Source organism: Strigops habroptila, chromosome 1 (assembly GCF_004027225.2).
Source record: "Strigops habroptila isolate Jane chromosome 1, bStrHab1.2.pri, whole genome shotgun sequence".
NCBI classification, from domain to species: domain Eukaryota; kingdom Metazoa; phylum Chordata; class Aves; order Psittaciformes; family Psittacidae; genus Strigops; species Strigops habroptila.
The window spans coordinates 67,154,764-67,298,942 of record NC_044277.2 but is presented as its reverse complement, the minus strand read 5'-3'; the positions used below and the strand labels follow the sequence as shown (position 1 = coordinate 67,298,942).

Here is a 144,179-nt window from a genome sequence, read left to right as displayed (position 1 = left end):
CAGAGGCCTGGAAAATGTGGATGTAAAGCTTATATATGTTTGTGAATATTAAAATGTTTCACAACCCTAGAGAAACCAGTTAGACATTTTGATAGGTTTGCAGCAAAAAAAAGTGAGTTGTCCAAAGTTATACCACAAATCCATGCAAGGTCCCCAGGACATCCAGCCAGTGCTTTGTCTAGTGGTTCTCCTGATCTGCTTAAAAACAAAAGCCACTCCAAGACTGGGAACTCAATCTGACTAGTAGTGAGAGCTTGAAATCCCAGTCAAAGGATCAACAGAAAGAGCAGACTCTAAATTGGATGTGATTTAGGAGGAACCCCCTGAATAAAAAAAAAAAAAAAAAAAAAAAGATAACTCTAGGGGTTTTTCTCCCCCCATCACTTACAGGCCATGCTAAAAATTTATAACACTCCCTTTCAAGGTGCTATGCCACACACTGAAGTAGTTTTACTACACAATGAAGAGCACAGTTTTCCTCACAGGCACCTAGATCAATTTATAATTGCTACTTCAAAGAGCAGACAGCAAGACACCTCAACTACTACAGCCATATTCATGCAAGACAAAAAACATATTAAAAAGCTCAAGCAAATTACGCATAGTATTTTGAAACTGTCACAGTAATGGCAAATGCTCCCACTTACAAGAATCAGTGAGAACTGACTGTTTTTCATCAAAAGCTCCCCTCTCCTCCATCTTCTTTATCTGCTGGTTGTAATAAAAACTTTAAAAAAAACCCAAAAAAACAACCAACCAATAGATGATACTATCCAACAACTGAATACTTACTATGCATTTCTACAGTGATGCAAAAGCACTTTGTCCTAAGAGTGTTATGTCTAAAGACCTAACCATAGACATGTGAAAACAGAGCTTCATACTCCCAGATCTTCCTTTTACTTCCACTATGACAGTGGCCAGCAAACACTGCCTGTACCCAATACAGAACACCAGTATTATCCTTCCATAAACTCAAAAAAGCCCGAGCTTACAGACTGGGAGATGAAGTTCAATCTCCTACCATCACTTTATTAAATGGCTTCTGATCAGTGGGACAAGGCTAATAAAAATGGATTAACCAAACCACTCCTGAAAAAGCAGCTGGCGGAACTGGAGACAGTGCTCTCAGCACTTACAAATTTTTCTTTAACACAAGTACTGGTGTCAAATAAGGTTGTCAAGAGCACAGTCCTCCATGCTACTGCACGTATAAAGAAAGGATTTCCAGAAATTATGTGGGGTATGTCAGCATAAATGTCAGAGGGATCAAGTTTCTAGAAAAAGCCACTCAAAATATGGCTCCTTCTAAAACATCGCAAATATTTTGGCTTTTAAGTCAATCCATACTGAATGAAGCCACTTTAAATACCTTGACTTGGCTCTAAACAGTCAAACTGATCCAAGACCACAGCAGTCCCAGAAGCAGCAGCCCTGTTCTACCCTAGATCGATGCACAGCGCCACCCCACCATCAGCCAGCACCTCAGTCTTCAGGGTCGGTGGCCAGAAGCTGACTTAAAACTAACATTTCAGGTTTTATTTGTTTATTTTCAGTCAGGCTATTTTTTTTTAGCATTGTCACCTTGTACTTATGAGAGAAACAACTGTCTTTAGCAGGCACTCTTACTGCCGGCTAAATTTCACTGACTGCCAGACAGGAAACTCCACTGAGTTCCAGAGCAACCACATAAGAAGGATATTACCCATACCTGTTAAAACTTCATAACCGCTAGGAAGGAGGGTGGGAATAGGCACATACCTTTGACTGAGATGAATTTCACCCTGGAAATTGCCTTTTATTTCCATTTGCTCTCAAAAGAGGTGAGAGCGAGCAGCTCAAACATACATGTTTAACTTTGAAAACCCACTTTCCCTAGGTTGGCAAATGAATAGACAATGGGGTTCTTCTCTCACAGCGCTCTGCTTTGTTCTGCTTCCCAGTTACACTTCAAATACTTTTGGGTTGAATCTATCTGTCCCCATCTTTTTTAGGTGCCCACACTGAGCAAAAGTTAAAAATGTGACTGATTAAAAGCTAGATATGCAAGTTTAAGCTGTTCACCCTCACCTCCTTTTACAGCAAATAAAGTCTTCACAAAGAGGAAAAAAACAACTCAAAATGTATTCAAGCAATATGTTCCTTAAAACAAATGTTGTAACACAAAAATGCCCAAGAAACCAAGATCACAGTGCCAGATACTACTTTGTTCATCACATAAGAACTAAAAGTCCTATCTAGACAGGCTGGGAAGGAAAGTCTGTGGATGTAAATTGTGATGTAGGCATTTTGTTTTTCTGTGGGATGGATGCAAAAGGTAAAACGTTTACTAGATTGATGGACAAATTAACACTAAAATAACAACTATTTGCAAAAGAAGTACTCCCCCCATAGCTATGGAAAGTAAAATAAAAATGAATTTGGCTCAGTAGCCAACTTAGGACTGAGCGAGGTCAGATAAAAACAAACTGGATTGAACAGAGTGGTGGATTTACACAGCTCAAATACAGGTCAGGCAGATAGAACAACTGGAAATCATCAGTAAAATTTTCAAAAGCATTTTTGGAGCAGACACAGGTTCTTCAGTCATTTGCGTGCTCTCGTGGCCTGAATATAAAGCAGCAACTTCGGCTAGAGACAGAAGCAGCACAAGCCAAAGATTCTGGCACATCATGTATAATAAAGGCCATACATAAGCCAGTCTACTTTTTCTTTAGAGTAGGCAGATTTTTATGTGACATGCTGGAGGAATTGCTGTAGGACCTGAATTAACCGGGTACAACAGAGTTTTCAATAAATGTACTCTCTCCGAGCCTTCCAAAGCAAACTGCAGGGACTCTTTTTAATGCGTTCTTCAGATATGTTAAAGGAAAGAAAAACCCCAGAAGACTTAAACTGGGTAAATGTGAGCCCGCATGAACCAGCGAAATAAATCAGAGAACCTCTTCCTAAAACATGGAAAATCTCTACAAAACCAAATTTTCGATGACTAGAAATAAGACCAAGACAGCAATTGTGAGTCTGTAGAGTGTTGCATCGCTCAGCAAATACACAGAAACATTGTAAGACAGAGGGATTCCTGGGGGTGTGAAGAACACTGCAGCATTTACAGTGTTCAAGCAGCAAGGCTCATCTTTGGAAACTCAGAGGCACAGTAACATCTCTGAACAAATTTACCCTCAGCTGGCCATAAGTAGCTTCTCAGTCAGAGCTGGCTGAGGACAGAAAACATTGGCAAGGAGAAAAACATTTTGGAACTTAAGACAGAAAAGCTACACACATCAATATTTTGAGGGCTGGATCTGATAACAGGCTTGCATGGACTAGAGGCTGCAATCTCTAACTTCTAGCACCTGGCTCTAAACTAGGAATGAGAGCTGGATACAGCTTGACAATGCACTTAGAGCAGTCCAAGACCACAATGTTGCAAAATGGGCTGCCCCTCTACAACCCTTCCAGAGCTTGTCCTCTACACAGTCATGCATTCACTATTCCTACCCCATCTCATGACAAAATTAATAAACCTGTGACCACAATCACATAAAAATACATTCCCACCACCATCTCTCATTTGATTTCCAATAAAAACAGGGAGACAATGCTACTCCTCACACATTAATATCACTAACTACACTAATAGAAGGAAGTAAAAACCTACCTAAACAGAAGTATTGGGGAGCAGCAAAGGCTGACTGCTCTCCACAGCAAAGGTGACCCCAGTGCAGGCAGCATCCTCACCAACCAGGGTCACAGTCCCACAGCAACCGAACACAGTAGGCAGAGCAAGGTGCTGAACAAGTTCCCTTGACAGCCCCAGACACGCTGAGGGCGCAAACCAGGTGCAAGTCTGTCTAGGGGGTCCAAAAAAACCCAAAAGATGAGGCACAAACAGATCCACAGGCAGGTACACCTACAACGTAGCTTAAAACAAGAGTGAAAGCCCAGGCCTGAGCTTAAACGGAGGTTTTGGGTGGAGGTCCCAGGTGAGGCAGGTCAAGGTAATTAATGATTAGTGATGTCCTGAAGGCCCCGATAAGGACTTGTACAGGTGTCTGAACGCCTGTATTGTATGTAGGGTGGCAAGACTTTGCTAGAGGGAGGGCTGCAAAGGTGGCCTCTATGGAGAGACATCAGGGGCTGCCTTTGTGCTGAACAGAGCCAGCTCTGCCATGGCCTCACTGCTGGCCAAAGCTGAGCCCACTGGCTGCATGTGTGGTGCTAGGAAAAGTAGATATCACCAGGCAGGCACAGGACAGGATAAAAAATAAAAGTGAGCAACAGCAGGGGAACACCAGGGTCAGAAAAGGAGGGAGAATAGGTGCTCCATGGTGCTGGAGCAGGTACCACGGCATCTGTGGAGGAGATCCCACCAGCACAGGCATCCTCACTGTAGCCCACAGAGGACCCCACGTCAGAGTAGGGGGATACTTCCTGAAGGAAGTTATACCTGTAGACAGCCCATGCTGAAGCAGATTTTTCCTGAAGGACTGCAGCCCATTGAAAGACCGATGCTGGAGCAGGAGAACAGTGTGAGGAGGAGGGAATAGCAGAGACAAAGTGTTATGCACTGAGTGCAACTCCTTCCCACCCTGCACTGATCAGGGTGGAGGGGACAGGAGTCAGAAAGGAAAGATTGAAGTCGAGCCTGTGAAAAGGGTGGGGGGGAAGGTGTTGTTTTAATGTTTGTTTCTTGTTTTTTGCTACCCAAATCTGTTTTAATTTGAATGAATTAATGTTCCCCAAGTTGGGTCTGATTTGCCTGCAACTGTAACTGGTAGGTAATCTCCCTGTCTTTATCTCTACCCATTAGCTTCCTCATCTTATTTTCTCCTCCAACCTGCCGAGGAGGGGCAGTGAGTGAGCAGCTGGTGGACGTTTGGCTATGCCACCACAACACCAGAAATCAATTGCCTGCTCATCCCCAAATGCTTTCCAAACTTACCAGCCCTCTTTCCCAAATCCTACAGTTTGTGCAAAGAGCTAAAAAGAACTAGTTTACACATAATGCTGAGCAAAACAGTGACTCCCCTGGGAAATGGAAATAAAATGTAATTATTTGAAATAATTAATTAATATCATTTAATGTGTTAACGAGAATAAAATTAGGCAACAGGATTAAGAGCTCAGAGCAAGCATCTCCCTCCTCAATCTAGAGTCCCAAATCCTCTTCTGCAAATGAGATATAGCTGCAAGTTGAGAAAAAGAAAAAAGAACACTGAGCAAGGCTCGCGGGCTTCTTTGGAGAAACAAGAGAGAAAGGTGTCACAGTGGGCTTTAATGGCCTCCTTCTTAAAACAGTAAGCCAGCAAATAGGAGACCTGAGGTCAATGCTTCACTGAGCCCGATGAGATTCAAGTTTATATTTTCTGCCTCCTCAAGGCAAACCTTACCTACTTGCTGAGTATAGTTAAATGGGGGAAACTTTCCGGGCACTCTAGGCCACAGTGCAGAGGAGAACGCAATAAGCAGCCTCTTAAGTCCTGCTGGTGATCATGAGTTCTGCTTCTTCCTCCTCCTGGAAAGTCACTGAAGCAAACAGAAGCATAGTCCAAAGCACAGAGTTTAGGATTTTTCTCTCAGCTGTATGCCCCAGTCCCTACAGAAATGCTCCCCTTGTGTTCTCTCTCTTCTCATCTAAGACTTTTACATTCTCATTTATATACTAGCCTTGTTTATGAGAAGGCAGCCTGATTCAGGCTGGGAAAACAGCTTTGACTCAGCGCTTCCTCTACTCTGGTAGGAGAGTAACAAAAGTTAAAACTTCTCCAGACTGAGGAAGGAATTTATCCTGGACATACACTCTCTCAGTATGTGTTCTAGCCTGTTAGGCTGTAATAGAAAAGATGTGTAGCTGGACTGTCACAGCACTCTCACAGCTTTGGAAAGGATGTGTTCAAATCTGCTTCTTGTGAAAGATTCTCTGTAAGCAGGTACTAACTGAAATCTGTTTGACCTCATTAGGCTCCTGAAAGTTGGAAGAACAACTGCCCATTTTCTGAATCTTTGTTACACGTAAGGGACCTTGGTGCTAGCAGATCCAGGCTGTGGACAGCAAAGGTCAAAAGTAACTCTATGTCCCTGAAACTGGCACATCAATGGGGAGCTACCTGTAGGGAAAGATGCTTAAACTCCTAGCTCTGATGGGCTGTGCTTTTGAAAATGAACTGATCCTTATGATCCATGCTTCTCCAGCACTGAACTGGATGATTCTGTTCATTTTTCAAGCTGAAAAAACACAGCTTAACTTCTTTGACTGGTTTATTAACCAACGTGCTTGCAGCTTTATCCAAGTATAGTGACTGTGTATCAACTTTCTTGTCTGTCATGTATTAACCTTTCTGCCAGGCAGTTTGACTTTCAAAGTTCTTTAAAAAATGCATAGTCCTCGTTCAGAAATTAAATTACACCACGTGAGCACTCATGATAAGCAGTATGCCCACCTGCATGCAAAAAACATCCCAGGGTTACATAAACAGCTCTTTTATTCAAAGGAAAGAGAAACAATGGAAACTCGGAATGTCCAAATAATGAATCAGATACTTCAGCAGCAGACCTGACCCTAGCCTTTCCCTCAACGTCTCTAAAAGTTGCTGCTAGGTCAGAATTAGTAGTTCATTAAAAGTCTTCTCCTTATTATACCCCACTGACCAGGCTTGAAAGAGTCTAGTTGCAGGCAGTCCTGTCCCTTGATAGAGAGGAAGCCCACACTTTTTAAGTATTCTACTACTTATACCAGCAAAAGCAATCACAGCTCTGACATTGACTAAGAAGGCCCTTGTCTGCAGAAAGTTCTTAATGATGCCAGTATAGGCAGCAGGCTCAAGGTCTTCATGGTAATACCAGTCTCTTCATGCCATCCTCCACTTGAATCAAAGTCCTCTCACTTCAGTGTATGCCTGTGACTTTAAAATGATTGTCCCTGAACTGTGGGAGAGGTGCATTCCTTTGGTATTTCCAGAAGTTTTTACCTTCCACAGCTGCATTCTCTCTGCCCATATCCACATAGCACATCAGGATGAGACCAGGATGCACATCCTTTCCTCTAGTTCCCTCGTATCCCTTGAAGGAACTCGGGGGCATAAGCCAGGAAGGAGCCATGTGCACTCAAAGAACTCTCCCTTGATCCCCCATGGGGTGTTTAGGAATCTGTGTTCAACCATAATTGCACTGCAGAAGACAGTCCAGGACAGTACATCTAACATGCCTACTGGCTCTCAAAGCATCTTCATCCCACCATTTCAGCCTGTGGCACAAGGGAAGAGCTCTCCACTTGGGTATGTAAGGAAATCCCAGACTTGGACCAACCTTACCTTCTAAATCAAAGTTTTAACAAGACTGTCCCAACTATTTAAATCTACCAGAATCCTAAAGGGCATCTGATACACTCCCTCTGCTCCCCAAGCTGCTCCTTCATCTATGTTCATCTGAAAATGTCACTACTTCTTGTCCATACTCACCATCAAATCTCAACGCTGAATTCCCCATCTTTTTCCACCTATGTTTTAGAGGAACATCATAGCCAAGTCAAAGTTTGTTGAGGGTCTGTTGCCCATGTATTTGTCATGATTTTACTTGGAATGGCTGCTGTTCTCCATGTAAGAATTTAGCTTAAACTAGCCAGTAGGTTCACATGTGACCATAGTCTAACAAACCAAGGCCAAGGTGCTTGTGAACTAAACTGACAATTCATGATTAAAACTGGGAGGAATGATGATGTTTTCAGTTTTGCCTCACTTCAGGTTATCTTTTCATGCAATTGCAGTCTACTATGCATCAATTCAGGAAGTAGTATATGGCTAGCAAAGATAGCAGAAATGTCTGCGGAGCCTGGGTACTGGTGAAACACAGGAAAAACCGTGGTGCCAGTACGCAAAGCCAGCTTGGGTTCAGCACCGTTTGCCAGCCTGAGCTCTGCAATGACCCTCTCAGACCTGGACTATCTCTGCAAGCCACAGTGTTGCCTCGGTCCCAGACTACTGAACTTCTCCACTTTCTAGCAAGATCCATCAGCTTATGCATGGCACTGGATGAGGCCCTTTAGCTAACAGGCAAACCAGACAGTGCATGCAGAAAGAATGAAGAGCTCCCTTTTATGCTACTAGGCAAGCAATTATGGTAACTAAAGAGTTAACCTGGACAGTAACTCACTGAAATTTTAGGCTGCTCCCAGACAGCTAAAGAGGAATATGTTGGCTTTTTTCTTTTTTCCTGAGCTTCCTCTTTTCAATAAATAATTCACTGCTTGGACAGTGTTCAGCAGAAATTAGTCTTTAATTAGAATTTAACAAAATACATTCCTTATGCTGGCTGGCTGGCCTTCCCTAAGCAGTCTCATTATCCTTCCTTGATGGAGTAAACAGCACAGTACAATTTTCAGGAGCAATTTCATATTTTTGCTTTTACTACTAAAGGTGCCTTCATGTTCATTTCCTAGCTTGGAATCAATGCCTGTACAATGAAGACAATGCAACTTTCCTGTAATAAAGTTAGTTGTCCCTGTGATGAATTACTTTTGGCTCTTAATGATTCTCAGCATGGTGTTTCTTTTCCTCCTGCTTCGCTGCTTGGAACATTTGAATAGGGTTTTTTTCTCCCTTTCAACTGATGTCAAATATCACTGCTTTGGATCTTAATTAAAGCACTTAATTGTTGAGCTGATTTTATTCCTTGCTAAGGTGGGACAAGACAATGTTGGCCTGTTATTATTTCTGTCTTTTCCTTTTCTTTTTTTTTTTCCCTCTATGTTTTTAAGAAAGAACTTTCTTATTGCAGACATTTAACTGGTGTTTTTTCCTACTGGGGTGGTTTTTATCACATACTCTTTTCAATCATTCCCAATATATTGTCTCTAATCTACTATTTGGCATGTCTCAATCCTCTGTTTGAATCACTTCAAAAAGGATTCCAAGCAGAATATTCAATTAGAATGACATGACTGAAAAATAAAAATGAAAGTTTAATGATCTAGTTATAGCCTATGGCTAGCTCAGCGAGGTTATCTTCAGTTCTGCTTTTATGAGCCCAACTGTATTCAATCATTTGGGCCACAAACTGTTCTTGGTATCATCAGTTCATTAGTTTAAAAATAAAACAGTGAGAATAAAGAAAATAAGAAGCAAGATGTCTGATCATTGATCTAGAAGAAGCTGTCCTGTAGAAGCAGCACATCCAGTCATAAGAAATGACAGCAACCTGGGGAAGGGATTTTACATTGATCAGTGTTTATGAGACCATACTGGCTCTTTCAAATCAGCATAAATGAATTGCTCAATAGTCCCTGTCCTAGCACATGACACAAGTCACTGCATGGATTTTAGTTATGCTTAAGAATGCAGAGGACTCAAATGCTGCTCACCAAAATTAAATCAGATGGACTCTTCTCACAGATTATTTCCTTTCTGTAACTCACAGCCTCAGAAGATGTAGCACACAGACATCCTGACCTGCTTATCATACAGACAGTTGACTTTCATCTTGCAAGGTGGTTGTGATTATCTACCAGATTATACTCTGGCAAGAAACTAGGATTCCCCATCCCTTAAAATGTTAAAGGCCAGGTTGGATCAGGCTTTGAGAAACCAGATCTAGTGGAAGGTGTCCCTGCCTATGGAAGGGTAATTCAAACTAGATGATGTTTAAGGTCCCTTCCAACCCAAACCATTCTATGATTCTATGATAATGCAGAGCTGTTCACTTACAGGACTTCTGGCAACAGTTTGCAATGGGATCACCAGAGAGAATAGAAGCACACAGAAAAGGAAAAAGAGGACTTTCTCCCATGACTAACAACATATCTTACAACTATCCAGCCATCATCAGAAGCTGTAAACATGACTACTCAAAACAAGAGCAGAAAGGTTCAATGCAAACCAGAAAAAAAACCCAAAACATATCTGTTCAATGTGTTGGTAGTTACAGAACAGACCAAATCACCAAAATTAAATATTGGGTAAGGGAAAACTCATTAAGTGTCTGAGACAGGCGAATCATCAAGTCTGTGCTGTGCTTCTGAGGTTTCGTGAACAAGGTGGGAAAATCTCAGCTGAAGTAAAAGTACCACCAGGGCTTCCTGCCAAATATAACAAACAGTGAAGGCAACAGTGGGAAAATCACTCCTCAACAACAGGATACATGCAAAATGTCCAGGGCATGATACCAAAAAAGCTGTATGCAACCAGCAAAACCACAGGAAGTAAAACAATCTACCTTGCTAGAAGATGTTAAAATGTCAGCCTTGACAGAAACTGAAGGAGAACAATTATCATTAAGAACACAAGAAATTGCCTGACACCATCTTTCCCACAGTATAAAAAAATTACCTAGCCTAGCTTGTTTCTGCCTGTTACGCACACTGGTTATTCACGGAAAACTGGTTAAAATGTTAATTAGGGCATTGCATGGATAACAGTTCAAGTGATGGGACATGGGTATGTACGCCAAGTCCCAAAAAAAGTGATGGTGTTGCCATCAGAAGGGTTGTGGGACCACAGTGAGGAGCACTGAAGATATAGTAGGTAAGGAGAAAGTACAAGTAGGCATTACCAAGTAGGCATTACCAACTCTCACTACAACTCTGTTTGATGTAGGCTTACATGGGCTTCCAAAGAATTTACATCAAGGAGATGAAACTCAGCACTGAAGGAAGAATTGGACAATAAGGCTATGGTAAGCAAGAACTTCCTGGAAATCTTTCATTTTAGCACTGCGGTAGCAGAACATATCATACGTGCTATGGCAGAATCAGTTTATAAGCTTAGGAACTTAACTGGATGAAAAGAAGACGAATCTGCAACAAAATAAATCCCAAAACATTATTTTGCTGAGGTGGCAGTGGTGTGACAGACTTTTTTTTAGTTATTTAAATGCTGGGTGATTTTTTACAGATGTTTGTGTACATGAACATACGACAGCAACATCACTAACATGGGGGAGAGGAAATAAGAAGGAGTTTGAAGGCCCTGGCATTCAGTCATTTGGGATCAACTACATGTTTCTGCCAGAATATTATCGATGTTGCAGTCAATATAGAAATTTATACCATCTGATTCAACAGCCAGACACTGACTGAGGCAATTCACCAGCAGTTTCAGGCTGCACTATGCAACAGCATTTAGTATGCATTTGTCTTTTTTTGCTATGCAGATTTTGTCCATTTGGGTTTTTTAACCAAAAAAGTGCAATTTAGAAGAGGAGAGCAAAATAGTTTTAAAGAGCTCCTGCTGAATATGGGAACAGTTTTGGCAGGGAGAGGAGAAGTAGTACATTCTGAGCTCAGTTTCCGTAGCAACTTTGAGAAATCACAGCACAGACTTGTTCAGAATGGTTCTAGTTTTGCCTCCCAGCAAGGTTTTGTGCTTTCCGCTTTACTGACACTCTGAAATCAGTTGTGCCTTCAGAGATGAGCCTTTGTCATGTTAAGACCTAGGGTACTTCTATTTCTTCTAAAATACAGGATTTGAAATATACATTCGACTTCTCTGGCTGTAAGTTCTGTTCTTGGCATCTTCTTCCACATTGCTGCAGAGCATGGGAAGCTCTTGGCCTGAGTGGCAAAATATCTCTAATTTCTCTAATCCTTGCGTCCAGAGGGGAGAGGTCACACTGTAATGATAAGAACGCGCTGACATGTAGGAAGCCAGATATGCTAGAATTAAATTAGAATTCATGCTCACCCTCTCTGGAACGACCTGACGTCTTCTCTTCTCCTTCATTACCAGAAAGAGACTAAAAAAGGAATGTAAGTATGCAACAGTAGAATTTAAACAGCAAATTTGAAGAGGAAGGAAAGTGATAAACAAAAGTAACCATTATAAAAGGTGACCATACTGAAAATGCCAGCATACAGCCATTTCACACGACAGCGGAAGTATGCCGGCATTAGCTTTCAAATTTCACATTGTCTGCACCTAGGGGAAACCTGAAAAAATAATAGCAGACTTCTTCCTATCTAAATCACCTACTTAGAAACCAAGACATACAGCAAGGGATGTCTAGGGAACACAACCACACACAATATTTATACGTCATCTATTAATGAGAACTTATCCGCAAGGAAAAGGGCACATTTCTAGATTATATTTTATTGTGAACTTTAGGCATCTCTGATCCTTTTCAGTGTATGAGAGGTTGTTTGCTGGGAATACAGAAGATTGCCTTCAAATGGAGAAAAATGATTTTGCACATAGATCTGAACATAAAATGGTGAAGCCCAACATGGAACATACCCTGAAGAAATTCTTGGGAGTCTATTAAGGAGCCAACACACCCGGCCTCTTTAAAACCTTCTCCTTGATCTCTATAGGAAACTCAAATGTCTGAAGGCCATACTACCAAGTGCCACAGTTGGTAGCTGTGGGCTTCCTACAGGTTCATTAGAATTTGACCCCAAGCTTGCTAAATGATGCATAAAAGGCAATTATCAGCTGTCTGACCAGCACATGGGTCACAGAGCTTTTCATTTGGGAAACAAAAGAATAAAATTACATTTTAAAATGTGATCTGCCACAGGCTTTTGAGGAAGCAGCTTCTCTGGTGTGCAAATCAGAACTACAGGATAGCCCTCATATGTTCTTTTCCTGTTGTATTTTTTCAGTGAAAGGACAGATCTGTGTCTTGTGAGAGGAATAGGGGGAAATAAGTAAAGTATCAATGTATTCCCATCTGTCACTAGTTTTCAACACCAGTGGTCTAGGCTAACCAAAGGGAAGAACTACTTAATAAGGGACATTTACATATAGTTTTCAGGTATGAGTATGCATCATTTCCCACTGAAAGGATGGCTACTTCCTTCAGAAATGTCATGGATGCAGCAAATTGAAACCTCTTAAGTAAGAGTTCAATAGCCCTTTTGTGTGGTCTCTCTCTTCACACACACATACATATATATATATCATAGAACGGTTAGGGTTGGAAGGGACCTTAAAGATCATCTAGTTCCAACCTTCCTGCCATGGGCAGGGGCACCTTCCACTAGACCAGGTTGCTCCAAGCCCTGTCCAACCTGGCCTTGAACACTGCCAGGGATGGGGCAGCCACAGCTTCTCTGGGCAACCTGTTCCAGTGTCTCACCATCCTCACAGTAAAGAATTTCTTCCTAATATCTAATCTAAAACTACCCTCTGTCGATTTAAAGCCATTCCCCCTTGTCCTGTCACTACATGCTCTTGTAAAAAGTCCCCCTCCATCTTTCTTGTAGGCCCTCTTTAGGTATTGAAAGACTGTCTATGCACTGTATATATGCTATATATGTTTTTAAACCGTATATATACATATATATGTTGCTTTGTTGTTGAATAGCTACAGCTGATTTAGCTCCATAGTACTTCTTTGACAACAGACAGGATCATTATCTGTATTCCACAGGCAAGCTAAGCATCTGCCCAAGGTTATGCACAAAGTCAGGGCTAAGAACACAACCTGGGCATAAAAATACCCTTTGCCTGTTGAGGGAAAACCCAAAACATCCGTTTTCTAACTCTTAGTGAAGAACAGGTGTTTCACTGATGTAGATTTGATAGAGCAATCTGTGCCGGGAATTACAATAAGATTCAGATCCAGGCTAGGACAAATCATGTCCTGCTTACAGTTGTCAAGGTAACAGTAGCCTTAGGCATTCTAGCTACAGAGGAGCATTGGTAACTCCAAATTCTTCTCTTCAGGAAGCACTTCTTGGCTGGTTTACGGTCACTGTCCCAAGTGAGCGGCTGTGTGGTATTTAGTTGACAGCTGGGGTTAAACCACAACAGTCACACTGTGATATACTCACTGATCCTGCTCTGAAGACACTAAGTATGCTCAAAAGAAAAGCAGCCCTGTTGGAAAACAATTTGCAGAACCTATAGCATAGCTCAAATATCCTACATGCTGAAGCCAAGATTTACATGTATATTTGAGAAGCAGCCCGAGGGAGTGCATTTTTTTGGTAGAAAAGCCTCTAGTCCCTTTCCATGTACATAATGCCAAGGAAGGATAACGAAGCTGACAGAAAAGTTAGTGAAGTTACCCTGTAGTCAAGGGAGAAAGACAGCTCTCTTTAGAGCATCATTTGGAGGTGAAAGCAGACACTGATGAAATGGAGAAATGAAACAAAGGATAGGAGCATCAGGATAGCAAGATTAGCCACCCCTTGCAGTAACAATACAGACCTAGTACTGTTACCAAATCTCTCATCTCTTTTAAACAGGAAACTACAGCCGTCATGTCTTTCAAAGCTTTATTCACCTAAAAGACATGGGACAATTTACTGAGGGAAGGCCCTCAGGCAAGTGTGAGGTCTCAAGATGGTAGAACAACCACATTAGTAGGTGGCGACTAAGGCACATTCTGCAGCCTCGAATTATTTCCTTGAGCCTGGATCTTGAAGTGGAGAGACCTCTCCTAGTCCTAGTGCTGCCCTGTGGTCCATTCCTCATCCCATTGACGGAGACTTGGTAGAACACAGATCAAACAGCAGCTAGAACGGAGCTGGGCTACAGCACTGCTATTAACCTTGCAGGGCTGACTGTGGGATGACAATGCTCACACATAACATCTGGTTCATCCAAACCACATGGAGTATGGGAGAGATCTACATCACAGATAGGACAGTTCATAGGAAACAGGGTTTTATTCATAAGCTACCATATCCCACATTCCCTGACACCCACTGCAGTGATACTACTGCAGAATAGCAGTGGTGTTCTAGGCCTGTTACTCTCCAAGGGGCAGTTGTTGGGTTTTTGTTTTGTTTTGTTTTGTTTTTTAATTTTTTAAACTAACTGCATTCAGCACACACACAGAAAATTAATTTCACTTCTGTTTACACCTACTGTCAACATACGGTCAGCCCTTTGTGCTTTGGGATTTGGGTTTTCACACAGTCCAGGGCCTTGCCTGCAGGTTTTGTTTATTTTAAAATGAGAAGATTATTTTTCCCCCCATCAGGCTTAATATTTATTACAGCTTATTTATACAAGATGTTAACGATGGGTGAGATTTAAGCTGACAATGTCTCCTTAAGTTAAGGCTAGTTAATTCCACCATCTAATAAACTTCAGGATTCCTATAAATATATAAACTTCTCCTTCATGCCAAGACTAGCGTGACTTTGACAGTCTTTGAGAGAAGGCCATCAAGTCCCTTCACAAAGCTGATACAGGAATGGAGAGCCATACATAAGCTGGACCACACTTTGAAGGGGATCTCACTAATATAGAATCATAGAATAGTAAGGGTTGGAAAGGACCTTAAGATCATCTAGTTCCAACCCCCCTGCCATGGGCAGGGACACCTCGCACTAAACCATGTGGCCCAAGGCTCTGACCAACCTGGCCTTGAACACTGCCAAGGATGGAGCATCCACAACCTCCCTGGGCAACCCATTCCAGTGCTTCACCACCCTCACTGTAAAGAACTTCCTCCTTATATCTAATCTAAACTTCCCCTGTTTAAGTTTGAAGCCATTACCCCTTGTCCTACCACTACAGTCCCTAAGGAAGAGTCCCTCCCCAGCATCCTTATAGGACCCCTTCAGATACTGGGAGGCTGCTATGAGGTCTCCATGCAGCCTTCTCTTCCCCAGGCTGAACAGCCCCAACTCTCTCAGCCTGTCTTCATGTGGGAGGTGCTCCAGCCCTCTTATCATCCTCGTGGCCCTCCTCTGGACTTGCTCCAACAGTTCCATGTCCTTTTTATGTTGAGGACACCAGAACTGTACACAGTACTCCAAGTGAGGTCTCACAAGAGCAGAGTAGAGGGGCAGGATCACCTCCTTTGACCTGCTGGTCACGCTTCTTTTGATGCAGCCCAGGATACGGTTGGCTTTCTGGGCTGTGAGCACACACTGAAGCCGGCTCATGTTCAGTTTCTCATCAACCAACACCCCCAAGTCCTTCTCTGCAGGGCTGCTCTGAATCTCTTCTCCGCCCAACCTGTAGCAGTGCCTGGGACTGCCCCGACCCAGGTGTAGGACCTTATACTTGGCTTGGTTAAACTTCATAAGGTTGGCATCGGCCCACCTCACAAGCATGTCAAGGTCCCTCTGGATGGCATCCCTTCCCTCCAGCGTATCAACTGAACCACACAGCTTGGTGTCGTCGAAAAGGAGCTGCTTTCCAACTCGCATCAGTATGAATGTCTCCTCCTCTCTTGCCAATACAGTGGCAGTAATACTAGTAATATCATTCTTTAAATGGAGATAGTTCAGCATATCAACAGGGAAACAATGCTAAAACAAAACTGGAGTAAGAGCTAGCAAGATGATGACTGATCAGGCAGACAGTTACTAAGATAGAGCTGCTGTTTAAATATGCCTAAAGACAAACTTGCTGGGAAATACCTTTTTACTGCTTTCTGTTAATAGACTCTTAGTTTACTGCCATCATCACTAGCAATGGCATTATTGCATTCATCCTTCATCCATGGATCTTTGACAAAGGAAGAAACTGAGACAGATGGGTCATGCAAGGCCAGCATCAGCAATATAAGCAGCGTAAGCACCTTGCATCTTCACTCTGTTCTCCATCTGCCTGGTACACTCCATGCCTCAGGTAAGAGCAAATAGGAGCCTGAGTCAGGTGCAGGGCGCATCACCTTTCTTTGCATCCAGTCACAAAGAGCAGAAAAGCTACCATTGCCTGTTACTTCTTGCCAGGCAAATATTGAGATGCTGTCCTTGGTTATTTGGGCATAAACTGTTCAGGTGACAGTGCCCTTTGGCTGAGACCTAATGTTTTTGCATTCAAACCTGTCATTACGGTCTAAATCTTATGTGCAGCTGCCTACTTCAGAATGAATGGTGCATTTTAACTTTCCAAAAATAAGTATTCACATCCTTTAAAAACATCTAAGCTATTTGCCCTGCCAAGGACTTTCCCTGTCTCCTTGACATGTCTTCCTGCATTGGGATGTAGGATGAAACTCTCTGCTCCTTAGAAAGGACTGGAAAAAGCTAAAATGCAAGGAGAGGAAGAGGAGTTTCTTCTTGTTGTTTTAAAGGAGTGTCCCCCAAGTGTCTGTAATTTGTCCTCTGGTCTGTCCTTGCTCTTTGCTTCCAGTCCCCTCTGGCTTTAGTAGAGCTCTGCTGGAGAGCTTCCAATCATTTACAGGAATGAAAAGTTTAAAAATAAAATAGGAGCTTTGATCAAGAAAGAAGTTCAGCTAGGAAGGAAAAAGGAAAACATAAGCACTGACAGCTCGGGCAGAAAGCAAGGCAAAAGGAGGTTCATTATGAGCTAACAGACATTTCTATGCCTTCTTGCAAAGCCAAAACCTTCCCTGCTGCTCATTCTTCTTCAAAATGCTCTGCATTAACAGTGAAAAATACTTTTTGTTTCCACCTCTGGCTTTCTTCTACATGCCAGCATTCTTTGCTTTTTTCCTATTGCAAAATGTTATTTTGCAGGAGCTGTCAACTGTACTAAACTCTGTGTATGTGCGTGCACATGTATGTATACACACACCTGCACATACAAGCATCAGTTCTTCAATTTCTGTTTATTCATAGCCAATTCTCCCTCCCTCTCTCTATATATATATTCGCTATTTTAAAATTACTGCATGCATACACATGGATGAAGAGACCTCTTATGGGCACAGAGCTCTGTGTTTTAAAAGCAGAAATGGCCACTAGATCATTTACTTCTATCTGCTATACAATAAAAGCCCGTCAAGCCTGCTTCAATCCAACAACTTACATTTTGCTATGGTACATCTTGCAACAAGGCATCACATTCTTTCCTGAAAACTTCAAGAGCCGGTCAGTTTATCCTAGCAGTTAATCACTCCCCCTGTTAAAAACATGTGCATTGTTTCCCAAACTCAACCATTTCTCTCTCGAATGGAGTTTATTTGGCTTTAACTTCCAGCTTCTTGTTATGCTTCTCTCTACAAGATTAAAGGGCCTTTTAAGAAGCCAGCATTTTCTTCTCACAAAAGTACTTGTGAAATTCACTCATCTGGTCATTTCTCTGTGCAATAAAGCTAAATGAATGGAGTTCCGGAAGTCCTTCACCGGAAGATGTATCTTACAGTCTTCCAGTCATGCTTTCTCCACTTTCTTAATGTCATTCTTGAAGTGTACACAGAAGAACCAAGCATGCCATAACAATCATCTGAGTATTAAACCATTATAACCTTCCATATGTCAATACACTCCCACCTATTTCAAAACTAAAAAACAAAGGCACTGAACAGAATTGGCTCAACTCTTCAGAGAAAAAGTATTAGAATCAGGATACAAGTACAAGAATAATCTGCTCACAGACCTAATTTTCATGCTTTTTATATACCTAAAACTTATGTCTATTCTACAGCAGCTACCAGGTAATCTGGTACAGTAGTTCTTTCCAGCATTTGATGGGTCTGTATTATGGACAGTAGCAAAAAACTCACAGAACTAGTCAGTGAATGACTTTCCCTCCTCCTTACTAAGCTGCCCAACAGAAAAATGAGAGACCCCGTACATTGAGCTGGAGCTCAGGAGCAGTTAAAACAGGTGGTTAAAAACAGCATCTTATTCCATCCTCCAGCAGGTGCCAGTCTCCAGCCTTCCCCCTCTTGTGCACTGCTGAGGAGATCCTCAGCACCTCCACCTTCCTGCTCCCCCAAAGCAGGATGAGACACACCACTCTGTCACATTCATCTTCATGCCTAGACCCCATCAGATTCAGTCACCTACATCTAGAGACAACCTCAAAATACAATGAGAACAGGCCGCTTTCAAGGAGATTTATATGGCAGCCATTCAAATCTCACCCTTATCTAGATTTTTCACACAGTACGGAGGAAGTTTTCCTAATAAAAACACAACTAAATGACTTATAATTCAAATCTCAGAAAAATACCAACTAGGAGGGAGGAAATTGTGAATGGGAAAACTCCAGCCTAACTAAGTGTCCATTATAGATAAAAGTAAGGGAGTCACAAAACACATCACAGATTGTCATTAGACTCAACTCTATTGTGTCTAATTAAGATTAAGGTAACAAGGAAACTGCGTATGTGTAGAGAGTTGCAGGCAATCCTGCTTACTCTCTGTATGTGACCATCCAAGGCCTGGTTACATTCACACGCTGTTTCTGTTTGGATCTGGTGGTTTCCATAGGAGACTGGAGAGCTGCTAGAGGAAGCTCTCACAGCTGAAGGACACTACCCAGTTCCTGCACAGTGTTATGAAGTGTCACTAATGCAGCACGTCAGATTCCTAGGGCAATCACTCTTGATTTTTCACGTCTTTCCTTCTGCAGAAAATAATATTGCAAGGTAGCAGTGCCCTGGTGCAGGAATAGCCAGTACATCCGCTGCTCTCATTTTCCAACAGAGATGCTCACACTGAACAGAAATTGTCAACGAAGTATGTGCTTGCTAGTTATACTGTATTAATTCCTCAAGCTGAGCAGCCCTAATAGCTTGGGGGTTGTCTGGTGTTTGGGTTTAAAAACAAACAAACAAAAAAACCCAAAACACAAACCCAAACAAATAAAAAACCCCACATTTGGCCAAGTTTTCATTCCATAACCAATAACACAAGAATGTACATAATATTGTCACTACCTTTTTGCTACAGGCACTCACAGCCTGCATTGGTATTTGTGGCTGTAGTCCAGAAATTGCTCCCGCAGCCTAACCATCCAACTCCACAGAGAGCTGATATTCAATTTACTTTCAGCTCACCCTGTGGGATTCTTTACTTATAGCTATAGTAATTGCTGTGAAAAAGCTAGAATGGATCTTTGCTTCCCTAGATGTCTACTCCACCCTTCACCCCCCCCATCTCTCTGGCACATAGAGAACATGGTTGAATCCTGCAACTTAGAAGAGGTTATGACGTGGACTGCAGATTTGGGTGGTTTTTTTTTGTGGAAGCGCAGCTAAGTGGTGGAGATAAAGGCATTTAGAGAACCATTACCTTCCTCTTCCTCTTAGAAGTCACAGGGTCATAGGAAAGAGTCTTGGGAATTTACTACTTGCAACCCTGCGATGGGACAAGCATTCCAGCACAATGATACCTGCATTTGTAAGGCAGGACAAGCTGCAAAAATTCAACCTTCTGTCAAACGATGTGTGAGAAATATTTTCTTAGGGGGCTTCAGAGAAGAAAATAAAGCAGAAAGCAGAATGTGCCACTGCAACATGCTATTCGGCCTCTGAGAAGCAAAAGATGAGCCACTGAAAAGAATGTCATGACAATAATGATGTTTCAGCTGAAAGATCACCATATAAGACCTTTCCCTGGATGTTCTGGCCTCATTGGTTACTTGTTTACAGGGTTCAGTAGTCATAATGCTTGATGGAAGAAAACAACATTTTTCTGGTATGTTTGAAATTATCTCCCCATATAACTGCCTCTAGCCTAGGGAGCAAGCCATGTATTCTTACCCAGTGTACACTACAGACCTGTGTAAACGCTTCTGCACAGCTCACAGCACTTACACAAATAAAGGCTTATATCTATAGGCCAAGCCCACAGACCTGCATATGCTATAAGTCTGTGTCTGTGCACTGCTCCAGCCACCACACTACACCTTGCCAGAAAATGAAGCTACTGTTTATGTTACAGTGTTCAAAAATATGCTGGCTACCAGAATCCCTAAACTTAGAGCCAAAGTTTAGAGATACATCCTCCATGGGCGCCCCACACATGAGAGAGAAACCCTGATCTGCTACTATAGTTATGTTAGCTCGAGCTATAGCAGCCTAGGACAGCTATACTGTGGGAAAACATGGCATGTACTTCCAAAACTAAGGTTTGTGACTATGCAACTTGATCCATGTTTGAATAAAGATTACATAAGTAACCTTTCCTCTTGCATTCCCAATGTTCAACTATACAATTTCAATGTTCTTCGAAAAGTTACTGGTGGTGTCCCAAGGACACAGCTAATCACCTCAGAGCCAAGTGTCTGTGCTTCACCTGTTTGAATAAATTGTATTTCCATTTAGGCCAGGTAGTGACATGTGGATGCAATATATTTTCTCTGTCTCAAAACTAGCTCATCCTTGCACTTTGCAGTAATTAGCACACTCAGCAGAAGAGACCAGACCTACATGGACCATGAAGATTAAATTCATTAGCGCTCCTAAGAAAATTCTGTGATCTTTCCCTTCCCAAAAGGCATGCTTGCACATTTGTGTATGAGAGAAACTTTTCTAGTTAATCTTTTTCCACAGCACTATCAAGAGGACACCTCTTACCACCATTACATCCATACTGTTAAATAAAAATGGACAAATGGTGGTGTGTGCAAGAATTGTCATTAGTGCAAGAAGGGTATTATCTTCTAAGTTTTAAACCATATAACACACAGAGCTGCACAGTAGCTGGCAGCCAAATTACTCAAAGAGTATTATTCTGGGGCTTGCAGTTTAATAAAGAAGCTCCCAAGAGTTCTGAAGGTGCCCCAAAGCAGCTTCAGAGGAGTTCCGAAGAGATCTGATCAACCAGAACCAAAAAAGAGAGGCCATAAGAGGGTACAACTGTCACATAATACATTGACTAGTAGAGATATATGCTGATGTTGCAGGTTCACCTCATCTTTAAAATCACTCCAGAAAGCTTTTTAAAAAAGGAAGTTTTGCCCACAAAAACATCTGACCCATGTCAGACTTTGTTTCTTCCGTAACATCAACAAAAGACAAATATATTCAGCTTTCTTTTCAGAAAGTTAGATGTAATCAAAAAATCCAAACAAAATCCACTACTGTAGATGAACTGCCATGTTTCTATGGTCCCTAACTGTAAATTAGATTATCTTCCATCCCACCAGTGATCTTTTTCGGCCTGAAATACTCCAAAGCCTTCAGGAATATTTGGTGGTTGTTTTGTATTTAGTTTTAAATCTATTACTTAAGTTGCAAGGTGGCAGTGAAAACAGAGAAGTTACATTTCTACTTACAGGTACAAATTGCTTAATGATGTCGCAACACTTCCAGTACATTCATAACTGCTCTGAGGTAGATTTAGACATGAAGTTCATTATCTCACTTCCATTCTACTAAAAGTAAGTATGTGAGAAAAATCAGCGTACCTTGATGGATGATTGGAGAGTGGTTCACTAAGGGTTGTTGCAGTTAAATTGCAAAAACGCCAACTTAGATTTACACATGACAATTCAGAAAGTAAACAATATTGATTTTAGCTCAGTACCTTCTTTCCATCAAAGGACAGAAAGAAGTGAGACTTGAAAGATTCTGACCAAATCAATTCAATGCAATTAGCCTTGAAACATCTCACTGCCGTCATGATTGTATCATGATCGTAGGAAAATAAGACTGTAAACCAAAAGGATATTATAGGAAAAGGTGGTCATGCAATACAGATACTTCTATCACAAGTAGATACAGCAGTCATGTATGCACTTTTAAACAGCCACATAGTTATCTCATCTACCTGCCAGTCCTCTCCAGAATAGTGTCACAAATACCTTTGGAAACAGTACAAAAATATCTGCAGAGTGTTTGCAAAAATTGATGCCTCACCCATCAAATTTGCCAAGTGCTGGAAATAAATACTCCTGCACACCTCTTTAAAATGTATGATAATAATCTATGTCCCTCATTCTGACCTTGCCATAAGAATAATGCTCTAGACTGCAATAGAAAGAGAGGGGTGACAAAAAAAAAGATGTATTTTTATTTAGCTCTAATTTAAGTATCTTAAGACCAAACTAATACACAAGTCCAAATACACATGCATGATAAACTGAGAAGTCATTCATCTTCATGAGAAAAATCTTTCACTGATCACTTGTGTTCCCCTCCACTTGCTAATATCTCTCTCCTCACCACATGTTTCAATCATGCTTGTCAACCCAGTATCCAAGTGTAAATGCTGCATACAAAGAACCTAATCCTGATGGTCGATGTGGGAGAAGCTGGGCTGCTAAAGGAGGCAACTTGAGGCCAAGTCTGTCCATAATGATTCCTAACTTTTGCCACATATCTTCAGAGTAGCAGCAGGCTGGACCTTCAAACATGAAGGTCTGGGAGTGCTGAAGAACCTGGCACACAGCTCCTGCTGTTGGGCATGTTACTGTTTTGCAGAGCCACACTCTGACTCAGTGCCCTCACCACCCCCTCTCACAGAGGCAGAGCCCTTCTGAACAAACAGACATTACAGCCATGTGCTCATACAGAGCAAACATGCCCATTTCTCCCAGCTGAGCTTAGGAAGCTGAATTTGCAGTCGCACAGGGACAGCAGCAGACTTTTTCCTGTCAAGGGCAGGATCACCCTGATGACAGCAGTGCTTGCAGACTCCAGGGGAGGTACTCACTTAAAGACACAACTGATGACAGGGATTGCTGTTTGGTTAAATATTCTCTTTCTTCACGTTCACTGCAGTGCAAAATCACTTCCTCCTGCCTTAAGCTCTTTTATCAAGAGTTTCCCTGAGGAAATATTTCTAATTTCCCAAATCAATATCTACTGAAGTGGATTTGAGAATTTTAAAGGCCTTGATGTTTGCTATTAACATCAACTTGGATAGCTACTCTGTTAAACACATATGCTTTCAGCAGTCATGCATTTGCAAGAGTCTGTGTGGCCTGGCTAGCAAATTTATTTTCCATCAAAATATTCTGTACCAGCTTCTAGAAGGTGTCACTGGATTGTCACTGTTTGTGGCAGAGAATTGTTTTATTAGTAACGAAAGTGTTTGCCTGAAAGCATTAAGCTTCTTCCAGCTACCCTATACCATCACCCTGAGACTCCTATCTACTTTTGAGATGGAGCAACGAGCACATCATCCATACTGCCTACTGGATCATCATGAAGCACTGAGAATAGAGAAGAAAGTCACAAACACTTTATGTATGGTAAATATCACACTTTTCCACATTTCAAATGCAGAAATACCTCAGAGACTTATGAAAATGTACACTTATTTTCTTTGTAAGCTTCTGTTTACCTGACAAACAGGATTTGTGCCTATATTTTCTCAAAAACAAAACAAACATTTTGAAGAATGTACAGTGCCTCTGCACCCAAAACCAGTGTATCTATTAACTCTGCAAACTTATGTTATGAGTTTGCATAACATATTATGTTACGTTAATAACACACAACATGACTAAGACCTAGCTCTTAAATCATTTCCCATCATATGCATGCCGTGTTCACACATTCGTGCATCTTTCTTCATCAATGAAAAGACCTAGCCACAGACGGCTTGACCTAAAATCTGAACACTCCTGGCCACTACTGAACTCCCACAGTTGCAGGTGCTCAACATTTCACAGAACTGAGATCTACATCTGTATGAATAGTTTTAACAAAACAAAGGCATCGAGGACTAGCTATACACAGGCAAGCACACACTGAGGCCATTCTATAGCTAAGAAAACTGTATTAAACTATACACATGAATACATACTTACTACTAAAAGTACATATTAAGAGCTTTTCTATTTCTTGTGACTCTACTGCACCCTTTCTCCTATCATCAAAGGTAAAAAAGCAGGCTGGATGACAAGGCACCCTCTTGGTTACAAAAGGGCTACCATGCTCATTTACCTCTCCATCACATATCCCAGGCAAAGGTGTTTCTGCAGAAAGCAGCTCATGACTGAACCAAGGCATTTTTCCTTTTTTTACCAGTTCCATTGTATAATCTCTAGTGAAGGGATATTTATAACTTACACATAAAATATTCTCAAAGCTAAAATCTTTACATAGAAAATCTCAACACAAATGTCATTATCTAGATGGAACTTCAACAACTTTAAATTAGGAACAAAACATTCTTCTTCAAATGCATTGATCTGCTTCTTCACTTCAAAACCTATTCTAAATGAAGAGTCAGGCTATCCAGTAAATAGGTTAAGAGAAAATAACAAAGATCCTGACTTCAAAAACGCTATTTCTTATCTCAAAACTGAAGCTCCCAAGAGAAAGAAAAACCTGGAGTGATTGTGGGGTGATTCAAACATCACCCCCCGGAGAAGCAGACAAGACTGAAGTACCTTTTGGTTGGCATTTTGTCAGGTAGCATGTAACTTGGTTAGTTCCACAACCGCAAACTGCATTCTTATACTCTACAAACCTAAGCTCTTCAATATGCTGCTTCAGAGGGATGATTACAAATAAGCAGTTATAGGCACTAAGCTGCATTCACTGAAATGGAAAAATTTGGAGATGTTTGATAAACACACAGATGTAGTTACTACTTCAGATTTTTCAGCTAAAGCTGAAGAAATTCTTTACTCTGCAATGCAGGCACAAATGCACAATAGCTATGATATTGCTTGGACACTGTCCTCCGTTTGCTCATCTAATACAAAAAATTACTTTATTATTTTGGATAAACATACTTGATACTTAAAAAAAATGTTTTCTCATTTATTTCACTGAAAAAAATGTGAAAAAAATAATCTGATCCCTGTTGTTCTTAGATCTCTTGCAGTACCATAACAAGGCAAGAGGAAAACAAAACGAATTAACATATATTTCAATTGGCTTCCCCTTCTCTTGCACCTCAGAACACCCCTTTGCTGAAGTACAGGCTGAATTCTATCTTTTTTGAAAGCATTACTGAGACCTCAAGATTACCATACACAAAGGATATATGTTAGCAGCAAAAAGCCAACTCTCACATACAGACATAAACACACACATACAGCATACCACATAGTTCTTAAATAACAACATTAGGACTTCATGGGGAACGTTGCAAGCAGTATTTAGAAAAGTCAGAATTTTTAAACTTTCACACTTTTAAAATCTAACTATTACAAAGCAAATCCAGTGGTTTCTTAACTTTTCCTCTTTCTTCTTGTTAAAACAGAAATTATAATGCAAAGTTACAGCATAAGGCATTTGTATTTCTGTGCTTTGCTATCCCTGCAAAATATACCTTCCCTCTGTCTTTTGCAAAGGTAACACCCTAGGGCTCAGACATGCAACCAAATTTACCATGGATCCTATGAGTACTAAAAATAGCTGATGGGCATGCTCTAATACCAGGGAAAGTGCAAGGTAGAGCAACTCTGCTGAAACACCTTTTATTAAATCAACTTCTCTTGCATTTGCCCCGGGCTAAAAGCACACATGGAGACATACAGAACTGTCATAAATTGGTCCTAACCCTGAATGCTTGGTCTTGACAGCGCAACTATCAAACAGCTCTGTTAACTGGAGCCAGAGACTGGTGAAAAAGGCAAATATCTCTATCCCTGCCCTCCACCTAAAACCCCATCAGCAAACAGGCTGGGGTCTCTGCAGCCACAGCATTTCTCTACTGCTTAAATTAATTGTTGGAGACGAAAGCCAAAATCTGTAGCCTGTGTCTAAAGCAGAGAAGGACCACAGCACCTACCTGCACAAAAACTTCTCCCCTACTGTTAGGGTCAAGCAGAGAGTAGGACTCTGCTCAGGGTCAGGAAAAGCCATGGTTGAAGAGTACTCTTCCTTTTCTTGACTGGATCTTTCTTTAAGGATACATCTAAACACGCAGTCAATGTTGTCTTTAATATTTCCTTGTTACAAATCCAATTAAATCACATTTAGACATGTAAAACCTTGCTCTGACTTACTTTCCTCAGAAGGCCATCTATAGCCTCTGGATTCCTCACTTGTCTTCCTTGGGACACAGCTAAGCTCTCCAAAGGTAATCCCAGACAGACCACGACTCAAAACTAGATTTCCCTATACCATTTCACAACCACCTACCAAGCAGTTCATGTCTTCTCTCCTTTGCCTCTCTTCCTTTCTTTTGGCCAAAGACAAGACAGACACTGTAAAAAAGAGCAGTAAAAAGTTACAGCAACACCCAAAAATCCAATGAAAACTTTAACAGTTAAGCAACCTTTCTTTGACAGACTTAATGAAACTGGCAGCAGCGTCACATTTTCTATGAAAAATGTACAACTTGGGGCAGAAATGTTCAGCTGCCAAGGGAATATATGTGCCTATATGAAAAGCTGTATAAAAGTAGACTGGACAGCTGCCAGCTCCATTATGTACGTGGAAGCCATAGGTTAGATTTAAAAAATACTTTTATTAAGACAAGAAATAAAAAATCACTCAAATGCATGCCAGCATTATCTGTAAGTGCTAAAGCTTTCAAGTGACCTTTACTTTCAGATGTTAATTATGCATCAGAAAACACAGCCTCCCAAGTTCCTGCTAAGACAAAGCAAATCAATACAGATACTTTCTCCAAGAACAACAGCCTTACTTTACAACAGTGTTAAGTCTGCTGACAGCACTGCATACTAAATTCTGAAATAATCCACTGGAAGCAGCAGTTTCTCCAACACTGTTGGCTTAAGAGTTAGCCAGTAATTGCACCTGGTGAGTATAGGATACTCAGCTGTTCCCAGGAGGAAACTACTTGCTGACACTGAGGATCATGAGATTATTAGTAGTATTTATCAAGTGGCAGTAAGATAGAACTAATATATGCAAATACAACACATCTCTCCCAAGGTATTTACAGTACACATTAGAAAGATAATACCACAGCAAGTAATTAGATAAAATCACTTCAAATCAGGATCTTTTCCTTGGGAGTCACTGTTTATTCTAACAATGCAGACACCAATCTTGCAAACCACACATCTCCTGAACCAAAGGAGCTACCTTTATTTTCTAAGGTCACTGCTGAGTCCCTGTTTTACAAAAGCTTTTAGATTAAAGAAGTATACTAAATATATAGCAGACTTGGAAATTCCTAGCTTGGTAGACTACTACAAAAAAGAGTATATTCAAATCCTCTTTTTTTTCCAAATAATCTATTTGTAAGCTAAGAATAAGATCGATAGAAATACCTTTATGCAAAAATACCTCAGTTTAAAAAGCCTATTTGTTGCTTTGCTGATCCAGTATCTTTTCGCTTCCAAGATGATGTTGATTTCCCCTGCAGCACTGTTCTGTTAAGGAGAAAAATATACCACAACTGCAAACTGAGGTAGCTTTTGATTAACGTTATCAGAAAGTGACAATACTGACTGGCAGTAAGGACTGTGCGTGTGAAACACAAGCCTTAAGAGAATTCTTACAACATCACTTGTATATGGTTTTATTTACTGAAGTCTGTGCATATTTCTCAATACACATTTCTATAATCAATCACATTACACTATTTCATATTAAATATTCAGTTCTTAAAAGGGGCCTTCAGTTCTTAAAAGGAGGGCTATAAAAATGATGGGGAAAGTCTTTTTAGCAGGGCCTGTTGTAACAGGACAAGGGATGATGGTTTTAAACTAAAAGAGGGAGGATTCAGGCTGGACATGAGGAAAAGATCTTTTACAACGAGGGTGGTAAAATACTGGCACAGGTTGGCCAGAGAAGTGGTGGATGCACCATCCCTGGAGACATTCAAGGCCAGGCTGGATGTGGTTCCGGGCAACATGATCTAGTTGAAGAAGTCGAAGGAGGTGATCCTGCCCCTCTACTCTGCTCTCGTGAGACCTCACTTGGAGTACTGCGTACAGTTCTGGTGTCCTCAACATAAAAAGGACATGGAGCTGTTGGAACGAGTCCAGAGGAGGGCCACGAGGATGATAAGAGGGCTGGAGCACCTCCCACATGAAGACAGGCTGAGAGAGTTGGGGCTGTTCAGCCTGGGGAAGAGAAGGCTGCGTGGAGACCTCATAGCAGCATCCCAGTATCTGAAGGGGGTCTACAAGGATGCTGGGGAGGGACTCTTCCTTAGGGACTGTAGTGGTAGGACAAGGGGTAATGGGTTCAAACTTCAACAGGGGAAGTTTAGATTAGATATGAGGAAGAAGTTCTTTACAGTGAGGGTGGTGAAGCACTGGAATGGGTTGCCCAGGGAGGTTGTGGATGCTCCATCCCTGGCGGTGTTCAAGGCCAGGTTGGACAGAGCCTTGAGCCACGTGGTTTAGGGCAAGGTGTCCCTGCCCATGGCAGGGGGGTTGGAACTGGATGATCTTAGGGTCCTTTCCAACCCTTACGATTCTATGATTCTATGATTCTATGATTCTATGTCCCTGCTCATTGCAGGGGAGTTGGACCAGATGGTCTTCGAAGGCCCCTTTCCAACCCACTCTATTCTGTTCTATTCCATTCCATTCTATTCATTGCACTAGTCGTACGCTGTGCCTACAACCTTTACTTACAAGAAACTCCACATAACAAACATAACTATTCATATTTAATTTATAATTAATTTTTTTTAACAGTTCATCTGTTAAAAGATTTATTTTTTTTTAACAGTTCATCTAAATACCTCTTTTAGATACTGTTCCAGGATAGTCTGGAAAGAAATGTAGTCTTGAACGAATTTGTTGGTTCATAAGCATATTTTAACTCTTTCTTTACTTGACCACACAGTATTAGCCTAGGTCAAAATTATCAAGGTGGAATAAAGCAAGCATAGAGTCTTGAAATTTCCTTTTTTCTTCAGAGTCTGCTTTAGACTGACATTTAAGTATGAAGCTGTACGCAGAGCATCTCTCTCATGGTCAACAACCACTATAGCAATACACAGTACCTCTGCCTAGTGCTGGCATTGGTACTGTTCCTCTGGCTTAGAGGAATACTCCTCTAATGGAGTCATCATAAGGACACACAAAGTAGTCTGAAGATCAACAGACCCAGAATAATCCCTAGGATCTTCCTTACCACAAAGGACTTTTTAGAGAAGAGTCAATGAGAGGTTTGACTTTGCTTCACGAAACAAGAAGCATACTAAGAAACACTCTTCTACATCTTTTGTCTGTTGTTAAAGATAAGACATATGTTTTAATCTGGTGTGCCCCACAACATACCAGCAGTACATTTTTCTTTGCTGGACTTCTTTGGTTATTCTCCCATATCCTCTGAACTTGGGATAACCAAAAATTTTGCCTAGGTAATCGTTCTCTCAGGAGCTTCTTAACTGTTTGGGGTTTTTCCCCCCACTGGAACATGACAATTCTCAGCAAACATTTCAGATAACTGATGAGGAATATTCAAGTGATAATTATGTGTTAAACACAAATATTACTTCAATATTCAGCTTGAGGAAAAAAAAATAATTCTGAAAATCAATGACAGATGTAAGCAACTTTAAATTTAGTTTTCAGGAAAAACACGTTTTTATTTTGCCATTTCTGGTGGAAAATGTTTGCATTTTCACTTTATGCTCTTTTCTTATGGTTTCACATCCTGTTTTAATTAAAACTTCATTTTGAAACATCTAAATTCTTTGCAAAAGCATCATTTATTCTAAAGAACTGCAGTTCCTAGAAAGAACAGAGTCATCAGCACAGCTGCAAGCAGCACCATTAGAACCTGCTAAACATGAAGGTCTTGACAAGTTTTTGTTACAGAAGTTGCCAAGCAGATTTTCATTAGGAATTTAATTTTTAGCTGTGCAGCCTCACCCCTCTATAAGATGTTTTACTACTGCTGAAAACAGGATATGCTACACAGTCACAGCTATGATGCCATTGCTTTTTGGAGAAATGGCTATTATTCGAAGAGCAGCATCTGCTTTTCATGAAGTTTTATCCCATTCGGGAACCTACTAAGCAGATGTTCTGGAAACGGCAAGTTAAATGGACAACTCCTGCAGATTTCAGAATCATACCCTCACGGGTTTTTTCTTCCATTCTCCTCCAACACAGTCAGACATACTCTGAGCACTACCTACTGGACATTTATGGCAAAGATGTATTTTACATCTATTTTCACTGGTGCTTCAGCAACCTTGCTTGGCACCACTGGAACAACACTCTTCGGTTTAGGATTAAAAGCTTGGGAGCGTCTCCTAAAACCATGTTTCCGATGGAGACCAGCAGGAAATAACTCTTTTCCTATCAAGCAGTCAAAATGAAGAGGGTTGTATCCAGGTCCCTTTTACCCAACTGCCAAGGTTTTGAAGACCCGCCTGAGAGGGTTCAGTACTCTTTTCTGCCTAAGAGACTAAAATGCTACTCTTTCTTCCTCACTGCCTCCTCCATCTAGAACTGTGAAGGCTGAAGCTGTTCTGTTGCAAACTGAATATTTAAATAGCAATTAAATCAGAGCGAGCAGCAGCCTCTAACCTAGGTATAAAAATAAGTTCACTTACTTCATGTGAAGTTGCTACCAGAGCAGCAGCAAGCAATTAGGATCCTCTTCCACACAGATTGCTCTCAGGAAGAAGAGTAAGCTGAACTTGCATTCCCAATGAATATTTAAGCCACCGGGCTAATTTACAAGCAGAAAAAATCCTGTATCTAATGCTGGTATCGGCTGTGCTTTAAAACACAGTGGCAGTCATTTCTCTGTTGGACCAGGAGCCCAAATCCAGACATGTAGAGTAAGTCTACTGACAGTATGTGCACTTAACAGAAGCAGAGGAACAACACCTAGCTATAGGTTTGGGAGAACTCAGGTGCACCTCTGCTTCTGAGATGAGGGGTTTCTAGGCTTTCCCAAGAACACAGTAATAAAAACAGTAATCCTACAAACTTTAGCTACCTGGAGTATTAAAATGAACAGTTCAGCATCGCAATTGTGATATTTGGCATATAAATCCCAATTCCCTTTCCAGAGCTGACCTTTAGCCTCCTTTCTGTGTCTCTACACAAGTTGTGTCTACCAACACACAAATAACAGCTTCCAACACACAGATCACAGCTTCTCTTGCTAGTCAGTGTTTTATACTTGTTGGCACAAACATGAAGGGTTGCCTGGAAAGAGGAACGAAACTGAAAAGATAATTAACACCATCAGAGGTCAGATGAGTGCCCAAAACTTCCAGCAGCTGAAGAAACCCTGATGCAGCAACAAGACTGCCAGCACCATCAGCAGAGCCACCATTACATGTTAGCCTTTCAGTGAGAAAAAGGCAGCTGTAAATACAATCCGCAGCGGGCTGCAAAGGATATTCAGTAGTTTACAACCGACATGAACTTTTAACAAGCCCACAGAAGTTATGAGGCTGCCCATTGAGCCAAGAGATGAATCCAGACCAGACCCACAAGGGGGATATCTCCTTCCCACAGGCAGCTCCTGCTCCACAGAGCAGAACGCCGCAGGGAGACAGGCAGCCAGAGGACAGCAGGCAGCCTGGTGCCCTCCATCACCCACTGGGACCCCTCTGTCCTCAGCCACACACCCCACATAGTGATAACGCCTCAGGCCCCGGTGCCACCACCAAACCTGAAGAGGCTTTAGTCCAAATAATCCAACTGAGAGCTAATTAGAAAGTTAACTAGCCAAGCAGTTGAGGCAGTGCAAGCAGCCAGGAGGGCAGGGCAAGCCCTCAGGGCAGAGGGAGGGCATGGGAAACATCTCCAGCCACACACACCTCAGGGAGACAGCAAACATCACTCAGGGACATGGAGGTGGCTGGGCATGAGGCAGAGGCTTCATCCTGTTACAGCCGGTGGGCTCCTACACCCCCAGGAACTCCATCACTCAGCTTCACCTTCACGTAAAGCCATGTTACCTGCTGTTGGAGAGGTAATGTCCTAAAGGCTATTTCAGATAGAGCAGCTTTGGTGGTAGCAAGTACACATAGATGTTGCAGGCACATGATGTACCCTGTACACAGGTAGAGCGCATGGGGAAAGGGAATCCCTGATCCCTTCTACCAGCTTTCTCCATCTTCAATGCAAACCATGGAGGGTGAGGGTTTTCAAAATCACTTGGCACATTGGTTTGACTTGGCTGCCACCGAAGTACCCAATTAAACTCCCACTGTTTGTAGTGAAAGCACAGTTAGATCAGCACTGTTTATCCCACCCAGAATTTCCCACCACCTCATTTTATCTGTGAATAATATAAACAAGCAATTATCAACAGTCTCCCACTTCTCAGTAGGCTGAGATCTGCTGTTAACAAGTTACCCAAACAACCTCCTTTGGAAAGAAGTAAAAGAACTGTTTGGCAGTAGGAATAGCCATCATTTTCCATTAAGAACTCCATCTATCAGCAAAAATATTCCACTTTTTTTTTTTTTTTTTTTTAAATATAAACTACCTGGATTATGAAGGGGAAATGTTTTTAAAGATAAAAATTAGTCATGAGCAAACAGGACATGAAGAGTCAATCTCCTTACAAATATAGCACCAATGCCTCGGTATTTCTTAACTGTAGTAAAGAGGCTGCAGCCAGCAACAGTTTACCCAATTCCTCTTCTGAACTGGATTTCACAGAAAGAAAAACACCAAAGCCAACAAAAAAAAACGGTCAGTGCTAGTGGGACTTTCCTGTACTTTCATCAACTCAGCAGAGCTGCCAGGTCATTCTTGCACACCCTAGAGCATTATGGATTAGCTTGCTCCTTCACTAAAGAGCAATTAATAGTCAGAGGATGAGTGGACACTACATGCCATTCCAGAAAACGTACTGACTCTGGAAGAAAATGCAGAAGCACTAAGCAAGAAAACTTGACAGCATTTTCCAGCAACAAATGTTACTGTTAAGAGAGATCAAGGCGAGGCATCGTTTTGTTAAAAGCAAGGCAAAAAAAGCAGAATGTTTTTTTCACTCAACTTCACAGATACTTATTTGGAAAACGTCAGTCAACAAACTAACATTGAAGTAAAAGCACACAGAGCTGAAAAATTCATCTGGCTTCAGCGTGGCTCGTGAACCCATTTCCACTTCTCAATCCCCAGTAAAACGCCTTTTTGCAACCACCATTTTTGTGTTATAATAAGAAGATACATCAAAGGACAAAGATCGGTAGAATGCAAGGAACATGAAATTTCAGGTGCTGGTCTCACAGCTGCCAAGAGAGCAGGCTTTGCTTATCTTTGCAGACAACTACAGATGCTTTAACTACATGAAGGGGTTTAACAGCATGAAACATTCCCTATTGCAAGCATTCACAGAATTTTGTAACAAAGGGATTGTTCTAGCCTGTATTTTCCATCCTACACAAGAGAGGCCATCGTATTTTTTCATTCAGAAACTCAGTTGCCCTAGACAGTGCAATGAATTATTTTAAATCCTCGAGGATTATTAATATCTTCAACAGTGAGATTTTTTCATTGATTAATTCGTGTTAAAACATGTGCTTTAACTATAGAGCAAATTTGTTTAGAACCAACTTCCAGCCATCCGATTCTGACATTTTTTCCTACTTGAAAGGAGAACCCTTTGATTTTTAAATTTGCTTTCCTTAGTTTGATCAATCCACCGTCAATAACCCTCTTCTTGGCTAAACTCCAAAGATGGAGTTTCTTTAATCTCTCATTAGAAGGAAGATTCGTCAGGCCTGAATCACCCTCTTCTCTTGTTTTAGAACTTTTTCTACTATCCAAAATCCTTTTCCATGCCTGAGCCTCAAGACTAGCCTGATTATTTTCTCTGTTCTTGTATTAATGTCACAGACGTACACCTGGTGCTATCTTTTTACACATCCTGCGATCATATTCACTTTAACCTTCATCCAACACCAGGAATTTTCATCCTGTCACGTATCTAAGCTAAACCATAAATGCTTTAAGGAGCATTATAATCCTCATAGCAGATGTATAATTCTGAATGCATCACCTTGCATTTGGCTGTATTAACATATACATTGTTAAAATGAGACCAGTTTGACAAGTAACCAAGATTTCTGAGAAGGGATTTCTACTTGTCATTGCAAATGCTGAGACTTATTACATTTAACCTTCGAATAACTACAATTTTTCTTCCTATCTTGGTACACATCAGCGATATTGTGACAGACCAAGAACAGTTTTTCACAGGAACATACTGCAATGCTTTCTAGAACAAGTATTCTCATTTATACTTTCTGCAGTCACTTGACTCATTTATAATCCAAGTTTTCACATGTGTGTTACCAATTTTTCAATCTTGATGTTATTTTGACATGGTGTTTGTCAGCTCTCACAGGAGTCCACTAGATCAACAAAATTCTTCATGGTCCATATAAATGGAAGTATTTCCTCAGGCAAGACCTGCTATGTGCACAACTGCCCAGCACACAGGAATCCCCTTTATCAAAGGATTGTTTCTGTTTAGCCAAAGAAAGATTTTTCATATTTTATTTAATTCATAGGAACATTTGGAACAATTCTGATTTGAAGGATAGGAGGTAACTGTAGAAATAAGCTGCTGTATCTAGAAAGAAGTGAGTGTCTGCTCTGTGCCCATGGATACGAAGGATTTTTTCACATCTGGGAGAACTTAACCTCCAAATTATTTTCTTCAAGTATTTATTCCTGAGAGATAAAGAGAGTAGCATTTGAAAGTGCGCTGAGAAATCTCTGTTTAGCTACTTAATAACTACCAGTGCAGGATAGTTCACTCTGACCAGAAAATTAAATATATTGGAAGATTTTGTCACCACAGGACATTCATTTGCTCTCATAAGAGAGCAGAAGTGCTTTGAAGGCAAGCTTTCTAATGCTTGTAAAACTAATGCCTCTTGGTGATGGCAGGCAGAGAGTTCAGATTAATTGCCATCTCCATAGTTTTATTAGGAACCCATAATTTTGACACTTTCTCAGATAAATTTGCCTAGGAAAACATATAGGACTTCATCAATTTGCAATAATTGGCAATACTCCAAAGAGAAAAATCAAATCTATTATTTCATTCTTGAGACAAAAAAAAAAAATCTTTAGTTTAAATCTCCACAAAGAAATAGGCTTTACAGCATACAGGCAGCTTATAATTTGTCAGGATGTATCAAAAAATGGGAGTAGAATAACCACCACTAAAATGATTACAATAGTTTAGCAATGACAGTCTAGCTACAACTATCTGCTAACTGTATTTCATAAAGCAAAGAAATAACTTATAACACATCAGTTACAGACCACTGAGAGGCATACAAGAAAATACTTGACATTCCTAGTGTGTAAGCTTCTGAATTCCCTTGCCACTGTCCCAGGTCTTGAAAGGCTACAGCAAAAACAGCATCTGATGAAAGCCAGCAGCCTTGCTCTTCACTGAACAGAATTTCTTTGAAAAATTTTGTAGATTATTAAGTTGAAAGGAAAAAAATCTATCTAAAGAAAGTCTGACATTGCTGCCTCCTAAAGGGGATGTATACTGGTTATAGGCTTTTACTCAGACATCTGAGCAGGAAGCCGTGATTTTTACCTGGTTGAATTGAAATGAGTAGAACTGAATGTCTTGACCAAGAAAAAGTCCCAGAACACCTCAGGGAAAGACTATTTTTTTTAGAACCCTTTTTCGACAGGGATCTAAGCAACTATTTCCTTTGATAAAAATCAGATCTAGATTCCCTTTCTGAATTGTACAGGCTGGTTTTTGGAAATGCACCACATTTAAGCAAAATCTGATAACAGTAACACAGTTCTCTTGGAGCATCACATTATTCTCATTGCAAGACCAATATCCCTATTGTCACAAAGTACTGCAGCAAACTCCCACACAGCTAACATAAAATAAAGTTACCCTGTAATTATCAATCAGCATGACTTCTATCTTTTGTCCTATTTTTGGAAATCCACAGACTCATAATCTGTATGTGGACACTATGTGGGAAATGCTATGCCTTGACGCCCACTGGACATGTGTTACCTTGACATTTAGCCTATAAAGCCTTCCTGTCATTAGTCCTATACCAACATCCCTGGGATGATTCCGGCTGCCAGGGCTGCCATCTTCTGGCTTTGTCACCATTAGTTTGAGCTCTAAAGCTGCTAAGGGTAGGTCTGTTCTTGAAAATACTCCTAGTTTGATAAACCTACCTGGATAAAGTCTCCCTTAAATAGTAATTATACACATAAACATCATTACAACTTATTGACTGTGGTATCTTAGAAAAGATTAGTGATTTTAATTGTAACAGGTCAGTTACCTCTGTTGGTAAAACAGAGGCAGAAGAGAATTACATTTGCTACTTTGCTACGGTGCTTCTTGTTAATCAGGCAATCATTAAGCTGTTTGTGCCATTAAGAGCTCATTCATTTCTAAATCAAATTGAAGATTCAATTCTAAATCTTCATATCAAATGCTCTTAGCCTTTCAATCCGTAATCCCAGACTGGGGGCAGCAAGTTTAATTCACCAGCATAAGGGTGAATGCCCTAAGAAACTGCTAAAGTTCAAACAAGCCCAAATTACCCATGTATGTCTTTTCTAAACAAGCCAAATTACATTCACAGCCATTACAATGAATTTTTTTCTTCTGAAAACTAGAAACACAGACCAAGTTGCAAAATTTGCAACCAAACCTCTCCTCAGTTCTCAGAGCAATCACAGTGTGTGGTCAGCAACAGCAGTGCTTTAAACAGGATGCGCTCCATAAGGTCATGAAAAGATTTTACATTAAATTTTTTCTCCCATTAAAAAAAAAAGGCCTTAAGTTAGGCCAGCCAAGATTATGTGTGAGTTTCCCTAAAACCTGTCAGACGACTTCAGCTGAAAGATGCTCACCAACAGATTATGACAGCACCAAAGGTTCTTTAAGTTTTTATCACAATGGTCTTTTCTCTGTTGTTCATCTTCTGAAGCAAACAAAAGCAGGTGTTTGCTCAGGATAATTTAAGTCTTATTTTTAATCAATCAAAAAGATTAGAATCTGGTAATAAAGGCAAAATGAAAGCAAACAGCCTGTTTTAGTTACCTAACTCATAAGGATTTGATTACTTATGCAAGAATGCAAGTGTGTACACTATTCTAGGTCTACAAGAAAGAAAACCCACAAACCTCACCCCACACAGCTGTTGGTACATACTTGGACCCCATCTTCCACCTGCATGCACTGCAAGTACCTTCAGTGTTTAAAACCAAGTTGTACAGAAAGGAGGAGGAACTACCTGAGAGAACACATAGAGGATTTTTATAGCTATTACTAGAACACACAGGATGGTGTAGAAACCATGGAAAAGCGTAGTGTGCTTCATTATGGTTGTGCGTTGCACAGGGGACTGATGCAGTATTCCTGCCAGGGAGACCGTCAGCTCTATTGCACATTGTCAGGAACACCATTTTAGATGGGGTGACAGAGAAGGCAACGTCTCCATAAGCAGCTTTAATAATGGTTGCTGCTTCCAGGCATTTCCCAACATGGAGCCTGGTTTCAATGCTGCTCATGTGCATTCTCAGCTTCCCACTGAGCATTACAATGCTTTGCTGCTATCCTACCTACTACACACCTACCCAGGCCCAGGCTCATTCCAGTCTCAGCATTGGGGCACAGACTAAAAACATAAAATAAGGAGCCTAAGAGACCAGTAAGGACATTTGGTGAACGAATAAAAACTTTGTGTTATTCCTTTGCTTCACGGCTCCCATCCTGTCTTTTTCTCTGTTCCTCTCTGCTCCAAGGCAGCAGAAACCCATGCAACACACTGCAAGGCAGAGCTCTTTAAGACCTAGAGAACAAAAGACCTAGAACAGTTAGCGCTTTGCCTGCTTAAGGCAGTTGCCTGTTTAAGACAGACAGTTTCAGCCCTACATGAGATGGTGCAGTCCACTGCAGCCAGTAAATCAGTTGCTGGGTGTAACTTTCAGAAATACATGCCTCGAGTTGAGCAGAGCCATGAATTCACTGTTTCCTACCACTAGGCAACTGCTAAATGCATTTCTTGTGTCCTCCTTAAGCCATCTTGCACCCACCAACTTGACCAAAATGCTTCCAAGTGTGCATGCTCAGATCATCGGTAGAGTAGAACGAGTTCCTCAAAGAAGCTGTCAAGATCCATCACAGCACAAATAATGGCAGCATTAATACAGTAATTTCAAAGATTACCTCATAGAAAAAAAAAAAAAAGAAAAAAAGGAACTACAAGCTATGATTTGATACGAAGCCATATCAAAGGATTTAAATACCCTACAGTCAAAGGTAAGAATAAACTTGATGTTTCATCTGGAAACCCAATTCGTTTTATATTGGATATGTTAGGATTACATTATGTATTTCAGTTGCAGCATGAAATTCTATACAGCAGCATGAGATATCATCTCAGTGTTCTTCTGAACTGCTTTCATTCTTCATACTATTTTCTTTGATGTCATTCACTGTGTTCAGATTTCTGTCAACTAGATATACTTGAATGTCTAGGGTATTTTTTCCTCAAAAAGCCAATTGCTATTTTTGTGAGTGGTAAAGCCAAAAGACTGCAATTGCCTTGTGAACATGGGACTTTACTGTTCATGAGATTAAAAAAATAAAATAATCTTACCAAATATTACTTGTCAGTGCTGTTTAATAAAAAGCAAAACTTCAGTGTATCACTACAGTCTTCTGAAGCAGTAAGAATAAAAACAGTTGAAAGGAATCTTTGGGAAATGTACCAGTTTCAGTGAAAATTTCTGTTTTTTCCAGACAGAAGGCATTGGCTGTGTGTAGCCACTGTCTAGGAAGATACTCCAACCTTACAGAGCAGACATCTTCACAGCTAACTGTCCAGGCCTGAAGCTTCATAAAACTGTCTCTTACCATCATCAATCTACTCAAAATAAATGCACCTGAACTATATACTTTGGACTGTACATATACATAAACATTCACAGGCATACAAGAAAGTGCATTTGATATAGGCAGACATGGTGTTTACTACAGCAGTAGTTGGCTTTGGCCTCACTCAACAGGGAGAGGGAAGTTATGCGTTACTGCTCATCTGGAGAATTTTGAAAAGCAGATTAGAAACCAAACTAAGATAAAATGTTCCAGTTTATAGCACATACAGCAATAATTATTTCAGAATAGATGAAGAAATGTAATCTATGGTAAAAACTACTCTTCCAGTTTTAGTTCCCATCAGTTCCAAAAACCTGACAGATTTATCTTGCAAGCAGCAACCAGCTACTTGCCACAGATTTCTCTTCACATTTTAAATGCTAACAGCTGAAACCATCTAATGGAGGGGCTTTCACCACCCCTTCCCCACCAGGTTTTTTTCCATGCTAAACAAATCGCAACAAGCAGAACTGAGGTGGGAATGGAGGTGTAAGGCCTTCAGAGTCTTACACACATCCAGTGACAAAGTGACTCCTCAAAAGTGGCAAAGGAGTTTAACAAACACCACAGCCCCAAGCAGTCAAAGCTGACTCTGCTCTGAGGCTAAAAGACAGTTGTAAGGTTAATTTCTTTTTAAAAGAAGGCCATCAGGAAAAGGGAAAGAAATTAATCTCAAAAAAAAATCTACTACAGAATAAATTCCTGTACCAGAAAAATCTTTGCTTAGATTAACAAGTCAAATGAATTCCCCAAAGAATAAATTTGTAGTCTAGAAGTGATGATATCTTACAATGAAACAATTATCTTTTAAATTAGATCTCTGGTCAAGCTCAAAATACATCGGTAATATAATTCTTTCCATACATTTTTTGCCTATGTATCTGCCCAATAACTCTTTCACACTCTCTACCCTTCTATCTGCTAAATATTAATGATCTACATTGTACCTGCAGCTCCTGAACTGCTTTGAAGGAACAGTTGAGACTGAGCAAAGAGGCTGCTTCACTGGTGCTACATCCTTATAAAGCTTTATCTGCTGTGGGTGCTGAACAACTACTCCTTTTCTCCTAATAAAAACACTGTATCTGCACATTAAAACCACTAAACCACCTAAATGAGACCAAAGGAGTTCTCACGGAAGCACATGTGCTTTGGGCTGCCTCATTACAAATACATTTGCTTTGGTTCCAACTTCAGCCGAATTCTGAGCATCTTGGATGACCAAGATTGCCCCAATTTAAAAATAAAAATAATAAAAAAATCATTATTATGTTATTGGCATTAATTGTTAAACCTCCCTGAGCACACATGCACTAAACAAGGTTTGGTCCCTTTGGAGAATGAAAGAGATATTAGCTAAAATTGACTGTGCTGTATGAATCATTTCAAAGCAATGAGCCTGGTCACAGAACAGTGAGAGGGATGAAAAGTTGAACATCAGCTGTATCTCCCTCTAAAAGGTGTGAGCTCTCATGCAGGGAGGATTTGATCACTTTTGCTTTATAGTCAATAGAATGATTTAAAATTATGCTCACACATTAAACAACCATTTCCATTTCAGAGAGTAAGCCATAATGGAAGTAACTTGAATTACCTACAGCTGCCTCATGTAAGCTTTTGTAGGGTCTGGATGTGTGGCTGTGGTACCACAGGGAGTGTAGCAAGTAGCCAGATGTCAGCTGAACCATAGTTACTGTTGAGGCCCGTGCCCTTCCTTACCCAGTGGGAAATGGCTTGTCTCAGTGAAGTAAAGTTACACGTAGGGTCTGCAGATCCACTGCCATGTTTGTACTTTGTCTCCAGCAAACCTGTTCTTTCACCAGATTAACTGCAGCCTTTGTGGCTCATTCCAAAGATCCCATCATTCAAATTAAAGCCACTTTTCTTTACATTAACAGCATTTTATTTCAAAATATATTAACCATTCTGTGCTTACAAAGGACTGCTGTGTGAATACAATATTAAGTTAAAAGCTTTTTAAACCTGCTACAAAGAAAACGTTTTTATTAGGAAGAGGACTGGTGCATACAATCAAAATAGTTTAAATACCTCTGCAGTCCACACAAGTATTTCTCAATTTTAACTCACACGTTTTGTTCCGCCACAGAGGGACACAGGGGTTATATTTTCAATATTATACATGCAAAACCAGGTACCGTACCAAAACCAATTATGATAACACCAGTTTTGAACATCGTTCCACTCTGAAGATGTATCACATGTACAGTTAAAAATAAAATTTGTGTCAACAAACAGTAGAAGTTATTGCTCCAGATCCCCACAGGTGCTGGGTCGGAATGCACGCTTTAGAACCACCCGTGCTCCATAATGTGAAAGATATGCTGTTGGGTTTAAGTAGGGTCTAGCCAGTCTCAGGACATGGTGTCAAAGCTTTCTTTGGATTTGGTTTGGTGAGATTTACCAAAGGAAAAAAAAAACCTTCCCTAATCTTCCGAATAAAACATCAAACACTAGTTAACATACATATATATATATTATCTGTATAGGTAAACACCTATTGGTATAAAAAGTTGGTTTCCAACAATCATTGAAGCATAGAAAATTCATTTTAAAGGTAAGCAATCCAAACAAATTTTATGCTTGCAGAACATACAAGTGATGACAGATGACGGAAACTGAAAACATTGATCTACACAGGCAGGAAGATACAAACACCACAAAAATATTTCTTACTGATACTTCTTGAAAAAGCTTCAGTTTTGGGCTGAGACTGGCAGAAAGGGGCCCAAAATGCGGATTTTGATTCCCTCCCCTTATGGCCTGGATGCCAGTTTTTAAGCTCTGTGAACTTTTGTTCTGTGGCTACTATTTGGCTTTGTGATTCCTCTTGCATTTAATCTACACCAATACCATAAAAAGTTACTTTGACTTTAGGTGCTCATTGGATCATTGTATGTAACAGTCAAGTGACAAAAAGTGAGGCTAGGAAAAGAAATCAACATTTTTGCTACACACCATCACGACGAAAATTCTTCTTATATGTGGATGTTAGAGCACTCACTCTGTCTTTATAAGCTTACAAATGCATCCTGCTGCAAGCAGATATACCCTGCTTCTAACACAACTCTAGCTTTAGTATCACCATACAGTGCTATAATTCAAAGAATAATCTCTAATTCAACGCAACATGAATTATGTTTATCCAAGCCCATCCATATGCAGAGCACATCAAGGATGCATTTACTTGCCAATTAGCAATTCCTTCCTGAACTGGACGTACCATATCAGTGTGGACATTCAAAGCATGCTTTTCAGGTCCTGGAATCCATCCCAAAAGAAGATGAAGCAATACTCTCATGTACTTGTATTAAACCAGATTTGAAACAAAATACTAGATGAGGTGTGGAAGAGGTTAAAATAATAATGAAGACACTATTTCATGACCCATAAATTTTGGCAGGTCTTTAGCAGATGTGTGCAAATACTTCCAGGAACAGTAATCACTTAGCAATGTATTACTAGATGGAAGAATAGCTTTTCCCAACTTTATATTAATGACAACAAAACTGTTCTAGTCACCCTACCAGTATTTGCTTGGCTTTCCCCCAACCTTTATCAAGAAGACATTAATTTAAGAAAAATGTTGCTTGTTTTCACTATATATAGGCACTGTTTTGTTCTCAGATATCTTCAAAAAAAATAGGACAAAATTTCAGTTAAAGTCTGAATAGGACAGACACTGCTCATATTTATATAACGCTGTATATCAATATATCCATTTACAAACCCAATGTAGAATCCCTGAATATGCTTATCACTTCTGACTGTTTGTTAACACTTTTAGGCAATTCTAGTTTTGTAGAAATAGAAATGAGAATTGCTAAAGTACACTTTACCAAAAAGTGTAAGAAATAGTGGTAAGAGGAAACCGTTTGAAATACAAGCCAAGACAGTTTATAAAGATGATGCATCCATGGATTTAAGAGATGTCAGCTGTCACTCAATAAAGGTTATTCAGCTGGGAAATCAGTTTTCTCTTGTGAAATTGAAAACTTCAAGGCAAACAACTGCATCTTTAGAAGAATGCTACCTCCACTATTGGACATAATGAATACTAACTACAATCCCAACAGCTTTCAGCACCTTCTGAAGGAAGTTGTAGCTGTTTCCAGAGGTAGTGTCCATAAAGGTGGTGCTCTCTGCAGTGACAAACTCAAGCCACAATAACATGAACATAATGTGTGAATAAAGGCAGTTGTGGGAGCATCTTCTACCACTGATACAAAACTACAAAGTCAGTAGGACAATGGTATTTTCCCACCCTTAGTCTATCAGGTCCATAGGGAAGGCAGCACTCTCTGCAATATTCTGTCACCAGTACAGGGATTAGCGGCACGACAATCCTGCTGCTGCTTTCACTGGGGAACAATTTTACCCACTTTGTATTTTCAGGCTTTTTGAAAAACAACATTTAACATTTAATACCTATTTCGTAAGTTACACTGATACCCACCATGTATAATACTGGAGAGAGCATCCAATTTTCCCTACACAATGCTCTTTTATTATTTTAATTAAGTGGATTATGGATTTCCTAATCCAGTAATCACTGACAAAATACATATAGCTTCTTCCCCAAAGTCTTCAAGAGAAGCCACATAGTCCTTGAAATCAGCAAGCCTACATGTACCCTAGATGAGCTGCAAATACATACCATTGTGCATGAAAATATCTGACTGCTGTCTCTGTTATTAGATACGTGGGTATCAATTTATGAAATATGTGTACTGTATGTATGACTATAATGTTAAACTATTTTTTTTTTTTTTTAAGCAGTCTTTCAAAATAAGCCATTACTGCTCCCAACCGGTCATGGTGCACCTGTGTTAAAAGTTACCATACTGCAGTAAGGCTGGCAAAACGAATGTGTGCCAGATTCTCACCCATTACAGTTTGTTGCTTCATGTATTCAATTAAGCCAGTATTTACAGTGACCCAAAGTTAACATGCTGGGATGTAAACTGGCACACACGCACTTCTGTTAGCTATGCTACAGTGCAGGAACATTCAGCTAAGATACAGGAAGGGGAGTAAGGGTGAACTTCGACTCAGCACAAGCAGCAGTTATCACTAGCCCTTTGGCACTCCACTTACTTGCAAGAAGCCCGATTTGCTAAAAGAGAATGATAAAAACAGCACAGTTATATTTCACAATACCATGAGACCACACTGTCTTGGTTTACTACAAGCATTCCCTTCTGAATTCTAAATTGGTTTTGTTCAAATTAGTTTTGTTCAAATGGAATACTAAATGTACTAAACGTACGAGTAAATACCTGCGCCTGGAATGACTGTTTACAGTAAAGCTGAAGGCCATCAACTTCTCGCCTATAAGCATTATGAAAAGATGGTCTCTCCTAAGAAAACTGTACTTTACTGCCACTACAGAAAAGGGGATACAAGGAGTTTCCCACCCCCTCACCCCCCTTTTTTTTTAAACCCACAAGCCATCCGAGAGCTTATGCCAGGAGCTGCTGGTTGCTTTTACAGATGAGGCAACATAACCATGAACTGGTATGTTACAATGACGACAAGTCAAAATGACCAGTTTGATTATTTTCACATTAATCTGAGATTGACCTAAGATAAACTGTTCTTAAACAGGCTGAGTCTTTTCAGAAAAGAATACAGGTTGTTAAATATGCAAGGACAAGTTCTTCTATTTCTACTAGTAATTACACACTTAAACCCTTAAATAATCAAGGTATGCTTTTTTCATAACGTAGTGTTTTGTAGGGGTTTTTTGTTGTTGTTTTGGGGGTTTTTTTGAGCATGGCAAAATCCAATGAATATTTCATATTCTAAGAAGGTATTAATTCACGGTTTTATTTCTTCTTTCCAACAGTATACTGTTATGGTACCACCACTGAACCATACAATTGGTTCCTCCACCAGGCATGGCACATAGCATGAGCTCCTTAAGCTACATTTACTGAGAAAGACTGTACTATGGATGGCTCTTCATGGCAAGTCTTAGAAGAATTTGAAACAGGAAGCATCACTATGAAGCCCCATGGCAAAGGAGGGCAAACTAACTAGACTACATCAGATACAAATTCTCTATACAAAATGGTTTCTCTTCATGTTGGGAAAGAAACATTTCATAATAAGAACATATCTTCTCATCTGATTTTACTGATTTGCCATTACTGAAGCTAACTGTGTCTGAAATGTCATTTTAGTTTTCGCAGCAGAGACCCTTCTTTGATTTAAGGAGGTCAGGTGAAATGGGAGGGAGAAGAAGAAAACTTAGAAAAAAAAGAATGCTTTATAATGACATTCTCAAATTACTATAGTGACTACTATAGGAATCTGAAAGATTGTCTCAGAAATAACTGGGATAGCAAATGTGGACAATACAAATGTCTTGACCAGTGAGCAAAGAGGAGCACTGGAAAACTGGAAATACATTAAAGATGCATATTTCTTGCTAGTAATCTTCTTTAAATGCTGTCAACAAGAAGCTATAGTGAGAACACAACATTTCAGTGCAAAACTGTGAACTACAAAAAAGTAGTATATCAATGAAATTTCCCAAGTATCACAGTATTCAAGCTGGTTAGAATGCTGCAGAAATACTTAGGGACACCCTCAGGTTCTTTGTCATCCTCCACTCTAGCCAGCAGCAATCATAAGTATGTGTTTCATTGAAGATTCTACGTGAGCCACAAAACCAAGGAAATAAATAAGCACCGGACAGTTACTTAGTTCAAGCAATATATTCTTCCTATTCAGTTAGTTGGAATTGATGGATAGGTCTTTCAGAATTTAAAATATTAAATGGCATGTTTCTGTATTTCAATGACTTGAGTCAAACCACTAACTTAAGCCTGAGTCCGCCATGCAAACACACACCTGCAAGTTTGCAGGTGTAAAATCATCATACTCAAACCCCCCCCCATTTAAGCATAAAATTTCATCAGCGAAACTGCAGCAGCTAATTTTGAGAAGTGGAGGAGTTGGCTATTTGTGTCTTAATAGGCAGCCTGTTTATTGCAAACCTATAGCAGCCCTTCCTTGCTTAGGAAGTATCAGAGATACTGTCCAATTCCTTTCTATGGCAATGTATTTTCAGAAACAATGAAAAATACATGCAATATCATTAAAATAAGAGCCTTCCAAATCTACCAGCACTTCTGCAACTCAAGTAAAACAAACACCCACATTACCAAGAGCTGTTTGTACACAAATCTTAGATACCCTTATCCCTAGATAAGAATAGATTTTTGCTCCAACGGTTGCATTACCATCAACAATAAATACAAGACATGCCTGGATCTCATATAACTCTTTATCAATCAAACTCTGAAATAAATTCAAGAGACATTACTAGAAACTGAAAGGTGATTCTTTGGTTAAGCATGTGCGTTTGCTACTTTGTACCCAGGGCCTCACTGTATTTGTGGAAAAGCTGTTCAAGTATGAGATTCCTACCAAAACCCCTACTTCCTATTTATAGGAAGGATACATTTATAAAGATACATTGTGTCAAAGTATTTCAACAATCAATACAACAGGCCTTAAATGTCACTAAAACTGCAATTTAAGCAAAATTAGATATGGAAGAAAAGCACTAGAGGAGTTTGATGCTGTGACCTAGGCAAGACACCATTTCAGGAATTGAAGAGCTCCATTTATTATTAAGATTTGTCTTAATATATAAGATATATCTTATTATGATATTTGGCCAGGGGCCTACAGGGGAAAAAAACCCAACTAAAACTAAACTAAACCAAAATTCATGCTCTTTCCCCTTCCTCTTTGGAAATAAATTTGTTTGAAAAGTTTGAACTCTGCCACAGCACTTGAAAAACAACATTCAACAATCCCCGTTCAACTTCTTCCTATTACTGGAAGCAGACGTGACTTCCAGATGAGCAGATGAGGTACATTACCTCTGCCTGAAAACATTCAAGGTCTTTGATTAAGTTTAGTTGACAAGATGACTCCACTGGGATGGTGGGTAAACAGCAAAATATTAACAGATTTCACTGCAAATGAGGAAAAGATTCAAACTATTTAAATAAGTCTTCCTATTGCAATATGAGGAAAATCCACATTTAACAATTTGCACGTCTATTAATTTCAGGAAGATATTAGAAATACCAGTCTCCAACAACATTAAATTTCAGTGCATATAGTGTTATTATGAGTTACAGGTGATGGTCAAAGCCTCCAAAGAGAGGAGCAGCAAATAATTATATTCTACTTTCATTTATCAGTAAGTGGTTTACACCTTTTTTTGCCACCAGATTAACTGAAAATAAATTATTTTGGAATTAGCTTTCTTTAAAGCTACTACAATTTAATAACACAAATAACCCAATAAATAAAAGCCAAGTTAGTCATTTTTGCAGACAAGATTACTACTCCAGTGGATATACCTGTCCTCTTAACTATTCTTTTTATGAAGACAAAGGTCTTCAAGGTGTTCAACAAGGCAGCTGAACTGTGTGTTGGTATGCAAAGCCATGGGAAGTAGACATTCTCTCCTGAGGAAGCAAAGTGCATAATAATGTAAGGCCAGCTGATGTTCAAGAAGTAGTTTCTGTTAAAACCCAAGCTATGCTGCTATGCTTCCTGTGAGCTGCCCCTAGGCACAGCTGGAAAGGGACAGAAGGCCATGACTGTTGGGAACTCCAGACAGAAGACAGTGATTCTCTAATGTTCAATAGGTGCAGCACAGCACCTTCATCACTCTGCAGCCATTTTAACCTCCTCAGGACTCTCTCTAGATGACCTGGGGGAAAGGAGAACAAAGAAAAAAGTAAGACTCAAATCTGTTCAGTGATTACAAATATCTAGTTTCCTACAAATTAAACAGGAATTAAACACAGATGCAAATTTTTCTATGTATTTTGGGAAGCTCTATCTACGTAAGTCTTGGAATGTAACTTCTACAAGTCAGAGACTACAGACAGGTCCAATTAGTGTTTTTTCTCCTAAGTTACCCATATGAAAGACGACAACATTATTCATGTGAATGAAGCAAAGGATTATTTCTGACAAGCACAGAAACCTCTTTAAGATGTATGTATAATGAGCTAACCTATGTAATTGAACAAGACAGTAGAGACATTAAAATGGCTACTGTCATTAATAACTTCACAATATGAATTCCAACTATAATTATTCAACTAGGAGTTTATTCAGCCCATTCCTTATCTGTAGTTTAAAGATACATTTCTGTATTCCACATTTGGTAACTTCGATAAACAGATTAATCAAGACCATACTTTTAATGGAATAATGCAATATAATATTATCTCATTTGTTAAATTCAAGTATGCTTATTTAGATTTTGCAGTATTGTACAGTAACACAAAAATGCAGTATTTTCAGGCAGACCTCTTATTAATAACAATGAATACTGACTACTAGATATCCATTAATAATAGTTTTACACAGAAAAAAGGATGTTCCATTATCTCCTGGCACAACAGCAACATATGAATTTTAAGATACAAAGGTATAATCAGTGAACTTTTTGAAAGAGCCTTCTATGAGAAGCTGTGCAACATTAAACAAACATTTCAGGTTTACAAGTTCCAGTGAGTATTTTATTTCATCATAATTTTTATTTCTAGAATATGGGATAGCTGAATCCTCTCCAAATACTTCAATAGGCATGTAGATGTGTATGCACACTCATATATAAAACTCATGCACACACTCTCTTTACCTATGTATACATAAGCTGAACCATGTAAAAACATAACGCATATGTAACACATTTATAACTTACCGGTAAATCTGTAATGGCCATGCTGATTGTGATGGAGTGGGCACTGAATTTGTTGGACTCACCAACATGGCACTATATATATTGGAAGCAACCACAAGTATACAAAGTAGAATTGGTCCTATGATGGCTCCTTCCAGCCCCAGGTAATATGCTCCACCAGCTACTGCAAGACCTGTCAGGTAAGGATGGCCACCTCTGGAATGATGGCACAAAAAGAACAGAATTAAATTAAGAGAAATAATACTACCAATTATGAAATGTGAATCAATCACAAAGTTTTATTAAGCTTAGAAAATGACATAGCTAGCTATAGATACCTGTAGTTACACTGATCTGCTGTTTGAATGACAGCACAAATATTCCAAGCTGTATTCTGTGTGCTATTTGAACAACAGATCAAACAGTGTATTGTAGCACATAATGCTGGTAATATCCACAATGGAGTAGCTACTTTATAGACATCCGTTGAAGAATGTCTGAAAGACTTAAGGGCAAAAATATTTCCATTTTGAAAATGGAAAGATGATGATTACAAAGACTGTTCATGCTTTGTGGTCAAGAATTGTTTTAGACAATTAGAGACATGTATTATGAGCAACCCTAAGCAAACACATTAATTTACACGATGATAGCAACTTGCGCTGCATCTTTCAAAGAATAGTTAGCATACATTCTTTAAACACATAGTCATGTCTTCTCATTTTGTTATAGAACACCCTCTCAGACTGAGTGTTTGTTATCAGTAGGCTTCTAATGTTTTCAGATGAAAATCAAACCCAGATTTTTATGAACATATTTACTGGAAAGTTGGGGCCAATGGAGCTTTTGGTATGAGCTATTATGGTAGCAAGTAAGCCATGCACTGTTCTTTTCCATGATTCAGTTCGAGTGCACCACATGAATCCTATCAACAGCATTTACACAAAACCTGCTCATCATGCTTAATCCTTACAGTTAAAATAATGATACTAATATGGAATTATATAAAAAAAGCTACAGTTGAAACTTAGCACCTAATTTTCAGGAACTTGCTCTAAATTCTGTGTGTAATGGAGTGAAAATACCAGCTAGTGGGTTTAGAGCTCTGGCAGTCTCTGCCAGATTTCTACTATGGTCCTGACTTCTACCCAACTCCCACACTGGCAGTCTTTGCCTTCATCACAACTGTGTGTGGAATGAGACCTGTAACATCATACACGCCTCAATCATATCTTACCTAGATCAAATTTAACCTAATCTGGTAGGGCCAGATTATTTTTCTGAGGGGACTGACTTGACCCTGGAGTTTTATGCTTCTCCAACAGTAGACAAATGATTCAAAGACAAAACTTTATCCACCCTTGGCATCAGTTTAAACATTCTTCTGGCTAGTTTGCTAAATTAAACAACAGATCACCTGATGAAATAGGACTACAGTATAAGTTTAATGCATTTGGAAAACCCTGCATAACCTAATTATAGCTATTTCAAATATATTTAATCTAATCCTCAAGACAGCATGATGCTTACTGTTCTGTTTAATGAGAAAAATACAATTTTGCTCCACTGTCAGAAAATCTATTCCTGCCACATGTATTTTCTGGACAGTAAACAGAGCCTGTATCCCCTAGAGTCAAAAAATTTATTCTAATAATAATTATTGTCTGGTTAAATAGCTACTAGCCTTAAATTTATCCACAATGTATTGTTTCAAAAAAAATTATAATTTGATTATACTTCACCCATTAGATTTAATTCATGCAAAATAACAAGTGCCACAGTCAATGAAAATTAGTATTAATATTGCACATATTATCATTAGGTGTCTCTGTTCAGTGTAATCATATGTGGTGAACAAAAATATTAATTCCTAACAACACAGAACTGAAGCACTTAATGTCCTTACTCTACATTAACTCTATTGTAACAAAAATCAGCACAAATGAAGGACTAGTACTGGCATGTAACTAAGTCTGGACCAAGAAATCCTCACTTCAAACAGTTTACCAGGATTGTTTTGATGCTCAAGAGTGAAGCAGTAACTAGAGGAGTACAACTTTCTATCTAGTCTGTACATGACTGTAAACATGTCTTGCTCTCCATAGTTCGGAGTTTGTTTTTCTGCCTACAATCTCAGAGCTGAAACCAGGAGACATTTCAAGTCAACAGAGGCAGCCAAACACCTAGCAAGATTTTTCAAGCAATATGTGCCTATCTCCCACAACAGGAAAACAGCACTGGCTACTGTCTCTGTAGAAGACTATCTCCAGTTTTGCAATTTTATTTGTCTCTACACATTTAAAGATCAATCCATAATCAACAGCCTCTTACACTGGGGTGTAGTGACACAACACAAAGGTTGGTTTCAAACAAATCCTCACGTTTCTCACAATCCATTCTGAAAAACTGAAGTATTTTTTTCAGGTTCTTAACTACCTCATGAATTTTTTGTTTGTTCTGCAGCATCATCTGGCATTAGGTGAGGTAAAGGAAATGCTACACATCTTTAGTCAATGATTAAATAAATAGAAAAGGCATTCTTAGAATTACTTTGCCAATGATAACAATTGATTTTGCTGACTTTGAGAACAAGTTCAAGACCTCAGGTGACAAAGTTCACAGAAAAGAAGCCTGGCAAAGTAAAGGCACTTAGGAATAAAGACTTTTTACTATAAGGTGATTCCTGTGCTTGGAGACACTGTCCTGTGTGCTTCAGAAAAGTAAATTTAATTAAAGGTGTCAATGATCATTAATCATTTTTACAATACTAACTTTAAAAAGCCTCCAATGTACTTACCCTGATATATCTGAATAAATTGCTGTATCTACAAAGTAGGTTGGCAAGAGGTGAAAGACCAGGAGCAAAATGGCTTTGCATCCCTGTCCTTGCACAAGCCACAAATCTAGGACTGCAGGGACGGCTGCCCAGTATGTACCCAGAAACGGCACTGCTCCCAGGATTGCTGCTAATGCTAGAGCACACAGAAGCAAAGGTGAGAAAAAGACCAGAGAAACATATTTCACAAATACATTTACAGTTAAATTCTAACACTTTTGCCACACCAGTAGTCCCACTTCTATCAACTGTTGTAAATAAGATACTGAAGAAGTGCTGCATAAAGCTCTTTGTGTTCTATAGCTGTGGTTTAGGAAAAAAAGAAAATTACGCTATTCCCCATACCAAAAAGCTTCACCAACTGCTGCCAGTCATAAGGAGTTACTTCCAAAAGAGGCACCAACTCAGAAAAAATTACAGTTATATCAGTTATGCACGTTTCAAACTTTCACATAGCTACAAATGAGCAACTGTGTGCAAGAAAATATGCAAGCAGAAATCTCATTGTAACTTACCAGATCTCCTGCATTCAATCATAATAATGCAGGTAGGACTGTGAGAAACCAGGCAAATATAAAATCCATGTCTTATGTATTTCTGTATACAGGTGTACACACAGGAGTATGCCCTTCTAAACATACAAATTATACAAATACCCATTGAAATCTAAAGTGATGCAGTACTGATGTCATTCTAATTTAATGCAACAGGAATGAACATAACATGAATAATTAAGTTTATTTCTCTTTTTTGGTCTCATTAACCAGAAAGCAAAAACTTCTAAGATTTCACATGTAGCTGAAAGAAAAAGAACAATTGCCTTCTAAGTAGGTATAATGACAACCAATGCCTTTAAGGTAGCTGCACTTTATAATAGAGCCATTTCCTAATATACTGGGTTTTGTTGCTTTATAACTTCCTCTTTTGTTTCTTTGTACACGAAGGTACAACGTTTTAAAATTTACTATTGTTATATTATTTTTAATGGAAGAGAAGCAAAAAGGAACAGAGGAGAAGATTTTTCAGTGAAAACTGTTCAGCCATTTCTAAACCTAAGATTAAAGAACAAAAGAAAACCAGAAGCTGGTGATACAGTCAGGCAACAGTACTGAGAATAAGCAGCACGCCTCCATCATACATTTTCATGATATCACATCTTCCTGAATTTGGGCATCTTGAAAAATCAGCACCTGTCAACTACAGAAGAAATAAAAGACAAGGCATGCAGAATGAGTTAAAACCTGGAAAGACTTGGACTGAACAGAAGGGAGAGTTACATCCTACAAAAGAAACAGACAGGAGAAGTAAAATAGCTGGTAGAGGACATGTTGTGAAAACAGAAAAAGGCAACATGCCAGGGTAGGACAGCAATCAGCGACTTCACCCTGCATATGGCCATTCTCTAAAAATGACTTCAAGACTAATCTTATCAGCAATATTTAATCATACTTATCTTGTATGATAAATAAATATGTAATCATATTATCTATAAACAGATTATAATTGTTCAAATTCTTACCAGATGGTATGAAGACTATGTTAATCCCAAATATAGTGTGAGTCAGCCAAGTGTAGAGTCCATAGAACCCAGCCATTTTGAGGGAAGCATCAAATACACCTCTAAAACAATCAAAGAAACTCTGTTAAATTTTATTGGTGATAAGATTCTGGGAACTATAAAGATATACATCAGATGTTTTTGAAAACCGCAAAGCCATTAGTGCCACAAATAACACAGCTGAAAACATAACTTCTCCTCATTGCACTAAAGATACATTTGTTCCCACTAAAGCCTTATGCTTTTATCAAGCCAACTTCCACCACCTTGTTGGTCTCAACTCTTTGACTTATCCCATAGAAATCCCTTTGCACTATAAAGAAGTTATCTCAATTTCTGAAACTCTTCATTGTTGACACAAAGTTTTCAAGATTTTAATTCAACTTGTCAGGTCCTTTCAAAACAACACCAAAAAGAGAAAAAACCCAAGCATATCCAGAATAATTTGTTAGAAGGAAGCATTTAATCTAAATATTTGAGTAAATCTGTTTCCTATCAAACAGGAACTGTGGTACAAATACATCTCAGTTGTCAAAAATATTTTAAACCTGTCCTTGAGTATCTCCTTATTTTTCCCATAAATATTTTTTCTGTACTGTAGTAAGATTAACAGGGTCTTAACTTCTATAAGAATGCCCCAAAACTACATTTCAGCATACAGGAGGCGAGGCAAGGCAGGCGTCTGGCTTGAGGCAAGTAAATGAAGCATCAGCTTCACTTGAAATTAAAATATGTATCTACAACTACAGGAAAGACTTAATCAGTTATTTTAGATTTTCCCCCCGAGACTAGAAAAGAAGGAAGACAGTCTCATTATGGCAACCAAAAGAAAGACAACAACCCAAAAAAAAGATACCAACAGCCAGAATAAATTGCTGCGAATTTAACTATGTTAGGGTATAACTGCAAAACTGTTTCTCATTCATAAGAAAACATCCAAAATTGCCTAATTTACAGTTTTCACATTTCACTTCTGACAAGCATAATTTTATTTTATCCTCAGCTGAATTTTATTCAAATTTAAATTCGAGTTCTGCCATGGCTTTTGCTTATATAGCCATGCAGCTTGTCAGAAAATTTTACGCTGTTAAGACCATTATTCATTATGGATGCAGTAGTTGAGTAACAAAAAAATTCATCATGGACTAACAGGTATGGCCTGGTCTGATGTCATTCTGCAAGTTGATACATAACACATTTCAATCGCAAAAAAGCATATAACTCTAAAAGATGTAGAATCTCTCTAGCTCATTGCATCTAGCACAAACAACTAGTAAGCTGATAAGAGAAGGCATCACACAGTGCTGAGCAGCTGTAAGGTGCCAGTGGTCAAGCAGAAGTGAGGAGGCTACACCTAATTTCATTTGCCTCCCCCCCTTCACCTTTCTTTGTGTTTGTCTCAACTAACCAGAAAAAAAGCACAGGGGATCCTCATTTGTGGCGAGTGTGGCCCAGGAGAACTCCCTTAAGTCTCTGAAGACTCATGTTTGTTACTTCTGTCAGAAAAACTTAAGAATCATCTCTTAAAGTCTCTAGACTGAAAACATTAACCAGAACTTTCATCAACAGTATGCTTCAGCTACTCTGCATCTTAAAGATGATGTAGTATGCTAAATGAATTTATTACCATCTGTAAAATGCAGACCTTCCTGGGGCAATTATGACAGTAAATTCATTTCATCTCTTAATACGTTACTGGCATACATGCAGCTTCCTTTTATATACAAGAGTAATTGTATGTTTCAGAAATCAGAAAATCCAATTGCTGCTCACATCTCACTTTGGCACTGTATCTGGATGAACCACTTTACCTGCAAGAACTGTCACCTGCAAATGTAGAATTTATGAGCACTTTGGTGTAAGGCATACGTAGACATACATATTCCATTTTACTAAGCTTTGAAAAGCATGTAAAATAAAATAATAAAAAAAAAGAAAAAAGAAAAAAGAGGACGAGTCAGATAAAAAATGAAGAAACTTCTGTAAAATTGTCATATGTTTCTGCATAGCTGGCCTAAGTATTTTTTGTTGTTAAATTTCTTTATACTTCACTGAAAAGCTAGGGAATTTGCTTGTGGATTTCTAAAGGGAAAGCACCACCTCTTCATTTTATGGGTTTTGTGAGTTTTAGTGGATTTTTTCCCCCTCTTTTACTGATCTCCCATAAAAAGTCTACAGCTTCCCCTCTGCCTCTACTGAAGTTTACATTAATCTATGTCCACCTGAATTCAGGTTCACTTCACAGAGCCTGCAGGCAAGGTCTGTTCGCCATCAGCAACACAGTGAAACCTCAAGAATTTCGACCTAATGCTGCAACAAGCCCAGGTGAAAGGAGCAATTCAACTCACAGTGCTCATTTTTTGACCTCAGAGTTAATTCGATTTTCTGCATCTCTCTGTTCTCTAGAGCACTGGAGGAAAGCAAAGTATATGGGCTTAAATGATGAGAATTGGAGTTTCCAGAAAGATTAGAGTAAGCATATAATAAGTTCAGAAGAGAGTTACTGGTTACTATGCTAAATTTATAATGAAGGCATATTGACCCTAGCTGCTGAATGGGCATTAGCGTAAAAACTAGTCAAAAGTGGTATTTGTCTTTGGAAACGTTTGCAAGAATTAACGTTTCCCTAAATAACCTACAAAACATCTCACAAGTCACAGAGCAGTTTACAATCCAATTAAAAGGCAAGTCGGGTAACAGGAACACTCTAGGCCAAAAATACTATTAAAAAAAGACAATTTCACTCTTTTGTCACCTTCTTTACACAAGTGATGTTTGTTATTCTCCCATGTTCTCTAAGTAGACATTACAAGGATGGTACTGTATCTTTGTTGCAAAATCTTCCTGTATACAGAGCTGACTAATTCAAAATGATGCTGTAAGAAACTCCATTCAATTTCTTTTGAGAATCATAGAATAGTTAGGGTTGGAAAGGATCTTAAGATTGTCTAGAATAAAACCCTTACATCTTAAAAGTAGGGGGTTCAAGGTAAAAGAGCAAATGCAATACATTCCAAACTTCACAGCCCAGTTTCACAATTTATTTCAAATCAGGTTAACTCAAAACTGCCACAAGAAAAGAGCCCTCCCATTCCCCTGTTCTTGAGCATTCATTTCTGCCCCAGATCACCCTCCCACTGCGACCTGCCAGCATGGTCTCTTTTACGTACCATGATGTTTTTTACAATGAATTCACCTAATAATTATTTTTTGCTGGGTTAGTTTTAACTAACTGGCTCAGTTCTCTACTACCCATCCAACGCCTAGAGCAGTGGCATTAATAGCTGTGTTCCCACCAGGAAAGAAGCTGGCACACTCGTGGCTGGCGGGCAGGGACTGTTCTTTGTACAATAGTGTTGTCTTATTCCAATTGAAACTAACAGGCTATGCCACCATAACTTCAAAACCAAGTAACTCATTTTCTTCCTTCAGACACCACCAAAATCCGCTGCAAAGATAAGCTACCACTGACAATCAGAGGACAGCTATTCTCTTAAAAAGGACCGAAGTATTCTTCTTCTACAATGATCCCCCAGATTTCAAGCAATCACTGGAAGAACGCTGGCAAATTAAATGACTCAAAGAAGTCCTTTTGCAAAAAAACCCCTTAAGCTGTTGACTCTCTTTAAGGGTTCTGTTCTTTTAGGAATAAAAAAGACCCTCATTATTTTTCAGTTTCAAACTATACAGGAAAATAAGCAAAGAGCACTGAGACATATTCCAGCTATGAATAAAGCAGACGTGCTGGTAAGTGTTTCTTGACAGAGCAAGATCATCTCAGGAGCAATATAAATCTGCAAATAATTCTCAGAGATGGCTCCACGACAAGATTTCAACAGTTTTGCTGTTGAAATTAATTTTTCCTTAGGAGTGATACAACTGAACACAGAGAGGTAACAGCTCCAGCATACAGAGGCCAGCAATGACACTAATCAGATCAAGTGATACAGTCTTGAACAGAGCACAGGTCCTTGAAATGCTGTAAATGATGCAAATATTGCACCTCTCAAGGCAAGACAGGGCTCCAGTGAATGTACAAAAACTTCAGACTTTTGTCGTTTGGCAACAAGTGCAAAGGACACAGCAGCAAACAGACTTTCTTCTTTGACAGAGAAATGTCTACATTCTCTGAAAAAGAACAATTAACATTTAGTCCAAATTGTAAGAAATTCTACATTTGATTATTTTTTTTTCAATTTGATTGCATTTGATTTTTTTTTTTTTTTTTTGGTATTCATAGTATCTGTAATTATTTTTTAATGCCTATTTTGGCCTGTTGCAGTCACATAGACCACATAGACTTACAATTATTCTTCCAAGAAGCATGTTTAAAAGCATTAGTTATTCTGAATCAACTGTTTCTAACATTTCCAGTTTGTTACCATGAGCAGACCACAATGCTTACTAAGTGCAACACCTAACTATTCTTAAAATGGTTCTTGGAACATAACATACAAAAAAGCCAAACTAGTTCAGACCAATGGTCTGTCTAGCCAGCATCCCATCTCTAGTAGAGACCAGAAGCAGACATTAAGGCAACAGAAGAAACAGGACAAACATATTGAACAATCCCCCTGAACATTTTTCCAGACTTATTTCCACCTCAAGGGATATCATAAACCCGATGCAGGCTGTCTATTTAGTAATCCTCAATTAGTATCTATTCTTAGCCCTGTCCAATCCTGCAAGTTGCTGCAACTTCAACATTCTTTGGCAAGACCTTCCCCATGTCTACTGCCTGTTGCATGAACCAACACACTATTCCGATTTTTTAAGGCTTGCTTTTTGATGATCCCAAGATTTTATGCTGGAAGAGACCATGAGGAGTGCAACCTCAGTCATCCTTTTCACAGTGGTTCTGATCTTGCAAACCTCATTTATGTGACATCCTTTTTCCAGGCTGAAGAGTCCTAATCAGCTCAGTCATTCCTCATACTGAAACTGATGCTTAATTTCATTCCTCTAACCAGTCTTGTTACCCTCTTAGCTTTCTAAGATGCAAGAACCAGAATGGCATACAGTAATTCAGGGGATAGGCAAACGACAGATTCACACAATGGAAGTAATATTGTGTATTTCTGTTGCCCGAGTCTGTTGTAACAAATCTTAATGATTGATATACCTGCAGATGTCTTTCAAGTATTACCAAGCATTGAGCTAGCATGCTTACCTGAAAATACAGCTCCCAAACAGACAGACAGCACAGAGGCCATCTGTTTACGTGTGAAGTTAGGCCTGGTTTTTACCCTCATGCACCACTTTCATCTACATGGTATTTCATAAGTAATTTTATCCCCCAGCAGAAGACACTGCTGTCTTCTAACTGAATTTATCTCTAATCCTGCTGCAATTCCACAATCAGCCCTAATCCTTACTAGCTCAAATAGTTTACCAGCATCAGTGAGTTGTCCCTTGCTACTTCTTTCCCAGGGCAATTATGAATAGATGCGATAGCAGAGGTCCCTACCTCAACACCATCATTTACTCCTGCCCTCTGTTTCTTATCTTTGTAACTGATTATTTATCCATGAAGAAACCTTCTCTGTTATCTCATCACTACTTAATTTCCTTGAAAGTCTTTGGAAGAGATGCTGTAAAATGCTTTTAGGAAACTTCAGTAGAACATAGCAGCCAGATCAAGTTATTAATGGTCTTGTTTGCTGACCACTTAAAAAACCATGAAGAGTAAGGCAGACTTGTCTCTGTGGAAACTCCAACTAAATCATATTCACCAGGTGCTGGTATGTCCTTAACTTCAGTTCTTACTAAGTTGCACTGTACTGATGTCCAGCTGACATGTCTGTACTTCCTGGGTAGAAAAAGAACATTGCTTTTTTCAATTTTGGCCCTGAGTTTAGTTTGGTGAGTCAGTATCATCCACTCTCAGTAATTTCCTATTGCTCATTTTCTGTCTGTTTCTTCTACAACCTCTTCTACCGTGACTTTAATTCCTGATTCTGCTGCAGCTGATCTTAAACAGGGTTTTATAATGTGACTTCCTCCACTTACCTTCACAGCAATGAACAACACAGCATCCATTTACCTGCCCCCTGCAACAGCCTGCAGCAGCCCTGTGGTTGCTGAGTATTCCTTGACACTCCTCAGCCCCCCTGAGTGCTTCTGGCTCCTGCTGCATATGGAAAATTGTATTTTGGTTTAACAACATTTTGCGGAGCTTTGAGCAGCTAAGTCACCTCCCCCCTGCCCTCAGCCTATTTTATTTGCTGAAGTTGATGATCCTTTTGTTTTCTTCATTTAGCTAAAACGGCAGCTTTTTAAAGGGTACTTTCTGATTTCCTTGGCCTTTGTTACTCTGCTGTTCAGCTATACAGTCAGTCTTCCCTTTCGCCTTGCTCAAGCCTTTCTTAGCTTTCAGCATGCACTGGCACAGTACACTGAACATTTATTATTCTCCACACCACTTGTAAGGATGCAATTCTTTCAGATCCCCATTTTAGCTTGAAAAGTGCATGAATAAGAGCAACAGCAACTGGACTCAATAATGGTGCGAGATCCATTTCAGTCTTATATTAAGAAACTCCCAGTCTGTTCAGATTATTACTATTATAAAATTATGAATCACAGGCACAGAGAAGAGGGCATTCTGACTGCTTATGCTGGTGGAGTGAATAAATAATGGATTGACCTTGTAATTTGTGGTAATATTACAAAAAGGTAAAAAGCTAAGACTGTGATGTTGAATCTTTGAAACGTCAGGAAATCCTGAAGTTTTATACTGGCCTCCATGCTGCCTTTTTACATTGAAATAAATATGTATTTTAAATAGCAGAAATCTAACCAAGGTTATAATAATATATACTGCAACCTTACATACACACACAAAAGAGTTATGTGATATGTGAGCATAGAATCCTGCAATATGTTATACTAAAAATAAATCTCATAGTATCCCTTTATTGTTAGAAAGGCTTGGTGGAAGATCTCTTCCCTATATATTTAATAATTCTTTCAGCAACCCTTGTCTTTCCATCCCTCCCAGTTACCTTCTAGGCCTGCCTTAGAAGCAAAGAGAAAAACTAACTGGCTGAACTGAATTTGAGATGCAACTAAGCGTCACTTTTCTACTGATACAGTCTATGTCACATACCAACTAAATTTTCATTTAAATAAAGACAGTAAGTTCTGACATACAAACAACTGTTTAAAAATGTTGGTGTTGTAGAAGCAGCAGCTTACATACGTAATTCATAAGCGCAATATGTAATTAAAGGACTAGTATCTAAGACGCTATGTAGTTACATTATTCTTAAAGATTGTGGGCAAATCTGCCTGTGTGTTTAAATGTGCACATACACAGCCAACCCACATCCTCTATATGTTTATAGACACCTTCATTCTTAAACAAAATGGACAGTCACAGACTTACAAACTACAAAAATGCACTGATAGAAATTGCTGTTAGAATATACAGAATGCACCATGTGGAATATGAAAGAAGCTAACAGCACAATATTGGCACTGCCTCATATAAAACAAGGAAGCCCTCAATATCCTGTCAATGTGTTTGAAAATACACTTGCTATATACTGTCTGCACGGCACAGAGAACAGACTGTTTGTTTCAGCATCTGATTATGCACTTACATAATCTCATGAATTAAGGGTAGTAAACTGCAAAATTCCGACAGAAATTGTAATATCCTTCACCCACATTATTTGTGTACAATAATGAACATTTTTCAGTTTCAGGTAAATTTGGAAAAAAAAGAGTAAAAGATTAAGCATGAGCGAATCCACTATTTTCTGAAATATTCTTTGAATTATTCTTTAACTTTTTAAAATCATGTGTATGTAAAGCAATAGACATACAGATGCATTTAGTAAGAACAATTCAGTATAAAAGAAAAAGGAAATACCGGTAAAGACAAATCCTTTTTCTGCATAAGACAGTATGTAAGACTAATACAGTGCTACAAGCGAGTCATATGGTTATTGCTACTAAAACATTCAGCTGATAAATACTACTATCTGTCCCACTAGGATAATCAGGTTACAGTTACTGTCAGTTTGGTTCTGCAAACGTACTGAAACATTGCAGCATTTCTTCTAGATTTATAGACTGCACTCTACTCTTTTTTTATTTCACAGTAACTCAACTGAAGTTGAGTTTCCTTTCCTCCATGTAATTAAAAAGTATACGTTATTCCCAGTTTTCTACTAGAAAATTATTTCATTAAGGCAGAATAATTCTCGATTCTATTCTCATCTCGTAACATATGCAATAAGTAGAGCTTATAAAATTTCAGGAAGGTCCTGTTAAATGCATTCCTGTGACAAAGGAGATTTCTGTGAGAGATACTCTTGCTGCTAAAGAACGTACATTGCATGCAAAAGTTCAGTCAAAAAAAAACAATCAGTTAACAGTTGTCTTGGAAAAATTAAGCTGAAAGACATTATTACTCTTGCAGTAAAACAAACAAAAATCACACATTTTGCTTTTTCTAAGCATTAGCTTAACATGCTGGAAGATTATTGTTTTCTGTGGGAATTGTATCACCATCTCATTTTCTCCATCAGTGCTGCTGGGATGCCAGAGCAAACCAGCTAGATGCTTCAACAGCTGAGATTTTTTGTTTATTTGTTTGTCTGCATGGTAGCTCATTTTAGATGTCTTTAAATGTTAATAAATAGAAGTTGAAAATGCATTAAGAACCTATGTCAGCCATCAAGGCACTATAGGTTTTCTTCATACTGAATATCTGACTTTCTGGAAAATTTCAGTTAAGAACATGGTTATTATGTCCTCTTTAGAAACACCCAATATTTGAAGTAACTTTTATATAACCAGTGAAGAATCTGGTCAAATTTGAGGTGTATGTGTCAAATGAAGAAAATGAAGCAAATAATGATAACCCTTCTCAAATTGAAAACAAATAGTACTCATCTTCCTGGCATTACAGAACAAACTTCCACTAACGTGTTTCAAGGCACCACTCAAAATACTGATCTGGGCTTAAGACCATTTCACAATGTAACTAGGCCCCACCAAAATTGAAAGCTGCAGTAACTTTAAGCCACAGCCATACCCGTGTGCATGCACTCATGTGAAAGTATCGCACACACTAAATTGCACTGAGGCCGTGAGAACATGCAACTTAGTAATGTGCAATATCTCCACCAGAGCAAGCAGAATGGGAGCTTCAGGGAAGAAGGGTATGGTGCATTCAGGAAGAGAACGACATGCTGCTCAGGGAAAGGAAAATGATTCAGGCAAAGGTGTGCATGCCACTACTTTGGAGACCTGTGAATTGGAGGTTTATACTGGTTCATCCATTTGGGGAGGGGGGGGGAAGAAATCCAGACAAGGGCATCACCTCCCTATGTCAGGGGTAAAGGACATAATTTTCCCACTTACGAAGTGAGGCAGGTGACTTATGAACTACCCTGATTTTACAGAACCTTTCTGAACAAAACAAATCTCACACCGATACGTGCAGATAACAGTTTTCCCCTGACCCTCAAAATACTTCATTATTCATGCAATTATAATTACCATGAAAACTTTCACTAACTAGTACTGAGAACTAAAATTATCTAAATACAGTAAACTGGTCCAAGTGGTTCTCACATTTCTAAAGGAAGTCATCATCCTAACCCTGAGAGTGCTGCTGAAAGAATTCCTGCAACCTAGTCTGGGATAACCCTTCCGCCACAGCCACCAGTCCCCTCCCTAATCCCCTTGCTGTATGAGTTCCTGTAGCTGACTTTTAGTAGCGTCAGTGAAAGAAAATCATGTATTTACTACAATGCCAAGCTCCTAAACACCGCTGCCACACAAGAGAGAGTCCTGCACACAATGAAGGTGCAATACTACCCTCCTAATCCATCACATTTTTGTGCTGATACCCACTTATGTGATACGGAAAATAGAAAAAAAGAAAAGTAATAAAAAAAGGACAGAACAGCAGGAGGGACAAAAGGCAAATGAAGCATTTATTAAGAAGAAGAAATAGTAACGAAGTGTGGCCACGCTCAGGAAGTAAAATTGGAATGAGAAAGACCTGAGATTGATTGCAAACCGAAGAAAAACAGATAAACCAACTGAGCATAAAAGACCCAAAATATCAGAGAACAGAAGCTATTTTGCTACTGAGGTATCAGCAGTATTCAGGATGATTACCGTTTTCCTAAATTTTTATTTCCCACCTCATTTGCAGGCAATGGCACCTGAAATTCCAGCATGGAATTTGGCACTGGATTTTAAATTAGTTGCTTTATTTGAAGTAGTACCAGTAGTTCATACAACAGTCATAAATCCCTGTGGTCACACATGCCTTTGGTAGTGAACTTCTTCCCAGGCTTTTTATTGTTTTTTATGGAATCATCACACAAATATCAATCTTCCCTCTCCTGCTGCAGATTAAATGCTGCCTTCCCCAAGATTCAACTGAGCAAAGACAGTATACAGCAACAAGGCACACGCAAAGGCTTACTTTAAAATGATAGGAGCGTTTTCATCATGAAAGTTACTCAAAATTGGAAAACCTCATTTATGAACAGTTTGCAAAACTGCATTTGTCCTAGAGTCCAAAAACTGTCAGTCCCTTTCTGGAGGATTGCTTGGAGGACTTACTTGTGAGAACTGGCATAACTACACCAAAAGCAGGTATTGGTGGAAAAGGCAAATTTCCCAGCTTATAAACAGAATTACATTCACAACACAGAGAAAGACCAAACCAGCAGCAGTCCATCCCTTGCATTTCCCTTTGCCTCCTTTTGTAGGGACAAACCTAGAAAACAGTTCTTCTGTTGATTGTCAAGGGTTGCACCCTCCTGAAGAGGTGCCATCTCTTCTGAACCACTTCTGTACCTTCCTGCTTTGGCGGTGCTATCTTAATTTTTTTTTTTTTTTTTAGGCTGTAACATTAATAATTTGATACTGGTTTTCTTGATGGCATAAAATTATTATGAAGGCATTGAACCTTACGAATTTCTTGTTTCCAAATTATCAGTCTCACTTCCGTGCCAGGTAAAATTAGGGAAGTCATTCTGGGAGTTATTAAAAAACGCTTGAGAGACAATGCAGTCATTTGTCGTTGCCAGCACAGGTGCACAAGGGGAAAGTCCCATTTAATTGAAAACAAACTCTATGGACTTCTCGCAGTGCCAGGTGTTCCCTGAAGTCATCTTGTCCTTCATGGGCCTCCAAGTGATCTGTCATTCACTGCTCTGCCCTTGTACCACTAGGCTAGCCAAGCAAGCCCTCAGGTCAGGCATGGCACGACCTGCCCTTGCAAAACACCTATTGGTTCTTACCACCCGATAAGTATTGCTGGCATTTTGCCTTCCTCTGTCCTGGATGAACAGATTTCCTGTCAAAGGCTAGGAGGACATTTCATCCCATGGCTTGCAGCAGGTAGTTCTCCTATTCCCTTGAACTTCTTTAAAACTCCTGCAGTATCACCATGATGCACCTTTTTTTCTCCCTCTACTCAAGCACAAATTAACATCTGAGGTACTGTGACAGAAAGAGTCAGATTCAACATCTGGCCCAAAACAGGTTGGAAAGCTGTTCTTACCCCAGTACAGCTTATAAATCAATCCACGTGGATGGATAACTGTCACTGTCTTTGCAAAATCAGCAAAGGAATAAGAAAAATATTTATAAAATCTGTAGCTACTTATAGTCCAGGCAATAAAAATCACAAGACATCTCCAATGACAGAAACTGCAACGGGAAAAAGTCTTGGTTCGATTAGGTGCATGCTGGATAGTAGCTTCAAGTTAAGGGATTTCTTGTGTTACAGAAACTGTCTGCTGATTGCCCTCCTCTTCTCCCCCCTTGCATTCTCCTCACAAATAAGTGGCAGAAGACACAAGGAACAGACCTCCTTGACTGTATCCAAGTTCCCTAAAAATGAGACCATTTTAAGTAAAAGAGCAACAGAAGTAATTGACAATATGGAAGAAGAGTATTTTCATGTCATGTGGTCCCTGAGCAATAAAGATGTAACTGCATCTCTTGCCAGGAGGATCCCTGCCCTCTTGGGAGGACTAGCAGTCCTAGCAGTAGGACTATTAGTCTTAGCCTTGTGCATGTGCGATGTCCTGCTGAAGAGTGATGGGAGCTGGAACACAGCTGGTGACTTTCAATATTTATAACCTGGTCTTTCTGTACTTTTGGACAAGTTGAATGCATCAGTGTTTTGAGGATGGATTCAGGTTGTGTAATTCTGCCACAGTCTAATGATGAAAGTGACTGCATAAGTTTCATCATTTGATAATTCATGAAACAGATGGAGCCTCTTCCTCCCATCATACCACCAAGCATTAACATCCATTTTGCATACCTTTTAGAGATGAGGTGAACAAGACATTTTTAGGTTCCTACCCCTCTAGCAACAACTCATCTTCGAAAACAAAGGATAGCTGCTTCTTTGTGAAAAAAGCAATGGCTTGCAGTGGCAGTTGTTTTTCATATGGCAAAAAACTGGACCTGCATAAAGTCATGTTACTATACTCTTCATATTTACATACTGCAATCATAGTAAGTATTGAGTGGAATATAAGCTAATCTAGAAGCATTATGATAAATCCTTAGGTACAACTGAACAAGAGAGAGGAACTTCTGAAAATCTCAGAAGTAGCATTCCAAAGAATTCAAATTAGGCACCAAATATAGGCTAATATCAAACAAATAAGAACGACCAATTCAGGCTACCTTAGTGAACACACAGACTGAGTTCCCTTGTATATGACAAGTAGCTTCATATTCCACATTCTCTAGACACTGGCTTTTTCTTATAGTACCTGCAGTTACTGATGCATGCTGGCTCTTTCTTACTCACTTTCCTGTGGCTTCTCTAATATATTTTTCTTTCTTTCCATCATTCTAAACTCTAACAAATATTTTGGGTCACCTGTGTCCCAGACCTAGAAACTTAAAATTGCATTTAGTACAATCCTCCTTGCAGAGTACCCATGCCCAGAGAAGCCATATCCTATTTTTGACACTGTTCCCCTCTACCAAGGGCTAAAGAGAACAATTTGTCAGACAGTTTTCAGTTTCTAGATCTGCTTGCATTCTTCAGAAGAGACAGAACTGAGATACTAACCATGTGATCAATAAAAACTCAATAGCAATCACTCAAGTGAAGGGCTATTAATGTTCTGGCAGATTTCCAAATTTGTTGCTTTCTACCTGGATTGCCCCTTCAATTCAACTGACTACAGCAGTTATCATTGTTATTCAAGATCTTACACAGCATGATATAACCTTCTCATTGTCAAAACGTATCTGGAAACAGCTCAATTCCAGTAACAGATAACACCACTTACTCGTAAAATGTACCCTAGAACAACAGCAAACACTTTGCAATGAGTTTGGGAAGCAATACGTCATCAGTTTGAAGTCTATTGACGTTCTGTATGTATGTGCAAGATGACACAGAAAGCAGTGGTTGTGAGACAACAGCTGCATAGAATTTTGCATGGAGTCTGCTGTCCTTGCCCAGTCCATGAACTTTTTTGAAGAAGTGAATGATGACTTAGAACACTGTAGTTAAAATCCATTTATCACGTTACCAACGTGTTAGTGTCTCAAGCTGCTAACAGGTGAAAGCTGACAGGTTCATTCATCTGATGAATGAAATAGGTTACTGTCCCACCCCAAAAATTGCTTTATTGTGAAATCTCAGCAAACCATATTTAAACACACACACAAAAAAAATCCTCCTTCAATTACCATAGTAGTTTAGAGGTGAAACATAAGAATGGTAACTAAGCGTAAACACTGTGGATGCACGCTGGAGGCGTAGTATAGCAGTGCTGTAAGGGGGACAAGGATAGCACTCCCCTGTTGTTCCCTTTGGTGTAATCTGGTTCACAGAGATCATGAACTAGATTTCTTTCAGATGAAACGGAACTGGAAAATGCACTCCAGGACCATATTTAATACACTTCAGCTGCAAATGGATACTTAGTCCCCAAGATTAGACTAAAATTAGTTCAAACTAAGTAACTCTGAAATGTGTACAGCACAGATGTGAGGTCCTCCATTTCAACTGTTTTGCTGTATGAATTTGCTCCTACTGAGCTGCATTAGTTGTTAATGTCACACCGCTGCAAACACAGCGCTTTCCTGACAGGTTAGGGATGTCATGGGTGTATCAGTTTTATGAAATACTAGTATTCACTACAGCACAGACCTCTGACATGTTTTTAAGCAAGTCCAATCAAATTGCCCTTTTACAATCAAGAGGGAAAAGTGACCAGTGCTAGGTTCTTGAAAAGCTTTCAAGATTTGCAACTCATCTTTGAAACAGAAGCTGCTGCAATTGCTAAGTATTTGTAGGTGAACTTCAAATTTAAAAAAAGAATTTTCTAGAAAGGGCAAGAAATCAACAACATACCTTATTGCTTCCTCCACAGACTGACCCACTATATTTGAGGAGGGACCTGGCTGAGACAAAGGTGTCAGGCTTATCACCCACTTTACTGGCTTGTAGTACTCATCACTGGAACTCAACAGGTAGAACAGTGTGGTCAGAAAAATCACCTGCAAAACAAATTGGAGTTTTAAATTAAAAGGCAACACTTTCCAGAACTACAGTATGCAGCTATGCTTCAGATACTGGACATCATTTGAAAGCCACAAAATACTACACCACAAGGTTGGATTTAGAAAAATACACAAGAGCTAAAAGAATAATTTTCTCCCCTGCTCCACAACGGACTTAAGAGCTGTAACTAAACATAATAAAACTTTCAGCCCTGTTCAGCCTCTTCCCAAAGTCACATTGAGATCAAACAACTAGAATGTTGGGGTTTTTTATTTTTTTCCACAAGCACATTTAGCAGATCGAAGAATTGCTGAATAGAAACAAAAAAAAAAAAACCCAAACCAACAAAAACCCAAACCAACACAATTAATAAAACCACCACAAAGCCAAATAAATTGGAGTTGTCTCGAGAGTCATTATGCAGCTGGGTACCAGATATGAAATAAACACAAACTCACAAACAGAAAATTTGTAATATTTATTAGGCTGGCAATCCTGAATATACTCCTGTGAGTTTGAAGATTAGTCTCAGCAGAAGTGACAGCAGTTCCACTGTTTCAGTTTGTAGACCAAAATATACAATCAGGTTGTATTAGCTTCCTGTATGTTGCAGTCTACTATGTTTTCCTTATTTTCCTGTTAGTGGGCTCAGCAACTTCTTGGGCTAAGCCTATACCAACGTGTCTAGCTTGAAAAAGAATGCCTCAAACAAGGAAAATCCATTCCATATGCTCCAGTAGTAAACTATGGCTTGTATTTGCTTCATCTGCAAGCTTTGTATCTTTTTTCTTTCTTCCCAAGATTAAAAAGAATTCTTTCACTTTCCTTACTTCCGACCTACTCATATGCTAGGATAAACCACATCTTAATCTTTTGATAAGCAAAACGCCCTGGCCTCCGTAAAACTTACTTTCAAGTTTTTTATCCAGTCCGCAGACACTTCATGCCCTTTTCCTGCATTCTTTCTGAGCACAACCAGAAAAAAAGCCATGCACGCACCACAACATGCAGTATTCCATTACCAGTCTCACAAATGCCATCCATTTGTGTTTGTTCCCAATTCCTTTCTACTCAGTGAAATGTTACTACTACTTCCCACCACACTTTCAGCCTTTAACTTGGAAGTCTCACACTGCTGTTTTATTTACTGTGACCTCTTTCCAAAATGTCATATACAGGATGAGACTGTATTCCATCTTCCCAGGTGTGTAACTTCTGCCTTGGGTGATAAACCAATCTATGTACTAAAGTCACATGCTATAGATATTACTTCCTACTGAATGTTTGGATGGAAGATGTATTTTTCAAAATGGAGACTCTGAACAAAGCATCCATCATTTCTATGTTTTAAAGCACATTTTTTTTAACCATTTATCAATTTAAAATTCACCATTTTAATTTTTAATCAAGATGACTAAAACTGGACTGAAATGTAATCAGTTGAAAAGCTAACCACTTCAAAAATTATCTTGTTGGCAAATTTAAATTAGTCTGTGAAACTTTCACCTAGTAAAAACCTCTTCTGAAGCAACTTAAGAATCCTGCAAAATGAAAAAGTAAGAGTACAGTTAAAGTTGGAGTAGTGCTTTCTTTTAAACACAGCTCTATCTAGACATAATTTAAACAAGTTCCTTCTGTTTCACATTTAGAAAAAAAACCTTCCCTCAGTAGCCCATTATCTTTTGTCAGAATAAAGATGTGGCATTTTCAAGAGAGTCAGCTTTTTCGGCTGACACTGCTGGCTGGACCACAGCAACACACACAACGTGCTCAAATGCTGCCTACCTAGCTTTAGGGTTCAGTCTATCCAAAATGTAAAAATTCCATTCCAAACCTCCATTAAAAGATAGGGAGACGGGTAAGGATATTGGGCCAGGCAGCAGTCAAAGATGCAGCAATTAAACTAGATCAAAAACTCTGAAACTATTTGCCTTCACATTCCAAATGAACTCTATGCAAAAGCTCTTTCTCCTTACTGGAGAATAGTGAGAGTTCTCCCAGGAAATTGTAAACTTCTTTATTTAAGACTTTCCAAAGAGAGAACTTAAAGAAAAAATGAATTGTTAAACATACCCATCTTTGGAAATCAAATTATTGGAAGAAAATCTCACTACAGCAAAAGACCTAAGTATGCTTTGAGACCCCAGAAGAACAAGAACTGTTAAGGTCACTTCTGGCCCTCTCCTCCTGACTTGAAGGGTGTTTTTCTTTAGCTCTGAAGGAAGGAATGTGAATAGCAGGTAAATCTAACAATGATCTAATACCAAACAGGATTTGGTAACAATGCACATCACAATTTAAGAAAGCTGCCATGATTTATCCTAGGGTCACATCTGGATTTTCCTGGCTTATTACATTAAGCTGCTGCAGCAGGTTAAGAGGGAAAAAAGCACAAGGAAAAATTAAGAAGCAGTTATATTATTTCTACATGGACTCTATGACAGTTCAGTTAAGCTAACCTAAAAAGTACTTTTAAGGTTCAACCAAATTCTCACAACAACTAGCATTTTCATTTACTTATTGCCCCAAATAATGGACTGCATTATCTTTATTTAGCGCAGGCTATTCACTGAATATCCTAAATTTAAGTCCTTTCTCTTTTAGTCATAAGCTGTTAACAAACCCACACTAAACACTATTGAAACAAGTTCCATCAATTTACCTTTTCGTGTTTTAAGAACATCTGTTTAGATTTTGTAGCAAGATACTTTGAGAAAGACTTTTATAAAGATGAGAAACCATGTCTCTGAATAGACACAATGGCCTACGAAATACATAGTGCAAACAAGACTAAGTTATAGCACTCTCCCACAACATTTAACAGTATGAATAACTACTACTTCAAATGCAAATTTTAAATGCCTTCAAAAGAGGTAGCTCATGCAGTTACAAGAACACCAACACTTAGAGATGACATTTTCTGTGCACAGAAATGGGAGGCGAGCATATCCCTTTACCCTAGTGTATTTGAAGCATAGTACAATATAGGACAAACATGATCAGTATTTCTAATTTATTAGTTCTGCTGTTTGCATTTCAAAGGCTACCATTATGAAGAATCTACAGAAAGAACCCGAAGATGTTATTAAAACAAATCTTTCCTATATATATAAGATCACTTCCATACTCTGCCCAAAAGGAGTGAAAAATGGAAGCTCATGGTCAAATCCAAGAGACCAAGAGTGCAGGACTGGCATGTTTTGGTGGAGAAAGCTTTACATGATCATTTTAAGTAACATGTTCAACCTACAACAGAAGTGGAGGAAACAGATTAGCCTTTAGGGCATCTAATCTTTAACAAGATTCCAACCCAGCGATATCCCAACTAGCTCTGCTAAACCAGCTGGCTGCACAGTGCCCCAGCAAGTGGCAGAACCCTGCTGACAAACAAAAAGGCAGGATCATGCATCACAAACAGCATGTAATGAACTTGGTATAAATCATTAGGCATCTAGAGCTAAATTTTGCGTCTGAACAATAAGTGCATTCAAATCGTCTTGCATTTATTATCCAAACTTGTCACTTTTAAGTATACTGGCTTCTCAGACACTGTCTTCGATGTGTCATCATGGGTGAAGCTGTGGACTAAGGAAGAAAAGAAATTAAATATTCCCATGCAATCTTTATTAACTGAAAGATAACTAGAGAACTAAAAAATTAGGTGGCAGTGATTTTCTTCAGTTCAAGACAGCTGTTCCATTAAGTCTTATTGTGAACTGTTCATTCTTAAGTATTGAAGACAATCCACACAGCTGCCTTGAAATGCTGTTAACCATGATTTCAATTTTGCAGTTTAGTCTAAAATGACCTCCCTCCTGAGCAGGCATCAATGAAGGCAATGAAGTTAAACTGGCAAAACACTTTGTTCTCTAACAAATGTTTTTGGGTCCTGAATTAAAAACCAGGATGCAGATTTCAGTCAAGCTTCCAAGATCAGTATTCATTTAGTTAAAACAGGAAAAAGTCATAGGCCAATGTTTTAGATTTTAAGTAATAGCTGTCACAGTGAATGAGATGAAAGAAGCTACCTCTACCATTATAAATTATTCCACTCAGCTGTGGCATTTAGAAACAAAAGAAACTATAAACTATCTAGCTCCCATAATACACTAAAAAGTAAAATCACAGAATGGTTAGGGTTGGAAAGGACCTTTAGATCATCTAGTTCCAACGCCCCCTGGCATGGGTAGGGACACCTCACACTAGACCATGTCGCCCAAGGCTCTGTCCAAGCTGGCCTTGAACACTGCCAGGGATGGAGCATTTAACACTTCTTTGCGCAACCTGCTGCAGTGCCTCACCACCCTCACAGTAAAAAATATCTTCCTTGTATCTAACCTAAATCTCTCCTGTTTAAATTTGAACCCATTACCCATTGTCCTATTGCTACAGTCCCTGATGAAGAGTCCTTCAGCATCCTTGTAGGCCCCCTTCAGATACTGGAAGGCTGCTATGAGGTTTCCACGCAGCCTTCTCTTCTCCAGGCTGAACAGCCCCAACTCTCTCAGTCTGTCTACATACAGAAGGTGCTCCAGCCCCCTGACCATCCTCGTGTCCCTCCTCTGGACTTGCTCCAACAGCTCCATGGCCTTCTGAAGTTGAGGACACCAGAACTGTGTCTGGACCCCAACTGAGGTCTCAGTAATAACATTCTTTAAAGAAAACACCTTCAATAAAAAGGTTTCAGAGCTACTCAGTGTGGGCAATAACATTAATAAGAACTAACTTTGTGTATGAAGCATGCTACAATTAAGAGTTCACAGAGGTTAAATGAAAACAACCCAACAACCCTTTCTTACAGATTTGCTGAAGACACTTCACTAAAAAAAGGAATATAAGGAAATCCTGGTAAAATAAATGCTTCCGCTGACATTTCCCTGTAACAATTTTTTCCATCTTCTGAGAGTATTAGCTTGTTTATGAAGACATGCCATAAGATTTCAGTGGCTGTATAGACTATTGTTGTTGTTTAAACCCCCAGCAACTAAGTACCACATAGCTACTCAGTTACAGTTCAGTATTTTCAAGGCCAGAAACAAGAGTTTTCCATGAACAGAATGACAGGAAGACTGCAGCTCCTTAAGGTGTAAGTTACATAAATCTTGTCCTTTGCCTAGAATGCCCCTCAAAGCACAGATCTGAAAGTTGCAAAATATTAAAAAGAATTCTGGTGTTAGGTAAGATTAGAAGATCTTTTCAATGCTTTAGGCTTGATTTGTTACAACATGTGCAATTAGGTTCTCTCAGTAAAATGGACCATGTAAACCAATGACGTGCTACTTACCACTGAAAGCACAAAATTGAGAAGAGCTGTCCCACTATAGAAGAGGATCGTCACTAATGTTGTAACTGTAGTAAACAAGAGGCTCACGTTGCGACTCATCACTATCCACAAAGACTCCAGGATCTGGAAAAAAGGGGAAGTGAACACAAAGTCAGATACCAATGGTCTTATGAGGAACGGCTGAAGGAGCTGGGGTTGTTTAATCTGGAGAAGAGAAGGCTCAGGGGGGACCTTATCACTCCCTACAGCTACCTGAAAAGAGGCTGTAGTGAGGTGGGGGTCAATTTCTATTCCCAACAAGCTACAGGACAAGAGGTAATGGCCTCAAGCTGCGCCGGGGAAGTTTAGATTGGATATTGGGAAAAATTTCTTCACTGAGGGGGTGATCAGGCATTGGAACAGGCTGCCCAGGGAAGTGGTGGAGTTACTGTCCCTGGAAGTGTTATAAAAACACGTAGACGAGGCCCTCAGTGACATGGTTTAGTGGTGGTCTTGGAAGTACTGGGGTAATGGTTGGACGTGATGATCTTAATCATCCTTTCCAACCTAGCTGATTGTATGAGTCTATGGTATTAACTAGGACAGAGAACTGCTTACAGAGTGATTCATCTTCATCAAGCCACACAAAGACGACATTTAAAAAAAAAAAAATCTTCCCTCATTCCTAAATCACAGTAGGTAATATCAAGTGAAAATGCCCACTTTACCAAAGACAAGTTTCTAGGTAGAGAGATAATTACAAGGTTTTAGAATTTTTCTCCCAAAGCTCAAAGTCATTTTATTATGCAAAATCACAAAAAAATCTAGATGTGCTGACACTTGTTTATTGAGATTAACATTGGCATCAACTGAAAGCAGATCTTTGGAGAGAAAACTCATCTTTTCAAAAGCATAAATGCTAAAACATGAACAATAAGGAGTAACATCACAAGGTAGAAATAAACCTGAAAACAGATTCAAATCAAATATCAGAATTACTACTTTAATAAATGTTTTTTAAATGTTTTATGATAATGAGATATATAATTTTTATGATGTCTGAAGACAACTATGCAAGTTGTGATTTTGAGTAGGGATGCATCAGTTAGTGAAGCAATTATGGAAGATAAATCAAACAATGCTAGACAATCTATTAGATTTTGTACTGGCTTGGGGAACTGATTGCTTATTAGTTACAATAGTGAAGAGCAGTTTTGAGACATGCCTTTACACAGAATACTCACTACAGTCAAATTAGTTTATGTATGGATGCAGATACATCAATCTGAATAGAGCAGCAACTTCATGAGACATTAAGGACATAAAGGCATGGCAGAGTATGCCACACGGAAGCATCCTAAAAGCAATGCATAGTAGTTTCATAACAGATACTTCATTCAGAAGGAATACAGTAAGAATGTATTAGCCAAACTGATTCAAACATATAAAAGAAGCAAGGTCACAGACAAAAGCCATACCTTCTTTCAAACTAATTAACTGGAAAAACTGCAAAAGTTCTGACACAAAAGCCTTTCTCCAGATTTAAAGCTGTAAGTAAAGACTTCAAAACTAACAATAGTTACTCTTGGTTTAATGAATATCTTAAACTGAATTAAAGAAAAAGGAAAAAAAAAAAACCCCAAAAACCAACAACCCCTTCCAATAGCTGGCATTTATAAAGCAAAAAAGGATGAGCCACGTGATCACCTCTCCCTTAGAATTGATTAAAACATATAGAAGATAATTTATTAAGCATAAACTTGTGAGGGAATAAGTGCTGGGGGAAGTGACGGTGAATTACAGCACACAGTAAAACCAGAAAGATCTACTTAGTTCATGCTTCTCACTATTTAATGGGAATTATTAATTTTAAGGCTCATATTTTGAACAGATTTTATTAGTGTCTCCTGAGTTTCTGCTGACAAATGTTCTTCCATGGATTAAGAATTCATCCTGAGGGTACAGCAGTGGCATAAATTCACACAGCCACCAGGTAACTTTATTAAATGTACAGTACACTATGAGGACTGTAAACACAGAGGACAGTGATTTTTTCAGGGAACAGTCTGCAGTTAAAGCAGAGCCCTTTCCGTTAGTACTCAGTAAAAACAGTACACAGCAACAGGCCATAAGTTGTATGCTAACTGTGCAAGGCTCCAGTCCTAGATGTTTAAGCCTGTTACTAGAACTTGGCACGTGAACGGGAGCTGAGTGCCACAGGCCTCCTGATATGATGAAGAGTTTCATCAGAGAACAGCAGCAAAAGCCTTGAAAATATGGACAAAGATTGAAAATGAAGGCCCCTGAAACACAAGCAGTTCCTTGAGGAAGAAACAATTGAAGACGTGCAAGCTTAAGAGCTAGGAAAAAACTGCTCTGGGTTAAAGAAAATGCAGTAGCAACTAAGGAAGGTGGGAAGGGACGGGCAACAAAAACAGGCAAGCAACAGGATTAGGCACCTGCCATGACCTGGAAAAGTAATGCCTCTCCAAGTGTCACACAGCATATAATCCAGGGTAGAGGTCAACGGGTGGGAGCTGTCCAGAAACAAACAAACAAAAAAAAAAAAACCCCTTATAAAAGGACAAGCTCCTTCATTTGAGCAAAGATGTCCATTTCCATTCCAGTTTTCCAGATTTAAAAGCTCATGAACCTGTCCACTTTGACTTCCATGACTCAGCTCATCAAGGATAGCAGCTACTGGTGCCAACTATACAGCATCACCATGATCATACTTTATCCTCACAGCCCATGTAGGATATGATTGTTAAGGATAGACCACTTTGAATACATAATGATAATAATTACTGCACTGTAAACCAAACAATTAGCATGAAGTGTGTTGTTAATGAAAGTTTGTCTAGTAAAGTGTTTTTTTAAAGATTAAAACCAGGCTGACTTATCAGTCTTCTGAATACTAACCACAGCGATCATTAATTCCCTCCCTTGCACACCATCACTTGCAACACATCAGCTGAGCTGATGATACTGGTGAGTGGTTCACAAGGAAAGGGGCTTGTTCCACCTGCTACAAGAGACTGTACATCAACTTGGGGGTGCTGGTCGATGTGAAATTTAACATGAGCCGGCTTCGGTGTGCGCTTGCAGCCCAGAAAGCCAACCGTATCCTGGGCTGCAGCAAAAGCAGCATGACCAGAGGGTCAAAGGAGGTGATCCTGCCCCTCTACTCTGCTTTCATGAGACCTCACTTGGGAGTACTGTGTACATGTCCTCAACGTAAGAAGGACATGGAACTGTTGGAACAAGTCCAGAGGAGGGCTACAAGGATAAGGAAGATGGAACGCCTCCCGGATGAAGATAGGCTGAGAAAGTTGGGGCTGTTCAGCCTGGGGAAGAGAAGGCTGTGTGGAGACCTCATAGCAGCCTTCCAGTAATGGGTTTAAACTTAAACAGGGAAAGTTCAGGTTAGATATAAGGAAGAAGTTCTTTACAGTGAGGGTGATGAGGCACTGGAATGGGTTGCCCAGGGAGGTTGTGGATGCTCCATCCCTGGCAGTGTTCAAGGCCAGGCTGGACAGAGCCTTGGGCGACATGGTCTAGTGTGAGGTGTCCCTGCCCATGGCAGGAGGGTTGGAAGCTTTAGCCTGAGGAGCTGATAAACCAGGAATATACAGCTGCAGTTAGTTTGAATGTAGTTATCAAGTGCCTTGATCAGTATCAGAAGTGGTTCTCCTAGAAGAACATCCTTGTTAGGTAGAGTCATAGATCTCTTGAACTAGTTATTGCTAGCATTTGCTTTAAGGTACATCTCTGAATGACTACCTTATTGGGGAGCGGGGAAAGGATGGTAGTTGGATTGTTACTGAAGAACAGAATGTATTAGCTATAAACTTAGGAGATTACTTGAAAAAATCCTCAGGCCAGAGAAAACATTAGGATATGTGGTAACTCAGTGAAATATTTGAGAAACTGACTTGATTTGGAACACACACATCAATCATGCTAAAGGCACAGACAGAGAAACCAAACTGAGCTGAAGCTCTCTGTGTATGTCTTAATGGAAGGTCTTCTGTCTTCCTGTCTGGGAAACAGACTCTGAATGAGATCCAGCTGCTGGTGGAATGATGAAGATTCTTGTGCAAGAAGCAAAAAGATCAATTTAAGGAGACATTAGCAATGTCTCACATATGATCAAGGGAGTTCTGAGTCATTCAGAGATTTGGCCAGCAGCAATTTACTTTTTCAAGGTTTCAAGCCTTCAAGAAATGGAGGAAAGTGTATGAATGGAAAAACAGGTGAGTGGAGAAGGAATGAGGCCTTTTTATTTTTCAGAAATTAAATCTCTGTAGTCCAGCTATGTATTGCATATTTCATTCACTAGAAAAACTACCTTGGAATTGAGCATGGGGTGTAAAATTTGAGGCATGAGTGAGGACCCACTCTAGTTCTCTCCCCAAACTAACAATAGGATGAAATAAATCCCACTTCAGAAATACATCACTGAATAACCTGTTTTGTAACATCACTGCTTCTAAAGAACACTGGCAAACTCCTGAGCTGAAAGGTGGCAGTGTTGCCAACACCAAAGATTTAGGAAAAAAAAAAAACAAATTGATGATTTAGAAAAGCTCCCCCACAATCCCCACCACACAGAATACACTCAATAAAAAAAAATAAATATCCCTAAGTCCCACAAAAGATAAAAAAGGAAACAAAACCCAAAACAAGTCTTTCAAAAGCACTCACATAATTTAATTTTCATTTTTAATTTATATATTTATACTTTAAATTTTTAAATTTAATTTTTATTGACCTTTCCCAATTCAGTATGTCATTCTAATAGCCCATTGTTCTTCTTCAAAATACCAAGAGAAAGACTTTCATGCTCTGATAAAAGCATAAATCCCAAATACAGGAAGGTTCCATTGTATCCTAGAGCAGGCAAGCAGTTCTAAAACACCCAACTTAAGTAAAAATTTTTCTTACTTTCATCATCTCCAAGTTTAATGACCTAAACAGGCACAGAAATCAGGTTTTCATCAATTTTAATTTGAAATATCAGTGTAATACTTATGCAAAGCATCATGGATGAGCAAGCCAGCAGAGAAAATGTTGCCTGATAAGGATGTGAAATCAGGATTTAGAGCTATGCTGACTGGTTTACCGTCTGTCACTAAGGACATGAGGGTATGGAGAAATAGGACAGGTGTTTCCCCACAGCATATGAGTAATGAGTTCATGGAAATAAACAGGAAAGCAAGTCAACTGCTGGCACTTTTCTTCCTGAACTTCTAAACCAGATTTCAGCAGTAAAGCAAAGCATGCGAGCTAGATGGAAATTTTAATATTAATGTATTTGTCTTAAATATTTATTCTCTTTACACTATTTCCTGCATTATTCTAGCCTATTTAGATTACTGAAGCACACTTACCACATTTTCTAAGCACTGTGCGGCAATGCTGTAAATTACATGGCTAGCACCTATCATGTAGTTTCTCTTCCTTCTCTCTCTTGCCTAGAAGAAAACTCTGTATTTATTTTAACTGATAATGTGCTGTGTGTTGTTATAACTGCCTCAAGCACGCACAGTCAACTTCAAGAAAGTGTTAAGCAAATTTCACTATTAACTGAAAAAAGTTTCAACACAATAACTTTCTCTCAACTTTTTCTTGACTCCCATCTTCTACGATAGAAAACTGTAGGCATTTAAGCAGCAGTTGAGGGAGGACAGGAAAAGCACACATGCCCATCAGCCTAAACCAAGAACTGCCTTGAGGCGAACACTAGCTTTAATTGCATCCACAGAAATGTTACGTTGTGAGTTAGGTATAAATAATATTCTTCCAAAACAGACAGATAGTAACCTGAAGATACTTCTAGTTTATGCTAACAGCTCAAGTCAAGAGATGAACTGTATCGGGATTGACTCTGTGTATATTAAGCATTTCAGACTTAACATCATTTTTTCGGGAAATTTTTTTCAGTTTGGATTGCTTTCAATGCTTTTTCTTTCTCCTCATGAGGTGAAAGGTCCAATGTATTAATTCAGGAACTCACATAGTGTAAAATATTAATTTCATTCTCCACAGAATTTTTATAAAAGAAGAGAGAAATAGGCTGCTTTCAAAGCAATGAATAATAATTTGAGGAAAAAAATGCCAGACAACCAACAAAAAAATTTCATTTTCACAAGCTCTTGGTCAGTAGTTTCCTCAATTATAACCTAGACAAATTGGTCTCTTTTTTTAAAAGAAAATGACTACATGATATAAAGCAGTTAAAACCAGCTTGCTGGTAATCCTATAGGTAATCCTACAGCAACAATCTCTCTCAGGAAGTAGTGTGGGAAGCTAGTATTAATGAAGATGCTGAAATCTGCCGGTTTTCTTCATCATAACCAGCTCTGTTCGTATCCTAAGCAGGACACAAACATCTTAAGCAGGCTTACAATAATTGCTTAGGTAATTCTAAATAACACTAACAGTGTTTCCATAATTTTCCAGTATTTGAATTCATAATCTTAGTGGTAGTCCAAAGAAGAACTGCTATCAGTTAAAAATGAGACAGATTCAGTAATAAGGGAAAAAAAATATACCGAAAGAAATGTTTCGATGTTCTCATGAACAAATGATGCAACATCTTGCCAGTCCAGAATATCACCAAGCCAGCTGTTTTGACGGTTTATGTGCCATTTGTGTCCTTTGTGTCTTCCAGAATGTGTTACATTCTTAAAAAGAGAAAAAAACATGTAAAGAAAACAGACATTTGAATAACTTACAGATGTGAGAAAGCCAAAGACTAATGTTTTCTTAATGAGGAACACATCCAACATGCATCTGAATACTTAGAGCTGCTTTAACTGGCATCCTCAAAAATACCTCAATGTACTCTGTACACTGGAAAAATTAAAATCTGACGGAAAACCATTGTTAATTACCACATATAATTACAGTTCTGTATATTGCACGGATTCAACTCAGTTAAACATTAGCTTTCCTGCTTAACTGATAGAATGGTATCTATCTTGCTCTTGATGAAAGCACACAAGAAAGAGGTAATTATTGGGAGTTGCTGCCTACATAATTTACTGTTTGCAACATACAACTTTTCTTAGTACAATCCACAAAGGAAAACGCAAGCAGAAGCCAACACAAGTAGTTCTCTCACAATTAGTGTCTACTGCTCCAGTGGCAATGTTCAGCCATGCAAAAGTCAAAAGCTAAACTGGAAGCATGGAGAGTTTCTTCTGACGAAAGAGCTTTGTAACTGCAGCAAAGCAAGACAACAGGAAATGGCCATAACCGTAACAGCCAAGTCCTTACGTGGCTTCCCCCTTATGAAGCTGACTATCGTCCAACTAAATCCCACCTGATTACTGTCTAGCACGAGACTATTTAACTCAGTCTGGGACTGTGACAAGTGTTTCAGAGAAGTATGACAAAATTCTACTGTAAGCAAATCTAAGCAAACCCACTGACTGCAACAGATCTCACCTTAACCTTTTACAGTAAGAGACTTCAAGTTCTCAACTCTGATGTTTATATAAGCATCCTACTACTTCTGTTAGAATTTTCCAAAAGCTTTTAACTGTACCAGCCCGCATTCAAAATGACAGTATCTTTTTCAGCATACATGGCAAGTAGTATTCCAAGTGAAGTCCCTGCACTGATTTATCTAAGAGCATTACATTTTCTGCTTATTACCAATTCTCCCTAGATGCATTGTTATACTTTGTCATGCACAATTAGCAATGTTCTTTAACAATCCACAGTAACACAGAGATATTGCTTTTGAGATGGCAGTTTATTTAGAGCAGAAACATTACAAGTAGTCAAAAATGTCTCTCCAATAGGCCTTTTGTATTTGTAAACCACATCAAGAACCTATTTTGTGTTCATCTAGTTCTATTTTCAAAGACAGGTCTCACAATTAACTAGCAGAACTAGTTATCATTTGCAAATTTTGTTAATGTTTGTTACTCATACACATTTCAAGTTCACTGATATTCAGCAACTGTACTGTTGTAGCACCTAAGGCCTCAGGTGATGATGAATAAGGGATTTGAATGGTCAACTGGTCCCTCTTCCAAAAATTCACTAGATCTTAAAAACAAAACCCCACACCTGAATGGACTAGGAAGAGGAGATTCTTGTTCTTGAAAGAGACACCTTGATTGCAGAGTTATACCATCATCGCCCAAGTCATTTATTATTCTGCTACTGTTTTACTTTACTGGGTACATAGATGCAACGGTAACTGATCTATCACAACATCTCTAGAACCTTTTAAAATATATAGCATTTGCTACCTACTGATCTTCTCAGAAAGTAGCAGTTAATCATCGAATCCAGATTTCATCAGTAATTCTTCCTCAGTTCTACAGCTTTCATTGAAGAGAATCACCTGAGCCTGGGTTCTTCAGTTACCTACAGACTAAAGCAATACCATGCAGGCCTCAAAATGAAGTGTGATTATTATGCTCATACAGCTGAAATAGTGGGGAGTGTGAAAGCTGTACTGGGAGAGTTAGATACAGTACAGATGTCCTCCACATCACACTATCATCTAGTTTACTAGTTTTCAGATACACTGAAGGATCACACAAGGCTATTGTAATATTGCAGAAAGAAATAGCCAGGTGGAAAGCACTGAGATATTTATGTGGATATGGAGCACGGCAGAAGGGGCAAGATTAGAAATAGACTCTGGAAGAGTTACCTGCAGTTGACAGGTAACTGGTTGCAGCCCAGCACGCCAATGGTAACACAGAGTGTCTAGTATGCAAACAACAGCCAGGGAAACAGATTTCAAGATTGTAGGCAACAAGCATCAGTGCATTCCTGGAGCTCTTCCTGCCATTTTGACAGCCAGGAAAGCTGTTTCTTGCCCTACCAGAAGAGCATCTACAAGCAATAAGCCTCACGGTATTCCCTCGAATAAGAGACACAGGAAAAAAATCACATAATGCAATGAACAAAGAGAGAAATTGTGCTGCATACTGCAGCAACAAAAGTACTTCTAAAGCACATGTAGTGACACAGGGCCCTACTGAATGATACAGTGCTACCGACCATCTGACACACAGGTTATACTAGTAAAAACAACAGCTTTATCAGTATAACTATACCAAAAGTAAGTGCTTTTCTTGGTCAAGTATTTAACACTGAATACTCTCAAGTGCTTAAGGCCAGCAAAATCTACTGTAGATACAGCTTTAATTTCTTGCTAGTAGTCCCATATTCCTCAACAGCACTGTGTTATCTCTCTACATCCTCTTCTACAGCACTATCTTGCAGAAAAACAAACTGATTCTTTCCCCTTCTATTTTGATTACTGTACTGAAACTCTTTACATCTTTTAACAGAGATCTTCTTGGAACTTTAGAGGTACTTTAAAAATAACCGTATAAAGAAAAATGTTAAAATACTATAATTGCAATTATTTAAATATGCAGAAGTATCTCAGAGGTATGACTTCTGGATTTTGATATTTCCTTTGCACAATAGCCAATGAATTGCTTTTCCCTTTAAAAGTCAAACAGCATTGGCAGCATAAAACTCTTACAAACTTTTCAAGATTCTGTCTGCAGAACCCATTATAGGAAGGCTAGTACAGTTGGCAAAAATGCATCGTAAGAAACTTAGTGAAAGGACAATTTCTTTCCCAAAATTTCAAATTAATCAAAGTTACACAAATCATGCAGAATACCAGTTTCCTTTTCCTTAGCCCCTCAAGATGACAAAAAGTTAATGAAAAGCCCTGAATTACAAAATACTAAATATATGAAACAAGGAACGAGTAAATTAAATGTCATACATAAACCCATACGTAACTAAAGTGAAGGACATAGCTCTGGCTATACTCTGACAGTAGAACCATCTTATACACTTGCAATTTTTACCAACTTTTTATTATTATGACCTTTATTCACCTATTTGCTTATCTATTTCTCAGAAGCACATGCTTAGCATAATTATCTCAAAGTACTAAATAACAGTTTATATAAATGCCATTTAAATAAGTTACCCACCTTCACAAACCAAGAGTGATAAAGCCTGTCCCAGAGCTCTAGCACTTGTTTTTCAATCATAGCGGTGTTATTCACTTTTTCTCCTAAAATCTTATGGAGCTAAAACAAATAGAAACCTTTTATTGTACAGGACAGAATGAAGCTGGCATCTACTGACCAACTCCAAGCTAGATGAATCACATAAGAGTGTCAGTAAAGGCACGGCTTCAACGTAAATGAAAAGCTGCGTATCAGTATGGAATGCACACTTCAGACAACATGGTTCACAACATGAAGATTTTGTCTGCAGAAAAACATTCTGCTGCACTAAGCTGAGGACTTCTTTCTGCAATGAAAACCAAATGCTATCTCTAAAATGCTTAATCCACAACCCTTGATCATCCTTAGGGTAAGTATTTCAAATAATTTGAAATGTGTACTAGGTATCAAATAGATAAACAAGAATCTTGACAAATTCTCCTGAAGGAAGTTAACTTAAATAATTATTAAAAAAAAGAAAAAAACAAAAAAACCCCACGAAGCCAATCTACCACACACAGCCCACACAGAAATTAGAATGCTGGTGGGGAAAGAATATTAAAAATAAATAAAGTCTACATTGTCTACAATTGAGGAGCTAAAGCTAGATGAAAAAATTAGTCATCTTTATCTGATGCATTTTCACTGGCAATCTTATTAAAAGTGATGACAGATTTTTCAGTTCTTATAAATATTTCTCTGAGCAGAAAAGACTACTGAAATCACTCTCACCCTTCCTTCAACTCACAAACTAGATAGTGGAAAGAACACATCTGTCAACAAAACAGTTAACCACACAGAAAGGAATTGCTGACAAACATATTTTTATTTCTCCTCACTTTTATGAAACACAAGAAATGAAAACGTTAAAAAAGGTGGGGGAGCTCACGCTTACCTTATGTGTAATCCATTCTCGGCCATATTGGTATACATTATTAACTGCTGAATTGAGTGCCTTCTGAATAACCTGGGCTTCTGGGAGCCAGCTAATTTTTTGTTTTTAAAGAGGGAAAACAAAGTTAAATGTTCCGTAGCTTACTCATTTCATTACACCCAAAACACATTACAAATTAACATTTGAAACAACAAGCAGCAGTTAAAGTTACATATAAACTTACTACAACTAGAATATTTTCTCTTACATATGAGAAAAACTGTCCCTTGATAAGCAAAGCACAATTAAATCTATGGCACACCACTGCATTTGGAATTCCCGAAGGTTCCTGAAACCTTAGTTAAATTGGTTTCTCAACCTTTTCAAAGAGATCTGCTCTTTAATCTGTATGCATGCTATTCACACCACATTCTTAGAAATTTTCCTAGTGTTCTAGTTCTGAAAATACTATATGAAACAGTCTCATTTAGCTGCAAACACAACCTTCTGAATTACGAGCTGAATGGAAATTGTTAACTTAGTTTCCCTGAAAAAGCCACCAGATGAAGCAACGTGTTTGGGCACCAGTTATTTTTAAGCCCCCCCGCCCCCCAAACTATCTGCTCATGAATTTCTTCAGATATACCTATCACTTTTAAGCAATGTATCTACTGAGTTGCTAGCATTTCAACACTTGTGAACAGAGGGCACACGTTCTCTGCTTTGACTTTCTACATCTTGATTCAATGGCACATGTTGGAGCCCTTCTATAACCAGAAAGTATTCAGGAAATAAAACTGCTGCATTTGTTCACCTGACTAGAGATCAACATGGAACCTTTTCTGTCTCTCTGACCCTTCAGAAATGTTCTTCATTGGAATTCCAAGACATTTCAGTCACTCACCTCTAAGCACAATATAACCATCAAGCTCTGAGAGCTGGTAAAGCTTGATGGATTTGGCAAGAGGTATAACTTACTCCTAACAAAACGGAAGATAGTGCTTTGGATGCTTCAAATTCACATGAAACACTGGAAATAAAAATTTTACCTAAACTTCTGCTAATTACTCAAATAGTATTCCAGTGTTTTCATTACTTGAATAAGCTTCTGACAGTCAAATTTCCATTTTTGTTAGTCCTAATTTCTTCCATTTCTTCCTAATTTTGCTTCCAAAGCAAAATGGAAAGTCTAAACAACACAAGAGATGCCATGAAAGAATAAAGAAACACATTTGTAAGTGCTCTCTGTTCTCTTGAGTGTGATTACATAAGTATTACTTAAGTATTGCTAAAGCAATTGACTGGAAAAAGTCAATTTTCATTGAAAACTGAAATTTTCATTGAAATTTCATTGAAAATTCATTTTCAAGAAGGGGAAAATGGAAGACCCAGAGAACTACAGACCAGTCAGCCTCACCTCTGTGCCTGGCAAAATCCTGGAGCAGTTTCTCGTGGAAAGCATGCTAGGGCACATCAAAAAACAATGAGGTGGTTGGTGACAGCCAACATGGCTTCACTAAGGGGAAATCCTGCCTGACCAATTTGGTGGCCTTCTATGATAGGGCTACAGAACTGATGGACAGGGGCAGAGCAGTTGACGTCATCTACCTGGACTTGTGCAAAGCGTTCGACACTGTCCTGCATGACATCTTTGTCTTTAAATTGGAGAGACATCAATTTGATGGATGGACCACTCAGTGGGTAAAGAACTGGCTCGATGGCCACACACAAAGAGTTGTGGTCAACTGCTCAATGTCCAGTTGGAAAAGAATAATGAGTGATGTCCCTCAGGGACTGGTGCTGGGACCGATCTTGTTCAACATCTTTGTCGGCGACATGGACAGTGGGATTGAGTGCACTCTCAGCAAGTTTGCTGGCGACACCAAGCTGTGTGGCTCGGTTGATATGCTGGAGGGAAGGGATGCCATCCAGAGGGACCTTGACACGCTTGTGAGGTGGGCCGATGCCAACCTTATGAAGTTTAACCAAGCCAAGTGTAAGGTCCTACACCTGGGTCGGGGCAGAGATTCAGAGCAGCCCTGCAGAAAAGGACTTGGGGGTGTTGGTTGATGAGAAACTGAACATGAGCCAGCATTGTGCGCCTGCAGCCCAGAAAGCCAACCATACCCTGGGCTGCATCAAAAGAAGCGTGACCAGCAGGTCAAAGCAGGTGATCCTGCCCCTCTACTCTGCTCTTGTGAGACCTCACTTGGAGTACTGCGTACAGTTCTGGTGTCCTCAACATAAAAAGGACATGGGGCTGCTGGAGCAAGTCCAGAGGAGGGCCATGAGGATGATAAGGAGGCTGGAGCACACACAGTGTGAAGACAGGCTGAGAGAGTTGGGGCTGTTCAGCCTGGAGAAGAGAAGGCTGTGTAACAGGGGACCTGTTACAGGACAGTATCTGAAGGGGACCTGTAAGGATGCTGGGGAGGGACTCTTCTTTAGGGACTGTAGTGGTAGGACAAGGGGTGACGGGTTCAAGCTTAAACAGGGGAAGTTTAGATTAGATATAAGGAAGAAGTTCTTTACAGTGAGGGTGGTGAGGCACTGGAATGGGTTGCCCAAGGAACTTGTGAATGTTCCATCCCTGGCAGTGTTCAAGGACAGGTTGGATGGAGTCTTGGGTGATATGGTCTAGTGCGAGGTGCCCCTGCCCATGGCAGGGGGGTTAGAACTAGATGATCTTAAGGTCCTTTCCAACCCTAACTATTCTATGATTCTATATTACTATAATGTTTATTAACTATATCATTGTAGTTCTGTTTTCAGAAATTTCTCTTGCTCTTATAATACAGCATGCACTTTTTTTCAATCCCGTTATACCAAAATCACTTCTGTTTAGAAAGTGCCCTTGAAAAAAGTCAACCATTCTTGTCCAGCAGACAATTCTTTTTTCCTAGTAAGTGCCTGGACTCACATTCACCCAAGGTCTGTTAAACTGAATAGCAGAAGAAAAGCAAGCGGGAACATCCCCCCTTAAAATCAGACTCTTCAGTCTTACCTATTTCCCCCTCTGCTGTTCATTAAATCATTTCTTTGCTCACTAGTGTGTCCTTGATTTTCTCTATATGCACTTCTCAAAATCTTCTCTCCCTCTTAATAGCTGCCCTGGTATTTGCTTTAATCATTACATAGACTGCATCTTACAAATTTCCCACACTATATACATCTGCTCTTAAGAGGAATAGCCCTTCCCAGCTGATTCATGCCAAACTCTCCCCATTCACCATTCTTCTTCCCACTCGTGAACTGTTCTTCAGTTCACTCCAAAAACATTTTCTTCAGCTCCTATTCCCTCAAAGGAATTCTGCAGCCAGCTCTCCTCACTAACAAAATAACTCAGCTCTCATGTTGCAACATTCTACAGAGAGCTTCTCTGGCATTACTTTACTTTCACAGGTAGAAGGGAAAGGAACGTTCAACCCTTTACTCTCTGCACTATGTAAGTTTTTCCTCCAAAACTGAAACTAGAAAAGTTTATACAGTTATACTTCATCACCAAAGTCCAGCTAGTCCTCAAATGAGATACCACACTGACAGTCCTCCATAGTAATCCATAAACACTACTGCTGCCTGAGAGTTTAGCTTTTACATCTGCCTGTTAACTGTCACTCCCATTTTTGTTCACCTAAGGGATTTTTTATATTAAAAATTATGCATAAGAGCACCTGGAAACTTGCTCACCCACCCTATACTATTCGCTTAACTTCAGCATTCTTACTTTGCCCATTCTGGGTGACTGGCTACCGTCTCATTGATCAAGCTGCTTGTGACTTGAATCATGTGAACACTCTCTTGATGTACCTAAATCAAACAGAGAGGAGAAGTGTTACATAACGCAAACTAGAACTCTTCCTACATTCAGAGAGTCTTTTTTTTTCTCCCCTTTTTTGGGGCAGGTGGGAAGGAGAAACACCGCCAGTTTGCACATTTAAAGAAGAATTCTTCCAACACAGACAACATGATGAAAGATTAGGTGCCATTAACCCCAAAAAAGCAGTCAATACAATAGTCATCAGTCTGTTTTGACAATTCTGGTCACACACTGTGTGACTAGCAATAGCAAAAGAAAATTTAAACCTTATCAGTGGAAAAAAAATTAACAATACAGCAGTACTGGCAAGGGAAGCATTAAAAAATACAAAGCACAGTTTCAGAAATACCTTTTTAAGCCATGGATCAAAGAAATGTAAAAGTTAATAAATGCTCAGCTCTAACATAACCAACCATGCTATGAAGTGCTTCACCAAATTAATTCTTCAATAAGAATGATGAAAGACACCTTTTATAAATACCTTAATGTTCCTTTTATGAATATAAGGAAGCTTTAGGCAGGAATGTTTGCACAACTTGTAAAGCTTTCAATTTTAAGTACTCCACATTATATAAGCCTACATTTTGGAAAAAGGAGACTGCATCAGAACCCATTGATTTTTTGTTCTGCAACTATATTCAAGTCAAACATTCAATCTCCATTCTCCATTGACTGTTTCAAGTATGAAACAGCCCCATTAAAAAAAAAAAAAAAGAAAAACAAAACACAAGGAGGGAAAAAAAAAGGTACATGAGTGACCTCTTCTGGTGAGCTAAAAAACCCACCCAAAACCCAACCACAAACCAAAAATCAATTTCAGAGAACATGTGATCATGAACCTCAGCACATTTAAACTCAGAACATGATACCATGAGGTTATTACAGGCAATTACACAAACAAATTGATAAATAAACCTTAAGCATTTCGCAAGTATGTTTCTGATCAAGGTAAATTAAAGAGAAAAAATTCTAAGTAACTTTGCTGTTGACAAGGAAAGTGTAACAGGATGCAAAACAAATCTGTTCCAGTAATATAGAAGCTAGTAACTCTTTTACAACAATAAATTTCATATTTCCAAATACCGATATACTAGTTCTGTCACATACGTAAATATCAATACAATATATTGATTTTTATATGCAAGAAATCTTGGAATGGTAACACCTTCAACTACAAAGCATTTAGTTGCTAAATCACAAAAAAGTCCCCAAGCTACAAAGTTTTGCATAAATATCGGTAACCTTCATTCAGCATTTAAAATGAACTCTATGATTATGTTACTTAGCACACTGTACCTTTGCAGTAAGGAGTAGGGCTAGCAGAAGGGTTCCTATTACTAGCAAAAATATTATGAAAATGCTGATTATTTTATCTAGCATTTTCTCCAACCACACGATCATCTGTGCAAAAAAAGAAAAAAAACACCAAATCATAGCATATAAATCAATCTTTAATGAAAGCAATACTATATGCTACGTGACAGTATTGTTACCTTTATTTACAATCACAGTGCAAAATCAGGCTCTAATCAAACAGCATTTATGCCCAAGCTTGGAGATGAACAATTAACAAGCAATGTTAGCATGATTAAGGTCATGGTGTGACATGTGATTTTGCAAACGACATTCACACATTACTACAAGACACAGCAAGCTCTCTGCAAAGCAAGCAATAATTCAACATCTACTTACTAGACCTAGAGAAGCTAGCATTCATGTCAGCTATGAACCTAGAAACTTATCTTTGTTCCTTGTCCTTCTGCAACTTGGAAACTTATGGACACTATGCACAGGACTTGAAAGCTATCAAGGTGTGCTGTAAAGTACAACTTTGACTTTCAGATCTGACTGGCTTATAGATACCTAAACAAAAAATTGGGTATTTTTACAAGTAACCAAATTTTTAAAGCTGCCTATCACCTTCTGACCTGAAATGGGGCTAGAGGTTTTTCTATACTACTGAACATCAGGCCAATTATTCAGCACCAACTATTTCTATCCACTTTTAATCTCAAAAGGATGCTCAGCATTGAAGATGCATCAGCTAAACCTACTGGTACAGGAAACAGGGATGTATGTTCTTCCGTCAGTGTATGGAAAGGCCCATTCTATATATGTCCACAAACAAATAGGTCCACTTAAGATTGGAGAAATTCTGATAGTATCATTCAAAACAACAGACCTGCACAGCCACATGAGTATGCAGAGTACTTTGGAATAGTGCAAGACGAGCTTCATCTCGTACACAAACTGGCTGTTTACACAAAAAGCTGTGAAAGCCCATGCAAGTATCCTCAAATACAATTTTCTAACTTCTATGGTTCAAATACCAAGGCTCTTTCTACTCCATCTGACGTTACTGCAGGAAAAAGCAGCGAAAGGACAGCTGTAAAATTGGTGCTTTAAGAGAACTGAGGTGAAAGCCAATGAGCAGCAGATGAAAGTATTTCCAAGTGACTACAAGTCCTATATTCAGTGATTAGGCTGGTAACTTTTTAGTTAGAGATCTTACAAAACTATAACATACTTGCAGATGGTTTACACTAGTTCTTTCTTATTTACCCTATCCCTACACGTGCAATTGGCCCTGGAACACCAAACTTCTGCAGACTGCTGTGAGAGGATTGAGCTGGCTAACACTGAAGTTTTATAGCCTATTTGGAAAAAAAAAAGGTTTTTTTTTTTTTTGTGCTCATCCTGTAGCATCTCAGCAGTTAATATATATTAAGCAATTATTTTTAAACTTCAAGTTCTTTTAGAACCAGCTCTTTGTTGATCCAAACTAACATGAAGACTATATTCAGCATTTTAGACCTGCTGTTCAAATTGAAAACTGGAAGAAAACAAAATCCTTTTAAAGAAATAAGGTGTTGAGCCAGCAAATTTCTGTAACAAAATCTGTACTGTGTTATGACCTGCAGAAAGGAATTCAGAGAACCTGAAGGAATCTGCAAAATCTTTTCTTTGATATTCAGCATTGCTGAAATATTTCAGCCATTAGAAATGCCTCATCAGTGCTAGAGGGAGCTTACGTGCCTACAGCAGTACTGCAGCTTTCTGAAAAGCTCTAAGTAGCCTCTACAGGCGGCATTTTAGAAATAAGACTGTAAACAGGATTTGCTGTGCCCTTCCAAGCCCCATGTACATCTAAGGATTATGCAAGAGAAGCAAGAAATAAAAGGCCCTGCTTTAAAGGTCAGAAATCAAAAATATCACTGAAAAACACTGGATGGCCTGGGGATGGAAATTTTATAGCATGGACTTCAAAATGAAGCTATTAAAAATTAAAGCTGCCCTTGTTATTTCTTAGTTAACAAAGTTCAAACTAATTGCTATTTACCTTCTAAGTTAGAGATAAAAGAAATCCACTAGCTAGTCTTGCATATAGCACCTTAATCAGACTCACTGAATCCAAGAAATTGGAAGTACTGTCAGAGATTTCAAACAATGCTAGCCTCAATGTCTGTGTGAATAGTGTGCAATAGATGAAATCCCAGTGCAGCTAAAGCTGTATGCCTTAGGTGTTTCACCATGGTAGCGACTACTAGAAGATCAAGCACCAAAAGATTAGGATGAGGACTCTCTCTGAACTGGAACATGATGAACAGGGGATCCTTCCTTGACACTCCTTACTGTAGACTGGTGTATGCCTACACTGCTATTGAGGTGCAGCTGCAGCACATGTGAAGCCCAAATTACCTTTAGTTAGTAAAGTAATGGCAGCTCTGATGTTGTACCAGAACAGGCAGCAGCCTCAGCCACGCAGGCACACCTTGAGTTTATTTACTTGGGCAGGTAGGCCAAGCAAGCTAGATGAAAGCCAGCTCTGGTATGCCTACAGGTACTGCAATTACATCTCTCACCACAGTCCTAAGTAGACCCAGGTTACATGACTGGTATAGACATATCACAGAAGACTGAACTGGATTGAGTGTTGTAGAAGTAAAAGCAGATGCACAATATTCATTTAGGGCTGTATTTACCATTCCTTTAATTTGTTTGCTATTAAACCCCCCTTCCTTCCTCTACACTTACCCACAATACTTCAGAAGAACTTACCTTTGCACACTCATGCTAAATACTGCATAGGTGCTATGTTACTGCAGGTAGGCTAGTCTGTTAAATCCTTGTGTGCTTGTACTTACCACTGAAGCAGGTCCAGACTTCGTTCTTACCCCAACCCTGCCAGACCTCCCTTTACATCCTCCCTGTAAACCATGGGCATGCACACAAAGACAAACACATACTGACTAAGCACCTGTCATTAGCCAGAGATCGTGATGTTTTAAACTCAGTTCCAAGCTTCTAATCTAAAGGTTAGTCAACAGCAGGAAGCTGACGTTGCCATATCATCCAAAATTACACAAAGGTAAAGGAAAGCCAGGCTCCTAAGCTACAGAAGGTCACGCTTGTAAAACCAAACTGAAATGTTACTTATTTGTGATGTCCACAAAAAAAACTATCCTTAATTGTCAGTTTTGAACGGAAAGGTATCAACTTTTATTTTTTTTTTAATTAAGCTCACTGTAAAAAAAGGTTTTTAAGTTGAGTTGCATTCTGTTAAAATGCTTCTCAATAATTTGCAAATACTCCCTGCTCTCAGCTCTTGGGTGATGACAAAATCTTATGTAATACAACTGACTATAATACAACTACAATTCATGTTTAACAATCAGAAATCCTATTATCTAGACAGGTTCTCCATGTTATGTGATATGAGACATCATCTACGAATTCATATTTTCATGTTTCACACTGCACAGCCATCAGAACACTAGTTTTTCTAGTATGTTTTATTTACTGCATTACCAACATGGTGAAGCATACCTAGACATTTTCAATTAGATCTACATCAAATTGCCAAAATATACTATTTTCTTTCTTCAAACAGCTTCACTAGCTATTAGGATTTTTTCCAAGACATTTCTTAGACTTGCTGACATTTCCCTTTAGCTCAGATAATATTTGAAGGTATCATCTTATTAATATCATCTGATGAGAATAAGGGAGGCCTGTAAACAGGACACATCTTAGGGTTCTGTTGAAATGAGTCACATGAGTAGGTAAGTTAAAAGAGATAAAGAACAGTCTATATGAGGTCTCAAGCCTACTTGCACCAGTGTCCCTCCAACAGCCACAGTAGAATTTGGCAGTTCTTTCTAAAGACTTGAGCCAAAGACAATGTTATAAAGAACAAATCATGCTAGCCCAAATGAACCTATTCTATACTTTGGGCTATATAAACCTTGTTAAACTATGTGAGTATATACTATTCTTGTTTGCCAAAAGAAGAATAAAAAAGTTTTAAGCAACTCTGATAAAAGCTCTTAGAACAGGAAGAAAAAAAAAAGGTTTCTCACTATCAGCTATAATCAGCCATCAATTCAGAGTGCTGTCTCTAGGTGGTGTATTTTTACTTTCTTGGTAGATTAACAGAAATTTATCTTGGTGTTCTCACAGCACTTCCCTTCAAAAGACAGGCAAGAAGGAAAAAGGTGCAAAGGAATCAACCTTTTAACTGCATCCAGTGTTCTGTATTGCAAATTTTCTTTCTTTGCCTCTGGCAAAGTATGATTGGGTTTTTAATTTAACCTAGTTGTTTGGTTTTTTGTTTTTTTGTTGGGTTTTTTTTGGGGGGTGTCTGTTTTTGTTTTGTTTTCAAAGAAAGAAAGAACAAAACAAAGAACCTGATACAGTTCGCATGGCTATTTTTTTGCCCCCCTCCCCCTTTCCATCTTGATTATAATATTATTACTATTTGCTCATGCAACAGAAGTCAGCACTGCATGTAACACTATAGGACTTTCAGGATCTCTTCCTATGATATAAAGTAGAACAGCAATTTTCAAAAATAGCTCCTAGGAATTAAAAGATACCTCTGGTAAGAAACTGTATCCACCAGGTTTTGCCCAGTAATGCAAATCTCAACTCAAAATCCAGACATTTTAGACTGCAAAGCAATTACAGTGAAATTATTTTTGCAATCTATCAATATTAAGGACAAAAAAAAATATCCACATGCATGAATTTTCAAACAAGAAACTGACAAACTCAGAGCCAGAAAAAAAGTAGTCAAGGCTAAACTTTCATCTGTGGATCACTGAACTCAGCTCTTCACCTGCTTCACCTTCAGCTCTTCTGTGCTAACAAACTAGTACCTAATAAATTTTTTATGAAGGGTTATGGTTGCTAATCATAAGTCACTCACATAACACAAACATTTCCAAGTCAGGAAATAAAAATGTAATTTTAAAACAATAGCATGTTCAAAAAATCCCCTCTTAATGGACAGTTGCAACTGAATGATGAAGCAAGCAACTCTACCTTCTTGTTCAGAACCACACAAAGCCCCTCCCCCCATCATATAATCCTGAGTTCGCTGATCAAATTCACTGAGTTCACTGAAGATCAAACCTTCTAAATCCATTATAGCTGCTCAGCCTGGACACTACATGCAGCATTCTTCCCCATCTGCCACCCACTGCAGATACCAGCCGTGCAGCCCTATTTTATTGTTTACAAGAACCTTTTAGAGTTGTGCCAATGCTCCCATGCTCTACTCTGTTCCTCTTCTTTTCAACAGTGTTCAGAATGACAGTATTTCAGGTGTCTTCCACAACATGCAAAGCAGATCTATGGTTTCTATTGTACTAGCTACTCAATGGCAAGGATGGGTTGTTGCTTATAAAACCATAGCAACCACGCTGACTCTCCCACTAATACTGAAGTGAGTGGTAAGTGAGGACAAAAGTTGCTGCTGTAAGCATAACTCACTTCCAGATATTGTTTTTTTTTCTCTTTCACTTAATTACTTGGTTTCCATATATTTTATCACATCCTAGTATTTTCACCTTTAAAACTCTGAGGTCTTGCAAATGTACATGTTACAGGCATCCCTCCCCAGCTCTGTGCTTGCTTGAAGCAATGATACTGCCCAAGTCCCAGAGAGGTATCACTGCATTGAGTTGTCTGGATTTCAATTACATGCAAGGCCAAACATCGACTGAATCAGTTTTAACTTCTCTTGGGATGACAGAGGAGAGATTTAGATTAGATATTAGGTAAAAATTATTCATTATGAGAGTGGTGAGACACTGGCAGAGGTTGCCCAGAGAAGCTGTGGCTGCCCCATCCCTGGAAGTGTTCCATGCCAGGCTGGATAAGGCTTGGAGCAACTCGGTCTAGTGGGAGGCGTCCCTGCCCATGGCAGGGGGTTGGAACTGGGTAAGCTCTAAGGCCCCTTCCAACCCAAACCATTCTATGATCATATGACAGTTCTCCAAAGAACAATAGTTAACCCTAGTTGACTAAGGTGAACCATGGGAACCAATGAGTACATTTCTTATAAAACAGATCACTTTAAAAAGCCACACAAAAGAAAAAAAATATTTTAGCTGTACCAACTCCTTTAATTTTATTTTTATTTTTTAATTTGCTAGCCCTCACTTCTCTTAGGACTGTCCTTAAATCCAGCAGTTCTGAGACCATTTGTATTCTCATTTTGCTCCTGCCACACTGAATACCACTGAGTATACAGGACAGTTTGACACTTCAAAAGTGAAAAATTAACAGCACCGACTGAAGCACTATGCACAGGCAATGCACTATTGTGATCACTTACATTCACTGCTTTACAGCTGCACTTCACCTTCACCACTCCCATGTAAATTCAGTCAACTGACAGTTTCTCTGAGCAGAGGACAGCTCTCCAGTCCAGGCGGGAACTGGATCTGTCATGCATACAAGCAGGGACCAGGTGGGGATCAACTATTCTTAAATAAAAGCGCCACTAAATCAAACTGCTGCTTGAAATGCTAATGCAATAATGCAATATTCTGCTGTACAAAACATTTAACTGTGCATTCATCTTAGTGGAAGACTAGATCAGGTAGAATTATGACCTTCAGTAGCTTATATCAAGAGCTGGATGAGACACTTGGGGAAGAAAACTAAGAAGCAAGGCATGTTAAGTAGTGTTCATGCTGCAAAAACACCAAAAAAAGCCAAAAAACTCCCCAAAACCACAGAATCCATTAGTTGGAATCACAATTTTTCTGTTTATTTACCTTCTTATTAAGCCAGTGCCACAGCTTGTCAGTGGCAGGGGGAGACGGAAGAAAAGGGGAAAAAGAAGACAAGAACACAGTGGAAAATTATTGAAAAATGCAGTAATAGAGAAGGGGGAAAAAAGCAATGAGAGGCAGGCAAAGTCATCGACAATGAAAATGAAACTGTTCCAGACACAAAAGGTAAACTGCAATAGGAAGAAAAGATCACAACTTCTAATGCAAGAATCTAGATTTTACTATTAACATGCACTATTTGAAACAAAGAGGGATAGAACAAATAACAATACATATTTAATGGTATTAACAGAGCCATCAGCATAATCTGGGCAATTCCAGTTTAATTATACTGAGAGCTAACATTTCAAATTTCAGAGCAGGACTTGTAAACGTACTCTGAGAAGGGCACTTTACTGAAACATGAAGACTTAACATGAGATACTTGTTTATTTCATTATTACTCCCATTCAGGCACTTTCCTGTATATTTCAAAACACTCCTATTATGTCAACTACCATTAGACAAATTTTGTCTGGCTTTTTTAGTACCACAATTATTACAACATTCACATTCAATGACAACATCAAATACGTAATCAAATCTGTTATACACACACAGCAAATTCTAGGTCAAATAAAGGTATAGATTTCACCTAACTTTACTGGTCGTGCAGAAGGCTCTTTGCACTTCTCAACAGTCAATTTCTCCTTTTGTACTACAGTTATTTTTCCTTACTAATTCTTACCCATATTGCTCAACTACACTCATTGTAGGATCTAGTTCATGTAGGGCTATACTGTTAATTCTAGCTATTAGTAATCAGTTAGCAGCAAAATCAAAACTGTGAAAAGCTTTAATATTGTTATTCATCTCTGTTAGAGGTTAAGATCAAGCAAGTGAAATTTGTTTCTCCCTGAAAACAAGATCACTGAATGCTCAATAAATCTAGTGCTTTCACCAGCTGCCAGAAATTACATTACCTCCTTATGAAAACAAAACGTAGGAACATTTCAAATTAAAAAAAACTCAATTAAGTTATATCAGAAGCAAGAAGCAGATTCACAAAGAAAAATGAACATCAGGAAACATGAGAATAAAATGTTAGAAAGCACCCACTTTTACTAGCTTTTACTACTCATAGAAAGAATCACAGTCATAGAAAGCAATGACAAAGCTTCAAAAACTTTTAAATTGACACTGCAGAATTTGTTTCTATTTTACCTCTTCACCTATGGAATAATTTATCAGTGAAAAAAGGTGAAGTTTTTTACCAATTCAATAATATACTTTTGTCTTTAACTTTACTTCTGCATGTTAAAAGCCACTATACATTAAGTTCATTTTGGAAAAAAATATAGATCTCATAGCCATATTTCTCCACTTTGAAAGTCCAATACAACAAAAGCTAGAGCTCTATTGTTAGCCTGAGATTTTAGCAGAATAGGAATGGAAGTCTTTGGTTTTTTCATATAATTTCAGCTTCCTTGAATTGGATGATAAACTCTAACTAGAAAATAACATTATATATCAAACATAATTTTTTATTAATGTTTAAGACAGTATCTGGGAGGCTCTACCTGCCTGCTACCTTACCAATACTGGTGTTTAAGTAGTTCTACAAATGTAATCAATCTACATTTAAAAATGGGCTACAGCTTAATTATAATCTTCAAGTCATCCAAAATTATTAAGGCTGCAGTCACTTTTCCAGTATTTTGTTGGAAAGTTACATAAGTAAGTTTTTACATGCCCATGGGAGTATTTCCTAAACTAATATAAGAACTGGTAGAGATTCTGCCTGTTTTCTGTGCTTGGTTTAACTATGTGCTAAATTTGATACCAGAAGAACCAAACTTTGACTTTACTAAAAGTCTAAGCAATCTATTACAGTCCTCCACATTTAAAATTCTAGTACACTATACCTAGAAAAAGCATATAGTAATTACATGATTCACTGAAGTCTACCAGAAAGCATGCATACAAAGTAGTAGCACATTCTAATTAATAAAATGTCTAGTGCTTGCAGTTGAGCAACTGCCTATGCTGCTGAACTCCTCCACAAACTCTAAGCAAAATAAAGCTACCGTCACCATATGAAAAACCTTTGTTTCTTTTTTAGGGGGAAAAAAAAAAGGCAAAACATTAGTGAAGCAAATTATTTGTTCCTGACTATTGGTAAGAACATGCATGATGCCATACCTATTAAGTTTTAAGATGAGTGATGGATGACAACAGAAACCTCCCTAGTCTTTCCCCAGGAAGTCTCTCATACCTCAACTGCTCTGCCTGTTGGCTCCATGGCGCAAACGCACCACCAGTGACTAAAGAACATTCTATTTCCATAGTCTATATTTAAAGCAGGCCTGCACATGAAGGCACAGCTTGACCCACTGTCTATAAAAAAAAAAAATTTAAAGCAATGCCCTACTTTCTTTCCTCTTGATCAGAACTTTAGTTCAAATTTTTCTGCATCTCCAAGACAACCAGAGGTTGATGAGCAGTGGGAAAGAAAAGCATTCTTTTCTTCCTGCTTTTATTTAAGAAACATAATCAGTAAAACTCAAAGATTTGCATCCATGAGCAGTACTCTCCCATTTCCCACAATGGATTATTTTCCAGACCATCTACACTAGCTTCCTAAGCTTTGAGAAAGACATGCCACTCTAAGAGGTCTTCTTCATTCTCACTACCTATTACTCAAAACTGGAGCTATTTCTTAATCAGGCATACCACTTCAGAAAGACCAAGTAGTACTACCAAATATGTGTGTGAAACAGACCTTGTCAATGTCTTCTTGTACTTAGCTAAAAGCCCCAATACCTCCTGATGCTGAGATTTGACCTCCAATTAACTCACTATACAAAGACCAAAACCAAAAGCAAACAAACAAAAAATTCATTAAGCAGATTCAGCTCTCAGGAAAAATAAATAGATAAATTATTAAAATAAAAAAATATCCAATTGCAAAGGAAGTAATTCTTCAATCTTGGTTTCTCTCACACACACACACAAAATGTAAGCTGTAACAATTTACTCCATGGATTTCTATTTTGTGTTTGTATATTTTTACTGCTTCTTCAACAGTGCCTACTGAAGCCAAAATGTTCAGTAATCCAACTTAAATACAGCTCATCCATCCTTCCTAGAAAAAACTTGGTAGGATGTTATTTTCATTCCTCTCCTTTCCCTGTCCCTGCAAAAATCACAACTGACAACATCCTATGGCATTGCTTCCCAAATTCTCAGAAGCTAAGATCCATCCATGATCCTACAATGCACAGACTAGGCATATCCAGTAGAACTTCGAAGATCTGAAAGCATTAGTGCGATAAGCATTGGAAGACCATATATAATTCCAGCCACCCATGATACAGCCAGGTGAACTATAATTAGAATAGGCACAAGCGAGCAGAATCATGCAGACTATCAAGTGTCCTTACAAGCTAGAAGAGCTTGAATTGCTTTAATACACACAGCACAGAAGGCATATGACTGTCATCTAAAAAATGGGGAGAGGGGAGATGGAGAAGTGAGTTGTGCTGACACTGTTCTTTTGCTTAGACAGGACCAACATGAATATAAACTGACCTTAAATACATATAAGCTGAAGAGTGGGAAGTTCTGTTGTGCATTACAATAAAAGCCCTACCTTCTTTAGGGAGAAAAGACTTAGCGGAATTAGGAAGGATATGGTAATCATTTAATTATGCAATACAAGGATACTAAACAACTAATGAAATACATACAATATTGTGTCTAGAAAGCCTTATTACCTACAAAATATTTTCATTAAAAGCTTTGTATAATGTAAGCCTTTATCCTCATGTTAATACTTTCCACTACCTTTGGAAACCCCCTTTTATCTTGTTCATAGCCATATTCTGAAAGATTTTTCCTTTTTCAAATTCTTCCTCAATGAATGCTGCGAGATCGTTACATATTTCCTACAGCTTTTGTTGACCTTTTGACATCCATTTACCCATTAGATTTGGGCTTAAACTCTTCCTTTTCTTGTAGGAATTCAAAGCTATAATCTGCTGATGGATCTGCCAAGATAGAGATGCTCTGACGAATGTACTTTCAGGGTTCAGCTCTTCAGTTATAGAAACTTTGAGGTAACAGCTTTTTCTAAAGCAGAGAATACTTCAACACACAGTTACAGAAAGCACATTCTTACACACTGGCATAGCTATTACAATCAAAATAATCTATCAGGTTAAGTCAAAGGTCACAATCCTGAATGGAGGAGCCTTCTTAAATTTTATGGAGCCTTCCAGCTCTGCAATTTGCAGTGCAAATGTGGGTGCGTTTCAAGTGGGGGAGATGGGAGGGGAGCACAGAAGCCATATTCTATGGTACTTCCCAAAGACCCTATGCAACATATTTCTTCTTTTACAGAGGAAAGCCTTCCTTCTATATCAATATGTCACTGTGTTCAACAACTATACTTCTACACAGGATAAACAAGCATTTGATCTAGCTCAGGCCCTACTTACAGAATAAAATGGCTTGTTTTTTAAATTAAGTTTTCACAACAGAAGTAGGAACATCTCATCCTCCAGATTAAAGGTCATCAAACTTAACTTCAGTATCTTTGTAATCAGGTAAGATGCCTGAACCACAAGAAGTTTTCCTTACTCAGATATGCAATCTCCTAAAGCTAACTCAACATTTAAAAAGTGACTTCTGTCAAGCTTTGCATGTAGTCATTTAACAAAGTTTAAATGTGTACTTTAAGAGTGAATAGTGACAGAAGAGACAGGGTTTAAAACACACCATAAAACAGATACAGTTTTACATGAGAGACATGTCCATTAGTGACAGACATTGATTTTTAGAATTAAAATATCTCAGCATAGAGTGAACAGAGAATAAAAAAAATAAAAAATCAGGTTGCTTAAGGAAATAAGTAGAAATACCTTACTGTCAAGCTTTAACATGACTCTTCCAAGCCCTCTGATGGGCCGTGGAGCAAGAGCTTCCTGACGTTCTTTAACAAAATTTTCAACAAGTTGCCACCAACTTTTGCAATGGTTTGCCAGGAAGTTCAAAACTCCAAAATGAACCACGAGCTTTTTAAGTGCCCAAACTGTAACCACAAGAAGGAAATTAAGTATTAGAGATTTCAGAGGAGCACATCACAAGACCTATAAAAAAAAGAAAAAAGGATTCTTAAGTTTTAGTTCCCATTAGGAACCACTTTTAAAATTTTCAAGTGGTTTTAGTACTACTCTCTTCACTCATTTTACAGCCATGCTTATTCATACAGAATTTAGATGGCAGCAGAAGAAAGGTGCCTGCACACTACCTATTACACAGCTAACAGATTTGAGCAAGGCCTGGGATAAGCAGGTACCATGCCATGATTCCAGTACAGTGGATTTATTGCATCTTCACACACATAACACTCCAGATGACCACACATAAAATACCGCATTCAGAACTTAATGGTTTATTATACATATAAGAAAATTTTCAGCCTCAATTCTTACATTCTAGGCCTTCTATACTGTTAAAGCTGTACCTTTCCTTTAAGAATTGACAGCAGATCATGTGTCATTCCACAGTAGCGTTCATTTAAACCTTCAAATGAAATACAACTACTGATTAATTTTGCTTTTAAACATCAAAAATACTATTCTGAGATCAGCTTTTTATCTTGGCTTGAAAATGATCACACAAAGCTTCAGAAAAATCCATGCTGATCCTCAGACAACACAAGAAATATTTACAACTTCTCTCCCAAAAGAAGAACTTTCTTACCAGAAAGAGCTTTTCTACAACACTCCTAATATATATCCACCGTAAAATAAAGAGCTTCTCAACAACACTAGAAATGTCTAGCATTATATTTACAGAAATATAAAGCTCATGTCTGTTTAGCTGCCACGAAGTAAAGCCCAGAGACTTTCACATAAGGCTTGTGGTTCCAATTTTGTAATGGCACTGTGCTCCCTTACTGAGTACACGTGCAAAATTTGTAAATTGTCACAATCAGAAAATGTAAAAGCAGAAAAGCATGATACATATGAAACTTCCCTTGGAAGCCGACAGACCTTTAAAAGTCATGAAATATTTGCTATATTCTTTTTTTATTCAACAAAATGTTACACCTCTCGAATTATCTATCTTCTCATCACTGAGGAGAAAAGAGTAATTTTCCAAAGCTACTAGCATATTTAACATCAGAACAGAGGAGTTAATTCACATGATAAACAAAGATTTGTATTGCAGCTGATTTCACCGAAGCATTGATGGAAACATACCAGTCACAAACACATTACAAGATACATAAAGGACCACAATTATTTTAAGTAGCAGTAACAGACCAAAACAACCCAATCCTGCCATTAACTGATACATAAATCTTTAAACAAAACAATGCTGCATCCTCAAATACTGAAAACTATGGATCTAAAGGAAAACAAAGTGAAATTGTTAGCAAAAGAATCATATAATTCTCCAAATTTTTCCCTATTTTCTCTTAAACCAGAAATTTTTAACAGTGAACATCACATGTAGATCAAAAATTAGTGCTAAAAATTTTAATTTTTTTTTTAAATGCTAGCAGTACTCCTCCAATTATATTTATAGCAACATTTAGTACTGAACTCCCCATCATTCCATTCAAATGTACTTTCAATAAAGCTTTTTTGTATTATGAAAGCCTATTCTCCAAACTAGATTCATTCCTTACTGCCAAACATCAACACCACACTAATTCCCTCATCCTCAAAAACTCACATCATGCTTCTACTTGGAGATGTGTAAAATGACATACATCGCCGAAAAGGTTAACTTCGAATATCCCCGGGACATTTATCAAAGTTCCACACAAGCCTATCATCTGCAAGCCACTTGTGTAATACTTCACCTTCTTGCCCACAGAGAGCTCATTCAACAGTTTGCGAATATTTGGTTTACTTACCCTCTGGCACCACCTTGTGGCAAATATGGGATTTATTCTTGTGAAGAAATACTATACTATAATAACCTTTCTACTAAAGATCATGTTGCAAACATACAAAAAATGAGAAAATAATAAGTAGGTGTGCCAGCAACTAACTTACAGGTTGAAGTTTTATATGATGAAATGCAACTCATGGTAAAAACACAAACTGCTGCTCAGCAAAACACGGCAAGCTTGCATTTCATAAGGTGAACAACATACCTCACATGGCATTCTAAGCTTCTGCTATCGTTTAAAAGAGTTTAAATAGTATCTTCTAAAATAACTGAGCGTACACTCATTGCACAGGTGATGTCAGGAGGTGCACCAGTCAATCATACAGCCATAATTACATTAGGCTAAAAAGAGGCAGAGCAAAAAAGCTAAAGGACGACTGTTATTACAAAGTTGTGAGCAGGAAGCAGAAAATTACCTGAAGACAAACATAGAATTAACAATATGAGCCAATAGAACAAGCGAAGAAGTAAATGAAAGCTCTTAAAAAGAGACAGTACCAGGATTCCCAGCCTCGCATCACTGAACAAAATGCTACGAATGCTCCACAACCTGGTTTATTGCTTAACTTTTGAATTCAAAAGTAATTTTTTCACCTTTTTATTTTATCGTATAATTATGGTATATTTTCTTCACCCTCTATATCAATGAATTTTGAAGGAGCTTCTAATTCTACCAAAGTACAAATGCATTCAAGGAAAACTGTTAATGGTACCAAGATATTTCTAATAATCCAAATTCTATTTCACATAAGTCCCATCTACCAACATAAGGAACTCTGGTGAAATTAACGCCTTTCTATTTAAGGTTTTAGGGAGTGTTTTATTTACATTCTAGAAGCATTATCCTTAGTGTCTCAGAAGTTCTTAAAGTTATTAGTGTCCTTAAACTTGAACAGCTGCAAGGAAACTTGCTTTATAAGGTTACCTATTTTCCACTACTAAGTATTTCTAATACCACCTCTCTTTCAACTATCTAGCTTACCATCATTCATTCACCTTCTGACACTTAACGTGATCCCCTCTTCTAAATTTGGCTCTATTCATCATTATACTGCCTTTTCATAATATTTTTGTCATGGGTGATCTAGCTATATTCAGTTATATGCCAAGAAAAAGCACTTAATGGCCCAGTGTCACTGCTAAGGCAACAAGTCATAAATATTCTCAAAATCAATTTCTTTATTGGCATAAGTTTATTGTTGGGATAGCTACTTTAGACCTAATGAATGGCTGCAGCAGTATTCATCCATTTCAGTTACAGATGTGTACTTTAATCTAGATTTGTCTTGCTCAAGCTTAAAACCATTCGTTGTTGTCTGCCTAACTGCAGAACTATTGCATCCATTTTTTTCTCCCACCCAAATAGGTATTTCTGAACAGTGGAAAGTCACTCCTTGACTTTCAATAAATTAAGTCATATAGGCTCTGCTTCTAGTAAGTCTAAAATTTATTTTCTAGTCCCTTTACCATTTTTATGATTTATTTATGAGCTACAGGCAACCTGCCATCACCATTTCCCATGATGCCCAGAGAGCAAAACTGGGCAGTTTCTTCTATAGCAATTATACTAGAATGAAACAAAGATCAAACCCCTCTCTCCTCTCACCCTGTATTCAGCCATATATATGCCTAACCATCAAACTACCCTTTAGCTGCAGTGCCATAGCCAAACCTGCAGCTGTTCCTTTCACCATGCCTCTTAAGAGTTCACAGCCCCTCAAACCTGTAAGCATGGCCCCACAGTCATGACTTCCAGATGCACAACTAGATGATCTTTAAAGTCTTTGTGCATTGGGTGTAAATCACAAGGTTTTGGTAGCAGGGTGGCCACTGGGGTGGCCTCTATGGGGAAAGACCAGGCACTGCCTCGTGCCAGACATCTTAGCTCCACAATAGAGCCACCACCAAAGCTGAGCCCGTCAGCCACAGGAGCGGTGCCTCTGTGAAAATATATTTAGGAAAGGGCAGAAAACAGTAGAGCAGGAGAAGAGGACGAAACACAGAGAGAACAAGTGAGCAGAGAGGACAAATGAACAGAGAGATGAACAGAGGGAATAAAAAGGCCAGGGGAGTAGAGGTGCTCCACAGTGGAGCAGGCAGACCCCTCAGAGGGACTGTGTCCTATGGAGAACCCATGTTGGAGCAGGTACACCTCTCAAAGGGACTGTGACTTAGGGATGAGGTACCTGAGCTGGTACCTCCTCAAAGGGGCAGCAGCTCATGAATAAGCCCACACTAGAAGACAGGAAAATAGCAACTGGGTCTGCAGGTACTTGGCTGCTGGCTGGGGACAGCCCTTGGTAAAAGGGAAAGTATCTACGTTTAATGTTAAATACATTTAAAATGCTGAAAATTAGCATTTAAACTGAAGTTTAGAGAAAATCCAAGCAAATTAGGAAACTCGTTTCATTTACAGGAGCGGGATAGGAGAAAATGCCTTCAGATTCATATTAGCTCATGCGTATTTCCAGAGGTCCCATCTTCCCTATTCATCCCCCCAAAAAGTATTGGAAAAAGTGCCACTGAGTTTTAAAATAACCTCTTTAGACAGCTACCGTAACTATTACATTCTTGCTTGATATATAAGAGAACAGATGCATGTAGATATGAAGCAAATAAGCTAATTAACCTCAGAGCTAGAATTAGAACCAAATTTATCTTGTGACTAGTCCAGAGAGTCTAGCAACCCATTTTTAATGGAAATTAAAAGTTAGCGTGAGCTGTACTTCACTACTGAATAACAGCTAAAATATTCTTTATCTATAGGTGCAAAACCATGAAAGACATGACATCAACTGCAAGATGATGCACTCTAAACCAAATTATCCTTACAATGTATGTCACTAAATTATTCCAGATAATTACTACAGTCAACACACCAAGCAATTTTACAGAGTTGTCCACCAAATGGTAAGCAGACAGTGCACAACTATCTTCCTGTTTGAAGCTACAATTCATCTTAACAAAAAGTGGTGGAAAAGTTTTAATTTAAAACTCATACAAGCTTACAAGCCTTTCATTTTATTTAACACAAGGGCCCAAGGCTATCCAAAAGTCATCCATTCAAACACAATTTCTAATAATTTATTACCTGCAAAAGCGCACTGGCAACAGCTGCACAATCCAGAAATTTAGCCAGATCTGGACAATGACAATGGCCCATAACAAGTGTAACGAAGTAAATATCACTAGTTTTCTTTTTTCTAAGAAAAGATCCAATCTCAGCTCTTTGTCTGCTCCCAGAAGAGGATGAAGAGGAGGAAAAAGATGATGAAGCTTGTGGAGGCTGATCACCTTCTGTCCGTTCCTAAAACAAACAATGCAAACAAAGAAGTGGAAATGATCACATTAATGTTCACACACAGGACAAATATGCTCCCTAGTGGCAAATCAACCTTTTTTTTTTTTTTTTTGGTTGGGCTTGGGGTTTCTTTTGGCAATTTATTTAAAGACCGAGACAACCTTGGCACTGACCTCAATTTTGAAGAGCTAGAATTGGGCTGTTGTAAGCTCTCCCGTATTCATAACAACACCATACCAAGCAATGTGGGGGAGAAGAAAAGATGATTACAAGCCTCTAAGCGGCCTCCCTGTCACTGCAAAGTAAATTACAAGCCAAATATTTTATCAAACGAAACTGTAAAAACCCTGAAAAAAGCACTAACTAAAAGAAATCTAAAGTCTAAAAGAAATCTTTGATTCTCATTTACTTTCAAATTACTCAAGAAGAAATCTAATTTAATTTTACTCAAAGTTCATTTAAACCAAAACAAAAAATACAGCATACATTGACAAGAAAGTTTGTACCTTTACAATTTCTTACTTATGCTTTTCAGTTTCCTTCAACACTCACATTACAAACACAGCCTCACACCCTGATGAATATATTTTAGGTAAACAAGAGGAAGATAAATTAGTGGGTAAACAAAAACTCATTCATATGATTCAAGGTTATGTAAACATGAAATTCAATTCACGAATGCGAACTGATGTGTTAAAGGCGCTTATAAATAATAGTTAATAGTAATTTCAGGCACAAATATATGTCCAAATTGAAATTATGTATGATAAACAGAGCAATTTATTTATTTTAACGTTTTTACGTGGTAAAATCTGTCTAGTATGGGGTGACACCAAAATCCATTCTCAGTTGCTTTTATGTAGGAATCTCTTCCTGGAACACCAGTGTTCAATGTTACTGAGGCTCCACGCTGGTGGCAAAATGCACACACTTCCACACACCATTACTTGAGAAAAATTTTCAGCCATGGTGAAGAATGCACGCACAAGAAAATCTTAAAGTTTTCAGGTTGTTGAAAGAATATGCTGAAGAATAAAAGTTAATTCGTCATGTTGGTACATACCGCAGCAATGAAAACAACTCTTTCACTGGACTTGTGTCACATCAACACCAACCACCTTCCTCCTCACAAAGGAAAACTGCAGTAAAAACTGTATTACGATATACTACACGCTTATCACTCATGTTCCACACATGCAGTTTTAGCTGTCACGTGTCGCTAAAGCGTGCCTAGCCTAAAGCATGACAGCTAGAATGTACAGAAAGACAAGACGTGTCATACGTGTACAGTCGTGGTAAGTGACAAAGTCTGCAGCTTCACACACTGGATGAACACTCTTCTTTTGCTGTAGAAGTCTGCACTGGTGTTCTACAAGTAAGTGGAACTATTTTAGAAGCTTATAAACACTTCCCCCACCACACTAATACAATAACTGCAGACCTACTGATTCACCCAATTGATAGACACTGGGATGACAACAGAAACATCAGCTTGTTGCTGGTAACATATTTGGTGGAACTTCAGAATACTCCCAAAGGAATTAACAGCATGCATCCTGAAAAAAGAATTCTGCATGCAGCTAAATACAGCAGAAGCTTCAGGTGGAATGCTTCTTGGCAAATCAGTTCATGTCTCAAAGGGATGAAAGCCAGCCCTATATACAAACTAAACTCTGAAGAAAAAGGACACGAGTTAATTTCTCAAAGGGGAGAGAAGTTACCTGTAAACAGAAGTTTTCCTAAAAGATAAAGTGTTTTTGTCATAATAAATAGAGGGTCTATCACTCTCCTGTAGTTTCCAGTATTTTAAACAAGCAGAAGAGTTACTAATAGAAACTACTAGAAATGATCCCAGCTCACAGTGTGCTAAAGGAACACAAATTTGAAAGCAGTTACAGTGACTTCAGGTTCTGTAAAATTCCCATGCAGTGTGCTTTTTGATATTTTTAGAGAAAGAATCTAAAAAAACCTTTCCTATCTTCCAAATAATGAAAGTATAAACAGTCTTTCCCAAATGGCTAACATACATACCTAGTAAAGAATTCTAGCAAATCAGTATGTATGGTACTTATTCGAACACCATAAGAAAGAACAAAAAAGATAATTTTCCAGGGCTGTCTTAAGACACCTTTTTTCTTATACAGTATGTTCTCTGTCAAGTCAACTTCTTGCTGGCATTAGCATTCTGAATTATTTTCCTCCTCTTCCTTAAGTAAAAGGAAAAGGAACAACAGCATAAATAGGGAGGCAGGTGTCTGTATGCCTGTGGAGCAGGTATCAGAATAAAATCTTCAGAGTTAGATGAAACAGTGATTTTATCATTATTAATTAAAAAGTCTTTCAGAACAACAGGATGAGTGTACCCCCTTCATGAATAACCACATCTTTCTGTAATTTCAAGGTTAAAAGATTACTGACAATTAATCAACCTTGAAAACTACTGTCATATTTAGAATAGATATAAGGAAGATCTCTTGAAGTCTGCTATCCACATGGCTGAAGATGTGAGAACTTTCAAAATCTTACACTTCTTATAAAACAGACACGTGTTACAAGTTCCAAAGCAAGATAACAAAACGTCCAAAAATCACTGCAAAGGAAAACTAAGAGCTGTAGTTTCTTAACCGTGCAGGTAAAATCTTTTCTGTACAAGAATAATGTTTCATCTCCATTCACACCATTCCAAACTAAAGATGACCAAAAGGATACTTAACACGTACCACAGAATAGAATGCTAATTTTCCAACAATCTGTTGGGAATTATGTGAACTATTGGTACGAGTAAGCAGGAAACTCCGTATTTGTTCTTTTCCTGCTGTGAAGGAAAACAACAGAATTTGCAAGACAAAAAAAACCCCATGTAGTTAACTGTCCCAAGAAAATTAGTGCAAAAATATTCACTACAAAAGACACCTTTATAAAACCACTGCAGTTTTCTTTTCACCAAGAAAAGCTACAACTTGAAAACAGGGGGAAAAAAATGTCTGAAGAGAAAAAAAATTAACTGGCAAGTTAAAAAAAAAAAAAGCAACAAACAAGAACACAACCACTAACAGCACATCTGTGGAAGAGTGTTGCTTGACCAGATGTTCAAAAATCCAGCTACAAAAAAAAAAAAAAAAAAATCAATCTCATTTCCAAAATGAAAGATTAGAGACAGCAATATAAAAGAACTGTCACCATGATGTTCTGTTCTCAAATTTCAGGACATACCTCCATAGGGTTTTACATTTATTTTGATGATAGTCAAATTTTTATTTTGATGATGTTAAAATGTAGCAACAAAGATAAGAAAAGAATAAGGTGTCCAAAGCTGCCGCTTTAATATTTAAAAATAAACTTTTGGAAGTTCACATTCTGTCAAGTTTAATGACCTGTTCTGTCTACTTGTGGGAAATGGATGAAATATTTCAATTTCCAGAGATCTCCATAGTAGCTTATTTTTCTAGTATATAATTCCATCAAAGGCCTACCCAGAAAAATGATGGTAGCGTAGAAATTCAGTGATGGACACCAAAACAACTTTTTTCCAAAACTCTTTCAAGCCATTTCTTACAGACTTCTAATTGTGTTATTGCAAGTGAAAGCATTGTGACTCAAGCTACGGTGTTAAGCAAATTCACTACCGGAAAGACTTTGAGCATGCCATAGCTGAACAAGGGGTTTTTGGTCACTGTGAGGTACACAAAAATTATTCCAGTCTGTCTGTACCCAGTCCAGAAATTAAAAACAACACTAAAAAAATAATATGAAAAAGACACCCTCATTCTAATAAAAAAAAAAAAAAAACCACAAAAAAAACCCAAAACAAAAAAAAAAAAAAAAAAACACCACCAAAAAAACTCAAACCAAAACAACAAAGCATAAAAAGTCCTCCTAATCAGGTATGTGTAAACTATCATTTGCAAGATAGGTTTTATATTACTGTCATCTTAACACTTTTAAAACCAGATAAACCTGGTTCACAAGGTAAGTACACATCTGCTATTTTGGACAGGATGACGAGGATAGAGACTATTTTGAAATTTGTTCTTAATTTCCTTCAATTTCATGCCTTTAGAGCAAATTCAAATGTTTCTTACAGAGTATTCAGTCACCTGAGGGTTTTGAGGAATGTTCACTACTGGACTCATCTTCTGTCATTGAAATTGCCATGGCAATTGTTGAAGCAGCAATGGAAATCATCTGACCAGGAAGCTCTGCCCCTGTGAAATACACACATGTACGCAAATTAAGAAAAGCTTAAGTCTTAAAATGAATCCACTGAAACCATCAAGCAACAGAATTATATGGATAAACACTGTCAATTTTTAACATACATGATATATAGTCATCATAATCAAACAGGAAAGATTGCTACTAAGTTCAGTATTACAATACACCAGGAGCCAAAACCAACAAAACCCATTATTTACTTAGCACCTTCCTTGATAACGTACTACTACCAGCCAAGTCATTCAGAGTTGCTGGCAGTCTGATTAATCTAAAAATCTTTATACCAGATAATCAATTTTACTAAACAAGATTATGATGATTTTCAAGAAAACTAAAACAGCAAGACAGGAAGCTTCCCAAAATAATCATACAACTAGTACTCGAAAGGAACACCTGACATTTGTTTTTATGCAAAACTGACTCACAACAGGCAAAACCTATCCTTCTCAAAGTCTAAACACAAATCATAATTTTAAGAAATGCTATTTTAAAAACAAATGACTGGATATAAGAAACTTGCTGGATATAGTTGTCTCAGTTTCTCTCATACTCAATCTTGTAAGAGCTAGTAAACCCATATTGCTCATTTCTGATTTCAAATTCCCTGGGCTTGCTTTATGCTTGAAACTACATACAGGATTCTGTAAACTTAAACAAGTGGGCTTGACAATGAGAGTCACTACTTTGTCATGGAAAAGAAACATCAGTCCATTGCAACGAATTTCTGTAGAGTCAAAAGATTCACTTCAGCATAAGTAAATTACTTTGAAACATGCTACAAACCTTATCACCAATTCTTGCAATCAGTATGATATTGAATATAGTAAAATAGTAATATTATAGTAATACGATCAGATTTTTTACTTGACTTTACAGAACTTTTGCCTCCAACAATAAAAGAAATAGTGACTCATTTCTTACCAGAAGACTCCTTTCCATTCTGCTGTTCATACAACATGCCTACAGTCATCAAAAAAACTATTATCAGAAACACAGGGATTCTCCAGGAACCTGCCACAGAAGCTGAAAGACACAGGGTTGGGTTTTGTTTAGGTTGGTTTTTTTTAAGAAAAATTATGCAGTTAATAAACTCCACATTTAGCAAAACCAAGAAAGGCACCACATCCACCAAGAGCAACCTGGACAGAAAACTAAGTGTCATAAAGCAAACAAGTTTTTTACATTCACAGAAGACTAGAAAACACAGGTGAACAAGTTTCTTAATGAATAAACCAAGTTGTTACCATTCCTAACTTCAGTGACCTTAAACCTTGCTGACGTAGAGAACAATTTTAAAAACAACATGCAAAATCACATGAAAATACAGAGAAAATAAAAGTATTTAAACATTTTAGATATTAGAGTTAAATCAAGTCCCGTCCCTGCCCCCTCCCCCCCCCCCCCCCCAACAATCTAGATTTATGTCAGATCTCCAAAGACTGGCATCAAGCAGTGACTTCTTGGGTTTTGGCTTTCCAGCTAGTACTTCCAGCAAATACAAGATTGTCAAAATGTCAGCAAATGCAAAGACAGTATGTGTAGCTTAAAACCTCAGAAAGTGTTGCCACATGGTCAGAACAACCCTTGAAACCTGCTGTTAAAGCAAAGTAAATCATGAAGTATACTGTGAAACCTTTCATCATGATATTCTTCTATTATTCGCATGATACTTCTACCATAAACCGATATGATAATATAATCTGACCAAGTTATATTAAATATGTAAAATAAATCTAATACTACCAGATTACTAACTATAATCTTCTATTTGTATTAACAAATCATACAGGTTACTGGCAAATTTATGTGATTGTTGATATCACACTGTATGCTTCTTAACTACTGATAGAAATTTTTTTTTTCTGTTACTATTAAATATATTTTACAGCTTCAGCCTTGATTAATGACAGGCTCTCAAAAAATAATAATACTAAAAATCACCACAAGTCTAAATCCACCCACATGTGACCCCAGCCCTTCCTTACTGCCAGTAAGTACAAGGTCTATGAGCCAAATAAGGGAAAGCCATGGGAAGCACAAACTGGGCAGGAGCAGTGGAAGACAAATGTTGCTGTCTTTATGCTTTCCAATTCCCCGCTCCACACTCCCTGCTGGACACGTGCAGCCAGAATTACTGAGCAGAGAAAACAGCCTGCAGAGCCCAGCTGTAGAAAACAGCTCAGCTAAAAGCCCATTATAAAGATTTAGCGGAAAAGCAAGCGAGTAGCTTTGTCTGCAAGATAAAAGAATCCCAGTAGACATATTAGGATAATAACTTCTTGTTACTCACCTAAGTGAAAGAGCAGCATAATCCAGACAGGAACAGAGATTGCTTTTAAGTAACGTTCAGTGCTTATATTCCACTTGAATGAAACCATCAGCAGGTAACCAACTACCAAGGTCCATATCTTTAAGGAAAAGATACACACAGGTATATATACATGCATGAGTACAATAGAGATATATTTCGGTTTGTGTATATGCATGCACCCCTAACTGCCGTATCAAAAAAACTGCAGTCAGGTTCTAATTCTTTAAGAAACCCACATTTCACAACTGTCAATTCTGAAACAGGAGGTTTTGCTCCATGTAAGAGAAACGTAAAGTCCATGTGAAGTCCAAGGACAGGCTAGACATGACTCCAGTATGGTTCTCATATGAAACAGGACTATGGATGCTTTGCTGGACACAAACCCTAAAGGAAAATGATTTTGCACCCGAGACCAAGCAATTACTCTGGAACTACTACTGAAAGGTGAGAACCTAAACAAACCAGGGCCACCAGTGGGGCCGCAAGGAGACAATAGCCAGCACAGCACCACTTATTCAGCACAGAGCAGCTTGTCAGCTCCTGTGCTCAGCCCAAAGAGACAGAAAGGGGGGAGAGGAAGGGGATGTAAGCCAAAGATAGCTGTTAGGATGCACAACAAAAACTCAGCAGTGCTGGGCCACAAAAGAGGCATGCCTTTAAATGTCTTGTGACATAAAATTTTATCAAATATTTAACTAAAACCACTACAGTGGCAGAAAAATGTCTGTGACAACCTATCTAGAGGCAGATGTGGTCATTTTGGTTTTGCTGCTTCTAAATGCCTTCTACAACCCTGCTCGTCAGATAAATCACAACACAGAATTCTAATTAAGAATCTTGAGATGAAGAATTTGAGCTTGAAAAGGCTGAAAAGAAAGCAGAAACCAGAAGAGGCAATAGGAGGTGAAAAGCTGCTACTCAGTAGAAGATGTGAAATAAAAGAGGTATGAAGACCTGTTACCTGTGCTGCATCTTTCACATAAAAAATTAATAAATCAATAAATATATTTCTGGCCCAAATTCAACAAATATTCTCTATCCATAACCAGTGAGAGACACCTTCAAATTCATACTTACAAACCCGTAAATCCCAATGAAGTTTAAATATAACTTCTCTTACAAACATTTACTGAATCAGATGCCACTGTTAGAAGAAAGAATGTGCTGGCAGAGATACAGAACGAGCAATTGGACAGGACACACCGAAAGAGCTTTCACCTCTTTACTCTGCACTATGACTCATGCTGAAGAAGCAACAGTTCCTGTGAAAAGCAGGTTTGGATGTCTACTCCCATGTACCTATTTGATGCAGAAAAAAATCTTAATTGCACTGAATTCAGAACACAAGCACCGATGGACCCCGTTAACTTCAGAGGCAATGCTCATACACACAAGGCAATATAAAAAATGCCTAAGAAATGTGAACAAATGCATACATACCTTTTCATGCTAATGTTTCTCATCAAGCTCATCAGTTCAACTTTTCACTGCTATCTATCTCCAGTTTTGCATCAACAGAGCTTGCTTATGGCCAAACGTGGCCTCAAGACAAATCTCTAACACAGCCCTTAGATATTAAGACGAAAGTCATAAACACATAAACAAAAAATTATCTGAAATGCACGGCAGCACTTCTTGAACAGCACAGGTTTGTAACTAATTTCCTCACAAGGTATGTTACAACACAACTGTAACTGCAAGAGATAACTCAGCATGAAGATGCTATCTTACTTGCTAACACCAGCCACACAGCATCTCTGTATGATAAATGTCCCAGCATCAAGCCAATTTTACTCTTTAGCTTTTGAATTTAATGATAAATTACAAATAGAAGACTAATTAAGTTCAATAAATTAAACTTTCTGATTTAAAATATGCCAAAAGTAGGAGGCTAACAGGGCATAAACCTACATTTGACATACAAACATTAGCCAACAAAGCAAAACTTGTTGCACTGCTTTTAGCCATGCAGGTAACTGAACTAATAGCTAGCATTTCAGGGTTTAGGCATTCAATATTTTTTTGTGTTGCAAGTTACAATAACTCATCAATTCTCATTTCTAAAAGCTTAGCAAATGACCCCAGTAAAAGTATTTCTTATTTCCACTGAATGAAGAGAAATAACATTTTAAAATAAACAAGTCAATCACAGTTAATATTTACAGACATGCACAACTCCCATATAGCGCAATTTTAGGATGGTTTAATCCTGTAAGCTTTCCTCCTTCTTCCTTGCCTCACCTATCTTCATTGTCTGAACAGACAGCAAAGACCTCATTTCTCACATCTCCTTTGCATTTGTAGCAACCCTCACAAACTGAAAATGTTGTTCTCCCTTTAGACATAAAACTGTCTGCTTCCCTGAATAAATAGCTGTAAGAGTGCAGTGCAACTTCATGGATTTCAGTATCCACTTTTGGGCTACAGTGGACAGATTTAGACATAGCTAGGCTTCAGTTTTCTTTAAATTACCAACTGGAGACAAAATTACAGCACAGAAAGATGCAGCTTTTACATTAAGCTCAAAAGCATCTGCTTCAGTGTTTTTTCTTTTACATTTCAGTGTTGGAAAGTCCAGGATTTATGAGCATGATGATATCACCAATGTTACTGAAAGTCTGTTTCCAGTTCCAGTTAAAAGTTGAGAGAAACTGAATACCTGCAACACTCTTCTAGCTCTGGCATGATTTTGAGAATGAACTCTTTCTTATTATTGAAGTCTTGATGATGTTTATATTGATTTATACTGAAGAGTAAAATTCTTTATTTACACAGCTCACTCCCTTTATTTCCTATCAGCAAGTTGATCTGTAAGGGAGAGGTTTTACAGATGAGCTCATTTAATAGGTCACTGCTTCCGAGAGCAGCAGTTCATTCTCTCCCAGGGCCAGTCAGGCAGTCCCACCTCTTGTACACACCGGCTTAAATGTTCACCCAGCCAGCAGAAGCTCCCTAAACTGATAAAAAACTATCTAGAAAAAAACCCACAATTGTTTATTTATAATCTAATTCAGTTATAGCTGAACAGGCTTACAGAGATAAGACATGCACAAACAATAAGGCAACTGAAGCAGATGTCTGGAGTGGGGTAAGGAAGAAGAGCTCCTCACCAATAGTAAAGCTCTCAGAATAACCCAGCCTTCCTTGGAATGTTGCTCCTACAACTTAACATCCAGCAACAAACACATTTCCTACCATGTAAACCACCCCATGGTAAACACAACAGTGAAGACTGAGCAGAATAACCAACAGCTACTTCTTTTGATATATGCCCTGCCAGCCTTCCAGAAGTTTACAGTTTTTAACAAGTCAGGATCTACCAAAAGGTGCATTTCAACTCTTTCATTTTCTAGTTGTAGCTCTACCCTCTCCCTTTGCTACTGTAAAGTGTTGTTTTTTCCATGATGCTGTTTTCAACTTGGAAATCACACAGCAAAGGTGTTTTGGCATTTGGGTTTGGGGTTTTTTTTGTTTGGTTTGTTTTGTTTGTTTGGGGTTTTTTACGTGGAGTTTTTTAGTTTTGTTTGAAAAACAAAGCGACACAAGGCATCAAATGCATCGCTAAAAGCCAAACTGTGTTTGCCATCATGAACACCACAGTGTTTTCTTTATGTTAATTTGAAAGTGGTTTTCTAAACGGTAAAAAAAAAAATAATAAGGAGGCAGGTGAGGAATTACGAAAATGTCATTCTGACTCCAGTTTTCAAAACTGCAAGTAATTCCACATGGTTTTACTGTACATTCCTAAGTGCACAAGAGGGGAAAAAGGTCCCACAATGTGCAGAGTTTGGCAGAATGAAGAAAGTGTAACTGCCCTTCAGTTAGTATGGAGACACTGTGCCAAAGACACAAAACCAAACAAACAAAAAATCCACAAAACCAAAAAAAAACCCCCAACAAACCACCTGATCACACATGTAATACTATTGCTCACCTCAGAGCAAACTCAACCACCTTTTGCCTTCACTAAGGAAGCCATCATTTACCTAGGCAGGTAAATGACATCCTGATTTTTTTCCTAAGTGAACACGAGTAAGCATAAACCTGATAGAATGGGTTATTCCTTGTCCTAAGTCCAAAGGCCTAGAACAGTACCCATTCTGTTTCTTCTAGAACCCTCTACAGTGACATATACCCACATCAATATGCTTGGCATTAACACAGACTGCTAAATAATGTGAAACAGAAACCCAGTGTTTAGTGAGCCTACTCTTTTTTGAAGGGACAATAGTACAAACTTGTAACTAGAATCCTGGAACAGGGGAGAACTGACCATTGAAATTAACACTGACACACACAGGTTAAAAGTATTTTCAGCGTGTCCTGCAACATTTCCTATGCTGTGAATTTAAGGAAATCCATTAAACCTAAGATACCCAGAAGGCTGCAGCTATGGGTGTTGAAGATTACTCTCCTTTAGTCCACTCTTCCGGTCTTAATACAAAAGTTATTTGTAAGAAACTCAGTTAATAAAAATGCTATTCAGAAATCAAACTTTTCAAGATTCACTTGTGAAAAGAGGTTTTTTCAGAGAGCATCAAATTTTCTCCCTGCATACAGAGTACCACTCCTCTGACATGCTTCATGGTGACACTTCCAGAAGAAAAGGCTCCTCAGCATACACAGCTTCTTCACCTTCTTGCTTTATTACACAGACCACAGCTAAAATTTTGCTGGACAGTTACGTAACAGTCATTCCTTTCAGAGGTGGTAGGAAAAGAAGTATCACTGCATCCAAATACTACATATAAATACAAAAAGTAAGTAACATTATGTAGCATATACCATTCCCCTCAAGGCTAGCTGTCAGCTTAGTGCCTGGGGCTGCAGTTCTTGCATGCAAATCTAAACAAGCTCCTAAGCCTTTTCAAGAAAGGTACCTGACAGCAGGTTCTGCCAAAAATGAGGTGGGTGTGGAAGGGAAAAACAAAGGTGGAAAAGAAAACACTATCAACATCTCAGACTTTCCCTGCCCCTCCCCTTCATGTTTTTAAATAGGCCACATGCCGTGCCTACAGAGTTGATCTCTACCAAGTTGTGAAAACAAACCAAAACCTGTGGTTTTGGCAAGATGTGTTTATAGCCAGTACCTGTATGTGTGATTTATAAGCCATGACACCAAATAATGAAAAGATTATTATAAACAGCACAGAGAATACTTAAGGGCTTATTTAGGTGGTAGAGATTGGGGTGGGATGTTGGTTTGGTTTTGTTTGGGTTTTGGGGGTTATGCTGGGCAAGTTTTAGAAACCTGCAAGCCTAACTCTAAGAAGAAATGAAAAAAAAAAAAAAAAGAAAAAAGAAACCTCAAAAAAAGAGAAATTATACGAACCTCAAAAATCAGAACTGTGTTTTACTCATTTACAGTTATTCCCACTTTATAGTCAAACTTAACCTTTTCCTTTGCTAGAAGAGAAACTGCCCCATCAGGTGAACCTTCCACAGTGAATAGGACTGTGGAATCCAAGGTTCTTGGAGCCTGTGACCCAAAACATTTGCCAAGAAGCCTGTTTCAGAATTTCAATCTGCAAGAGTTACTTCATGGACTGCTGACATGTAGTGCCACCACAAATGTAAGCTTCCCTGGTGGATGTCTTTGAGACCTTCCGTGACAGGAAGCAGACAGCTGACCGGCTAAAACAGCCGAAGCCTACTTTCACAATATTCCAATGTAGAGGTCACAGCAAATGGTGATTCCAGATTTGCCCAGCACTGCAGTGAGGAAAGGATTGATCAGGTCCTCTAACTACATGCTAACCACTAGAACAACATGAGTTGTACCTACTACAGAGATATAAATATACACTGACACACACACACACGAGTACACAGTTCTGACCCTGACCAGTAACTTGTGGCAAACCAAGGAAGAAAGACTGGCCATCCAAGAAAGACTGACAACCCTGTAAGCAAGTTAACTCTAGAGAATTCTGCCAATTATTATTGTATCAGATTTAATTTACTAACATGAACTTCAGAGTCAATGTAAAGCAGCTGTATAATCAATTTCATCTGTCAGGATCTACAAACCAACCATTTTCTAAACAAGTATGACCATATGAACCCTGCTGAAAAAAAATAAAAAATACAACCAACAGCTGGCATTTCCTGCATATTGCTGCAAGTGTAAAACGTCAGGCTAAAGTAGTCTGAACTCATGTCAAAAAGAAAGAACTTCCCGTACCTTAGATACAGTGCTGGATACAAGCATACTTTTATAAAACTAGGACAACAAAGCAGTCCAAGATTAGTGTTCAGCAGGTATGCTAACCATGCTGAAACTGACAACACATACAAGGATATATTCAATTTGCTATGGAACAAACTCCTCTCCCTTCCACGGGAAAAAAAAAAAATAAATACAGAAGAACATTCTCCTTCCCTATTATACACCACTGAAGTTCATGTAGAGTGTATGTCCTCTGTGATAGACTTCTGCAAACAACCCATAGAAAAGGCTGGAGTCAGAGCAAAGAACTCATCTGGAATACATAACCAGCTCCTACATTTGTTGAGCAAGTTTCTTCAAAGATGATGCAGGAACCGTAAAGCACAAAGGGAAAGGAGACCGTGGGAACAAGATGCTTGTAGACTAGCCTAAGGTCTTGGACTTATTCCTCAAATACAGTGTTTTGCAATCACCTATTGCAAAGTCCTAACATGGAGGTATCTAGGATTCCTAATTCCTAAATTGTAGGTGTGACTTCAGAACCACCGACAGGAAGATAGCCATTTCCAAATCTTCACTCATCAACTCCAGGAATGGCTTTCCCAAATTTGAGGACAGGAAAGCTCTATAACATACTGGTGCCAAGATACAGCTTACTATGTCATTATCATATGCAATTGCTGCATTTGGAGAATGTTCCTGGAACAGAAGAGAATTTCTGTCTCTGTATCATGGCCAAGTAGATACCATAAAATACCTTTAGTTAGAGAACACCAAGCTGATGTCCCAAAAAGCCATCATTGTTCTCACTCAAATTCTAATGATAGGCACCCCCTCACTTCTCTAGTACAGCAGAGGGAACCAAAAAGGGAGAAGACAATCGTGCATGTTCCTCCTCTCTGTAAGCAGGAGCACCATCCAGGTGAGGCAAAGTTCCAAATAAAAATAAATATACTGTACACCTTTGCAGCCCAAGGCAGGCTCGGTGGCTGGGGCACATACATTCATACTTCACAAGATGAAAATTACCATAAACAAATGTATTATGCTAGTCAGATACTGGTCTCACACTTGAAACACACCATGCTTGTTCATCTCTTTTATGCTTTTAATGAATTATTTATATACATGCCATGTTCTTGCCAATAAAGTATTCCTTGCTGTCTAATGGGAAAATTTACTTATGTTAATTAAATTATTCTGTATCAAATATTTCAAACCACAGAAATCTAGATTGGCTTAGTCGGCTGCTAAAAGAAACGGTGCAAGTAGTAAAATCACCATTACTTTTGCTTATCAAACAGAGTATCTACAAACAAAACCAGCTGTAATCTTCATGCAAGATAACATACAGAACGAAACCTGGAGGAGTCAAGTCCCAGAGAAGAACAGTACAATGGAGCAAGCTGACTTACAATAACCAGAACTCCCGTGCAGCTAACAGGCAGAATTTACACAGGCAAACAGACCCTTGCAGTATAACATGGCAATTAAATGGCTTTAAAATGCTTAACTGAAGTTAAAACAGATACTATTAACTGATTCAGCTCAAGGCTCCCAAAAACATGGATAAAATTAAGTTATCCTCCTACATGCCTGAGGTAACACAAATCAAGTTAACAGCATAATTCAAAAAACTGGAATAGGAAAACACTGTAAAGCATTATAGATGATGCCATGCTGAATTGAGATTATCTACAAAGGAATGCCCAGAGTTTCCTTCTCATACAGTCCCCAGAAAAAGACACAGGCAGCTTGCTTAGAAAGCTACTGCAACTGGTTTGCTTATGGAAGCCCGTGGTCAGTTATTTTGACACAAACCCAGAATTCTTCCCAAGGAACACAAGTCAGAGGAGTTCTGAGAATTTCCTCTCTTTTGCCCAGTTAAAATCCTACAGCACTTCAGCGAACATAAGCGCTGTATCGGAAACACCAGTGCAAAACAAAAGTGTCAGACACTGCTAAACGAAACTGCACTGAGCATGCACAGACATCCAGCAGTGCATTACAACCATAGTTACGAGGTCAAATCAGTGCTGTTTCCTTTAGCACCCTTATACTTACACGGTGTAAGTACAGCTTAATTAACGAAGTCTGAATAAAGGACTGGACTTAGCCAAGTCGACCAGTGTAGCACTATTGTCCATTTGTTAAAAAGAAAACGGGTAGGCCAACGCAAAGGGAAGTCTTAAGCTTATCAAATAAATTGTGTGGCAAGAAATCTCAACTTCTCATCAGTACCAAGCCATGCTTAGATTCTTCCACCACTCAGCTGAAGGTAAAGATGGCTGTATCATAGATTAGTTAGGGTTGGAAAGGGCTTAAGATCATCTAGTTCCAACCCCCATCGTGCCTCTTTATAAAAATACAGAGTGTGTCTCTATCTACTCAGTCTTAATTATACTTCTGAGACAGAACAGACCAGAAACAGATCTCCCCTGGCATTTTCCAGTGTATGACAACACTTCAGAATAGAAAACCAGTAAAACCTTTTCTTCCAATGTTTATTTTCAAAAGACAAAACACATTCTCCAGCCCATCCTACTCAAGCTAGAAATAGCTCACGACATCCTTGGTCAGTACATTCAGAAGAACTACTACTTTTTTGTTTCTGGTACACACCTCCAAAGTTGTGTTTGAGATATCAGCATGCACCAGCTCCACCAAAGGAATAAAACTAGCATACAAAATCAGAAGCCTGGACAAGCTTGTTAGAGTTTTGGTGGTGGTGGGTTTGTTTTTGGGTTGGTTTTTTTTTTTTTCCTGATAGTTTCTTGCCCATGTAAGATCTGTTTTAGGTAGTTCTTCAGTTTTATCTGCACATACATCCTCATTAAACCAACTGTGTATGCAATTTTCCCACCAAGAGGGGAGTGGTGTTATTTTCTTTGTTTAAAAAACTAGAACAGCTTAAAAAACGAATCTTTGGCACCAAGCAATCTAAGCATGCCAACTGCACACCAATATTTAATAAAAGTATAACTTACTGATCCATGCTTTCACACAGCCATTTACTTCAGGTCTGTAGCACGTTTTTGCATTTTCAATTACCACTAACAAAATGAACATTAGTTCTGCCAAAAGTTTTACCTAATCTCTACGTATTGAAGACGACACAAGGAAAAGTAGTCTTCCAGTCTATTACCGTAAGTAACATTCATCAGCTAAACAAACAGCTTTACTTTTGAATGCTCGAATTGAGGTCTCATTGTCTGATACTTTAAGAAGAAAAGCCAAAAAGCAGTACACTGAGACTAGTCTTAAGACGCCTTTCCCCCGGAGTCACTTGGGGAGCCGAGCTGCTACTTCACAACACTTCACACACATTTTACAGATCAAGAGCGATGTTTGCGCAAGACCTCGCTTGAGACGCTGTTAAGCCAGGGGTAATTCAAACCTGGGTCATGGCTAAACTACCGATAGTAAATATCAACAGAGGAAGCGAGTCCGCTCCTGCTTCCCCGCCCTGCCAGCCCCCCGCCGCCGCGCAACAAGTGAGATGGCGGCCGCCCCCCGGGGCAGTCCAAGGCCACATTCCCCCTCCCCGGGGGGCCGCGCACCTCCGAGGCGGGGAGGGGGAAGCTGCCGCCCGCCGCCCCGCGTACCCCCCAGGGAAGCCCGGCCACCGGCGGAGCCCCTTCCCGCTGAGGCGGGCACTCACCCACTGGCTGCTGAAGTAGTCCAACCCCTGGCAGATGAAGCAGCCGGCCTGGGCCAGCAGCACCTGCACGCCCAGGGAGCTGCCCAGGCAGTAGAGCCCGTAGAGCAGCGGCCCCCCGGCGCCCAGGATCAGCAGGAGCCGCCGCCGCCGCAGCACCTGCTCGCCCAGCGCCTCCACGCCGTAGTTGGCGAAGCAGATGGGGAGGAGGAGGGCGGCCAGCAGGACGGGCGTGCGGGAGCGCTGCAGGCGGCCGAGCCAGCGGCGGCCCAGCGCCGTCAGCGAGCTCTTGAAGGGGTGCAGGAAGGTGCCACAGAGCACAGCCCAGAGCAGCGGCCGCAGGAAGGCCTCTAGGATAAAGTAGACCAGGACGGCGGCGCCGCAGCACAGCCCCGCGAACAGCAGCGCCCCGGTGTTGTAGAAGGCCTGCTTGATCGGCTTCTCCAGCCGCGGCAGCGACATCCCCGCCGCCCCGCCCGGGCTGCCCAACGGCAGCCGCGGCATGGCCGCCGCGCCTTCCGCCCCGGCGGTGCCCGCGCTGGCAGAGCCGCCCGTCCGCCGCTCCTGCGCCGGCGAGCCCGGAGGGGCCGCGGCCGGAGCCGCCGAGGGTTTTCCGCTGTCAGCCATGGCGCACCCCCCGCGCCGCGCAGCGCCGGGCTCGGCCGCCGCTGACAGCGGGCAACGCGCAGCTGCCGCCGCCGCCGCCACAGGCGAGGGCGCGGAGGGCTGTCCGGGGCTGCCGGGGCGGTACTGCCGCCCCGCGGCTCCGGGCACGGGCGTACGCCCAGCCCCGCGGGGAAGGGGAGGTGCCGGCGGGGAAGGGTGCCGGGAAATGTAGTTCCGCTCCCGGCGAGCCGGCGGCCGCGCCCCCCCAGCCCGTGTCAGGCAGCGGCGGAGCGGCGGGGGGTGTCCCGGGGATCCGTTATCCCGCCCTTGCCGCTTCGGTTGCTGCCGAGGCTTCCCAGCGCCGTCCTTGCTTCTCTTCAGGAAGGCTGCCAAGGGCTGGAGGCTGAGAGCCCAGCAACTTGCTTCACGTCCTCGTCCCCATCCCAGCAGCGCAGCCCTGTCGCTGCTCTGTTAAACGCTCTCCCGTCCCTACTGCTGCTTTAGTCTCTGGAGGAAGAAAATACTCGTAAATGTGCAGTGTCATTGCAAGGAGGAGAGCAACACTGGTTAGACCGGCTGCGGAATTTTGTCTTGTCTGAACGTGTGCTGGAATCAAGTTATTTAACAAGGAAGCATCTGCACTTTTACTGGGAATCAGGCCTGCTGAGGAAGTAGTTGTTCTCTCTGGGGTTTTAGACCTGACACTTCTGAAACTATGTTGCATGAAATGTTTTCTACAAACAATCTAGGGAGGAGCTAATTTCTTGCATTTGCCATCCGTGCCTGAGGGTGACAGGTCACATTTTACAGATGACCCAGCTGCCTCTGTAATCAATATGCTTGGACTGAGCAAGTTTTGAGACAACTGGAATCCACAACATTTGCTCAGTGCTGGCACTGCGCTGCTGAAACAGTTTTCCTTCCACAGCCTAACACAACCCTTCAGCAAGTACTAAAGCTATTGTAATACCACCATAAAACCACAAGAGGGATCTTCTTCTTCTGAAAGAGACGCAGGATAGTCTCTACAACTTCTTACAGAGGTTGCATACCAATAGCCATGTAAAAAGTGCAGAGATAGGGGATTTTTTTTCTTTATTTTCCATTTTAGGACTTACATGCGAGTTTGAAATTTAATGTTATGTGACTTTATGGTAGATTTCTGACCAGCAGAACTTTGGTGGAGCATTTCTTGCACAATACAGATGTCTAAAAGCTGAAATTCTCCTGAACCCAATTGTTTTTAACTTGTAAAGTGGGAACATAACTGTTCATAAACCGGATTTTAAAGGCAGAACAATACAAAGACAACAGACTATAGCAGACACCTATCCTTATCATCATTCCAAGGAGGAAAGGTAGAGATTTCTCCACGTGCTTCCTGTAACCTCACTGCATCCTACCCAGCCAGTTTCCTAGAGCTTTTGCACCGCAGTCCCAACTTGTTGGTGCTGCAAAATCTTTCCTGCTTGTTACACGCACGTTTGTGCTTATGAAGGTCCCTCTTGGCTCCCGCAGCTCCTCATTTTCCTCTGCTGAACAGGTCCCATGTAGGTTTGACAAAGTACTTTCTTGCAGTGAAGGCATTTATAGACCTACAGGTGCCTCGTTTGATCCTGGTGGTGACGAGGCATTACAAGCAGTTTTCTGTATGAGAAGCTTTTATTGCACCTTAAAACGATGCTGCCACTCACTGCTCTTTGATCAGATAGGTCTGCCTCCTGGCAGGGTGCCAAAATATGTACCAAGTGTGCCTCACCACCTGAACCTTTTCAGTTCCTGCGAAGTGGAGGAAATGTGCCAAAGAAAGAGAGACTCTAATGGCTCATTATAATACATTTATTGCATTAAAATTCAATTAGCAAGTGTCAGTTAAAGCTTACATGGCGGGAGTTAGATAAACAGAGATGCCAGCAAGTCAAACCTTCATAGGCACACCCTTATTCCTTTCATTTTTCCTAACAGACTCGGGCAGTCACGTTATTCAGGAATAGAAATTAATGGCACCTCTGACTGGAGAGAAGCTATAAATCTTGATTTACATAAGCTAAGGATTTGGTCCCTGCTGTAGAAAACCTTTCCTTTCCAATTCTGTGCTTTACTCTTCATTATAAATAACATATCAGAAATAAAATAAGAATTAAAAAAACCCCCAAACAAACAAAACCAAAGCCACAATGCAATGAAATAAAGATTTCTAACTCATGTAGGGCCACAACATGAACACTTAAGAACAGGGACATGACCATAAACATCAGAAAACAAGCTCCAAGGTGAGAGTTGAGGGACGATGCGCGATCTTCACAAGGCATACCTCAAGCTCTGAAAACTTACTTCCACAACAGATTTCAAACAACTGCATCCTTCACAGCTGGTTTTATTCAGGATTTGAAGCATTATGTGATTGTAGATTAGATGCCCATCTAGGGGTAAATTGCACTGATAAATCATGATTTAGACATTTTTATGGCCATAGGTAAGAAGTGCACCTCACGGTACTATACCGCTGGAAATTCTCAGTCCTTTTGGATGTATTTTTGCAATTAGTAATGCTTCAATAGTGAAGAGGGCAGCACAGGAATGCTTTTGTGTCAATGCAGAAAACAGGTATGTGCCTAAAAGTACACATATGGTAAATAATGGTAGTCTTCAGTGTTCTTCTATGTAAAGGGAAATATAAAAGGAGGTATTAGCTAGTAAGAGAGAAGTTTGTAACTTCTGTCTGCTGCTGCTGCACAATGACCCATGATTTTGTGCACTGAACCGAAGCTTTCTGAGTCCCCTTCAAGAAAAACCAGACACTTCTAGTTCTTATTATGTGCAGTCAACACAGCTCAAAGTTACAAGCTGTCTTACACATGATAGTAAAATATTGGGTACAGAGGTGGCCGTGAAGCAAAGGAGACAGACAACACTGGCGACAGCAAGTTAATTATGATTTATACTGGAAATAACCACATGAAACTATGAAATAATAAAGAAGCCACAAGGTGTCAGCACTGGCCTGTGTAGTTAGAAAACAACTCTCTATCCCTTGTTATAACCTCTGTTACTAACGTTTGTGAATGTTGAGGTTAATTTCATTTCATTAATTCACCCCAGTTTAATGACAAAATAATATCCTCTTCAGAAAATGCCTTACCAATCTGTCAAATGTTACATAGCACAAGACAATATAATTTCAGACCCTCTGTTGAATATATTTAAGGCATCTATTGATCATGGTCGCTTGGACAGTGTGCAAGTAGCTGACACACATGAGAGCCATCCTTTCTTGCTGCCTGAAGCTACAGGGTAGCAATACGACAAACAACAAATGGAGCACATGGTGTAAAAGCAATAAATCTTTTGATGCCTTGAGCCAACTCTTCTGCTCAATTCCACCAGCAAGGAGCTAAAATACCTGCTCAAACCTGTGAGATCTCCAAAATTGAAGCATCCCTGTTTGAGACTTCTACAGCTGCTTTTGCTTGCTGAGTTTCACGGGATTTCCTTCTCTGTTGCCAATCTCTAATACCATTTAATTTTCTTTTCTGCAAAAGCCTGTTCTCACTGCTTCAGGAGCTGCTCTGTCTGGCCAAGCAATAGGGCAGTGATGACAGTAGATAAAGAACACCCAGATTTCTGATATTGGCAACTTGATGATAGTTGCTTCAAATACATTACAAAAACACAGCGTAGAGGTCATCACAGAAACCTCTACATTTCTCTTATAGCAAGTGACAATTGGGTTAATTCTTTGTTAAAATGCAGGTGATTACATTTATTTGCAGCTTCACTGTGATTCTGATGGTAAAAGAAAAATGTAGTTTCCCACATCTGTTAATTTGCTACTGTGATCAGCCTCACTGAATTAAATGCAATTACTCAGAGTAATAAATCCAAGCCCGCGGCACAGAAAGGAATTTTTAACATAGGGCAGCAGCAAAGGCTTCTTTAGCCTCACATAGACTTTTTTCCCCCCTTTTATAAATGCCATACCACACATTTTCTTAGACTAAAAAGGCATTTATTATAACAGGTTTATAAATGTTGTTGTCTGTCACTGTCAAATAGCTAACAAGGCTCACTTGAACACGAACATTTAGTATAAAACAGATGTTACAAAGCAGTGTTTTAGGGCATGCACTGATTGTAAAGTAGTTCCATAGGTCACCATAATTTCATTATGTATTCATTCAGTGTTATTTTTCTGAAAAGACTAGTCCTTAAATACAGAGAAGTTTGATGGTTACTTCTGGACTGGAAAACCCCAGTTCTGCACTCCTATCCAACCAAATGATCATTGGCTTCATATAGATGCTAGGTACTGGCATACAGAACGGAGCCTAGCATAAAGAATGCAGATCACCACTTAACACTATAGACACAAGTTGCTTATTTGCATGTTTTATCTATGTATTAGCCTTGAGAATGCTGAACAAAGTCAAAAGATAGAGATGACATTTCAGGTTCAACCATGAAACTTCTTGTAATACAAAACGAGTGGCAAGAGTTAACACAGTTATGACAGTCTGCTTACTTGCAAAGAGGTTAAAGCAAACTCAGAATATATTAATCAGAAATACCAAGGCATACCAGGCATCTGTTTTAACCTAAACAGAACTCATGATGCTTCAAATATGCTAACAAAAATGTATCTGCCTACATAAAGCATGGGGACATCACACGCAAGTATCAGGGTCCCACCATTTCATTTTTCTAACAAGTTAATCAGTTTAGAATTTCATCTTTGACTCTGTGTCAAGACTTGAATGATACTTCCAGCTTTAGAGAAGACCTATTGTGGCAGTTTTTTCTATTTCAGTGTTTATCACTGGTTTCATATCACTGAAAACAACTAAAAAGAAATCACTGCTTTATACATGAGTAGTCCAATATTTCAGAAACAGATGCCATATTTTGGGCTTCAATAATAAGATTTTTTTTCCACTGAGATTTAAATATGGCATTTGTACTTCCTTTCCCATTATCCTAATACTCTGCATGACAATATTTTCTTGACTGATCAAACTTGTACTTGTTTCACCTTGTTTGGGGGAAAAATAAAAAAATAATACTGTAAAAAGACTAACGTGAGGCTATTTTTTGTACCTAACAAGGTAACAGAAGGTTAGCATATAAAACCCAAAAAGCTAATACTGTACAGGTAACTTCTCAGGTTTCTATGTATTCACTCTGCCTCCCAAAACCCAGCTAGAAGTCAGGGAACATGTAGGTTTGTGTTTTATCTTCGTCTCCAAAGCAGAGTCTATCCTTTTGGTTTTAAACTCTCTTGTATAATTCTCAGAGTTACACACACATAAATACCTTCAGCAAAATTACATTGCCCAAATATTAATTCTGGGAAGTATATTTTTCATTAAACCTTGCAGATTACTGTTATGAAAAATCAGCAAGAATATTTTTATTCCTTGGCATACAACTCAAGTTCCTTTATTTAGTCTTCTACTAATACCATCTTATGAAATTGAGCTGAATAATGTCAAGCTTAAGAGGGAGATGTGAAACTAAATCAGGCAAAACGTTGCAATCACTCGTTGGCATAAAATATTCACTGCCCTATGCAGGCATTGGAGCCATAAAAGGTTTGCGCCTGCTTGGCACTTTTGAAAAATCCAATTACTTCCTTAAAAGTGCAAACATAGATTTGAGTATCATTTAGAAACAGCTCAGAAAAGAGCTGCTATCAAGTAATTCTGTAACTCTCTAAAGAGCATAACTTTACAGAAAGTTTCTTAAGAGCACCACATGAAAGTTCACCTTGTAAGGACATTCCTAAACAGCCTCTAATTGCAGATCAAAACGAGCCTATACAGAGCAGCAGGTGCTCTAAAATACAGGCTGTGAAGTCCTGCACGTATCCCAACCTCACATTGGTTTAAAAGAACACTCCTACTTAGATAAGAACCGCAGAAGCAGGGTAAAAGCAACAGTTGTGATTGATTGTGCAGCTGGTGAGGGAAAGTTCAGATTGGACATTAGAAAAAGGTTCTTCACCGGGAGGGCAGTTGGTCACTGGAACAGGCTCCCCAGGAGAGTGGTCACCCCACCAAGCCTATCAGAGTTCAAGGAGTGTCAATGATGTTCTTCGTCATATGGGTTAGTTTTAGGCAGTCCTGCATGGAGCAGGGAGTGGGACTCAATGATCCTTATGGGTCCCTTTGAACTTGATACAATCTGTAAGTGCAATTGAAACTACTCAGCAATCCAAGAAAAAAAAAAAGAAAAAAATCTGCCCCTTCCCTTGCAGCAGATTCATTGCTATTGCCAAGTCAAGTCACAGATTTTCAAAGCAAGTAATGTCTTTTAAGTCTGCTTTTTCACACCTATCAACTCCACAAGCTGCACACATCCTCCCTGACATTTCAAAATTGCACTGGTTTTGCCTCACTATCTGAGCCCAAATTAGATAAGTTAAATAACCAAGTTCAGGCATACATAATTTTACCAAACCTATTGTAAAAATCAAAGGAATAAAATGAAAAATAACAAAATTATTATTTCATATTAATAAAACAGGTTTAGAAAAGGAAGGTTTACTTAGAATTTACTCTGTATCTGCAAAAATCACATAAATTCCACAGAAACAACTACATAAAAAATAAATACAAAAATACAAGATGTGAAAAGTCGACATATGCTTTTTTTTTTTTTTTTTTAAACTAATTTTTGAACTCAGGAAATCGAGATCTTTAAAACCTTCCAGTTTGATCCATGTCTGTGCTCGGCAGGTTGTGGGAGTGCTGTATCGGGCCCTAACACACTGCTACAGAAATAGTGATAACGAAAATTTAATTAGAACAGATAGATAATGTACAGCGACAGCTGTTAAGAAAAAGATCTATAGCCCCCATCTTTTGACACTCAAACTCCTGTGAGTAGTTTGTAAAATGGCCAGTGAGCCGGTACTTCCCACAGCAGCGGACTGCTGCTACTACCTATGGGGTTTGGACAGGCTTTTATACCTCTAAAGGCAAGATCAAGCCTCTAGCTCTTATCTTGGAGTCAGATGGGAGTAGACGTCTTGCAGCATAGTTTGACCTTGTGCCCACATCAGCCCTGACACAGCCAGGACCTGCGTAACAGCTTAATTCTCATTCAAGACAGACTCTCTTCCTTCTATTCACATCAAGTAATATTTGCTTGTGATTAAGAGTGCCACATGTAAACTCATGCAAAAATAGGAAGCGTGCCCGAAGCAGTAGCCCTTCCTTGTCATTCAGCCTTACTATCAGTCTCTCCACCCTTCTATCCCATATTATCTGAGGTCACCACATAATGCTACCTCTGTGTAGCATTCAGACTGCTTTGCCCATTCCTTACACACTGTGGAGCTAGGGTTGAAACAGGATGCCAACTCATGCAAAGTTATGTCACGAAGCATTGAAACAACTGTAGTATTTAAATGTTTTCACTTCTATCATAAATCTAAGGCTCTAGACAAAGTTATGCTTTGTATAAAATATTAGCACTTTTCACATTAGGGAACTCTGAAAATAAGTGTTATTAGAATTTCTGTAATTCTGTGAAATACATTTCCTTCTCCTAAAGCTATTACCTAATACTTTTCTTTGGGGAAACTATTTGAAGATGTTAAAAAAAAAAAAAAAAAGTTGCTACAGATCAATGTGGTGAAACAGCAAAAGCACAGAGTTACAAAATGCAATTTAAATGCTAATAAAAGTTATGAAGTTGGCACATAAATTTTAATTCTGTCTCTAAAGTATGGCATGTGCAAACTTCCAGTGAACACAGAAGAGTCCAGAAAGACAAGACAAGAGGGTCTATTCTCTAAAAGGAGAATAACTTGCTTCTTTGTAAGTGTCTGATGCATTGGAGGGATTGGAAAGTAAGGAGAAGACAGGCAAAAAAAGCAGGGAGACCTCTGTCTTCCCTTAAATTTATAGCAGTCATTTACTTACAGACAACTGGAGTATCATCAACAGATTTCTGTGACTTGGATAATCATCAAAACAGTTGTGTGTCAGTCCTCTTTACCCACTAATTCCTCTTCACAGCTGGACTAAGACTTCTCATTATTACCTCACTAAATAACATAAGGCATATGCAGAAACAGGCACAGGACACGAGTTACTGACAAGGAGCATGGTACTTCTTAGCTGAAGACTAGTTGCTATCACTCACAATAAGCACACCATCCACAGTTTGGCAAAAGAGTCTTAGAATGGGTTGGGTTGGAAGAGGCCTTAAAGATCATCTAGTTCCAACTAGCTCTTCTTGCTGGTTCAGAACCAGGATATGGTGCCCCAAGCAAGCTTCAAGTCCATTGTCTGGAGGGCTTGCTCATGTAGGCCATGCTCCAAGTATTCTCTAATCGCTGTGCTGAAGACTGGAAGAGTCAGTGCCAAACACAGCTTTGACAACTTTTAACCCAATCTGCATGTTTCCTCAGGTTAGGGAGGCCACAAGTGCTTATTTTCTTTCTATCCAAGTCCTGCAAAACTAATCAAAATGGACAAGGCGGCCACAGAGGGATTTCAAATTTTTCTCATTTCAACATGCTCTCTTTCGAAACCAGAGCATTTCTTTTATAGCAATGGAATTTTGAAGCAAGCATCACCCGGTATCCAATAACATTATCAAATCAACTATCAAATCAAATCAAACCATTATCAGGTTGGGGTTTTTTTTGGGCAGTGGAGAAGAAAGGGGGGGAAAAGGGTGGGATCAAACAGTGCCTAGGAGTTATCTCACCTAGACGTAAAAATACACACAGTTGTTTAATTGCAGCAAAGAAAAAAATTACTTTCTGAAAGCCTGCCCTCTCCACTTCTTATTCTTTCTTTTCTACCCTACTTATCAATGTAATTTCAGGCCTAGCTTAGTATTTGTAGCAGGGTACCAGTCAGACACCACAGTCAAAATACAAGGTCCCTTTGCAATAGGCACTGTCACAAATATAAACACCTGCTTTCACTTCCAAGTAATGTACAAACTTTAAGTATAAAGCATTCTAGTTAAGATGGACAGAGTAAGCAGAAGATGATAACATAGTTAATGTTACAACCAATGGCCACAACTGAATTTCTGCATGGAAAGAACCTATTTGAGGATGTTAATTATTATCTTATGGTCTTTGCCAGTCATATCTCTCTTATTAATAATCAAAGTTAAGTTTCCAAAGGACACCATACTCTAAACATGCACTTTCTAAACTCTATGCTTCTGTATTAGGTCACCCTGCAGCAAGTAATTCTCAAAATAAAAAGAACATATTGCTAAAGTGCTTAACAGCTGCTTGCTAGTAGTCACCATAAAAAAACCTAAAAATTCTTTTGATTTTGAGAAGGAAACGTCTGCCTCCTTTGCCACAGGTGGCCTTTTCCTCTACTTTATGCTGGTAACTGTTAATTAGAAAAACAAAGAAAAAAATTTGAAATGTCATAATCACTTCAAAATTACTTTTAGGGAAGTTACTTTGTAGTGACTTTCTATAACAAGGACAAATCCTTGTTTTCAATATCGAAAGAAAAAAACCCACCCAAATACATGAAAACCAAAATACCTTCCATGACAAGTTACTGTGCCCACTCAAATGTTAAGACTTAAGAAATATCATTCAAAATTAAATACTGCTGAGTTAAAACCTTTTCATTTCTTTTATGCCTTTTTCTTTTCATATTTCTTCCCAACTAGAAATTTCTAAACACTTGTACCTTCTTGGTTTGTCAACTTGAATCTCATACTCCTGCTTTTCCTACTCGGAAGTGCAACTCTCACAAACTCAGAGCTAAACTCAACCATCAGCTGAAATGCCAAATAGAGCATTTTGCTGTTTGTTGTGGCTTTTTATTTCCACCCATTTGATTATAAATACTTAATTGGTGCTAATTAAGTACTTCAAAGCTTGGGTGAAAGTTTTTACAGAAATGCACATTTTTGCTAATACTTCAACAGAAAAATATGATTACAAAAACACCAGACAGACACCGACAAGGAAACTGAAAAAGGGTTAAAAAAACCCAAAACCAACCAAATGTATTTTTTGCCCTGCTTTAGAACCTTAGTACAGCTGAAGACAAAAACAGTTTTTACTTTGCAGGAGACATATCCTCAAGCAGCTCTGCCTCTGCTCTGAATTCACTGTCAATTGAGACCCTGAACTTTAACCATGTCTGACTCCATGTAAGTGGAAAGCAGTTCTATGGGTGTTGCACATTTACCTTGGTGTTAGTATTGTCATCTTTAACATACCTCTACACACAGGTCCAATCAGGCTATCCTAAATCCATCGCTGTATTAAAGAAAAGAGGAGCCAAAATGAGTTTCTATCCTATTTCAGTACCTTACAATTATTAGATTAGCCCTTTGGTGGGTAATCAGGTAAATGCCTGACACTAAAATAGTAAATACAAGGCCATAAACTAAAGCAACCCTGAGGCTACTTTAAATAGTGCAGTTCCTTCTCAGAGATCACAGTTATCACAGCTGTCTACAAATTAGCACAAAGGAGAAAGAATTTGCCCTAATGATTTCATCACTTCACCTGGTTGCTGAATAGAAAACTCTTTATCCAGGCTTCAGCTATCTGCTTCAGCCAGTCTTAAGGCTAAAGTTTACAGCCATCATGGACCAAAGCAGACCTTCCTTATTAAGTTGTCTCTACTCTGGATTTCACCAGATGATAAGCATGTTATCCTGCTTGAGAGAAGTAATTTATACTAAATAAAGCTATTATATGCACTTATAAAATTCACTTTATTCGGAATTTTTCTTCCTCTCCTGAACTCTAGTCCAGTAATTTTAAGTGAACAAATATTTAAAGACATCAGTGTAAATATGTATTGCTAAGCAATCTTTCTTTTGAAAGTGGAATAAAGTGTTTGTGATGGAGATAAATTAATTTTCAATTGAATTCATATACTTTAAGCATAGGTTTGAAGAATGCTGAGTCTAAAAAGATATTAGTCTACAAACTTCAGTCTGTGAATAATGATGCAAACCCAGCAAAGCTAGTTAATCTTTTTACACTGTATGCAGCAACGAGAATAGAAAGGAGGTCCATCCCATACTGTACCAGATCCTATGTTGCAGAGTTCTCAAGCGTACCACATTCATTAGAACTTTGGCACAATTTAAATTTTAATTCTATTTAAATAGAATTTTAATGCAAGTTGAGAGGTGAATGAGCAACCTTATCTAAGCACATTTAATTGCTACATGTAGACATGTGTCATACACTTCCTATTAGGTGAAGAACAGAAATTCTCCATAAAAACTCAAAGTTTTTCATAATATTCTGTGGCTCATAATTACATTTTGACACTTTTCATTTCTGTAATATTTAGCATTCATCTTTGTAATACTTATTAGTGATAAAAAAATCTAATGTACTTCCTCTTTACCTCACCTTTTTCCACGGTAACTACATTTTAGCAACAGTTTGATGAAACTAAAGCTACTTCTCTTCTTATTAATCCCTATCTTTCCTTACAAATAATCTCAATTATATTTCCATTTCTATGTAAGTTAACACCAGCTGCCCATATTCATCCTTAAGATGAACAGGATATACAAGCATACAACACAGAAAAACAGATTACTTCATACTCCTACATGACTGTTAAAAACATATTTACATGTCAGCAAAGTTACTGTTTGGTTTGGGGTGGTTTGGTTTGTTTTTTTTTGCATAAAAAGAGAAAAATTGATTAAATCTATTGGGAGGATACCCTATGGCTTGTTGGGAACTTCTATATTCTGCATGTTTTACACGTGGTTTTCCTATGTATGGAAAATTATCACTACTGTATTCTCCCTTCCCCTTTTTTAAATAACTTTATATCTCACTCAGAGGAGAAGTAGCCATTTCTTTCAAGAAGGCTGTTTAAACACTACTATAATAAAGACATTCATCACCTCTTTTCCATTGAAAAAAAATCACGTTAATGCTTCAGTATGAAAGTTTTGCTTCAGTACTTTAGTTTTGGAAAGTACCAGGCCATGTAAACCTTGATAAATATATAAAAAAAGGGAGAACTGTCCATTACTGAAGGGCAGGTTTTATACTGCTGTGTCGGTATCCAGATCTTAAGTTCAGAAACTGAGCCTGGAATTGTGCTGTCTTCTCCAGAAGTACCAAACAACATTATAATGTTTTCCCAAATTCGCTTTTTGGGAGCAATTTGGAAGGCAATTTTGTTATGTGATAAGGTGTCCATCACTAAATTCTCCTAAACACACATACAGACACCCCTCTCAAACACACATAGCACACGCACATTGATTTTACAAAAGTTCCTTTTCTTTAAGCAAGCAGTCACGACACTGAAAATATTCTCCTATATGTTCACTGATTATTCTTAAATGATTTGTCACCACTTTGCCACTCAAAGGAGATGGTTATTTCATTCTTCTGAGAAGCTAACTATGTTCAAAAGCACCTAGATGAGGATGGTGGTGTGATATAAATTCCAATAGAAAAATGCATTGTCCATCCATATAGCCGTCCATCCCGAGAAACTTCCACTGCCAAATTCTTGCTGTTTTCCACCAGTCATGGGGTTCCCATCAATAAATAGAAGGTCAGTGCAACAATGAGGAGCAAGCAGAATGGAGAAGAGAAGGTCTGATAGGCAGCTGATGGCATGAAAATATCTTCATACTTGTAAATACTGACAACATGCTCTGATACAGGTGGTGAGTCTATATCATGACGAGTTATAGAACCTTTAACAGGTAAGGGCAGAAAGAAATAACATCAGGTGCATTTTTTTCTATAATTCTTCCAAAGAAACAGGTAGACAGCCAAGTAATTTTCAAACCTACAGAAGCATGCAATATTACAGTGAGTAGGGTCATTTTTGCTTTCAGAAGTTAAACTTCTGAATAAAACAAATGAAATTCAAGTAAATGATAAACATCCTCCAAAGGAAATCAGAACTTCTAGTTATGAAGTTCTTCTAAATTTAGCTTTGGGAAGTGAGGTTAATAACTATATAGTCAGGAAAACAAGACATGTATTACTCTGTTATTTACCTTGTCTTCCTTTTTATCTGTTTTTAAGCCTCATCCTGCCAGAATTTTAGTTCATTAACAGAAAGGAAGTCTGGTAAGAATAATGTAACTGAAAGACATTTATCAGTTTTGGCACCTCAGTTCTGTCAGTAACACAGAAATCAACTTACCCTGAATTGCTGGACCCCAAGCAAACAGATAGTACCAACTCAAGTGCAGATCTACAATGGTTTCCTCTCGGGGAACATATACTGGACGCTTGAATCGACATGTCACACGATTGTTTTCAAAAACCCCTTCTTCATCTCTAGCAGGATTTCTCTGGATTTCTTTAGCCCACTGACCGACGTTATAGAAGTGCTGTATTCGGACTCTTCCATTATCATCATGAACACAAGCCATGACATCATCTCCTCCCTACACGGTACATATTGGTAGAAGGAAAACGAAAGTGTCACAAAGCATTTCCTCATATATGTACATAATTTTAATTATTTAAAACACATCAAGACCTGCGGCTCTCACTCCCTCTAAGTTATATTACACAAATACTTGTTTCCTTAACCATTTGTCTTTGGTCAGATTGAAAAGCACAAAGTGGATAGTAATATTTACTTACCCTTACTATCCAGGTATCAGTGCCATATTAAATACAGGCCCTACTTCTCCAATATTAATCTTTCTGATGTGTCATGCTGATGATAGACACAATGCTTGCTAGAGTGATCATCTCTCAGTTCTTTTTTATAGGGAAAGGAGAGGAAAAGGGTGCATTTCATCAATTTGGGAATATTTCTACGTGATTTGTAAAAGATGTGTCAAAAGTTAAGGAAAAATGGGACAACTAGGTAAAACACGTGCTTGAACAGTTTCTGGACCTCAGTGCTGCTGCAGGCAACCTTTCCAGATTCTGCCTTGAGCCTATCCTTGCCCATAACTTTCTCCAAGTTTAAGGTTTCTATATCTGAGCACAAACCCCTCATTCTAAAGTACAAAGAGGAAAAAATGAAGCTGTTTTCACATAGAAAAGAAAAAAAAAAAAAGGAAAGACAAAAGCATTCTGAATCTCAGTTAACAGAATGACATTACAAAATCCTGTCTGGGCACAACAGCCTGCAAGCAGAAAAGGATAACGTTATCTGAGAGAAAGAAATAGGTCGCAAGCCTTAAAAAAAAAATCTATTAAGGACACAAAATAGGGTTTTTTCCTGAATTCCTGTAGCTATCCATTTTGATAGGGCCTCCAAAGCACAGCCCACTTCCCACAGCTAAGCTGTTTTGGCCCAGTGTCATTTTACCGTTAGAGCCTGCACATCCCAGGACACCAAAACATCCTGGAAGTTAAGAAAAGGATGAAGTCAGCAGGGGGAAAAGAGAGGAAGACAGATTCTAGCTGGTTTAGTCCAGCTAACTGATGGGCATTAGATCACGTAGGCAGCAAATTTGGAAGCAAAACCTTTTACTTTACACTTACTTTATTCTTCTTACCAGAAGCTGAGACATAACATACTGGTTGGTGTGCCTGGGATAAAAGGTAATACCTGCTTTCCAGGTGGCTGATGAGATGCAAGCAGTGACACCATGGATTTGCTGCAGGTATATCTGAATTACAAACCGGTTACACAATCTCTGATAGCTTGGGGACAAATACTTAAAGGTGCTGAGCTGCTTTGAAAACCCTGTTGAGTACTTGCATTTCCAGGCATCTGAAATCTTCCCAAAATTTGTCTGTAAAACTGTTCCTCACAACATTAAAAACATGAACTGCTTCTCATGACATGAATTGTTCTTCATGATACAAAAGACTTCTACCTTTATTTTGCTTATTTACAGTCTCATAATAAAACATACATAGTAAGGACTGAAAAGCACCTGCCCTCACAGTTTTTCTATTTCTCATTTTGGGTACGATAAAAATCGTTAGGTCAGAGCAAGTCCTCCCATTCATTTTGTGGGTCCATGTTTAGGATGTCTAAATTCTGGGGGCTTTTTTGACTACTGCTTACAACTGTATGAGAAACAGTCCTGTCCTCTGACTTGTGATTTAGGACATAGACTCAGTATTGGTTTATATACTCAGTAGTGTTTCTGTATACAAACACCTACACTATGAACTGCATTTTAATCTTAAATATTTTACCAAGGATACCAGACAAAACATCTTTGCCTAAGTTGTCTATGGCTCACGTTGTTAAAGTTCACACAGTACATGCTCCTGTTTTGCTTACTGAAACATAATAAAAAGTGAAGCTTTTGAATGAAAAAGTAAGTACAGGAATAAGCATAAAGCCTAGCCACATAAAATTCAGGAGAGACAGAACAGATTTTAACAAGACTGTTTTCTAGAGTATGTATGTTTAAATTAGCAGGAATCATTTTGAGTCACATTTGTGGCTTCAATGGAACAACACAGAGGTATGAAAGAAACAAAATAATTTCCAGAGTTTAACAGTGAAAGTCATATTTATATCACTGAAAGTCTGCTCATTTACTGAAGAATAAAATTATTTGCTATTTAGTTTCTGATGTGCCTTTTGTCCAAGTAACACTGACATAAAGCACAACAGGTTATTTCCACATGAAATGGCTTATCCCTGAGAACTTTTCTAATAAAAAGATAAAAAGCTAGTAACATTGAGACATCCAGAGCTGAACTGAAATACTGAACAGTACAACTGAATGTTGTACTTCTCAGAGAAGAACAGAAAGGACATGTTAGGAAGGATGCAGCAGTTTTTTGGGAAGCAGTAGGCCTGGCTTCTGCTCCCAGGGTGGCTACCAAACAGTGCTTTGTTTTCAGTGAGTCAGTTTTTCCTCATATGCTCTGTTTCTGACAGATCTAATATAAACCACTTATATCCTAGCAAATAAAAGCATGCACACTGTCAACATCAAGAACTGTACACGTCTTACCATTTTCTTGTCTGAGGAAAATCCCACTGCCACCCAGCCATCTGTATCTGCACTCAACTCAAATTCAACATCAGCTCCTATTCTACGGTAGCTTAGAAAGTAGTCACAAGTCTCCGCGTTGCATCCAGGTTTACCATACCTAAATGGAATTGGAAATACATGTCACTTTTCCTTACAATTTCCTACTATGGAATTTAATTACGTTTGTGCAAGGAAAAAATATGAAAATGCATTTTGGTATAATGGCAGTAAATCGTGTTATATTACGCTAAACACAAAGTACCATTAATTGTTTGCAATTGTTACTCTTTTAGTGTAAGAATGTATAGTATTTAAACAGCATGGCAAGCCATTAGTTACACACAGTATTACTCTGTTGACCTTCCTAGCCCTGGTTTTGGAAGTGCTTCATGAAAACACAAGAAACATGAAATAACTGTAGGTCCATAACTATGCTGTATATCCTTAAATAATCTAGTTTCCTCAAATAATGTTGTCCATCTCTACAAAGTATGTTTTTAAGTAATAAACATTTATTAAAATGAATATAGAACATTTACCAAAGTCTCCAATTCAACTGGTCAGCATTTGCAAGCATAAAGGTATCTGCACTCTGATCTCAGACTGACCTGAAGCATCCCTTGGTTTTTCCACAGTCATCTACTCTGATCTTTGCAAATGGATCCACTGGAGGAGCAGTAGGGAAAGGGTAACCTGTATAATCAGAATAAATCATTACTAAATAAAATGCAAGGAATAAAAAGTAATAACGATAAAGAGAAAGGTTTTCCAATAGCATTTACTTTGTCTGCTGAACACTGAACTGTTCAGATGAGGGACTACTTTGTCACATGCACAATCTCTTGCTCAGATGGTCCTGGATCCAGGTACCAAAGTAACACTGATAACTGAAAACAAAAAAATTTCTCAGGTTTCCTACATTCGTCAAGAAGGGACAAGGGTGCTGGAGCATGGCTTTGCTACACTGACGGCAAAAGTTAACTCAAGGAAGCAGAAACACAGAGTAGTGCAGTTAACTAACAGTGAGGGGTCTCCACTCAGCTATCTCTTTGTGCACTCTTAATCATTGGATCATAGAATCAACTAGGTTGTAAAAGACCTTTAAGGTCATCAAGTCCAACCAAAATCAGACCTTTAAGATCACCAAGTCCCCTCAGGAAATCTGTAAGGGAACTCAGTCTGAGGCCTTAGCCATAAATGACAGTATTAAGCATAAATGCAGAGGACCAGATTCAGAGCTGTAGGAATGGATACTAAAAAGACCCTACAACACGTCTTACATTAGGAAGTAAAATTAAACACGCACTGCAGTAAAAGGTAAAGGAGTACCAAAACTGGGAATTGCCTGCCATCAATTGTGAAGGAAGATCCAGAAAAGCCAGACAATGACAGCTATGATTCCAAGCAATGCCCTGTCTGATGTACAATAGTAGACCAAAGAGAAAGCGTGAACATTTGCAAATAGACCTTTTCTGTCTTGGCTTGTAGAAGTTTGTCTGTTGCATGAACGCAGATATTTTAATAGATGCTCTTTTACTTAGCCAACTGAAAACCAGAGTCCTAGTTGTGAAACTATAAAGTCCTCCGAAAGTGTTTCACTGAATAGGAAATAAATACTGTGGTTAGCTACAGCATCTGCAAACAAACATTTAAACTACAGTTTTAGGCATTTGGGAGCCCTGATTCACTTTCCTAGATTTCTGACAATGCCAATGGAGACAGAAAGTATGCTGTAAGCCGCACATTACAGCCTCCATGAACTGTATCAGGGGCCTGGGTAAATTATGCAGCATAAATGTATTAAGTTGTCAAAATTTTGCAGCAGCCTGTAGCAGAGCATCACTGAAAGACTGGCTACAGGACACCCTACCTTCTCACTTCTTCCTCTTTTTCAGATGCACCAAACAACTGGTTTTCAATGCAGCCCAGCCACAAAATTGGAGTTTTAAGATCCTGCCATTTGCAAATTCGAAAGAAACCCACCGCAAAACCCACGACTACTGCGTTTGCTGTCACTCAAGACATCACACAGCACTTTTAAACCCACAAAACCCAGGACTCCTTTCAAGTCAGCAGCCCGGAAAGCTTTCCACGAGGGGGTTTGCACCTCGGAAGGCGAGCCCTTGCCGGCTGCCCCGCAAAGCGGGACCCGGACAGCGCCCGGCCCCCGGCTCTCAGCCCCCTCGGCCGCCTCCCGGGCTCCTGCCGCAGCCCCGCAGCCCCCGGCTCTGCCGCCCGGCCTGGGCTGCCCAGCCCCCGCCCGGGGAGGGAAGATGCCCGGGCCCGGGGGTGCCGCTGCGCCGCAGCGCGGCGGGGAGCGAGGCACCGGCCCTGCGAAGGGCCCGGCCGTCGGGTAAGGCGCCCGGGGCTGCCCTCTGGTCCCGTTCCCGTTCCCGGTCCCCGAACGGCAGCGGTGGCGGCCGCCCGGGCGGAAGATGGCGGCGGGCGCTGGCCTTCGTGCTGAACAACGTGCCGCCACCAGCACTACCCGCCGCGGCCCGGCCTTCCCTCCCCGCGCCGGGCTCGCCCGCCCGCTGCCTGCCCCCGGCCGCCGCACCTTCTTCGGAGAGGTAGCGCAGGTCGTAGAACTCGCTGGCGAAGGTGCCGTACGAGGAGTCGTGATGAGACCGCGCCGCCTCCTCGCCGTGCTCCCCGCCGCCCGCCTCCCGCCGCCCGCCGCCCTCCTCCGCCGGGCTGGCGGCGGAGCCGGCCAGGAGCAGCAGCAGCAGCAGCCGCCGCCAAGCGCCGCGGCTCCGCACCGCCATGGCGGCGGCGGCGACGGCGGCGGGGAGGCGGCGGCCGAGCGCGCTTCCTGCGCGGCCGCCCGCGGGCTCCTGAGCGGGTGCCGGCGGCGGAGCGGAGCGGAGCGGGGGAGGCGGCGGCGGGAGCCTGCCCCGGGGCGGGCGGTGCCGGAGGGACTGCGGGGTGCGAGAGGGGACGGTGCGGGAGGGTGTTTGGGGGAAAAGGTAGGGGAGGAGCGCGTGGGGGCTGTGGTGAGGGTCGTTCCCAGCCCCGTCCCGGGCAGAGCCCCGGCAGCACTGCGACCTCCCGCCGGGACCAACGCCAAAGCGGTGCGCGGTGGCCGGCCCCGCTTGCGGCTTCCCGCGACCCCCCGGCCCCAGCCCCACGCAGGGACCACCCCTCAGCTCACAGCCCACTGCTCACAGCCCACAGCTACAGCCTACAGCTACAGCCCACAGTTCACAGCTTGCAGGTTACAGCTCACACCCCATAGCTCACAGCCCACAGAGCACAGGCTATAGCCCACAGCTACAGCCCAGAGTTCACACCCCACAGCTCACAGCCCACAGCTTACACCTCACAGGTCACCACTCACATGCCACAGCTCACACCCCACAGCCTACAGCTCACAGCCCACAGCTCACACCTCACAGCTCACAGCCCTCAGCTCACAGCCCATAGCTCACACCCCACAGACCACAGCTCACAGCCCACCCGGCAGCAACTCACCATTGGGACGCCTTCTCCCTCCCCCAGGCTGGTGCACAGCTCCCAAGGGCTGCACCAGGCCCTCCGCAGCCACCCCCATGGCCTCGATTCACCAAAATGTCTCAGCATGAGCTTCAAGAGGACGTGATAAATCCCGCTCTGTAATTGCTGGCCAACATCTCTCTTATCTGTTTATTTTTAATGACTTCTGAGATGGGACTAGAGGCACAGCGCAACTTACCCTTCGTTTCAGGTAAAGCCCCACGCTAGTGAGCATTTGCTATCTGATTGCGTGTTCTTGCTTTTGTATTTTATGCAATGTAACCGCAGCGATGCGGATACACTGAAAACCTGGCAGAACTGAAAGAAACCCCTTCTTGTGCTCCCAAAGTTTGCTTGGGCTCTCGTAATCGACACTGGACTTGCAGCTGGGCATTAAGGGTATGTCTGTGTTCTCGCTGTGCCGTGGTATCTATGGGTTGATGTAGGAAAAGTGACCTTTCATCCCCCATATTCACCAAAATGGCTCTTTTCTCAGGTTTGAATTGCTGTCTTCTGGTTATAACTATAATTTCTTTTTTATGTTGTTTTGCATGGTTACAATCCCTCCTCTGAGAACCTGGTAGAAAATTGAGCAAAACATCAGAGGGGAGGGAGGGAGAGGGAAGACACAGCAGTCAGCAATATTCTGAAAATTAAAATAGCCCTCAATTTAAATATTTTCTTTTTTAGTATCACTGGCTGAACTGAGTTACTTTTTGATGGAGCACTGAGCCTGCCCAAGACCTAGGCTACATTAGGGAAAAGTTCATTCCCTTGGGTTACTTGTAATACCGGAGTGTGCTCAGCTGCACCGAGTGGAGTACGTTCATTCACATCTCCACACTTTAGTCCAGTGGAGTAGCACGCTCTCTGTCCCTACAAATAGATGAACAGCCACACAGAGGTAAAAAGTGAGTTGCAAAAGCAATTCTAATTGCATGCAAATTCAACGTGTTCCATAGAAGTGTATGGAAAAAGCTGCGGGAGAGCAACACCAAGCTCAAGTACAAAATAATGAGCCCCTTCTTCCCACCTCGCTGAGCTTGGCAAACTTTGCCAGGCCAGTGGAAAACAAGCAAACAAATGGCAATAGAAAAAGCCTTATAAATCAGGCTAAGGGGAAAATAAGGCTGCAGCTTATTCTTTCTGGCAATAATCAACTCTGATGAAGGCCCCCCGTCTCCTTTTTGAAATAGCTAGCCCAGGGTGGCGGTGCCTGTGAAGAAGTATTTGCTCAGCGAGGGAACAGCTGTCAGCTGCATGCTGGTTTTCTCCCCTGGAAAAAGGCTTTAGTGCACTGCGATACAAGCGATGCTTTGCAGTCATAGTAAACACTTAGGATATTTATCGTGAGTTGTTTGTACCTACATGACACCTATGGGTTTAAATCTGACAGCTAAGATAACTGTGATTTACAGTGGAGCTGCACTGGTTTTCTAAGGTGAAGACATGGCTGAGAGACTGACCCCATTGCATGTACCTCCCTCCTAATAAATCCTTTAAAATTAAAATTAAAATACTCTTGACACATTTTTTTTTGCTTAGTA

The 144,179-nt window shown here is 39.3% G+C and overlaps 2 protein-coding genes across 2 annotated transcripts; both read right to left on the bottom strand.

The window, feature by feature from the left end:
* Positions 1 to 41,189: 41,189 nt before the first annotated feature.
* On the bottom strand, positions 41,190 to 123,275 carry TMEM245 (transmembrane protein 245). Its single transcript, XM_030487336.1, is given in 21 exon segments — positions 41,190 to 48,070; positions 49,076 to 49,270; positions 51,852 to 52,026; positions 53,410 to 53,510; positions 67,820 to 67,965; positions 73,254 to 73,376; positions 79,790 to 79,921; positions 83,225 to 83,323; positions 84,138 to 84,228; positions 87,841 to 87,923; positions 89,230 to 89,334; positions 96,000 to 96,023; positions 100,919 to 101,088; positions 101,763 to 101,771; positions 106,067 to 106,127; positions 106,129 to 106,272; positions 109,178 to 109,179; positions 110,364 to 110,471; positions 111,403 to 111,504; positions 112,772 to 112,889; positions 122,623 to 123,275. Coding segments are annotated over 21 exon segments (2,658 nt in total). The 5' UTR covers positions 123,247 to 123,275; the 3' UTR covers positions 41,190 to 48,024.
* A 1,774-nt stretch (positions 123,276 to 125,049) lies between these two features.
* FRRS1L (ferric chelate reductase 1 like) lies at positions 125,050 to 142,017 on the bottom strand. Its single transcript, XM_030490967.1, has 5 exons — positions 141,698 to 142,017; positions 139,749 to 139,833; positions 139,120 to 139,258; positions 136,377 to 136,623; positions 125,050 to 135,918 (listed from the first exon to the last, which is right to left on the bottom strand). Exons 1-5 carry the CDS (start codon positions 141,903 to 141,905, stop codon positions 135,746 to 135,748), a joined length of 852 nt encoding a protein of 283 aa, XP_030346827.1. The 5' UTR covers positions 141,906 to 142,017; the 3' UTR covers positions 125,050 to 135,745.
* Between the last annotated feature and the right edge of the window lie 2,162 nt (positions 142,018 to 144,179).

What these genes read in the sequence shown, in the direction of transcription:
- FRRS1L (XM_030490967.1), bottom strand. Translation starts at nt 141,905, where the DNA reads ATGGCGGTGCGGAGCCGCGGCGCTTGGCGGCGGCTGCTGCTGCTGCTG. An exon ending in GCGCTACCTCTCCGAAGAAG is followed by an intron (nt 139,834 to 141,697) that starts GTGCGGCGGCCG and finishes CTGATTATACAG; the next exon opens with GTTACCCTTTCCCTACTGCT. An exon ending in AAAACCAAGGGATGCTTCAG is followed by an intron (nt 139,259 to 139,748) that starts GTCAGTCTGAGA and finishes AATTCCATTTAG; the next exon opens with GTATGGTAAACCTGGATGCA.